Below are 137,420 nucleotides of genomic sequence, written 5' to 3'. Positions count from 1 at the left end.
CGTCCAACATTACCAGGGACAGATTGGCCCAAAGGAAATGGCTGTTGAAACCACATAAAACACACACACACCAGTTAGAGAGCGAGTGAGAGAGGGAGTGAGAGAGAGAGAGAGAGAGAGAGTTCCAGGGAGGGACAAAGCGTCAAGCAAGAGTGTTAGCGCTGAGGAACAAATGATTTTATTCTGACAGGGAATTCAGCCGAGAATACGTTTGATCTGAGGTTTTTGAGAGCTTTTGCCACTGGAATTCCTTATTCTCTCAGAGAATTGAAAGAGAGAAAATAGCCCGAGGATATGAAATCGTATCAGTAAAGGGGTTAGTGAGACTCAAGTCATAAATTAGCAACACCTAAATTTATTGGTACTGTAGATCCAACAGGATGATAATAGGCAGATGTACTGACTTGTGTAGCATGTATAGACTACAAACACATTAGGCAGACAGTGAGGGGTTCTTAAAAAATCTGGAAATGTTTTAAAAGAACCCAGGTTTATTACAGGAGGCACCAGCCTTAACCTCAACCTTATCAACCTTAACCCTAGCTTCATGTCCACATCCAGGTTCAACCCTAACCCTAGCTTCATGTCCACATCCAGGTTCAACCCTAACCCTAGCTTCATGTCCACATCTCGGTTCAACCCTAACCCTAGCTTCATGTCCACATCTCAGTTCAACCCTAACTCTAGCTTCATGTCCACATCTCGGTTCAACCCTAACCCTAGCTTCATGTCCACATCTCGGTTCAACCCTAACCCTAGCTCCATGTCCACATCTCAGTTCAACCCTAACCCTAGCTTCATGTCCACATCTTGGTTCAACCCTAACCCTAGCTTCATGTCCACATCCAGGTTCAACCCTAACCCTAGCTTCATGTCCACATCTCGGTTCAACCCTAACCCTAGCTTCATGTCCACATCTCGGTTCAACCCTAACCCTAGCTTCATGTCCACATCTCGGTTCAACCCTAACACTAGCTTCATGTCCACATCTCGGTTCAACCCTAATCCTAGCTTCATGTCCACATCCAGGTTCAACCCTAACCCTAGCTTCATGTCCACATCTCGGTTCAACCCTAACCCTAGCTTCATGTCCACATCTCGGTTCAACCCTAACACTAGCTTCATGTCCACATCTCGGTTCAACCCTAACCCTAGCTTCATGTCCACATCTCGGGTCAACCCTAACTTCATGTCCACATCTCGGTTCAACCCTAACCCTAGCTCCATGTCCACATCTCGGTTCAACCCTAACCCTAGCTTCATGTCCACATCTCGGTTCAACCCTAACCCTAGCTTCATGTCCACATCTCGGTTCAACCCTAACCCTAGCTTCATGTCCGCATCCCGGTTCAACCCTAACCCTAGCTTCATGTCCACATCTCGGTTCAACCCTAACCCTAGCTTCATGTCCACATCTCGGTTCAACCCTAATCCTAGCTTCATGTCCACATCCAGGTTCAACCCTAACCCTAGCTTCATGAGGACCACTTTGGAAACAAGGGTTTTAATTAATACTTTGAAGTGCTATACTCTGGGACCACATTGTACATATTGTTGTATATGTCTCTTACCCAAATAAGTTCAATTCAATTCATGTCCACATCCTGGTTCAACCCTTACCCTTGCCTCAATAACAATCACAACCCTAACCCTTACCTTAACCTTAGCTTCATGTCCACATCCTGGTTCAACCTTTACCCTTGCCTGAATCACAACCCCCCTAACCCTAACACTAGCTCCGTGTCCACAAGTACCAGTTCTGTTCTCAGAAACAGAAACAGTAACCAACGGTTCAGTAAATCCACACCTTACACCTGGGGGGGGGGTGCCAGTGTCAACAAACACTGGCACTGGTCTGGACTGGTCTCCACCACTGCTGACCACTGGACCAGGAACAACTCAAATGATACATTGGCAACATCCACAGGCTGATGAAAGGCTAACACGAGATACACCATCTCCATCCAGTCAAACCTGTGGGACATGGGACTAGTGCTGGAGCAGTGTACTGAGCCACAGGCCCATAAGAGGACCACAGTACTAATGATGTTCTAATATAACGCTGCTGTCCTCTGGAACAGGCCCTTCACTGATTGGATGAGCAATGAGAGCAGGGCAAAGAGCTGCAAGTGCCATGCTGTAAAATCAATCAATTGGCCAAGCAGGCAGATCCAGGCTGGCTGGTTTACAGGGAGCAGGCAGATCCAGGCTGGCTGGTTTACAGGGAGCAGGCAGGCAGGCCCCCCCTTACCACACAGGGTTAAGTCCTTACATCGCTCAGCATGGGGTCTAAAACAACCACCTTTGGGTCATTGAATAGAACAACAATTGCATTTGATTATTCAACCAAATTAAACATTGCAAAAGATGATGTACAGTATGTAATGATTTGTCAATTTAACTTCAGTAAAATGGTACTGTGACAGTTCCCTATACCATCCCTGCCTGATAAAAATTCTGAACACCTAGTTTGTCTTCTGCAGCACCCCAGACCTTCATCAGAGAAGGCTTTCATCCTGTGTCCCCTAGTCAGAACATCACCATCCACGGTGGTGCATCAGATCAGCCTCAACACACACACACACACACACACTTCCCCCTGCGGAGGGGCCTACACATGTCTGTTAGTGATCTGCCGGAGATCTGAGGGTCTCTCCGTTCTCACCAGGCCCCCGTGAGAGCTTCCAAGAGGGGCAGCCAGCCCCCCCCCCCCCCTCCTCCCGCCGCTCCACTCTGCTGGTGCTTGCTCTCATTTAACTTCCAGAGTGAAGAGCATTTGCTGCATGAGACACACCCGGGCCAACACACTTGAAGTGCCTCTCCTACATCTCCTGGATGTTGTTAATTAGATATAGCACAATACCAAAGCGCTCCTCTCCGAAAGTGGTGTCAGGGGCTTCTGTCAGAGAGAGAGAGAGAGAGAAAGAGAGAGAGAGAGAGAGCGCAAGCAGCCACAAAGTTGTCAGCAAACGCACTCCCAATGAGGAGGAGAGGGGGAGGGTAGGAGATGATGGTTTTCCCTGCATTTTGGATGTAACAGTGCCTGGGCTGGTCCTTATTGGGGAAATTATTATTGTTTGAAATGGGATTGTCCCATGCCTGCTCAGTTGGAACAGCACATTTTATACATGGGCAGCCAGTCTACCCGACGACAGTGTTGCTCACTGTTTGACTGGCCGCATGGGGACCCAAATTGATTCATAAATGAACGTTGTCTTTCAGTGGCAAAGAGGCCGGGCTAGAATTCAGAGAAATGTGCATGATATTATTTTAATATAAATGAATGACCTATCAGGGATTTTTGTGCATGATCCATTAAGGATGGCATCACAAGCAGGAACTAGGGCTGCGGGGCTATTTGTGGGGAAGATTTGGCCTTGTTAGCATGTAATATGTAATAATATGTGTGATAATGCACGGCTGGGGCTTTAATGGTGTAATGTAGTGTTTTATAAGCAGCACAAGGGAGTGTAAGGGGGGGGGGGGGGGGTTAGAGGACATGCAGTCTCCTTCACCATCTCATTTGTGACAAAGTAGATTTGACTGACAGGGTGGATCCGGTGCTCATTGGACCAGCAACATTTCAATCATTCACTTAATCATCATTTTCCATCGGTCAGAGACACCATTCAACCCAGCAACTAGCATTGGCTTTAAGTATCACCACGTCTCCTTGATATCCCTGGTCATTATATGATCTCAATAATGGTTAAACAACCACATTACAGGAATAGTCAAAACAGCACATGAATATACAGTTGAAGTCGGAAGTTTACATACACCTTAGCCAAATACATTTAAACTCAGTTTTTCACAATTCCTGACATTTAATCCTAGTAAAAAGCCACTGTCTTAGGTCAGTTAGGATCACCACTTTATTTTAAGAATGTGAAATGTCAGAATAATAGTAGAGAGAATTATTTATTTCAGCTTTTATTTATTTCATCACATTCCCAGTGGGTCAGAAGTTTACATGCACTCAATTATTATTTGGTAGCATTGCCTTTAAATTGTTTAACTTGGGTTTAACGTTTCGGTTAGCCTTCCACAAGCTTCCCACAATAAGTTGGGTGAATTTTGGTCCATTCCTCCTTACAGAGCTGGTGTAATTGAGTCAGGTTTGTAGGCCTCCTTGCTCGCACACGCTTTTTCAGTTCTGCCCACAAATTGTCTATAGGATTGAAGTCAGGGCTTTGTGATGGCCACTCCAATACTTTGACTTTGTCAAGCCATTTTGCCACAACTTTGGAAGTATGCTTGGGGTAATAGTCCATTTGGACAACTTCCTGACTGATGTCTTGAGATGTTGCTTCAATATATCCACATAATTTTCATGCCTCATGATGCCATCTATTTTGTGAAGTGCACCAGTCCCTCCTGCAGCAAAGCACCCCCACAACATGATGCTGCCACACCCGTGCTTCATGGTTGGTATGGTGTTCTTTGGCTTGCAAGCCTCCCCCTTTTGCCTCCAAATGTAACGATGGTCATTATGACCAAACAGTTCTATTTTTGTTTCATCCGACCAGAGGACATTCCTCCAAAAAGTACGATCTTTGTCCCCATGTTCAGTTGCAAACCGTAGTCTGTCTTTTTTTATGGTGGTTTTGGAGCAGTGGCTTCTTCCTTGCTGAGCGGCCTTTCAGGTTATGTTGATATAGGACTCGTTTTACTGTGGATATCGATACTTTTGTACCTGTTTCCTCCAGCATCTTCACAAGGTCCTTTGCTGTTGTTCTGGGATTGATTTGCACTTTTCACATTAAAGTACGTTCATCTCTAGGAGACAGAACATGTCTCCTTCCTGAGTGGTATGACGGCTGCGTGGTACCATGGTGTTTATACTTCCGTGCTATTGTTTGTAAATTGCTCCCAAGGATGAACCAGACTTGTGGAGGTCTACAATTTTTTTCTGAGGTCTTAGCTAATTTCTTTTAATTTTCCCATGATGTCAAGCAAAGAGGCACTGAGATTGAAGGTAGGCCTTGAAATACATCCACAGGTACACCTCCAATTGACTCAAATTATGTCAATTAGCCTATCAGAAGCTTCTAAAGCCATGACATAATTTTCTGGAATTTTCCAAACTGTTTAAAGGCACAGTCAACTTAGTGTATGTAAACTTTTGACCCACTGGATTTGTGATACAGTGAATTATAAGTGAAATAATCTGTCTGTAAACAATTGTTGGAAAAATGACTTATGCCATGCACAAAGTAGATGTCCTAACCGACTTGCCAAAACTATAATTTGTTAACAAGAAATGTGTGGAGTGGTTGAAAAACGAGTTTTAATGACTTCAACCTAAATGTATGTAAACATCTGACCTCAACTGTATATTTTAGTGATAAGTGCTATTGACAACTGCACAGTTAATGTGAAACGCTTAACTTGCATGTTCTACCTAACAGCGCAGTAATCAATATAACAAATGTATAACTAATTAAAATATATATATACAATAAAGAAAACATGAGAAATAAGAAATGAAATAGGAAGCTATGGTGGTGCAATGTAAAGTGAGCGCTGTCTCGGAGGCAAACCCAAGATGCAAGTTGTTTTAGAGCAGGGTTCCCCAACTGGCCCCCATGTTCTCTGAGCAATAAAAAAAAAAGTTTATATTTTTTATTGTTGGGCATAAGACTGTCAAAACAAGGGCAAATCCACTCCAAGTGATTTCAATATTGGAAATATGTTCTAAAGTATTCCCAAGCATAATAGAGACATACATGTATGTGCTCGTAAACAAATGTAAGCAAGGTTTTAAATGATTATGTTTTAGTCAAATAGGACATCTGTTTGGGCTTCTTACGGTCAATTTGCAGTCCACAAATGATTGAAAATTTAGTTCTGGCCCCCTGACCCTCCCCTCAATAAAATCATTGTCCCGCGGCTGAATCTACTTGATGATCCATGTTTTAGATCGTCCAAAGAGAGAGAAAGATCTCATTGAATAGTATTCTCCTGCGGCAAAGCGGTGCAGCAACCTGGGAGTCATAAACCCTTCTGAGGTTGGTTTATAAGGAGTATTGATAATATATGAATAACTCATGGGGATGTCCTACTGACTTCCTGACTTCTGATCCGCTCATTACAATAGGACCACCACACAGCCAATAGGAGAAGGGCTAGGAAGAGCAGGATGTCAAGGGCCATGTCTCTATACCTGGTGAATATTAACAATGCTCCCTGCATAATCTACTTCTGCCGAAAGGTTACAGAGTGGAGTGGGAAAGAAAGATACCCACTGGCTGAGTTAGTGAGGGAGAGGGAGTCACTCACTTCAAAAGCTGGTGTCTTACTCATGATAAAGTGTTATAAAATGGCCAAGTTAACGGATTTAAATAGCTGCAAACTTGTAAAAGAAGCGTCCTCTGACTGTCAACTGCGTTTATTTTCAGCAAACTTAACATGTGTAAATATTTGTAAGAACATAACAAGATTCAACAACTGAGCCATAATCTGAACAAGTTCCACAGACATGTGACTAACAGAAATGGAATAACGTGTCCCTGGACAAAAGGGGGGTCAAAATCAAAAGCCACCAGCTGCATTAAGTACTGCAGTGCATCTCCTCCTCGTGGACTGCACCAGATTTGCCAGTTCTTGCTGTGAGATGTTACCCCACTCTTCCACCATGACACCTGCAAGTTCCCGGACATTTCTGGGGGAATGGCCCTAGCCCCATTCCCCGATCCAACAGGTCCCAGACGTGCTCAATGGGATGGAGATCCGGGCTCTTTGCTGGCCATGGCAGAACACTGTTTTGCGGGAAATCCCTGTAACGCACAGCGTTGAGATTGCCTGCAATAACAACAAGCTCCGTCTGATGATGCTGTGACTTCACTCATCAGTGAAGGGCACTTTTTGCCAGTCCTGTCTGGTCCAGCGATGGTGGGTTTGTGCCCATAGGCGAAGTTGTTTCCGGTGATGTCTGGTGAGGACATGCCTTACAACAGGCCTACAGTCTGAGCACTGATGGAGTGATTGTGCAATCCTGGAGTAACTCGGGCAGTTGTTGTTACCATGTACCTGTCCCGCAGGTGTGATGTTCAAATGTACCGATCCTGTGCAGGTGTTGTTACACGTGGTCTGCCATTGCGAGGACGATCAGGAAATTCATTAAAAATCCTACAATGTGATTTTCTGGATTTCTTTTCTCATTTTGTCTGTCATTGTTGAAGTGTACCTATGATGAAAATTACAGGCCTCTCATCTTTTTAAGTGGGAGAACTTGCACAATTGGTGGCTGACTAAATACTTTTTTGCCCCACTGTATATGTGTTTGAATGTGTGCATCTACCAATACTGTACGGCCGTGTGTGTGTGTGTTTGAACTTACGTGTACTGCGAGCACCTCTGTCACGCAGTCATGCGGTGAAGCTTTGTGGGGAATGTCAAATCAGATGGCGTGGTTTAAAGTTGAAAGATTTACTGAAAATGGATTCCAGATGCAGGCTCAAAAACACCAAGTCCCAGTTGTGATGCTCTGAGCAGCTCAGCAGAACTCTGGTGGCAGACAGCCCCTATCCAAGCAGACGCTGAGCAGTAGGCACCCTCTGCTTACCAGCCCTGCGCCCCAATAAAAGTTCATTTCTCCTGCAGCGTGTACTTGTTAACCTCACTTCATGGATTTGATAGAAAATGACTGATGGAAGAAATAGGCTTTTAAAATTGTGGCGAGTAGTTCACGAATGCAAGAAAGGACAGGTTATTAGAGGGAAAGATTGTCTTTGCGCTAAGCAGAGGCCCATCAGTGCCCATTATGGTCCCACATCAACTGCCCAAAAACATGCTCGTTCACCTGGGACCCACCTATTTACACAACAGTCAAGAAGGAGTCTCTCTGCTCTGCAGCTTAAATGCAGCGGTTTTGGGGGAACTTATTCATCATAAATCCTAGACAATAGGGGTGGGGAGAAAGTGTTAAAGGATGCAGGGGGGCGTCAAGTGAAGTTTGTTGTCCGTGTTAATCACGCGATGGAAATGAGGACATACAATGGGAAGGAAATAAGTACTTCAGTTCTGAACATTTTTTCTTCTAAATCAAATGTGATAGAATACGATAGCACACTTTTCCAACAAGAGCAGTGTTGGGTTTAATTTTGATGAAGAAAAAACATTAGAGCAAATTTTTACAAAATATTACATCACACACATTACAGCACAATTGAAAATAATGAATATCGCTATAATCCCGGATATGTTTACTAGTATTTCAAAAACAGTTGAGAAGGCTTATCCAATCGGTTGCGAGGCCATCAGTGTCATTAACTAATATAACATACATATTCATGATGTGTTGCTATGCAAAATAGCAGCTGTCTTTCAATAGCCTACCATCTGTTTAAGGGACTGTAATATTAACTGTTTAGTAAAGAAATACCACACAATAAGGCGTTTGGAAAACAATCGTGATGCTCATTACCTTGAAAGTTTATACACAAAAAATAGGTATTAGTGGTATTTTGATGCGTAGACATTTGTTGATGTGGATGACGGAATGTCCCCTTTAGTATTCGTTCAAAAAGGAGAGGAGAGGAGAGGATGAGGGGGCAGTGAGGTGAACCTGAAGCCAGGCTATGTTTTTTTTAATGAGTGCTTCCTGAAGCCCCAGAGAGGGGAGACCTGGAGGTCCTGTGAACAGCAAGGTGGCATTTCTGACCTCCCTCTGCTGCCGCCACTACCCTGGCTTCCTGACTCTCGCAGACCCCGCTATCTGCAGAGTTTTAACATGCTCCATCCATCCCTCCCTTCCACCTCTCCCTCGCTGTGTCAGCCTGGAACTTTCCTGAAATGCTACTAAGGGCCTGGATATTAGAGTCCAACAGCTGATCACTACTGAGCATCACTGCAGTGGGACTGGGATAGAGATGCTCGAGGTGCTTTGACAGTGGTCCTACTCTCCCTCCCTCTCTCGCCCTGCACTACCCAGGATGTCAAGCGATGCCTCATGTCGGAGATGTTTTCCCACCTAAAATGATGAACACCTTTCAAGTGCTAAAAGTGGAGGTTTTGCTGTTACTGTCAGGTTCACCATTCAACTAAAAGGGTATCCAGTGTTTTTACCACCCTCTCTGGGACAGACTAACGGTGGATGATGATGTTTATAGGGCCAGGATGGTGGTAGTGTTGTATCACTAGCAGGGGAGACGAGGGCTTATGCCCTTGATGGCGTGATTGTCCCTGGACTGTGATGAGCAAGGACACAGTAGTAACAAGGCCCGGCGATGGAACTAATTCAATGAGCAGGACTGATACAAAATCAGTTGAACTTTAATTTAATTTGAGATACTTGCAATCAAGACAGAGGATTTGACTTCTGTGTACTTGGACACCTTTTCCATGTATTTGTTTGAATGTTTCTTACTTTTTTCATGAACAAATCTATACTGAAAGGGATGTTTCATAAGGCCTCAATAAAATAACTTCTATATAACCTACAATTTGCCATACAGCATAAGTCTGTAGCAGTACATTGGTTTCTACATCTAGTGCTGGCTTGAGAAGATGAAGTAACAAAGGTTTGACTGGGAATGCAGTTGAGACACAGAATATCTTAACCATGAAGCTGTCAAGACAACCTCTCCCAGAACATACCCACTTACCCCCATAACGGCGCAACGGAGCAAACCTCCCCAAAACACTGAAGCGTTCACTCAGAGAGCAAAGACCCGCACAAGAACCATCCCTCTTTGATCTGCATGGCACACAAGGTCAACAATGTAACGGTGGTTTGGTTCAAACATGAATAATAGATTTCTACATCTTCACAAAGAAGAGCTGGTTTGAAGATTGCATTCCGTTGCGGTCTGAGAAGACAGGTTCTCCTGAAGGGAAGTTCATCTCAAGCCAGAATTTCAAAACAAAAATGTACTGTAGCTAAGGCCCAAAATAACAAAGGAGCCCTGTGTTGGCTACATAGGGTGAAAGTACGTCTCTGTCTGTGATGGGATTGTGTTCCTCCAGTGGCAAAGACTATACTGTTTAAAGTAGAGTTTAAACTATTGTAGCCATTGAAAATAGATACAGATTGTCTCCATGAAAATGATCTTATTTGTGAAAAGGATTTAACAGTGACTAAGCTACTGATATCATGGGTTTACAGACTGATGCAATAACTCCACAGTAACACATGCTAATGGTTTTCCTAGTGAGAAAATAATTCACGCCTGCCAAAATCTATCAAGTAAAAAGGCTCCAAATCATTATTATTTTCCTGTTTTTTTGAAGAAGGAAAACCTGCAGTCATTCTCAGTTTATAAATCACCGTGGCAATTAACACGCCTTTTCAATAAGCAGGAAAATGCAACATCATTTTCCACAGCAATTAGACAGCCTGATGTAAAGTAACTTGGCTGAGGCACCAGGCATGTTGTATGGCTCCTTCTAGCCTTGCTGGAAGGACTTAACAGGGCTACAGCGGCTGAGCAGCGCATGCTTTGGCTGGGAAAGCAGGACTGGATTTGGGCAAGAGGACATGGTGATGCAATGCTGCCACAGAGAGCGAGCTGGCCTCCTCTCCCCCTCTCCTCTCCGTTCCTCTCTTAACCCCTTACCCTGTCCTCTTCTCTGCTCTCCTGTCCTCTCATCACATCGCCTCTCTCGCTAAAGAAAACCCACTCCCTTTTTCTTCTGTCTGATTACCAGCACAGTAATAACCTCACATAAAGCCCTCTGCAGACAGACAACATTTGCAGACAGACAACATTCGCTCTCTCCACCCCTCACCCCTCGTTCCTCGTCCGGACTGCCCAGCATTAGAACCCAGATATGCAAAGCAGCCAGAGCCCGATGCCTGTCACCGGCTAATCACCACAACGATGATAGATGATGTTTATTTTGTGATGATGAAACGCAGCCCCCCGACTGATGATAATTGTAATAAAAAGGACAGATCAAGCCTCTAAAGTTAAATAATCAGGCAATAATTTGCATTAATGTCTGGTTGGGGTGTCGGGGGCCTTGACAGCTAGCTAGGGCCCCCGCGCCGCTCTGGCTTGTTAGGACGAGTCCACCTTCAAGCGCACCCATTGCCCTTGGCCTCCAGAGAATGATTGTCTTATGATGACGGTCACTATCATTAGGACTCATTACTGACCTTGAGAAAGATAGCCTGGACTTTGCGTCAATCTCACTGGGCACAAGACGTCAATTCAACGTATATTCCGTGTTGGTTCAACGTTTTTTTTTCTCATTCAAATGACGTGGAAACAACGTTGATTCAACCATGTGCACAGTGGGACGTATTCAACATAGTTTCCTCAACAACATAAAGCGTCTTGATATCTGGAATGACTGAATTGCTCATATCTGTACTCCATTGGTTAGTTAGTTTCCAGCCATTATTATGAGCCGTCCTCCCCTCAGCAGCCTCCACTGCTGTTCTCATTTTATACCGATTTAGTAGGTATTTCCAACATGCACCAATTGTCAGTAAGTACGTCCTTTTCTACGGTCGTTTCTTTCGATAAATATATACAGTAGTATCATCCTACCAAAGTTAGACACTGACCATTCATCTGACCCTCCATCTGTCCAACACCACAGACGAGAGTGACCTGAACCACAGACGTTCCAGTTGAACAAGTCCTTGAACCCCTTGAGCAGAGCAATGTTCACTAGATGACAAAGCAGCCAAGGACTTGGAAACATTTGCCTCAGCCAGTTCAGTTGTCCTGTTTTTACTAAGTGTTTGAACCGAGGGGTCTCCAAGGGAAACGGAGCCTCTGGTGGAGGGCCAGCTGGACTAAAAAGAAGAAGACATAAAAGTTGTAGAAAAAGTAGGGAAGAGGCTAATGGGGCTCCACTCCTTTTAAGTGTGAAGTACCAGAGGAATAGACGAATGTGGAGAATTCCCCACATGCACCAATTGACATTGAGGAGGAACACTGTTAATTTTCTCCTTTTCGGTCTTTTGGCTGAGGAACTTTCAAACCTGTGTTTAAATAGGACTGAGGCTGAAGTTAAACAATATCCTAAAATGAATACAGTGTTGACATCCATCAACTAACGGAGATACTGGATTGAGACAAAATCATGTTTTTGTTTTGTTTTGTGGTGTATCAATTATGCTTATTTTAAGATATTCTCTTGAAGATAAGAATAGTATGTGTTGTACTCTATGCATAATACATGAGGTGAATTTATACTTTAACTAGCATCAATTCGTACACATTTCCTTGGAGAGATAAGAAATTCTACAAATTAAATGAAACAAAATGGTCCTTTTTGTCCTTTCTATTTTTACCACAGATGTCGATGTCATAGGGAGGATTTATGTGTTTGCATTCATTTAGAGGATTGTTGAAACAAAATGTGATCCTCCTTCCACTCATATCACCTTCATGAATATTCAGTAGCCTCTGAGCACTGAGGGGGAAAACAAACAAAAAACAAACACAATTATCACAAGTGGCAATTTCAACCAGATGTCTGTAGGATTTGCCGGGCTGCGGCTACGGTAACTACAGTGTTTGATGGAGAACAAGCGTTCCAGAATCCTCCGTCCAGCCAATCGGAGAAGCTCTGGGGGTTCTAATGACCCCTAGGTCAGAGGGGTCACCAGAGTAAAAAGCAGATCTGAGAAACGGCGGGCCCATTGCCAAGACAGGCCCATAAATCCCCTCTCTCAGAGGAAGCAATCTTGTATTATGCTGTTAAATCAAACTATAATCACAGCCTTGCATTGTGCTGCTGGCCCCGACCCATGGCGCAGAGAGGAAGCTACAATACGGAAAGAGATCAATTAGCCTGTGAGCTGAGGAGGAAAATAATGTGCTGCTCTGAGAGAGAGAGAGATACACAGAGAGAGAGAGATATACATAGAGAGAGAGAGAGAGAGAGAGAGAGAGAGAGAGAGAGAGAGAGAGAGAGAGAGAGATACACAGAGAGAGAGAGAGGGAGAGAGAGAGAGAGAGAGAGAGAGAGAGAGAGAGAGAGAGAGAGAGATACACAGAGAGAGAGAGAGGGAGAGAGAGAGAGAGAGAGAGAGAGGGAGAGAGAGAGAGAGAGAGATTGTTCTGTTGCTTCGCAAAAATACATTTTGTCAGCTTTACCAATCTTTTTTATAAATAATGAATAAATAAAATCACTTATTTTCTGCATTAAAAATACTAAACTAATCATTTTATATGAATATATAGATCCTAAATGATAACATAACCTCAGCAAAAAAAGAAATGTCCCTTTTAAGGACCCTGTCTTTCAAAGATAATTCATAAAAATGCAAATAACTTCACAGATCTTCATTGTAAAGGGTTTAAACACTGTTTCCCATGCTTGTTCAATGAACCATAAACAACGAATGAACATGCACCTGTGGAACGGACGTTAAGACACTAACAGCGCACAGACGGTAGGCAATTAAGGTCACAGTTATGAAAACTTAGGACACTAAAGAGGCCTTTTTACTGACTTTGAAAAACACCAAAAGAAAGATGCCCAGGGTCCCTGCTCATCTGCGTGAACGTGCCTTAGGCAGATGTGGTCAGGGCAAAACATTGCAATGTCCGTACTGTGAGACACCTAAGACAGCGCTACAGGGAGACAGGACGGACAGCTGATCGTCCTCGCAATGGCAGACCACATATAACAACACCTACACAGGATCGGTACATCTGCGGGACAGGTACAGGATGGCAACAACAACTGCCCGAGTTACACCACGAACGCCCAATCCCTGCATCAGTGCTCAGACTGTCCGCAATAGGCTGAGAGAGGCTGGACTGAGGGCTTGTAGGCCTGTTGTAAGGCAGGTCCTCACCAGATATCACCGGCAACAACGTCACCTATGGGCACAAACGCACTGTAGCTGGAACAGACAGGACTGGCAAAAAGTGCTCTTCACTGACAGGTCACGGTTTTGTCTCACCAGGGGTGATGGTTGGATTCGCGTTTATCGTCAAAGGAATGAGCTTTACACCGAGACCTGTACTTTGGAGTGGGATCGATTTGGAGGGGGAGGGTCCGTCATGGTCTGGGGCGGTGTGTCACAGCATCATCAGACGGAGCTTGTTGTCATTGCAGGCAATCTCAACGCTGTGCGTTACAGGGATTTCCCGCAAGACAGGAATGTCAGTGTTCTGCCATGGCCAGCAAAGAGCCCGGATCTCCATCCCATTGAGCACGTCTGGGACCTGTTGGATCAAAGGGTGAGGGCTAGGGCCATTCCCCCAGAAATGTCCGGGAACTTGCAGGTGTCATGGTGGAAGAGTGGGGTAACATCTCACAGCAAGAACTGGCAAATCTGGTGCAGTCCACGAGGAGGAGATGCACTGCAGTACTTAATGCAGCTGGTGGCCACACCAGATACCGACTGTTACTTTTGATTTTGACCCCCCCTCTGTCCAGGGCTGTTAGTCAAATGCCTGTAGAACTTGTTCAGTTTATGTCTCAGTTGTTGAATCTTGCTATGTTCATACAAATATTTACATCTGTTAAATTTGCTGAAAATAAACGCAATTGACAGTGAGAGGACGTTTCTTTTTTTGCTGAGTTTATATCTACTTCGAAGTGCTCACTGTAAGTTGAGAGAACATTATACAGACAGAATAACAAAAACATATTCTATAGCCTATGAATGAAATGGTGTTGATCCATTGTAGAATGCATGTTCAACAGGTTGAAGTGTTGTCAACTTAGAGCAGTCTAGTTCAATTTAGCAGCCCTTAAGCTCTCTCTAGTGGACACACATGGAACAGCTTTAAGTCACGAACAAATTTGACAGAAGGCCTTTAAGACATTTGCCATACTGTACATACAGTGAGTAGATTGATTATAGTGTAATTACAGTGTAATTAAATCACTACTTTAAAAATATATACAATATCAGTCAAAAGTTGACACACATACTCATTGAAGAGTTTTTTTTTTTACAAGAGTGTGCAAAGCTGTCATCAAGGCAAAGGGTGGCTACTTTGAAGATTCTCAAATATAAAATATATTTTGATTTGTTTAACACTTTTTTGGTTACTACATGATTCCATATGTGTTATTTCATAGTTTTGACGTCATCACTATTATTGTACAATGTAGAAAATAGTCAAATTAAAGAAAAACCCTTGAATGAGTAGGTGTGTCCAACCTTTTGAATGAGTAGGTGTGTCCAACCTTTTGAATGAGTAGGTGTGTCCAACCTTTTGAATGAGTAGGTGTGTCCAACCTTTTGAATGAGTAGGTGTGTCCAACCTTTTGAATGAGTAGGTGTGTCCAACCTTTTGAATGTAGGTGTGTCCAACCTTTTGAATGAGTAGGTGTGTCCAACCTTTTGAATGAGTAGGTGTGTCCAACCTTTTGAATAAGTAGGTGTGTCCAACCTTTTGAATGTAGGTGTGTCCAACCTTTTGAATGTAGGTGTGTCCAACCTTTTGAATGAGTAGGTGTGTCCAACCTTTTGAATGAGTAGGTGTGTCCAACCTTTTGAATGTAGGTGTGTCCAACCTTTTGAATAAGTAGGTGTGTCCAACCTTTTGAATATAGGTGTGTCCAACCTTTTGAATGTAGGTGTGTCCAACCTTTTGAATGAGTAGGTGTATCCAACCTTTTGAATGAGTAGGTGTGTCCAACCTTTTGAATAAGTAGGTGTGTCCAACCTTTTGAATATAGGTGTGTCCAACCTTTTGAATGTAGGTGTGTCCAACCTTTTGAATGAGTAGGTGTATCCAACCTTTTGAATGAGTAGGTGTGTCCAACCTTTTGAATGTAGGTGTGTCCAACCTTTTGAATGTAGGTGTGTCCAACCTTTTGAATGGTACTGTATATTTCACATCACACATCTTCAGAAGGGATACAATCATTAACAGGCATTGAATTAGAGTGTTTGTAAGGTGTTCTAGTTTTTTTTTTTTATCGTCAGATTGAATTATTTTCTACGGAATATCCTTTTAACTAGAAGTGGCTCTCTGCTGGCTTGAAATGACATGACATGTGGTGTGTTCAGACTGCTTAAAACACTGACTATCACATCAATCCCTGAATCCTACTTTGTTCCAGTTTCTTATCATCCTGAATAATAAAACAGAGAAATTCACCTCCTGGATTCCCAGATCAGCAGACATCTAGTGTCAGTTTGACACTGGTGCTGATCTGCTCTCTACAGCTGGGGGACTAAGCCAGGGGCCTGATGAGGGCCCTTCCATATTAAACAGGCAGATTAGACACGTTAAACGGAGGGCAGCCTGGAGAGGTGCTGTTACCGAGACCTCCGGGGTCCTGCTGCTCATCAGGCAAGTACGGTAGTGCAGTCACACACACACACACACACACAACAGGAAGGAAACCTCTCCTCTCTCCCCCACTGCCTGCTATGCCTCACTGTCTTCCTCTCCTCACTGACCTCTTAGTCTGCCAGCGTCTGCTGCCGCGGTAATGCTACCACCATTCCCATCATGCACAGGGGCATACGAGCTCCCATGAGTCCCCACACCGCTCCCTGCCATCTGCCGTGATTTATAGAAAATGGCCGATGATTTATGGCCTAGTCATCTCACAATGAAGTTGTTTTCTTTCATTATGGCGACCTCCCGACCCAGCCGCCACTCCCCTGCATGCTTGGGGAAATGTGTGCTAATCATACACCATAAAGATCTTTAAACAGAAGGGGGGGGGGGGGGGGGGCAGTGGAAATGGAAGGGGCTTTTATAAAATTAATTTCAACAGCGTGTGAATACTAATAGAGCCGAGTAGAGCAGACCTTGGTGGCGGCGTGTCGGAGATGAGACGCGGCCACCGCAGAGAGATACCGGCCTTAATGAGACTGTTTTAGGTTATTAAGGACGGTGGAGACGAGGTAGCTGCCTGACAGGCCGCGCACCGTAGCTCCTGCACCGTTTCTCCTTCAGCTTTTTGATCTCGAATTGAAAAAGGACCTTTTTGGAGTCTTGGGTGATCCAGAAGAGTTCAAAGATGAATGCCTAGTTAAAGCTGGTAAAACCTGGATGTCTCAACGGTCACACATTTGCCCCAATGTTAATTTGATCATATGCTGCTGATTGTAACAAACAATACAGGGAATCCACTTCAAAGCTGGCCAGCCTACTAACACTTTCTTTTTTTTTATCACTAATGAGGCAGGTGGCGATAGTGTTTTTCCACTCTTTATTGGTGAGTCTTCAGATGACTGGAGAACGCACACAAACCAAGGATGCGGCAGTGACAAATGAGCGTCTGCGGTCTCATTGCTGATTCACCACATCCCTAGTGTAATGGTCTGTGCCCTCTATCCTACCCCTGATTGGGGAAGGCTACGGTGCACCTGTGAGCCCATAAGAGCAGCAGGACAGCTAATAACTGTTCAATTCAACTTTCAGTTTGCCTCCTCTAATGCCGTGTACACTAGCACGCGGTGCCGCGCAGTGAAACGCCGCTTCCCATTCGTTTTCAATGGAAGGAAAGCGGTTAGAAGCAGAGGACCGTGGTAGCCTACTTTTGCACCCAAAATTATTTCAAAAAATATATATATTAAATACACAGAGGATGCTTTTTTCCTCTCAAGAAAATGCAAACAGCGCCATCTGCTGCTATTCCCATGTCCTGCAGGAGATTTTTTTTCTCCCACATTCTCGGGAAGATACTGTACATCTGCTCTCAATTTATACTTCAAATATACAACACATGTGATTACATGCTTCGGACAGGGACTGAAGCCGGTTTATTTCAAGTTTAAATTTCAACTAATTCTATCACGGGTGAAAGAAGTGAACAAAACATGAAATATGTACAGTCATAACACACAGAAAATATAACAGACGGCATATAAATATAGGTACGGGAGGGATAAAACAATGACTGAAGCTAAACAGAAGAAGCATGCATTGTAAATGGTTCACAAGGAATAGAACAGCCAAGCCAATATTACATCTGTGGGAAAATACTGCCATTAAACTATTGGCTTTATTTACAGCAGCCTTGGGATGCATCCCAAATGGAACCTTATGCCCTATATAGGGCACTACTTTTGACCGGGTCCCACAAGGCTCTGGTCAAAAGTAGTGCACTGGGTAGGGAATCGGGTGCCACTTGGGACATAACCTTGGTCTTCGACGCAACACCTTTCCTGTCTAATTCATGATGTATAATACAGCATTTTGAAATAGGGGCAAAAAAACCAACAATTCAAAAGCAGTATTCAGAAGCTATTAGTATGGATTAGTATTGCAGGTATACTGTAAAAAAAACTAAAACAAGGCACAAGCAAATACACACTCAAGATACATGGCTTGAGGATAATAGGGTTTGGTTTTTGATACAGGCCAGTGTGTGCACACAGCATACAATTACAGTATAGTATACAATGTTTGGTCTGTTAAATCAGCCCTAGCTTGGTAGCTGTGATGGATATCCATAGTGTGTGTGTTATATAATACAAGCTGACCAGACATTCATAGATTAGAAGCAACGTTTCTTCAACATAAAGTCGCAGTTGGGAATGTTAGTTAATCATTGAGGTTTGCTGGGTATAATATTGCATGTTCCCTCGCATGCAAACGAGGTCTCTCTCGGACTCTCTTTTTATAACAAGTTTCTGAATCAATGATTAAAAGTACTGTACAAAACACTCATTTTGAGTTTCATTTTTGATTCAATTGCAACAGGCAAGTCTAACAAAAGAAATACTGTGTTTGTATTTGACAACATTTTGTACTTGGTCATAGCCATAGCTGATAAAATTGCTGAGTTCTCACATTTGAGAAAAAGAGAAACATTGTGCACTGTTACAGTACATTTTAACAGTCAATGTAGTGAAACTGTACTACAGAAACAGTAAGGCCCGATAGTGTTCTCAGTAACAAGCCACCTTGATCTGGACTTTTAACAAGGGATGGGCTCAATTCCTTTCAATCAAATCAGGAAGTAAACTGAAATTGCAATTTCATTTTTTATCCCCATAGACAATCATTGAGGAAAATTGGGAATTGGAATTCCTGAATGGACTGAATTGAAATGGAATTGACCCCAACTCTGAATTCTAGTTCTAACCGAAACAACTGTAACCTTTAACATTCATAATAAGGAGAGTAAAATACATTAGGTTTAACGCCATGATTAGTATTTCTAAAGCAGCAGTAACATTTCATAGGTGCGCATAAAAATGACATCTATACATTTCAAACAAGGACGGTTTAACTTACAATGGTCATTTACAGTGCTTTGACAAAAAAATGTATCCAAGTAGTTGGATTTTTTGTAACTAATTCATTATTGCTGGATTCAATTTAAAATACATATTTTTTTTCCCCCTGTCTTTAAATTGTAAAAAATAATAATATTTGCACTGGCACTTAAAATGTCCTTAAGATTATCGACTAATATGTCAGATTGTCATTGTCTTTCTACTATGTGACGAATAGGTACTGCCCATATTTCGATTTTAGACTAAATACTTCACATTTGAAAATTCTAGGACTCATACATTTGCAAGAATACTTCAGATCCCAGTAGTTTTGACTCATTACAACGTGGCCCGAATGTTAAAGCACAAAGAAACAGCAGACTCAAAACGCCACCAACTCAACCAATAACTCCCCTTCCATAATAATAATGTATGAAGGGTGAGACTGTAATCCTTGTGAAAAAGGAAAACATTCCTTCACTAGTTGTTGGGCCCAAACCACAGTCAAAACACAGGTGTTACACACAGAAGCAGTTTACAACACAGCTTTTCACTGCATGTACTAATCATTGGCCAGCCAAATGATCTTCTCCCACTAATGGAAATGAACGTTTTTTTTTTTTTAGATTCTCACTAACTAAGAAATTCTATCGCTTCACAAGAATTATTCTTTAAAATACAGGCTTAAAAACATAGCATCGTCACTAAGAACAAATTCTTCAGACGGCAAATACTACAGGACAATTACTATCAAAATCGTCATTTTTAAACTGCCCCTTTACAAATAGCACGTTTCCAAATAAGCCCATCTGTCCATCGCGAGAAGGAACAGAGGCAATGAGGCGGTCGTGTGCAGAGCGACACTCTGCTTCCATCAACATTAAATCCTTTCAGACGGTTTAAAAAGGACTCCGGTTTCATTCAAAGCTCTTTACATTCATTCGACTAGGTCTGAAGTAGTGTATCTTAATAAAAAAGGTGGAATAAACGTATTTACAAGACGACAAAACAGCAGGAAATAAAATACTGATTGCAACAGGCATAGGGTTTCCCAACCAGGAACAGCCTACAGCCTTTATTAGAATACATTAAACCACAAGGAGGTCTGGAAAGAAAGATTGAGGCACAACTGTTTCCCTATCTGGGTCACGTTCATTAGGGCACGCCACGGAAAATATTTCAAAACGGTAAAAATAAAATAAAATTAGTGTTTCTTATTGGACCAGTAGTCCAGGTAGTCCCTTCCTGTTTCATTCTGTTTTGCACCATTTGGTGCCCTATGAACATAACCCTGTACTGTATGTACCTGCACACACATGGATGAAGCCGGAGGGCCATGCTCATTAGTATGAGGAGATGTCTGAAGAGCTGCTGCTGTTGCTGGTGGATGTCTGGGCTCTCTTTATGTACAAGTTCAGCAGCTTCATCTGATGGGATAGTAAAGATGCTGAATGAAACCAACACATGACGTTTCAAGATATTGAAAAACATTCTGCAACCAGTAGATCTTGAAAAAAAAAAGAAGGGAGTTAAAGACATTGTCTGCATCCTAAATGGCACCCTATTTCCTAGTGCACTACATAAGGAATAGGGTGCCATTTGAGACCGACCCAGACAGGGCGCTGAGATGAGAGGGTAGCGTACCTTGCTTCCTGTGAGCTGGGCCAGGTAGGGCTTCAGCTCTTCACCGATGACAGAGTAGACAGCCACCAGACAGAACACACTGGCCTTCCTCACACTGCTCTCTGTGTTGTCATACCCCTGTACACAGAGAGACATCAGAACAATATTAGACATACACCGAGTACAGCAAACATCAGGAACACCTTCCTAATATTGAGTTTCAGCCCCCCCCCCCCCCTTTTGCGTCAGGGCATGGACTCTACAAGGTCTCGAAAGCGTTTCACAGGGATGCTGGCCCATGTTGACTCCAATGCTTCCCACAGTTGTGTAAAGTAGGCTTGATGTCCTTTGGGTGGTGGACCATTCTTGATACACACGGAAAACTGTTGAGTGTGAAAAACCCAGCAGCGTTGCAGTTCTTGACACAAACCGGTGCGCCAAGCACCTACTACCAATCTCCGTTCAAAGGCACTTCAATATTTTGTATTTGCCAATTTCACCCTCTGAATGGCACACATACACAATCCATGTCTCAAGGCTTAACATTCCTTCTACAACCTGCCTCCTCCCCTTCATCTACACGGATTGAAGTGGATTCAACAGGTGACATCAATAAGGGATCATAGCATTCACCTGGTCAGTCTATATCACGGAAAGAGCAGGTGTCCTTAATGTTTTGTATATACTCAGTGTCTAGACAGTGTGGCATAATCCCAAGGACAGAAAGTCATTATCTTATGTAACTAAACCCCAAGCATCAACACTTTACTGGAAGTAGATGCATATCAAGTGCTTCTATTTGAAGTAGATACATTTCAAGTGCTTCTATTCCGTGTCCACCAATCAGTAAGCACATCAATAAATCAACCAATGGACTAACCAATCATTCAACTTGACCTATAAAGCCCTTTTTACCTGCAGTAGTCCTGGTATGATGTCAGGCAGCAGCTGGTGGAGTGACTCCTTGGTGATGCGTTCGATCACCTTGGTCTGCATCTTGATGGAAGCCAGGTTGATGGGGTAGTCAGCCGTCTGGACGATGGGACACAGCACCTTGATACACTGCTCTGGGTGGATGGAGCCAGCCAGGGTGGAGGCTGACTCCTCTGCTGCCCGCACAACCTGGGTAGAGAGGGAAGGGTAGAGTGAGGAGGGTGAAATGGTTGATCATGGAATGGATTCATTTTGGTTTATTGGCAGAGAAGGGTACATGTACAGTACCAGTCAAAAGTTTGGACAGACCTACTCATTCATGGGTTTTTCTTTATTTTGACTATTTTCAACATTGTAGAATATTAGTGAAGACCGAAGAACTATGAAATAACACATGTAGTAACCAAAAAAGTGTTAAACAAATCAAACTAGATTTTATATTTGAGATTCTTCAAAGTAGCCACCCTTTGCCTTGATGACAGCTTTGCACACTCTTGGCATTCTCCCAACCAGCTTCATGAGGTAGTCACCTGGAATGCATTTCAATTAACAGGTGTGCCTTGTTAAAAGCTAATTTGTGGAATTTCTTGAGCCAATCAGTTGTGTTGTGACAAGTTAGGGGTGGTATACAGAAGAAAGCCCTATTTGGTAAAAGACCAAGTCCATATTATGGCAAGAACAGCTGAAATAAGCAAGGAGAAATGACAGTCCATCATAACTTTAAGACACGAAGGTCAGTTAATACGTAAAATTTCAAGAACTTTTAAAGTTTCTTCAAGTGCAGTTGCAAAAACTTTCAAGCGCTACGATGCAACTGGCTCTGATGAGGACCGCCACAGGAAAGGAAGACCCAGAGTTACCTCTGCTGCAGAGGATAAGTTCATTAGAGTTACCAGCCTCACAAATTGCAGCGTAAATAAATGCTTTACAGAGTTCAAGTAGCAGAAACATCTCAACATCAACTGTTCAGAGGAGAATCAGGCCTTCAGGGTTGAACTTCTGCAAATAAACCACTACTAAAGGACACCAAAAAGAAGAAAATACTTGCTTGGGCCAAGAAACACGAGCAATGGACATCAGACCGGTGGAAATCTGTCCATTTGTCTGATGAGTCCAAATTTGAGATTTTTGGTTCCAGCCACTGTGTCTTCGTGAGACGCAGAGTAGTTGAACGGATGATCTCCACATGTGTGGTTCCCACCGTGAAGCATGGAGGAGGTGTAATGGTGAGGGGATGCTTTGCTGGTGATTTATTTAGAATTCAAGGCACACTTAACCAGCATGGCTAAAACAGCATTCTGCAGCGATACCCCATCCCATCTGGTCTGTGCTTATTCATTTGTTTTTCAACAGGACAATGACCCAAAACACACCTCCAGACTGTGTAAGGGGTATTTGACCAAGAAGGAGAGTGATGGAGTGCTGCATCAGATGACCTGGCCTACACAATCACCCAACCTCAACCCAATTGAGATGGTTTGGAATAAATTGGACCACAGAGTGAAGGAAAAGGAGCTCAGCATATGTGGGAACTCCCTCAAGACTGTTGGAAAAGCATTCCTCATTTAGCTGGTTGAGAGAATGCCGAGAGTGTGCAAAGCTGTCATCAAGGCAAAGGGTGGCTACTTTGAAGAATCTCAAATATAAAATATATTTTGATTTGTTTAACACCTTTTTCGTTACTACATGATTCCATATGTGTTATTTCATAGTTTTGATGTCTTCACTATTATTCCACAATGTAGAAAATAGCAAAAATAAAGAAAAACATTTGAATGAGTAGGTGTTCTAAGACTTTTGACTGGTACAGGCGAGGCTATTAACTCAAGATGTGTAGACTTAGCATGTCCTCTAAAGCAGAGCCTCATAAACAGAGACAGCGAGTGAGCGCTACCTCTTTGTGGGAGTCTTTGTGTGCCTCCAGAGTCTTCATGATGGTGAGCTCTGCATAGTTCTTGAAGCGGGCCGGCTGGTTACGTAAGATTTCCTTCAGCACTCGTAGTGCCAGGGCCCGGATGGTGTGCTGCAGGTTGGGGGAAAAGGACATGACATGCTCAGAACCAACCATTCAGAGACAGCGGAAAGAAAAACAATGGATTAAAACATCAGATTGTGGCATTGCTCCCAGGACAGGAGTTTACTTTATCTCTCCATCCATCCATCCATCCATTTATCTTTTCCTCCAGAGTCCTTACATCTTGGTCTGACAGGGTCTCCAGCAGCAGGAGCAGCATGGTTTTGAAGTGTTCCTCCCACACTGCCAGGCTGTCCTCCCGGGCTATCTTCAGCAGCTCCAACAGGGCTCCCCTCCTCTCCTCTGGCCTCTCACTGGGGTTAGACAGCTCCTTCAGCAGCTCACCCGCCTTTCAACGACCACAATAGATATTAGTCAGTGTCCATAGAATTACATATAGATCACTAAATGGAATTTGATAGGATCTCCATGGCCGTGACTTTATAGTGTTATTATGTAGCTATAGTAAAACACTGAAAAGATTGTTGTTAAATGAATTCAATCAATCACCAGTTCCAGCTGCTCCGCAGGGGAACTGTTCTTGGTGTGCAGCATCTTGTTTTCTCCACCACACTCTTGGCGGCCTGCGAGGAAGAGGGTTGAGAGGGGGGTGGGGGAGTCTTACCTTACAGCTAATATATAGCCTATTATAAACAGGGTCGTCCAAGCCCTAAATGCTGATTGGCTGACAACCGTACAGCACGGGTATGACAAAACATGTATTTTTACTGCTCTAATGACGTAGGTGACCAGTTTATATCAGCAATAAGGCACCTCAGTGGTTTGTGTTATATACGACACCTGGGCCTTATTGCTTAAAATGTTTTATGACCATCCAAAATGGCACCCTATCCCTATATAGCTCACTACTTTTGACCAGAGCTATGTAAGGAATAGGGTGGTCAAAAGTAGTGCACTACATAGGGAACAAAAGGTGCCATTTCAGACCCATGAGACAGCCTCACCATCTCGAAGCTGCTCCACGTCGTCCTCGTACACCGTCTCTTTCAGGGCAGCCTTGTCGTAAGCGCTGATGGTGTCAGAGTAGTTGTAGGGGTTGTAGAAGGAACGCTGGGAGGGGGTGTTGAGTAGGGAGGTCTTGTTGTCCAGGGCCGTGCGACCCCCGGGCCCCTCCACCACGTCGGCACCAGAGTGTGATGCTGGTCCAACACCCGGCTGAGGAGAAACAAGACTAGTGTTAAAACGTAACATAACAAACCTACAGTTTTAGAAAAATAACTAAACCTATTTCCATTCTAGAGAAGATAAAAATATTCACCAGAGAGAACATTTGCCAAACAAGTGCACTTGTTCACTCCCCCCTCTGGATTTAAAAGGAATGGGCTAGTCCATTCTAACACCAACCCAAATATTTTAAATCAATGAGGGGGGGTGAGTGAGTGGAGAATAGTAGGGAATTGCCAAAGCCCCTCACCGTGTCCTCTCTCTTGCCTCTGCCCGGCTCCATGAGGTCCTCCTGACTGCGGAAGCTGAAGTTCTGGATGGCTTCAGTGACGCCTCGCAGGGAGCTATAAATCTGATCGGTGTTCAGGTTCTCTGTGTCGTACTCCAACATGCTTCAGGGGGGGGGTTATTAATCAAGTATGACACTTACATCACCACCACAGGAAGAAGACATCTGCCCAGTGGGCAAAAGCGGGGGAAAAAACTGGTTGAAATGACGCCATTTTATTTACCTAGTACGTAAAGATGTCATTTCAAGCAGTTTCTCATGTAAAAGATCAACCGTGCATAACAGTAGGTGTTGACAGAGACAGAGTGGAACAGACTGGGGAGTCAAGGTGTTAATGTGGTGAATCCCCCGAAATGTGGGCACATGAGAGCACAGATTGCTGCTGCGGAATGAAAAAAAAAATTAAAGAATGAAGTGAAAGGAAAAACAAAAGAGACCGTGGGGGTAGGGACAAATCAAGTCAGCTATGTGACAATGTACCTGGGAGAGTAAGCACTTCGTAGGGTCTTCAGGGAGGGGGCAGCAGCGGTGGAGGAGAGAGGAGAAGGGAAGGGAGGGGGGTACTTTGACAGGCCATCGGCACTCCAACCCCATAGCCGACTGTAATGTGCCAGCAAGGGAGGGAAGGAAGGAGGGAGGGAAAGAAAAGGGGGGATAGAGGCGCGAGGGAGAAAAAGAGAGACGTGAGGAGGGAACAGAGCCGAGCGCGGGGGGGGGGGGGACTACTTGTTGTCGTTGTTAGTTAAGTTAGTAGTGATGTAACCAACTTCTACAGTGTGTTGGGGACCAGGTATTAAAAGGTTACGTCAGACCTACCTGGGAGAGAGCGCGCCCCCACGGGAGCAGTTGGTGGGAGAGGTGAGGGGGCTGCTGCGACTGCTGGGGTGGCGAGGCTGGGGAGGAGTCCGCCCCATGGTGCTACTGGGAGAAGCCTGTGGATCACACAGAATCGGAGCAGGTACAGTACATTATAAACTGGGTGGTTCGAGCCCTGAATGCTGATTGGCTGACAGCCGTAGTATATCAAACCGTATACCACGGGTATGCCAAAACTGCTCTAATTACGTTGGTAACCAGTTTATAAATAGCAATAAGGCACCTCTGGGTTTGTGACATATGGCCATTATACCACGGCTAAGGGTTGTATCCAGGCACTCTAAGAACAGCCCTTAGCCGTGGTATATTGGCCATATACCACACCTCCTCGGTCTTTATTGCTTAATCATTTGATGCTATCCCAGTATGTTTATATTACAATTGTCCATGTTACAGCAAGCAAGGTTTATGTTGATGGCTAACGGTGCCAGTGAGAAGAGGACCTTCCTGAGCAAATTCCCTACTCTTCTCGTGGTGAGTAGATATTTGTGATCCAGCCATTTTAGCCCTGCTCAGTCTCATCCTCTCGATGACGTTGACTAGACGTGAACGTCAGAGTCAGGTCTTACCACTCCGGTGTTGCTGGAGTTCCGCAGGTGGCTATGCAGCAGTTTAGTGGCTCCGTCCTGGAAGGTCTTGGGCAGGGCTCCCAGCAGCATGGTGAACTCTGGGGTGTTCAGCTCAAATAAGGCGATCAGAACCACCTGGGCCGCCTGGGGATTAAAAGGTCACAGCGAGGTCAAAGGTTAGAGGTCATCATCAAAGAGGGTGTTCACTTTCCCCCCACTAACATTGATATGCGATATCACGCAACAGTGGATTTCAAGGTAATGCATTACCTGCATTTCAAGGTAATGTTTGGCCCTTAGAGAAGAGAGGGAACTTTTCGACAAGCCCATTCTGCTCTCACGGAACCATGAGTCACATCAGTCAACGTACTGGCGAACACATGATCCATATGCACCGCACGGAAATACAGAAGCACACATTTGTTGAGGTTCAGCTAGCATTCAGTTAGTCAGGCGAGTTAGAACCAATGTCAGTTCTCGTAAACCAGTTCAAGAACCAGCATCGCAATGCTCTCGGGTGAAATCCCATGCATGTTGATCAACCAAACCTGGTCACTGCAGATAAACAAGAACTATGAGTAACGAGTAACAGCAGCACAGGCTATTAGAAAAACACAATATTACCGCACATTCAGAGCCATCGTGTTGCCCATTCCCACCCCGTCGCTTAAAGGGGCAATCTGCAGTTGTGACATAAACTGTTTGACTTATAAATGAATTATACGTACCCAAATATTAGCTTGCTTAACTCCATTGTTTGTAAACAAAGTCAACTTAAAACAAACACGGTATAGCCTCAAAACACAGTTAAAACTATCATTTTGATATCATGGATGGTTAGTCCTTGCATCCCCAGCTCGGTCTATGAATTTGAGAGTGGTTGCATTTCTCCAGCCAAATCTCTTGTCTTTTTTTTTAGCAAAACAGTGGTGGGGTCAACACCTTGTTATCTTTTCAACTGCTGATTGCCCCTTTAACATTCACTCATTATGAAGAAAACTTTGAAAGCAGAAACAAGTGTTCTGGCTCATTCAGAGCCATTTCAGTCCCCAATCCCACCCCTGCACTGTCCTTTACATTCAGTTATAAAGCAGAAACAACTCTGTGTCTGCCAGCAAGGCGAAGTTGGATTAGAGACAGAGAGCCCAGGCTTGAGGAAGTTATGTGAGGCAGACTGCAGACCGTGCAGCTGACTGATGGGTCGGGGGGCTCTACTACCTGCTTGCACCTCTCCTCCACGTTCCCCTCTCCATGTAGAGAGGCTACGGTGGTGCTGGGCCTGCCTGACAACTCCTCACCTGCCCAGCTATGGTGGAAGCTCTGGGGTTGGGGGTCGACCGACGGGTAGGGTGGGGAAATGATCCGTTTAAAATACAAAAATAAAAACAACCAAAAAAGGGATAAAGCCAGCAAACAATAGTTATTTTAGAGCTTCGGCTGATCAGTTGAAAATTGTCCGGCTGGTTAAATCTGGGACATTTACAGAAATGCTGATTAATGTGCATTGTCCCTGTGAAATACAAAGTCAATAAAATAAAAAAATGTCTGACGCTGTTGCTATGGAAACAAAACAACAACAAAACACAACTCGACCCACCTTCCGGACGTCGGAGCTCTTTGGTTCCGTGGTCCAGGTGATGATGCGGGAGACGGCCAGGCGTGTCTCGCTGGAGTTGACAAAGTCTGCGGGGTCCATTTGACGGGCCAGGCACTCAATGTACCTCAGGATGGCCACCTTGACCTTCAGGTTGGGGGTCTGGGTCTGGTCCACGATGAAACGCATCAGGATGTTAAACTGCTGGTCGAACGGGAACGAGTCCCTGGGAAAGAGAGAGGAAAAGAAATAGAAAAGGGCATGAGATGAGCGGGATTGATCCACTAGAACAGGGATCAGCAACTAGATTCAGGCAAGGGACGTTTTTTTTTCTTGCGTGGATTGTCGTGGGGCCGGTACCCAATTACAAATTATTTGTAGAAGGCAAATTAACTGGAAGAAGCCCAAACCGATATAATATTTAACTAAAACATAATAATTTCAAACCTAATTTGTATATTATCACGTGTCTTTCGTTTATGTGTGGAAACACTTTTGAACAGATTTCCCAAATTAAAATCACCTGGACCTGATTTAAAAAAAACTTATGTCCAACAATGAAAATGCAAGAAAAAACATGGGGGGACAAACATGAGGGGAACCCTGCACTAGAAACTCTACAAACAGACAAAAGCAACATCTAAGGGCTTTTCACACTACCAAGCAGAGCCAAAAGAAGCTGTACTCGAGCTGGCCTGGTTACACATCCACCATAGTGGGTGGAATCGTGCTGAAAAGCAAAAAGTGGAGGGAAGAAAAATCAACAACACCTGTGTGAAAACGCTAATAGAGATGGGGCTTTAGTTCTGACCTGGTGACGTCCAGAGCCTTCTGGACCTTGGCCTGTACGGAACCCAGGAGGTCAGCTCCCATCTTCTTCAGCAGCTGGGTGAGCAGGACAAACAGCCAGTCCTGCAGGTCCTCTCTGTGCAGGGTGATGAAGTCTACCAGGGTCTCCAGAAACATGCTGAACACCTGACACAGTGACCACCCAGCCAGTCAACAATAGGCTATACATATTTACTTCACTGTTAAGGAGTATTACATGGATGACATACAGAACATCAATAATTAACCAATCAACTACCTGAATAGTTGGATTCGATTGCATTACTATTAAAAAGTGACGGACAAAACCAAAAAAACACTTACTCGCTGATGTTATAAATCCACCGCAAAGACCACCATGCGACACAAAAACAGACAGTTAGTACAGTAACTACATTAGCGTCCCGTCAGAACACAGGTTATATCAGACACAGAGGGGAATCGATTGGGGGCTCACCTTGCTGTGTGGGTCAGCAAACATCCTAGTGAAGATCTCACACAACCGCTTCAGCTCCACACGACTGCGACACACGAGCGGGGAAAAAAGTAAGGCGATCAATCGCACAACACCTTTTGGTTTCAGCCAGATTTCAAATCAAGTCAAACTTTATTTGCCACATCCGCCCGAATACAACAAGTGTAGACTTTACCGCAAAATGCTTACTTACAAGCCCTTAACCAACAGTGCAGTAAAAGAACAAAAGATTGACCAAGTAGGCTAAAATAAAAAGTATCAATAAGAATAAGAATAACGAGGCTATATACAGGGGGCACCGGTACCGAGTCAGTGTGCAGGGGTACAGTCCAGTTGAGGTAATCTGTACATGTAGGTGGGGGCGTAGTGACTATGCATAGGTAACAAACAAACAGCGGGTAGCAGCAGTGTATGGGGGGGGGGTGGGGGGGGGGGGGGTCAATATAAATTGTCCAGTGGCCATTTTTATGAATTGTTCAGCAGTCTAATGGCTTGGGGGTAGAAGCTGTTGAGGAGCCTTTGTCCTAGACTTGGCGCTCCGATACCGCTTGCCGTGCAGTAGCAGAGAAAACAGATTTGTATCTAGAGCACAGTTGTCTCAGTGACGGCCTCAAATACACGACATTACAAGAGTTCAAAACAAAAATAGATGGTCTCTATCCCACCTGAGAATTCTCTGGCTAACGAGCAGGTTCTGTAGTCCCAGCAGCCCCTCCTTCCTCTCAGACCAGTTGGAACTGGCACAGTGGTTCAGCACCTCGGCCACGTCCTCCGTCTGTCTCATGTAGTGGGGCGGGCCGCCGTTCCGCGAGCCATACGAGCGCTCAGAGCAGGCGCTGCTGGCGTCGCTGTTAGCGTCGTCGTCTGAGTAGATGCCCGGGGACTCGTACCGCCGCCTGACTGGCCGCCGCTGAGGGGGTCAAGGGTTAAGAGGTCAAATGGTCATACAGGTGAAGAGAAACCAACGACACTTACTGTTCAACAAGCTGCCATGAGACTGACTACACATTTGAGGGGCAAATAAGAGTCCAAATAGATGCGAATCCAAGAAAATGTTCCACCAAGAGAAAAAGCCATCAAAGCTATTATGATCAGCATGCTGTGACTCCGATGGTAAAGAGGATAGAGAATCTAAGTCACACATGCCGGAGTAAACATCCACCTTGTTGTTCCTGGCGTCTCCTAGTAACAGGGCGTCGGCTACAGCTGCCTCCACCTCGGTCCCGGTGTTGAGGATCCTCATGGCGTTGACAGAGGCTGAGATACGGGCCTGGTGGGCCAGACCTAGACGCTCTGGAGGAAACACAGAGATATTGTAGTACTTTTAGAATAGTACTGTGGTATTATAGGAGCACAGTAACACAGTATTATTACGAAGGAAAAGCAGTCAATCTATTAAATGGGGTGTAAAAGTCACAGGGGGAAAAACAAATGAAGCAAATTTCATCAGCAGGTCATGAGAAACTCAAGAGAAGAAAACACAAAATAATAATATGATGAATTGAAGTTTTATTTTACAGCACAGTATAAGGGCCAATAAAAAAAGTGTACTAACAAAACAGAATGACACAAAATAACACAGATTGACTTGAAAAATAAGACACATCCAAACTGAAATAAAGAGGATGCTCAGCTCTCCATCGCCCTCTGTGGGTGATCGAGGTGAACTGCACGATGGAACACTGACATGCCATATGTCTGGTCTAATAGAGACATGCAGGACAGGTCACCTGAGTGGCCTACGGACTCAGCCGAGTGGAGAGCACTGGTGGAGCGGGAGACACGTCTGGACGCTAGAGGAGGAACAGTGGGAGTGGGGTGACACTTTACTTGGATAGTCCCAACTACTAACCCTTATCCTAACCTTACACTTATCCTAACCCTAAACGTCACCCTTAGCCTAACGCTTATTTTAAAACTAACCGTAACCTTAGAAACCAGTGGCTTATCAACAGATAGTTTGACCATCTGTCGAGTTACAGATGGAAAACCGGGAGAGGACATCACACACGTGAAGTTAGACACGGCTTTAAAAAGAGCATCTTCTTCAACTCATACAGTACATGACTTGTCAACCCGAGCAGGAGGAATTCTACCATGTGGCAACGCTAACTGGCTTCATGCAAACATTTGCGGGAAAAAGGTTGAGAGGCGCCCCGGCGTTGGACACAAAGGCTCTGATGGCAGGTCCATAAGCTGACCGCGGACACAAGTTAAGCATCAGCTCATCCCGTGCCATGTCATCAATAACTCTGGCATGATTAGTAAAAAATGGTTGCGGAGGAAAATGTGGTTGTCACTCAGGGGTGAAAAGGAACAATTTGAAAGACACAAGTAAAAGGCATGCAGAAGACGGAAGCAGAAGAGGTTCGTTTCGGTTGGTTTCCTCGTGGTCTGATGATGGCCTTTGTGTTCTACTCTAGATAGGGGCTAGTCAGGGTTCAGGCCCCCGGACAACCAAGCATTTGAGGGGCATGGTGGCTATGGTCTCTGGGCTGGGCATGTTACTATACCGTACTCACCCAGAGGAGAGAATCCCCGAGCGGGGCTGGTGTCCCGGCTGCTCTCCCTAGAGGTGTCCCTGCTGCAGCCCTGACTCATGCTGGGCCGGGGGATACGACTCCTCGCTAGCATAGTGGTGGTGGTTTGGGGGGGGGACACAGAGAGAGAGAGCAGCAGCAGGAGGAAGACGAAAGAGCTTTATAACACACAGCCAGACAGACAGCCCAACACACTCAGAGAGAGAAAGGAGTGGAATTAGTCAGGACAGAGGAGAGGAGGTTGCATTCAGTGACAGACAGGAAATGAGGCGGTTCAGAGAGGAGAGGAGTACAGCTGTAGAGGGGCTGTTTTCTGTCTTCAGTGTATCTGTGTGTTGTCCTTCCTGGTCCTTACCCAGGCCTGATCTGTCTGGACTGGTGTCTCGGCTGCAGCCATGGCTACGGGGGACTTTAGGCCTCCTGTCTGCTGGCGTTGTCACTCCAGTTGCCCTGGGGATCCTGCCGTATGTGTGGCTCAGGAGACGACCAGGGGAGCCAGACCGACTGCCAGCTGCAGCACGAGATAGTATGGTGTATTTATAAAGGGAGAGAAATACATACCCACACAAATATCGAAAAGGTGGTAAAAAATGTCAAACAATCGCTCTCGATCAGTGATTCTTGATTCTGGGGACCCAAAAGGGTGCAAAAGGGTTGTTTTTGCCCTGGCACTACACACCTGATTAAAAGTTTGATGACTTGATTAGTGGAATCAGGTGTGTAGTGCAGGGCAAAAACAAATATGTGCACCCTTTTGTGTCCCCAGGAAACACTAATCTAGGGAAACACTGATCTAGGGAAACACTGATCTAGGGAAACACTGATCTAGGGAAACACTGATCTAGGGAAACACTGATCTAGGGAAACACTAATCTAGGGAAACACTAATCTAGGGAAACACTGATCTAGGGAAACACTGATCTAGGGAAACACTGATCTAGGGAAACACTGATCTAGGGAAACACTGATCTAGGGAAACACTAATCTAGGGAAACACTAATCTAGGGAAACACTAATCTAGGGAAACACTGATCTAGGGAAACACTGATCTAGGGAAACACTGATCTAGAGAAACACTGATCTAGAGAAACACTGATCTAGAGAAACACTGATCTAGAGAAACACTGATCAAGAGAAACACTGATCTAGGGAAACACTGATCTAGAGAAACACTGATCTAGGGAAACACTGATCTAGAGAAACACTGATCTAGAGAAACACTGATCTAGAGAAACACTGATCTAGAGAAACACTGATCTAGAGAAACACTGATCTAGAGAAACACTGATCAAGAGAAACACTGATCTAGGGAAACACTGATCTAGAGAAACACTGATCTAGAGAAACACTGATCTAGAGAAACACTGATCAAGAGAAACACTGATCTAGGGAAACACTGATCTAGAGAAACACTGATCTAGAGAAACACTGATCAAGAGAAACACTGATCAAGAGAAACAATGTGTATTTTTTCCCATATATCGGGAGAAGACACTCACGTTGAGACACTGACACCATTTTGGCTCGACTTCTCCCCCTACTGTCTGTGACAGAGGGACTCGCCCCCACACCGCTCCCCGAACTCGTTCTCCTGGTACGCACGCGGCCTGGAAGGGAGAGAGAGAGAGAGAGAGAGAGAGAGAGAGAGAGACAGACAGACAGATGGAGAGAGACAGTGATAGATAGAGAGAGAGAGAGAGAGAGAGAGAGAGAGAGAGAGAGAGAGAGGGAGAAAACAGACTTAACTTCCCGTGGACACAGATTCCATTCAAATGCAGACACACCCGGCTTGGTGATACCAGCCATCATCACCTACAGCCAGAGATTTCATACATAAACCGAGACACTGGCTAGTCTATACTTGCAGGTTGCTGCCAGCCATTTCAACAGACACATGCACTCAACTCTCTATTAAGCTGGTCCAAGCAAGAAATCTCAAGTCACAAATGCCTCATCCTCTATAACAAATGTTCCATCTCATCATATTCATTCACAACAATAGATACAAATACAGAAACATGATTCACAACAAGTCTATTCCAGTATTCTGTTCTAGGTAGGACAGTGGTTCATTCAGGGGAAAAGGAGAGTACAGCACAACAGGATTTCATGAAATTACAGTTAAACAGGCAACGATAAAAGTCAATAACCCAACAGACACTGAGGCTGCCATGTGAGTTGGACAGGTCTATTTGTGGACACAATCAATGTCTCAGTCTCCTCTCCCTGGCTAGCAACCCCAGTCCTGATGACCCAGTTCAACGTAGTTCTACCATGCAGACAGTCCATGCAGAGTTCCACAGATGAGCAGCGTATATATTCAATGACGGAGCACACTACAAAGACGACCACTGTGAACATGGCGCAGTATATTACACAGACCAAAAGGGGGACAGAGATGAAGTCTTCCAGCTCCCACACATCAAGAACAAACACACAGTTAGCCATCTCATCTTACCCTCTGGTCTAATGTTACCAGGTGTGTTGTCTAAGGGCAAAAACAAGAGCAGGAGAGTCCAGGAGAGAGGTTAACAGAAGTTAGCAGGATAATCCCCATATGGAAGACTGGGGGGGGGGTTACAAGATTTTGGAAAGGCCTTAAGATGTATTTTAATCATCACGTTTTGAAAAATAAAATTGAAATTGTTGTATAAATCTCCATGCTATGGTCCTATATCCCCCATAGTCAGTGTCTGTGAAGGTATGAGGCTCACAGAAATAGAATTATAAAACGGGGTGGTTCAAGCCCTGAATGCCGAAATGGCTGACAGCCGTGGTACATCAGACCGTATACCACGGGAATGACAAAACAGTTTATTTTCACTGCTCTAATTACATCGGTAACCAGTTTATAAGAGCAATAAGGCGCCCCAAGGGTTTTGTGGTGTATGATCACTATACCGCGGTTAACGGCTGTATCCGGGCACTCGTGCCTAAGAACAGCCCTTAGCTGTGGAATACTGGCCATATACCACACCCCCTCGGACCTTACTGCTTAATAAGAACACACACACACACACACCAAGAGAGGCGTAGGAGCCGGGTGGCAGAGCGGAGGCAGCGCTGAAGGGGGCCGGCGAGGAGGGCACGGGAGTCATCCTGGTCTTGGCACAAGCGGTGGCGGCAGCGTTCACGTCCACGTCGCTACGGGAACGCTGTAGAGAGCCCGGGGTGGAGGGACCTCTGGAGGAAGCCACTTTTGCTTCGGGGAGAGGAGTGAAGGGAAGAGAGGGAGGGAGGAGAGGAAACGGAGAGGGAGGAGAGAGGAACAATGGTTATCAGCCAAGCTCTCTACCCGAACGCATTTCGTATAGAGAGAGGAAAGAGAGGGCGAGAAAAGCTATAAACCAAACTCCCGTTTCAAGTTGGAATGTCACGTGCACAAGTACAGTGAAATGCCTTTCTTGCAAACTCTAAACCCAACAATGACGTGATCAATATCAATGTAGCACCACAAATAACACAAGGTAGAACCAAAACCCACAGGAAATACAAATAAGAAGAACCCCAGAAAGTAAGACACTACATACAGGGTCAGTTCCAATACTATCTTTACAACGTGCAGGGATTCTGGATACATTACAGACAGTAGATATCACGGACATTGTTGCTGTGCTTGAAAAATCATGATCGACATCTTTATGAAAAATATATCTTCTGGTCTCTGATTATATCCAGAGCTGTGGATCATTTAACTGATAGAAGAGACCTGAGATATTTTCTCCAGTCTGTGGTAGTAACGTCTGTGGTAGTAACGTCTGTGGTAGTAACGTCTGTGGTAGTAACGTCTGTGGTAGTAACGTCAGCGGTAGTAATGTCAGCGGTAGCAATGTCAGCGGTAGTAATGTCAGCGGTAGTAACGTCAGCGGTAGTAACGTCAGCGGTAGTAACGTCAGCGGTAGTAACGTGTAGTAACGTCAGCGGTAGTAATGTCAGCGGTAGTAACGTCAGCGGTAGTAATGTCAGCGGTAGTAACGTCAGCGGTAGTAACATCAGCGGTAGTAACGTGTAGTAACGTCAGCGGTAGTAACGTCAGCGGTAGTAACATAAGCGGTAGTAACGTGTAGTAACGTCAGCGGTAGTAATGTCAGCGGTAGTAACGTCAGCGGTAGTAACGTCAGCGGTAGTAACGTCAGCGGTAGTAACGTCAGCGGTAGTAACGTCAGCGGTAGTAACGTCAACGGTAGTAATGTCAGCGGTAGTAACGTCAGCGGTAGTAACGTCAGCGGTAGTAACGTCAGCGGTAGTAACGTCAGCGGTAGTAACATCAGCGGTAGTAACGTGTAGTAACGTCAGCGGTACTAATGTCAGCGGTAGTAATGTCTGTGGTAGTAACGTCAGCGGTACTAACGTCAGCGGTAGTAATGTCAGCGGTAGTAACGTCAGCGGTAGTAACGTCAGCGGTAGTAATGTCAGCGGTACTAACGTCAGCAGTAGTAATGTCAGCGGTAGTAATGTCAGCGGTAGTAACGTTAGCGGTAGTAACGTCAGTGGTAGTAATGTCAGCGGTAGTAATGTCAGCGGTAGTAACGTCAGCGGTAGTAACATCAGTGGTAGTAACGTGTAGTAACGTCAGCGGTAGTAATGTCAGCGGTAGTAACGTCAGCGGTAGTAATGTCAGCAGTAGTAATGTCAGCGGTAGTAACGTCAGCGGTAGTAATGTCAGCGGTACTAACGTCAGCAGTAGTAATGTCAGCAGTAGTAATGTCAGCGGTAGTAATGTCAGCGGTAGTAATGTCAGCGGTAGTAATGTCAGCGGTAGTAATGTCAGCGGTAGTAACGTCAGCGGTAGTAACGTCAGCGGTAGTAACGTCAGCGGTAGTAACGTCAGCGGTAGTAACGTCAGCGGTAGTAATGTCAGCGGTAGTAATGTCAGCGGTAGTAACGTCAGCGGTACTAACGTCAGCGGTACTAACGTCAGCGGTACTAACGTCAGCGGTAGTAATGTCAGCGGTAGTAATGTCAGCGGTAGTAATGTCTGTGGTAGTAACGTCAGCGGTACTAACGTCAGCGGTATTATTCGTCAGCGGTAGTAATGTCAGCGGTAGTAATGTCAGCGGTAGTAATGTCAGCGGTAGTAACGTCAGCGGTAGTAACGTCAGCGGTAGTAACGTCAGCGGTAGTAACGTCAGCGGTAGTAATGTCAGCGGTAGTAACGTCAGCGGTAGTAATGTCAGCAGTAGTAATGTCAGCGGTAGTAATGTCAGCGGTACTAACGCCAGCGGTAGTAATGTCAGCGGTAGTAATGTCAGCGGTAGTAACGTCAGCGGTACTAACGTCAGCGGTACTAACGTCAGCGGTAGTAATGTCAGCGGTAGTAATGTTAGCGGTAGTAATGTCAGCGGTAGTAATGCCAGCGGTAGTAATGTCAGCGGTAGTAACGTCAGCGGTAGTAATGTCAGCGGTAGTAACGTCTGTGGTAGTAACATCAGCGGTAGTAACGTCTGTGGTAGGAACGTCTGTGGTAGTAACGTCTGTGGTAGTAACGTCAGCGGTAGTAACGTGTAGTAACGTCAGCGGTAGTAATGTCAGCGGTAGTAACGTCTGTGGTAGTAACGTCAGCGGTAGTAACGTCTGTGGTAGTAACGTCTGAGGTAGTAACGTCAGCGGTAGTAACGTCAGCGGTAGTAATGTCAGCGGTAGTAATGTCAGCGGTAGTAAGGTCAGCGGTAGTAATGTCAGCGGTAGTAATGTCAGCGGTAGTAATGTCAGCGGTAGTAACGTCAGCGGTAGTAACGTCAGCGGTAGTAACGTCAGCGGTAGTAATGTCTGTGGTAGTAACGTCAGCGGTAGTAACGTCAGCGGTAGTAACGTCAGCGGTACTAACGTCAGCGATAGTAATGTCAGTGATGTAATGACAGTGATGTAATGACAGTGATGTAATAACAGTGATATAATGACAGTCCTTACTCCTGGTCACAGTGTTTCCCATGGAGCTCTTGGCAGACTGAGGGCGGCTGTGGAGACAGACAGAGAGATAAACAGTGATTAACCTGACTGACTAAGATCAATACTCCTTCAATACTACTACTTCTCAGATCACAGACAGAGAGGGAGAGAGAAACTGAGACAGAGCACTACGAGAGGGAGAGAGAGAGACAGAGCACTATGAGAGAGAGAGAGAGAGAGAGACAGAGCACTATGAGAGAGAGAGAGAGAGAGAGAGAGACAGAGCACTACGAGAGAGAGAGAGAGAGACAGAGCACTATGAGAGAGAGAGAGCGAGAGAGAGAGAGAGAGAGAGAGACAGAGCACTATGAGAGAGAGAGAGAGAGAGAGACAGAGCACTACGAGAGAGAGAGAGAGAGACAGAGCACTATGAGAGAGAGAGAGAGAGAGAGAGAGAGAGAGAGAGAGAGAGACAGAGCACTACGAGAGAGAGAGAGAGAGACAGAGCACTACGAGAGAGAGAGAGAGAGAGAGAGAGAGAGAGAGAGAGAGAGACAGAGCACTACAAGAGAGAGAGAGAGACAGAGCACTAGCCAAGTAAGAGACATGGAGAGAAAGAAAGACAGAGAGTGCCAAGTAAGAGAGACATGGAGAGAAGGACGGAGACAGGGAGACAGAGGGCGAGAAGGAAAGAACGGGTGGAGTGTCTCACTTGAGGCTCTCCTGTGAGGAGGAGGAGGAGCGGTCTGAGGCAGGGAGGGACAGGATGCTGTCAGAACTCTTCATGTGGGACTGGAGAGCCTTCTGATAGGACGACTCTAGAGCCTGGAACAGCTGCTCCGCCTCCCGGCTGAAGTGGCCGTGGAACGTCCAGTAGCACCTGCACAACACGACAGAGAGAACAGAGGCCCAGAAACAGTGACACAGCCTGTCGTCAACGGGGCAATGTTTCAGGTTGGCAGATAAAACATCAAATGCGGAGGAAAAGTTGTTACCGTGACGACATGCGATGTTGGTGAACTCATATTTTCAAATAGGAACATGGTTAATGCATGTCCGACATAGTGTGAGAGTGACTTACTTCCTGGCCACTGATCTGGCCTCGGAGTCTGCATCATGGACTCCTTTCTTGATGGTCTCTGTCAGAACAGCTACATTCCTGTGAGGGATCAAGAAGAGTAGGAACACCAGCTTCATTCTCTCTGCCTGTAGCATCCCAACACCCTCCTCTCCACCAAAACCACCACAGCATAAAAAGCTACGGTTACGTCCCAAATGTCAACGCTATTCCCTATATAGCGCACTGCTTTTGACCAGAGCCCTATGGCACCCTATTCCCTTTATAGTGCACTGCTTTCGACCAGGGCCCATAGGGCTCTGGTCAAAAGTAGTGCCCATGGGGCCTAGTCGAAAGCAGTGCACTATATAGGGAATACGGTGCCATTTGGGACGCAGAGTAAATCAATGAGAAGGCGACAAGAGCGCTCCCCTGACATCCCAGTCAGAGATTTGGTTTCACCACAATGACGAAGCACAGTGTGCTTTTATGGGATAGATATCCCTCCCTGGCATTGCCATGGAAACTGCTGAGATGAGGAGCCACTCACTGACAACAACGTAGTTTCATGTTACCTGGACGGGCTCATCACAAACTCACTGGGCAGTGGCTAGAACAAAAGGTTTACAGTACAGTAGCTACCTACAACACGGCAATACAACATTGAGTTGTTGAGGAGGGGGGACAACTCTAAGTATGAGTTCATAGGCCTGTCTAGTAGCAGCCATTTAAGCGAACCTCTCTAGAGAGCTGGTCTGCCACTCCTGCAGCAGGAGGTCCAAGAACTCAAAACTGCGCCTGGGAATAGAACAAGAAGACAGTCAGGGAAAACAAGCAGGCGCTCATGCTAGAGTGTGATTAGGGATAAGTCTTTGAGGCAATTTGTTTGTTTACCTTCTCACGGCCACAGATTTGGACTGGCAGCTGCCGGTCACGATAGGAATGAGACGAGGGTAGTGTGTATGCTGGAAGACAGAGAGAAGACGGAAATATAGTCATCCTCGTGTCACTGGTCCAGTTTTATACCCATTCAGTTACTAGCTGCTCTATTACAGATTGAGTGAGGAACACACGAGGCATCTTTGGAGAACAATCGCAAGCAACGACCAACAATGGACGCCCACATCGGAATGCAGTGGAATGTCGTTTGCAGCCCTCGGGTAGGAAAAATGTGAGTTAGTGTTCTAAACAAAGAAAGGCCAGCCACTCGGCCATTTTGTCTGACTGACGCTCAACTCAACTGAACCACCCAGCTCAATTCAAACTCAACTCAGTTCAACTGGTGGGACTAATAAACAACAAGATAACACATGTAAAAAATAAACTGTGTCTGTAGAATGTACACACATATGTGGCAAATAGAAATCAAACTGGATGGACATCAGAAATAGATGGGAGAGGTGGAGGTTAGAGGAAGGCCATCAGAAATAGATGGGAGAGGTGGAGGTTAGAGGAAGGACATCAGAAATAGATGGGAGAGGTGGAGGTTAGAGGAAGGACATCAGAAATAGATGGGAGAGGTGGAGGTTAGAGGAAGGCCATCAGAAATAGATGGGAGAGGTGGAGGTTAGAGGAAGGCCATCAGAAATAGATGGGAGAGGTGGAGGTTAGAGGAAGGACATCAGAAATAGATGGGAGAGGTGGAGGTTAGAGGAAGGACATCAGAAATAGATGGGAGAGGTGGAGGTTAGAGGAAGGACATCAGAAATAGATGGGAGAGGTGGAGGTTAGAGGAATATTTGTTTGTATGTATATGTCTGTGTATATGTATATGTATATGTATATGTATATATATATATATATATATATATATATATATATATATATATATATATATATATATATATATATATATATATATATATATATATATATATATATATATAGAGTGCCTTGCGAAAGTATTCGGCCCCCTTGAACTTTGCGACCATTTGTCACATTTCAGGCTTCAAACATAAAGATATAAAACTGTATTATTTTGTGAAGAATCAACAACAAGTGGGACACAATCATGAAGTGGAACGACATTTATTGGATATTTCAAACTTTTTTAACAAATCAAAAACTGAAAAATTGGGCGTGCAAAATTATTCAGCCCCTTTACTTTCAGTGCAGCAAACTCTCTCCAGAAGTTCAGTGAGGATCTCTGAATGATCCAATGTTGACCTAAATGACTAATGATGATAAATACAATCCACCTGTGTGTAATCAAGTCTCCGTATAAATGCACCTGCACTGTGATAGTCTCAGAGGTCCGTTAAAAGCGCAGAGAGCATCATGAAGAACAAGGAACACACCAGGCAGGTCCGAGATACTGTTGTGAAGAAGTTTAAAGCCGGATTTGGATACAAAAAGATTTCCCAAGCTTTAAACATCCCAAGGAGCACTGTGCAAGCGATAATATTAAAATGGAAGGAGTATCAGACCACTGCAAATCTACCAAGACCTGGCCATCCCTCTAAACTTTCAGCTCATACAAGGAGAAGACTGATCAGAGATGCAGCCAAGAGGCCCATGATCACTCTGGATGAACTGCAGAGATCTACAGCTGAGGTGGGAGACTCTGTCCATAGGACAACAATCAGTCGTATATTGCACAAATCTGGCCTTTATGGAAGAGTGGCAAGAAGAAAGCCATTTCTTTAAGATATCCATAAAAAGTGTTGTTTAAAGTATGCCACAAGCCACCTGGGAGACACACCAAACATGTGGAAGAAGGTGCTCTGGTCAGATGAAACCAAAATTTAACTTTTTGGCAACAATGCAAAACGTTATGTTTGGCATAAAAGCAACACAGCTCACACCATCCCCACTGTCAAACATGGTGGTGGCAGCATCATGGTTTGGGCCTGCTTTTCTTCAGCAGGGACAGGGAAGATGGTTAAAATTGATGGGAAGATGGATGGAGCCAAATACAGGACCATTCTGGAAGAGAACCTGATGGAGTCTGCAAAAGACCTGAGACTGGGACGGAGATTTGTCTTCCAACAAGACAATGATCCAAAACATAAAGCAAAATCTACAATGGAATGGTTCAATAATAAACATATCCAGGTGTTAGAATGGCCAAGTCAAAGTCCAGACCTGAATCCAATCGAGAATCTGTGGAAAGAACTGAAAACTGCTGTTCACAAATGCTCGAGCTCGAGCTGTTTTGCAAGGATGAATGGGAAAAAATGTCAGTCTCTCGATGTGCAAAACTGATAAGAGACATACCCCAAGCGACTTACAGCTGTAATCGCAGCAAAAGGTGGCGCTACAAAGTATTAACTTAAGGGGGCTGAATAATTTTGCACGCCCAATTTTTCAGTTTTTGATTTGTTAAAAAAGTTTGAAATATCCAATAAATGTCGTTCCACTTCATGATTGTGTCCCACTTGTTGTTGATTCTTCACAAAAAAATACAGTTTTATATCTTTATGTTTGAAGCCTGAAATGTGGCAAAAGGTCGCAAAGTTCGAGGGGGCCGAATACTTTCGCAAGGCACTGTATATATATACACACACACTTATCCAAATTGGAAATGATGCACACAATTACATTGATGGAAGCTTCAATCTATCTGCACAATTAAAGCTGATCTACCCCCTAAGAAATATATATATATAATTCTAATTATACTCTACTTATTTCAAATGTAAATAACTTCACTCACTCTGATGATGAGTCGTATGACAGCGATTCCGGATGTGGCCATGACCTTGGCCGAGTTAGAGACCAGGGTTAGGAGAGTGGGCATGATGGACTCAGCACAATGATCAAACCTGTTCCCCAGGATGTAGGACAGGTGGCTGCGGGATAGAGGGACCGTATGGACACGGAGACAAGTTATAATGAATGCTATCTTATTTTCTACTGATGGGGCTGTACAATAAAGTGTGTGTGTTATTAGTTTGTATGACGTAATAACAGTATGGCTTCGGTAACGTTAAATAAAGCTCTGTTTGATTTGAATTGAAACCGTGAGTAAGAGGATAGGACCGGAGGGCTCCTTACCCCAGAGTGATACAAGCCTCTCTGACCACCTGAGAGCGCAGGTCTTTAGAGGACATCTTGAAGGCTGCCTCCGTGAGACGCAGCTGCTGGGAGAAACCGTCAAACTCCACCGCTCCCGCCAGGAGCAGAGAACGCATCTTCTTCAACTAGAGAAGACGAAGACGCAGCGAAAACCAGCAAGCCGTCAATCGACGTCACACTTCCAATCAAATGATAGACGTGGCTGCTTCATAGAAACAGCCACTTAATGGTCAGTGGCTACAATCCAAAATCCGCACTCAGAATGCATGGCCAATACATGGCGTCAAATGGTACGCTAGCGTGGATACTGGAAGGCAGCCAGTGTGATGAAGTCATCTGGAGGTGAGGGCCGATTGGTTGGTCGTCTCTTACCGCAGTGACTCTGTGCTCCCAGTCTCGTTTGTCGTCAGCCAGCACCTCCCTGATCTTGGTCATGGCGTCCTCCATTTCCCTGTTAGAGAAAAGCTGAGAGGAGGAGAGAAGAAGAATCACTGAAGAGGAAGCACATTCCTAATGGGTTTAATATACGACTTGTCACATAGGGCCTGTTTCACGTGCCCAAGCGAGAATAGCGAGGAACGAGTTTTGATATTGTTATGAGAGCGAAACACGTACTTGCATAGCGGGCACTTCCTCGAAGGCACGGATGAAGTCCTCCTCATCCACAGCCCCTGCAGCAGCCGCACTAGGACCATCTCTCCCTGATTTAAGCAGAGGAGCACCAGGTCGAATTGTTAACTTTACCAGGAAGCTATTCTAGTGAGCTACTATTCACACAAACATGAATCTATTATTCACACAAATATGAATCTTGGATTGGCTGCAGCCTTATGGGATTCACGCAGGGCATATCACGCTCAATTCTCAATATCCCATGTTTCTATCAATCTGTATTCTGTTTCTCTCTGTGTTCTGGTTCCATTACATCATCACATAATCCTCACCATCTGCACTGTCCCAAGGGTACAGATAGACACTAGACAGCTCCACAGTGAATTATCTTCCATACAAATCCTGGACAGAGGTCATTATTCAGGGCTCTGCGCTGACCTTTTCTTTTTACAAGGAGCACGCATAAGTTGAAAAATGTAGGCCCACACAAAGAAATTTAGGAGCACAATGAAAAGTACTTGAGATATTCATTTTTCTAGGTGCACTGGTGCTCCTAAATTATAATTCAATGTGCATATGTGAGTAAAATGCTCGCACTGCTGAGCCCTGTTATTACCCATTGCCAAATAAAGGCTTATCTAGATAATCCAGTCATCATAATGTCCAAAAAGCATAAGAAATGCACACACACACACACACACAGACAGACGCACACAGAGACACACAAGGATTCTTCAGGAAGCAAATGAACGGAATACTGTGGTAGGAGTATTCTCGCCGTTCCATCACCAACACGATCTCTGCTGGTGCGAACAGGAATGGGCGTCTCACCTGTTGATTTGGTGCTGGAAGCAGAGCTGGGCCTACGGAACGACCCCATGCTCACTGTCTTCTTCCCTGACGACGGGCCCTTAGAAGAGGAGGACCGCCCCCCGTCCACCGAATCATCATCTTCAAAGTTCTTATCTGGGAGGGAAGGCAAAACAGAGAATTCAAGTTATTTCCACTCTGGCACAATTTGAATGCTGACTGTACTGAACAAACAAAGAATGTTTTATATCAGTGCCGTGTGCTCAATCCCACCCCCTCCTACAACAATAACACATTTCAACAGCAGCATGCATGACCTTTTGGCATGACCTTTACACAAACACACAAACATTGGGGGGAGGGGTCATCGGAGTACATTCTGTAGTCAAATGTCTAGGTCTGATTCCGGTAACCGGTGGTTGCGCCCTCATGCTGTGGAGGTGAAGTCACTACCCCCCCCCCCCCCCCCCCGAAACAGTGGTGAACTGAACATGTCAGTCCCGGTCAGTCGGCCCGGAGGGAGTAGAGTCATCTGCCGGGCCAGCAATCGATGAAACACAACCCCATGCATTATTCAGAGGTCCACACAACGCAGGGGCAGCACACCAACGCATCCCGTCAGTTATGTGTAGTCTACCTCACATTGTTCCTCTCCCCATTGCAATATTAAAATGAGGTACACTGTCCATATCACAACGAGGTGAACGTCTAATTAACCAGCCTGGTATAAAACCCAGCTCTGAGCATACCGCTGTCATCAATACCAGTTGTGATGAGGGTAGCTCATAAAATCCAGACATTGTTACTGATAGCCTTCAGAATGTCTGAGCCATCAGACTTCATAGCGTGTACTCTGTACCCAGCTGTCCTCTCCTGTCTGTCACTGTTCAACTGTCTGTCCACAATCTCTCAATCTTCATCTTAGTGACAGGTGACTCCCTCAACACTGTTGACCTGACCCACATTCCTCCATGGCGCTCATTAATATTAATACAACGGGTCTCTCCTCCACCTCCACCCCCCACCACGTGTCAAGAAGAAAGAGAAGCAGAGCTTACAGGCACAGATCCTCCTGCAGACAAGTTTCCTCAGCATGTCGCCAGACAGTCCAGTCCAGACCCCCTCCTCATAGTCTCCAGTCTCCACAGGTCTCCCAGCTAGCTCCCTCGCTGCAGGCAGCTAGCAAATGACAGCTACACTCTCCCCTCTCTGGTGCGTGAGCACCCGTGGCTCAGGCTTTGCTGCCCTCCTGCTGCACAGTTCACACTCTCTCCCACTAACACACAAGCGCTTGCTGTGCTGTGATTCTAGGTGCCACCCCCTACTGAGCACAGTGAGCCGGCCCGTAGAGCAGTGACGACAGAGAAAGCAGATGGGCAGCTCCACCTCCCACAGGGGGGAGGGGGGAGGGGGGGGGGGAGAGGCAAGGACACACCCTCTCTATCACCATGATATGACACCCAGCCTGGGAGTGGGAGGAGCCAGACAGAAACTGATGAGCCATGAATTCAATCTTAACAGGTCAGTGAGCCAAGCGCCATCACCGGAGAGTGAGAGACATGAGGGAATATCACACTCCATCTACAGGCTGTTATTCTCTGTCCTTCAAGATCATTTTCCTTAACAGATTTTGTCAGCACAGACAGCGGAGCAAAATGCAGGGAAATTCACGGCTGAAGGATGGGCTGAATGCAAATGCTAGAGTATAGTTTAGGTTCAGGATTTGCATTGTAAATAAAGACTGCGTTTTTTTCTGGATTAAAAAAACGGGCCTTAGTTGGTAGGTGTGGCCATGGGAGTGGCCAATGGTTCGGTCACAGTCCAAACAACTTCAGATGCTGTTTTAAAGCAAATTTCCAGACATTTATTTGCTATCTGAGTGACTCAAACGTTATAACAAAATCAATGGGGGCCCCATGCCATGACAAAAATACTCCTGTTTGTATCTTTTGGGGAATTTTTTATTTTCCTTGACTGTCTAGCTTTAATTTTGGTGATTGTTCATTTTTATTCCTTTAAGTTTACATTGAAAACGTTTTTCCATCCGAAAAAACACTTAGGAGCCCCGCCTAATACTTTTCTATGCAGAAAAACCCTGGACTCTGTGTGAGCAAGGGCAGTACAACTTGTCTGAATGCAAAACACCCTGTCTCGTTAAAGAACATAGGTTATGTGTCTAAAATAGTTGTCTATGGTTCCAGGTCAATATGCATGAGTGCATCCTAAAAGAATACAACAAAATCAGCAATGAATCATAAGCACATGAGACCTGCTGTATAACGCAGTAATGTCACACAAACCAGACGTTCCCTAATTCATCCCCTAGATGGCAGTGCCCCCTGATAAACGCACCAGTTGTTGTCTGAGAAGAGAGCAACAACAGCTTCAACCTGAAAGTGATACTGTGGAATTCAACCTACAGTACCTCTGAGGAAAAGCCTCCATTAACCTCCACGGTACCTGAGGACACCTACTATCAACACACAGCTAGCTCTTCCTCTTCACCATCCGATACCTTGAACACAAACCAGCCATTTTCTCACCGGGGAACGAGCTAGTCGAGCACCGGACAACACAGGAGCAGCACAATTCAGCAGCCCCATTCGTTTCAAGCATGAACGCAATTCCTGCAAGAAAATCCATACATTTCAGGAGTCATTTCTCACAATCAACGAGACAAATAGGAGTGAAACGAAGACAGCATCAAAACAATTCATCCGGTGTGGCCTGAATGAATGAATGTTGAAGAGGCCTACATGTGCACATAACCAATCCCATGCATACGGGCACTCTCTTCACTCTGGTTAGATCTCCATTATCATGAAAGAAAAGCAATGTAAATTACAATTTTCATTATTTATTTTTTTATAAAGTTAGAGTGGAAGAGGTGAACAAATTGTTGCTGGCCATTAATAATGAGAAACCACTTGGTATTGACAATTTAGATGGAAAACTACTGAGGATGGTAGCGGGAATATGTTGCAGATCCTATTTCTCATATCTTCAATCTGAGCTTGAAGAAACATTTTTTCCCTCAGACCCGGAGGAAAGCTAAAGTCATTCTTCTTCCCAAGAATGGTAAACCACCCTTTCCTGGTTTTAACAGCAGACCAATTTCATTGTTGACCATAATCTGTTAGTGGTTAAAAAGTGTGTGTTATGGCTTTACACCCTCAGCTTTTGATCAAGGATATGGCAATCTAATAGAACAGAGGGTTTTTTCAATGGAAGCCTCTCTAATCTAATACATGTAAACTGTGGAATTCTGCAAGGGAGCTGTCTTGGCCTGTTACTGTTTTCTATTTTTACTAATGATTTACCACTAGTTCTGAATATATCTAAGAGCATAGTATTTCAGTTCAAATCATTCCTTAAGCTCTAGATCAGGGGAGCCACTTGAAAAATATGAAACGTCACGAGCTACAAAAATGTTTCTGGCGTTCAAATAGAAACATTCTTCTCTTTTCCTCTCCCCTGCAACTCTTCCCTGTTCCTTACTCTACAAGAGAAAGTAGCGGACTGTTTTCTGACAATATACCTGGTAAAATAATGGTTAATAAACAACTCTTAAGGGGGGCTCTATAAAATGGGATTTTTTTTATTTGTGTTCTTCCTGGTTTTAGATTATAATTTTTTTTTCACTCTCAAAAATTACAAGTGTTCATAGAGAAACAATGGAATTGGATGTTCTGAGTCAATGTCATTGGTTAAATCACATCAGAAGGCAATTTTTCTTTAGGTCTGGAAGAAAACAAAATAAATATTTTCCCTTTAATTGCACATCTAGCGAGTGACATGTGCCGGTCTAGTGATGGTTCTGCACTGCTGCTTTTAATTTCATAAATAATAGAAAATAACAAATAACAGATACAAATGATATACTTCCTCGTGATATACTTCTGCCAGGTAAGCCTACTTTGCATATAACATTTAATTGAGATAGTGTTGGGGAAAGCATTTCTGTCAACCCACAAGACGGTCATCACACCAACTGGATACACACGGAGTGATAGACAAATGCACCACACAGACAGATGGGCAATATTGCTGGACCTTAATTGGTCGATAGTGGCTAACCAGGGGTGGGATAAATGTCAATGTTGCGTTGATTAGATAGTAGCTGGGAGCTTGCGCTGTCTGACACTTGCGAGATTTGTTAAATGACAGGTTGCAGTGAAACACATGAAAATTGCATGTACTTTCAGAATTGCTACTCATAGGTGGCCTGGAGATCATCCTGTCGGAGATCTTTCTGTAGACCTAAGCTGGATCTGGTTATGAAAGATGTGGCTATAGGACAAGTTGAGAAAACTAAACTTCTCCGTGTCACCAGGCCACGCACTAAACCTTAGCTAAGCCTTTACGGGTGGTAGACTAACACGGTAGACTAACACGGTAGACTAACACAGTAGACTAACACGGTAGACTAACACAGTAGACTAACACGGTAGACTAACACGTCAAATGTTTGGTTTGGTTCATTTCTATGCACTAGACAAGGCGAATGAGGTAGATGAAGCCCTTCTGACAGTAATGACAACTCTGTTCAATTTATTGAACAGAGTGAAGGGACGGAGCTCTTAAAAAGTCCACACATGTCGCTAATTTGAAGGATTCGATTGAAAGGCTGGCTGGAGAAAACTCCAACACGGTTGCTGAAGGTGAAGGATTAAATTTAAGCCTTGAACGGGGAGGAAACGCCATCTGTAGCTCATTTAAGAGCTGAACGGCACAGTTGCTGGGGTGACAAACTGTGGTCGAAGCCTTGGCTGGAAGAATTGTAGCATCTCCATTGCCGTTTTCGGTGCAATTGCATTCAGTAGAATCTATGAATCACGTTATCATTATGAATAGTATTGACTTCAAAACGGGTTCCTAATGTTGTGAGATTCTCGCCAGTGTTTGCAGAACAACTGGTCCTGAGAGATTAGGATCAGGACCTGCAATTGTAACAGTAAGAAACTGTAACAAAATGAATGAATGCAGCGTAGCCATTATTATTGCATGGATTGCTAAGGCATAACAATATGAAAGTGTGTGTATTCTTATTTTAAATGTATGTACTTCATGTCTATTAATGCTATGTATTGTAATGTTGTTATGTATTTGAATTGACAACAAGGAAGTGATGAGGAAGTAGACAGAAGTAACATTCAGTCCTCCTCTCTTTCTTCTGACCAAGACATGTGTCCAAGTTCTCCAAAGGGGAGGAATATGAGCTAAATGAACCAGGCCTAATTTGCCTTGTATCTAACATCATCTTCGTATAATGTTTCAACAATGTCAAACACAGTAACATAAATAGCCCAAACTATTTCCTTTATAAAGGAATGAAAGAAAGAGAAACATCCTGTATGAAATCTCCTGCGGTTCTCACCAACATCGCTTCCTTTCATTTACCTACGGAGGCCACCGGTAAACACCATACGCATAGTCATAACATAGGCTAATAATCCCAAGGCAAACACGACTACAGCAAATCTACCCACGCAGTAGCTATACTTTGTAGAGTGAAAAGAGATCCATACCTTCTCCTGTGGTCATAGCCAGGGCTGTTGATTCCACACACTAAACAGAGCTAAGTAACAGTGAGCAATAAGGACAAACACTGCCGTCTGTCTCTGCTCTATTGTGTCTACCTACTGTACTCCGGGCTACTCCTTCCCCTCCCCTCTAGCTAGGTCTTGTGACCGTACGGACGACAAAATGACACCACTCTCTTCTCCAAAATAAGAGCCTGCGGCAGAGTCCCTTGTGTTGCTGCCTCTTCCTAGGCACTCTACCTTTCCCTTCGCCAGCCCAGATTCAAATTCAGTATTAATTAGTGCACACCATAAATAAAAAATGAAAATGTGTGTTTCTCATTGGACAAATTCAGATGTAATACCTCCCCGTTTCAATCGGGTTGGTACCAAATGAGTAGGACACAGGATTCCAGGGCAGAGAGAGAGGTTCTTTCCACTTGCCTGGACAGTTGACATTCATGAGCTGTCAGCTGCACAGGAGAGGCATCCCTTTGATGTATCTGGTGTGGTAAAGAGGCAAGGCCAAGGCATTGCCTTTATGCCTGGTTAACCTTCAAGCCGCACAGGGGGAGAAAAAACTGTGTCGACAGCAAAGGGTTTTCCCCTTTCTTTGCCCCACTAGGTGACTAGAAAACGGCAATGAGATGTCGGTCGATGACGTCAATGAGGCATTACCATAAAAGAACTAGCATGACACCTTGCTTTGGCCAATTTGCTCAGGTTTGATATGAAGTCGTTCAGCCTGCTAAATGAAAGCAGAGATTACAGCAGCTCCAGTCTAATCTCTACAGGGTGAACTCTTGTGATGAAAGTGAAGCCTCGTGACCACAGCAATTAGAACCTTTATGTCCCAGACTTAACAAGCCTGTGGAGACGAACATGATACGGCCCAAGCAACAAAGGAACACAGCTCCGATATCAGCCGGTCCTGCCACAATACTGCTGCTTCAGGGCAAGGCCCTACTCTGTGCGCAGAATACCAAGAACATGTCCAATAGAGAGCAGCTGAAAGGAGAATCTGACCCCCTGCCTGCAGCCTTGCATTTCTGCAGAGAGACTGCTCAGTGCATACTAACTGTTCTCTTCTGAAAGAGCCTGGACACGGAACTGGTTTCTCCGATGTTGGTTTTCTGTCCAGCTCTGAGTGATCTGAGCCCAGGTTCTGTATCCACAAAGCGTCTGAGAGTAGGAGTGCTGATCTAGGATCAGGTCCCCACCTGTACATACGTCTCATCTTAATTTGACCAGTTTCTCACAGCAGGAAAATAATCCTGCAGCAACAGGAAATGTGAATTATTATGTGCATCATCATTAATAGACACGTTCGTAGGGGTTGATGACCAACTTTAGAAGCCTTTTTAAACCTCAAATACACTACAAGTTGCATTTCATGCTGGGCAGGACAATTCTCTGCAACAGCAGTGATCAAATGAAGATAGCAGCTGTGTATAATTTGATGCATTGTGATCTAAAAGCCAAAAAACTGATCCTAGATCAGCAATCATACTCTGAGATGCTTTATTGATATGGGCCCAGATTGGATAGGAGATCCCCATCAACTCCCTAAGCATAGTCATAATCCCAGTGCGCTGCTTGCACTACACCAGAACGTTTCAATATAACAAAGCTCAATGGAAAGGGAGGAATGTTTCCATGAGTTGTTGGATAGAGGGAACGTACAACCGTGGGAGCAAAGGAAGTACTGTGCTTACCTGAGACAGGGGACAGGATCATGTTCCCCGATCGTTGAACTTCATCAAATTTACTGAAAATGACATTCAACCTGGAAAGACAAAAGACAGTATATTGTTTTAGAGGCATCATCATACATTTATGACGAGGCGCAAGCCTAAAAGCAGAGTCAGGCTCCCTGGTGATAGCAGAGAACTGGGTCATGGGGATTGCACTTCCCACAGAAAGCCTTGGTATCGGAAACACAACAGAGGATGAAGGTACCGTGACTGTGGCAGTCCCTTTTTCCCGAGGTCCATCCGCACCCTCTCCCCAACGTGTCGGTAGATTTCAACAAGACAGTTCATGGCCCCGTCTCGCACCTGTGTGTCAGGAAATAAAACAGGAGACATTTCACACGGCTTCACTCATCGGTCTGCCCACTAACCGCTCGACTCTGCGGACATAATCATTTGTCTGGAATGAACATAAAATGAGATGTAAAAAAGACAGAAATCCTCTCTTGTTGACTAATAGTCAATATAGTTGTGCATATGAAACGGACAACGATAAAAGATGGCTGGCACTATATCCGTACAGGAAGAGAGGTCCATGGACACAGCTTCCTGTTCCCAACAGGAAGTGGGAAAAGCTGTTGAAGTGCGTGATGACCGGAGACAGAGCAAAGCCTTTTGAAAAAGTCTACAAAACAGGCTAATTGCAAGGAATAAACAGACATGAGATATCAGGAAAATACTGAAGTCTGATAAGTTCACATGGAATCTGTAACACTGTTGGTCAACCACCAGAGAGTTCTAAAACACCAATAATGCTGTTGTCAAAGCTAAAATCCAGTTTAACACCACAATGTATACGAAACAAAAATATAAACATGTAAAGTGTTGGTCCCATGTTTCATGAGCTGAAATAAAATATCCCTGAATTTTTCCAAATGCACAAAAAGCATATTTCTCTCAAATTGTGTGCACAAATTTGTTTACATCCCTGTTAATAAAAAGACACGCTAAAATGTGCACTTTTGTCACACAACACAATGCCACAGATGTCTCAAGTTTTTAGAGAGGCGTGCTGACTGCAGGAATGTCCACCAGAGCTATTGCCAGAGAATAAAAAAAAATATTTCTCTACCATAAGCCACCTCAAACATAATTTTAGAGAATTTGACAGTACGTCTAACTGGCCTCACAACCGCAGACCACGTGTAACCACGCCAGCCCAGGAACTCCATATCTGGCTTCTTCACCTGCGGGATCGTCTGAGACCTGCCACCAGGACAGCTGATGAAACTGAGGAGTATTTCTGTCAGTAATAAAGCCCTTTTGTGGGGATAAACTCATTCTGATTGGCTGGGCCTGGCTCCCAAGTGGGTGAGCCTACTGCCTCCCAGGCCCACCCATGGCTGAACCCCTGCCATGTGAAATACATAGATTAGGGCCGAATGAATTTATTTCAATTGACTGATTTTCCTGATATGCACTGTAACTCAGTCAAATTGTTAAAATTGTTCCGTTTATATATTTCTGTTCAGTATAATTGAATAGTCTAAAATAATGTAACTATACCTGGCTTGTAGGGTCTCCTAAAAGATGACATATGTGGGGGACAATTTTGCTGAGGGTCAAGCCTTGAGCTCCATATCTGTAAGGAGAAGAGCATTTTATATATGTTTTAAAGCACACAAAGAATGTGTAAGACAAAACAGATGAAATAGTACGTTTAAACCATTCCTGGCTATTATGAACTTACACATTTAACGTGGCGATAAGGCAAATGCAGACACTCTCCCGGGTCCTGTTGTTCTTGTGTTTGAATCCTCCTAACATTCGGTCCCATACATACTGCAAATAAATACAAATAAAAACATTTATTGTAGTCCGTTAAAAAAAATCTAATGAAACGTTTATTTTCTATACTAACACGTAGGTGAGTCTACAGTACGTGCTGACATTACCTGTGGGTTAGCAGCTTGGTCCATGATCTTTAGTAGAAGAGCTTGGTCCTGGTCTCTGACTTGGTCCTTTGAGTCGCCTAGTCGATCTATCAAACTCGGCAAAACTAACGGGAGGAAGAAGGCAAGGACAAAGATATGAATTTTGTGACAACAACTCAAGGTGACAAGGACACAAGCATTTCGCTACACTCGCATTAACATCTGCTAACCATGTGTATGTGACCAATAAAATTTGATTTGATTTTGACTGAAGAAAACGATGAATCATAAACATTTGTTGGAATGCATACAATTGCCAGAGATAGCTTACCAGTTCCAATCTGTGTCCTAAACCGTTCCTGTTGTCTTGTTACTAAAGCTGAGAGTATGTCCATTCCCAACAAAGCCACCTAAGAATGAAGATCAAAATAAAAAATGTAAATACTAACTAGGCTATTCAACAAAAGCATAAATGTTAGATATTTTGAGAAAGAATACATAACATTAAAAAAAGAATCCTTTGAAATACAAGTTTTGTTGCAAAGGATTGTGGGTAATGTGAAAAATCTTGCTTTTGTTCCCTTTATTACATGTTTAAAAGCAAAGGAAGCCCTCAAACACAAATAATATATATTGTAACAACGTACTGATGCTGCTGTAGGACTACAGTAGAAAATAAAATATTAACCATGTCAGAAACCACTTTGAGATTTGATTAGGTCTTGGCTGGCACCAGGGAAGGTAACTTTCCTTGTCTTGGGGTGGTATGGGACACTCAATGAACGTGTAGTGAGAGTATCCCTGCTAACACCATAATCAACACCTTCGCATCACCTGAGCTTCTTGCTTGGGCTGTGGTGCAATTTTTGGAACCTCAGGGTTTATATTTGTAGAAAGATAACCATTTCCTGCTGTCTTATGTCCCCTAGTGGATAAGTTCACATTGCACATACAACCAGCAATAGTGTTGTAACAACAAGTTCATAATATAAAAAATGTGTTAATAGCTTTAATTGACATTTAAAAAAAGGTGCTGAAGTCTATTCAGAAGTGACAGGACACAAAAACACACCATTTCAGAACAGGTTGTCCGTCAACAGCTGTGTAGAGCTGTGAGCCTGCTGCAGTGCCCCCTCCCTCTGAAAGTCCTGAAGTGTTTCACTAGGCCTGCCTTCCTTTCCTTCTTCATCAACAGCTTTCAACCTACTCCCATCTGATGCTGAAACAAAAACACAGCACTTCTGGCGCTGATAGTAAAAACGAACTGGTCTTTACTAGTAGGGCAATGACAGAAGCAAGCAAAAATAAAAAAAATCAACTAAAGTGCCCCCTCCCTCTGAAAGTCCTGCAATGTTTGACTAGGCCTGCCTTCCTTTCCTTCTTCATCAACAGCTTTCAACCTACTCCCATCTGATGCTGAAACAAACACACAGCACTTCCGGCGCTGATAGTAAAAACGAACTGGTCTTTACTAGTAGGGCAATGACAGAAGCAAGCAAAAATAAAAAAAATCAACTAAATCCTGATCATTTTTCACGTAGGGGTTTAGCCTATTCATTGATTCTTAGTCATTCATATGTGGCATTCTCCTCCCCTCTACTTGTGGGGGCCAGCTCTGGTAGATAGACACCAGACAAACTGGGTCTCATCTGGGGTAGCCTAATGATAGTTTGTAAAATAAGCTCACCACTATCGCCGTGGGAGTCCATGTCCCCATTACTGTACTGTTCTCTCGGAGTAATCACTCTGATTGAAGGGGACACCGTTTCTAGAGCAGCACAGGGTGCAGCTTTCTGATTCGCTGCGAGAGAGGTAAGCTGTTTTCTATGCGTGTGAGTGCGCGTGTGTGTGTGGCAGCAGAGTTGTTGACATGGCTTCTCCCTTCATCACACACAGAGTTCAGAGGTCAGCTCCAGCCTGAAAGCACAGACAAATCAAAGCAAGCGAACCCCGTGCTCGAGCTCAGTCGATAGATTGCTCAACATCAGAGCATGAGAAAAACAAGGTTTAGTGTTGAAAGTGTCCCGCTCCGCCACCTCAATGTTTACATGGAAGAAGCAGTTAGAGACTCTGACCCCTGACAGTCTGGCTGAACATTTGTGGAGTTTGAATAGCTGGGCCGAATTGTCTGCTCTGCTGATAACATCAGGGTCCCATATTATACTATAGCCTTTCCGCAGTGCAGTGATGTTGTAGTTAGCTAGAGTTTGCAGGACAAATGTCCCTAGGGGAATACTGTCTCGAGTGGATACAGATCAAACACAAAGGATTCAGGCCACCAAACAGATAACCGTCCCCTTGGTGAAGAATTAATTCCTTACCGCTCAGCCTTCATCTTGTGTTTGTGCCTGTGCTAAGGCTGAAGACCTAACAGTGAAAGAATGGGTGGGTGATGTAATGTTTTGGTTTGCTGGACATGTAGGTTAGCTAGGCTTAGGCTACATCTGATGAATCCCAATCACATCTTATCTAGGACTGACAAGGTGAGATCTACTTTGGTGGGATCTGGGGGTCAAGAAGACCTTCAAATTAGCAGAGTACTAGGATACACAGGGATCACAGACACCACGTGGTTTAGAGTCCATCCACCTCATTCTGCACTGTTCTTTATGACAACCAGCTATTAAAAGCCCCATTGTACCGAGCGGCCATCAGGAGCTAACCCACTGGTCAGCTCATCACCGACATGAAGTAGGCCTATAAAGCAATTCACCTAATATTATGCACAGCAAGCCTTTGTGTGACGTTTGAAGCCACTGGGCCTGTAGGTTATATTCTCCCCCCAGGTGACAGTCTCACACACCATTGCTGAATTATGTCCCAGTGAGTGACAGATTCTTTCCTACACTTGTGTTACACCAGCCACTTTCACCTTATGGTTATAGCGGCAAGTTTTTGGCTGCCTGTGACAGTGCCATCCCATGGTATCCCATACCTTGAAATTGCTGGAGTTGACCCAGTTGGTAGCGACACCATCCACCATTCTGTCCAGCATGGTCTGGTCCTGCTCCAGGACCTGGGACTTGTCCTTGTCCAGGATGGAGTCTATGATGTCCTGGCCCACCTGTAGTCTCCTACCCAGGTCCTTCTGCATAACCTGTTCCATACAGTACTCCATATTCCACTCCATAGTGTCTCACCAATGGTGTAACGCCCACAATATCACGAGACAAGGGAAAATGTATAGGCCTAGACTGCTCACAGAGAAGATCTCAAGTGTAGTGTAGGCCTATATCCCAGATATATTACACACTTTCCTATATCCCAGAAAGTGTGTAATGTTTTTCCCAAAAATATGCTGTGGAGATGAAATCACGGGGAAGTCAAGAATGCAGAGATAACAGAGTCCAGTCAGGAACTGTCCAGGGGCTTTAAGTCACTCGTGTTCCAGATCAAACTACAAATATGATCAGTTGTGGACAAGAGGACTGAGGATGAAGAAGAGGATTGCTGAAATGATTGTACTTCATTCTTCAGTAATTCTTCACTTTCCTGTAGACCTAAAATAGAAAGGGGATACAAAACTATTATAACAAGTACTGCAAACAATAGACCTCATTGTAACACAAACTAAGCAACACAGTGTAATTACAGTCAGTGTAACAATGAGTAGCTAGTTAATAACAATAGTATTTAGGTGGACTACTGAACTGAGAATTACACACGAACGTTACACAGCAATAATGCCCCATTTTTATTGAAGCATCGATACAGAATTTACTTCGCTAACGTCAGTTACCGAGTTAGTTAGCTAGCTACTTCACATGTTGTGAAAGTTGCTAGCTAGTGTTATTGGTTTAGCCATGCTAGCTGGCTAGCTTAGTAAATGAGAGCTAGCTAGGTCGCATTTGTGCTAAACAAAATTGATAACTAGCTAACTTGAAACATTACGAATGACTTGCTATACAGACACATAACTATCTGGGTAGTTAAAACAGTAGTGTTAAATAGTTAGCTAGCTAACATTTGATTAAATGCAGCTAAAGCTATAAATCAACGCTGAATCTCTGGCTCCTCTAGCCAGCTAGCTAGCTTCCGTTGGCTAACTGTCTCTAGCAGCTACCAGCAAACACTGAAATGATGCTAACAAATATCAGCGGTCAACTCATTAAGCAATTCCTGTCACTAATGTATCAAGGGATTATTAACTATCTAGTTAGCCAATTACCAATCATCTGCATCCAGCCGCTCGTTTCAATTCAGATTTGTTCTGAAAAAATCAAGAGACACTGGACTTCCAACAGGAGTATTATAGCTAGTAGTAGACGATGAACCCGCACGTACTGTATGCGTGGAGCCAAGTACAGTACTCACAGCAAACGTTATGTAGCTTGCTAGCTAGCTCGATCCAATGTGTGATGATATCATCTAGCTAGCAACAGTTTATTAAAAAAGGTTCTGCTAGCTACATTAGCTATTTGGTTACAGTAATAATTTCCAATGAATGTCATACATTTGTAGCTTGTTTGCACGACAACAGTTTATTTTACCTTTATTTAACTAGGCAAGTCAGTTAAGAACAAATTCTTATTTACAATGACGGCCTAGGAACCTAAAACCCCTCAGCTGTCTGTCCAGGGGTAGAATGACAGATTTGTACTTTGTCAGCGCGGGGATTCGAACTTGCAACCTTTCGGTTACTAGTCCAACGCTCTAACCACTAGGCTACCCTGCCGCCCCAGGCCCAGGGTAGTGCCCTCTGCTGTCTATTACTGAAAGCTATGTCTCACTTTCAAATATTTCATTGCAAAACAGTAACACTGACAATTAAGAGTTTGTACAGTGTGTTGTATCTCAAATAGTTTCAGTTTTATTTATAATAAAACACTATGTGTAAATAACACTATTTGAATTTTAAAACAGCGCAGGTGTCAAAGCAGGCTGTTATGGGATGACCTGGTCTTAGAACTTGGTCCTCTTTTAAAAAATAATGTGACCATAACCTGTTTGTCAGTAGAACCAAAATAATAAACTCAGCAAAAAAAGAAACGTCCTCTTATTATCAACTGCGTTCATTTTCAGCAAACTTAACATGGGGGGGGTGGGGGGTCAAAATCAAAAGTTACAATCTGTAGCTGGTACTGCATGTACTGCAGTGCATCTCCCCCTCATGGACTGCACCAGATTTGCCAGTTCTTGCTTTGAGATGTTACCCCACTCTTCCACCTGCAAGTTCCCGGACATTTCTGGGGGGAATGGCCCTAGCCCTCGCACTCCGATCCAACAGGTCCCAGACGTGCTCAATGGGATTGAGATCCGGGCTCTTCGCTGGCCATGGCAGAACACTGACATTCCTGTTCCTGTCGCCGGTGATGTCTTACAACAGGCCTACAAGCCCTCAGTCCAGCCTCTCTCAGCCTATTGCGGACAGTCTGAGCACTGATGGGAGGGATTGTGCGTTCCTGGTGTAACTGGGCAGTTGTTACCATCCTGTGCCTGTCAGGTGTGATGTTTGGATGTACCGATCCTGTGCAGGTGTTGTTACACGTGGTCTGCCACTGCGAGGATGATCAGCTGTCTGTCCTGTCTCCCTGTCTTAGGTTTCTCACAGTACGGACATTGCAATTTATTGCCCTGGCCACATCTGCAGTCCTCATGCCTCCTTGCAGCATGCCCAAGGCACGTTCACACAGATGAGCAGGGGCCCTGGGCATCTTTCTGTTGGTGTTTTTCAGAGTCAGTAGAAAGGCCTCTTTAGTGTCGTACGTTTTCATACCTGTGACCTTAATTGCCTACCATCTGTAAGCTGTTAATGTCTTAACGACCGTTCCACAGGTGCATGTTCATTAATTGTTTATGGTTCATCGAACAAGCATAGGAATTATCTTTGAAAGACAGGGTCCTGAAAAGGGGACGTTTCTTTTTTTGCTAAGTTTATTATAGCAACCCTCAATTATTAATTTGTCTGGGTTCCTTGTGTTTCAACCTCACATATGACAAATATATTACTAGCATGTGATGAGTATCATATGCCTCCCGCAATTGAATTATGTCTTAAACTTTGTATCTATGTTATATAATACAATTACATAAATACAATCTCATCCTTGTTGACACAACCTCCCTTTTAATGTCAGAACATTGCAAATAGTATATTGTGCATCACTTAGACGTTATTTACAAACACCAACAAAAGTGCTAATATCCGTTTTCTGTACCAGTTCCAAGTTACAGTAATGTTGAACAGCTCATATTAGAATAATACATATACACTACAGTAGTGTTCAATTGCTTGAGATAATGACAAATTGATAGTTTCTCAATACAGTAGTAACAATGGATGGATGGATTTAAAAAAAATATCGGTATGAAATGACAAAGAGAACCTAGTGTGGCTAAATCCACAACCACAGTGGCTCGTCAGAATAAAACAAACAGAACGGAAGTGAGGCAGGTTCAATAGTTCCACAGTTGTTTTCCACAATACATTCCCTCGGCATATTAAAACAAAACCTAGGAAACTGGTGAGGGACAGCATGGAGTGAGAAATATAAAGTAACAAGAAAAACATTGTACTTGGTGGTGTTTTCTGGTTCAGCTATTTCTCTTCCAAAGTGCATTCTTTATTGCAAAAAAAAACAAAAAAACATCCTGGATAAACTAAATCAATTGACATGATACGCGATACGCGGTCTTCTAGCAAATACATACAGTACCAGTGTTAAAACTATGTTATTACAGTTCAATATTGAGAAACATTTGAGAAGCCGCAAATGTCAAAGTAACATCAACATGTGAAACATACCCTGGGAACAATGGGTTCTAAGGGCCACCAACGTAACATTGACAACTTAGACTGAAGTCAGTTGCAGTCGGCCTTGAAGCGTCACTGAAAACATAAATATGGCGTCAGCAGCACATCAAACTAAAACATACTCACCCCAGACATAAGATGCTTCCCTCCTTGCCATGATTGACACCTCTCTTCCGGCATCTCTCCATCTTGGTCCTCACACCCCTATTCCTCCACCCCGCCCTCTTGATCCCTCTTTCCTGGTCCTCACACCCTCTTCATTCATCCTCCTCCTTCGTCCTTACACCCCACTTTATTCATCCGTCCATTTTCTTTGTTGCATTTATCCATCTTAGTCCTGATCCCCCTCTTTCTTCACCCCTCTTGCTCCATCCCTGCATTCTAAACACTGGGGGCCTGTATTTGAGAGGTGACTTTTCTTTATTACAGGTTACAGTAGCGTTTCACTATTTACAGTCTAAGGGAGGGGAGGGGCAAAGAGGTGCTGTGGATAATAAAGCTTCTTCTTCTTGGGCAACTAGTTAAACATGATGGATTCTGGGTCCTGGTTCATCATCTGGGCCATGTGACGGAGGACATCCTTCTTAGTGATGATGCCCAACAGACGCCTAGAGGGGAGGGGGGGACAAAACAAAATAGAAATCATTCCACCATCCAATAAACCTCGGAATGATTCAACAGAGTCTATAGTCTTCATAAATCTAGCACCAAAGTAAAATGAGCCTACTTTAGAATACTGTGCCCCTTTTCCCAAAAGCATCTCAAGGCTAAGTTTATTGTTAGAACCTTCAAAAGGAGCATACTTAAATCTCTGAGCTGTTTCCCAAAGCCACCGTTACTAAAGTTGCACTTGATTTAGTGCATTGTTACAGGGTAAGCATTAGAATTAGACACTTTAATATTTGTTGCCATAGGTGATAATATCTCATGGGAGCTGATCTGTCGTCAGTGTTGTGGATTAATTCTAATGTTAAGGTAAGATTTGAAAGGGAGAACGCTGATCCGACAGCAGCGCCGTCTTCCTTTCGATCCCATTATTATTGCGCTAATGCATCAACAACGCATTTAGCGAACGTTCTATCTGGGTGGTGTTTTGGGAAACGTATTCGTTACATTTTACGGGCCGTTGTAGGAAAGGTCCGTTGTTAAAACAGTCGTAAGCCTAAATTCCATCGCTATCGGGAAACCGGGGCCCTGGACTGTATGTCGCTCATGGGCAACTGCTCGATGACTGCAACATAATACATTCTAAACTCATCTGGTGGACGAAGACTATGTTTGATTGGTTCATTGACTGATGACAGACTCACCCGCTTCTGGTGACCAGACACTGTCGGAGGCCCAGCTTTCTGAAGATGTCCACCACGGTCTCCATGGGGGTGTGGTCCGTGACGGTGAAGGGGCTGAGGTTGAGGATGCGCCGCAGCTTCAGGGGCTGGGGGTCGCAGGCCTCGGCCACCTGGGGGTTGTCCTCCGTGAAGTAGACCACAGAGCTGCTCACCACCCCGTCCTGCTTCTGACGGGCAGTCTCTAAGGGAGAGAGAGAGAGAGAGACAGACAGAGAGACAGAGAGAGAGAGAGAAGTATCAGCTGTGGCTCCTCAGACACGACAGATAATAATGAACCGACACATTAAATACAGTATTGCTCAACACATGCTGATGGCTTTATATGGGACATACAGTAGCTATAGATCACAACTTACAATTCACGTTCTCCAAACATTTTTTTTAATATTTAGCCTGTCATTTCACGGTGAAAACAACCTAATGTAACAGTCCCACTATTCTTCGTTAAATGGAACCTTTATTAGTACCCTAGACATTGATGTTGTCGAGGGAGGCCAGAGAGAGGAGGTCATTTTGGAAGTGGGTTGCTCATTTGATTGTTGGATGGAGTGGGCCTTTGCTGAAAAGCTTCTTAAATACAAGCCCCTCATATCACGCATGCACAGCCTTGGATATGAGTGCATGTCGGTAGCACTGATATTTGGCAGCCTCGGCCACGTTGCATACTGTAGGCTTACAGTACACGGCCTTTAGATTGCAGGCCCGTTTAAGACTTGAGCAAAGCAATTAGCAAGGTACTGTTCTCTTGCAGCTGTTACGGGCATCCTAGCTGTATGGAGAACGTGCTTTTTGTATCCTTAAGTGTCTATGCATCCAAGACCTTCGAAATGTTTGAATCCTTCTGATCGTAATGTGATTTGTGGATTTGAATAAAGTATTTAAAATGTGTGTGTGTGTGTGTGTGTGTGTGTGTGTGTGTGTGTGTGTGTGTGTGTGTGTGTGTGTGTGTGTGTGTGTGTGTGTGTGTGTGTGTGTGTGTGTGTGTGTGTGTGTGTGTGTGTGTGTGTGTGTGTGCGCGTGAGAGCCAGGGTTAATGTCTTACTGATGGCCACAGTGAGTTCCCTGCGCTGGACGAAGCCGATGAGGCGCTCTGACTCTCGGGACACGACCACAGGGAAGCCGTTGTAGTCGGTGTCCTTGATGAGCGTCTCCACGTCCTCCACTGTGGTGCTGTCCTGGGTCAACACGGCCAGGGGCGGCTCACTGCGCCTGGGACGCATCACATCCGTGGCCAGGGTCCTGTGTATGGATCACATATTGGGAATTCTTAGGGTCTGTTTCTCAGACACAGATTAATCCAACTCCTGGAAGCAAAAGCATGGAGAATCTCCATTGAAATATATTTTTAGTTCAGGACTATGCTTTTGTGTCTGGTAAAACCAGCCCTTTGAGAAGGGTTGACTCTTGACTAATGCAGGGTTGAGACTTGGACTAGGGGAGGTGTGAGGCTCCTCCCCTGAGGAGGAGGAATGACAAAGTTCCTAATATGTATCCCGTAATACCTGTGCGTGAACTCGTCCCTGACGTCCAGGTAGGGGTAGCCGTTGAGTTGGATGTGGGACTCGTAGATACCCTCCTTCCCAAAGGCGTCCGCTACCCACTTACTGGTGACGGCTGCGGCCATGAGGGGGACGATGTACTCCAGACCACCGGTCAGCTCAAACATAATGACCACCAGGGACACGGTCATCCGGGTCACACCTCCTATAAACAACAAAACAAAAGTTGATGACCTGAGTGTTTATTTTATAGAGTAATCCCTCTCTGTTTCAGTCTGTCTTCTTCCGTTTGGTGCCTAATGAACACAACCCTGATGATAACTCACCCAGACATGCGGCAGCGCCCACCATAGCGTAGAGGCCTGGGGTAACACAGTCGGCCCCGGGACGACACCAGTTCTTAAAGATGATCCAGTCGTGGTGATGGTAGGCCATCTGCTCCACAGCGATGCCTACGATTCGCCCAGCGATGGCCCCCACAGCCATACTGGGGATAAACAGCCCAGACGGGATCTGAACACAACACAGAGGACATAAAACAACATGGTTGAGAAGTGATCTGAAGACAGAGGACATAAAACAACATGGTTGAGAGGTGATCTGAAGACAGAGGACATAAAACAACATGGTTGAGAGGTGATCTGAAGACAACACAGAGGACATAAAACAACATGGTTGAGAGGTGATCTGAAGACAACACAGAGGACATAAAACAACATGGTTGAGAAGTGATCTGAAGACAGAGGACATAAAACAACATGGTTGAGAAGTGATCTGAAGACAACACAGAGGACATAAAACAACATGGTTGAGAAGTGATCTGAAGACAACACAGAGGACATAAAACAACATGGTTGAGAGGTGATCTGAAGACAACACAGAGGACATAAAACAACATGGTTGAGAAGTGATCTGAAGACAACACAGAGGACATAAAACAACATGGTTGAGAAGTGATCTGAAGACAACACAGAGGACATAAAACAACACGGTTGAGAGGTGATCTGAAGACAACACAGAGGACATAAAACAACATGGTTGAGAGGTGATCTGAAGACAACACAGAGGACATAAAACAACATGGTTGAGAAGTGATCTGAAGACAACACAGAGGACATAAAACAACATGGTTGAGAAGTGATCTGAAGACAACACAGAGGACATAAAACAACATGGTTGAGAAGTGATCTGAAGACAACACAGAGGACATAAAACAACATGGTTGAGAGGTGATCTGAAGACAACACAGAGGACATAAAACAACACGGTTGAGAAGTGATCTGAACACAATCCCCCAAGAGCACGGTGACCATACTCACAATACCTGGGATCAAAACGTGGCAACACTTTATTTGAAGGGCACCTACATAAAAGGACCTAACATTTTCATATCTCATACATAATGCATTCATAAGCAGTTCGGTAACATTTCATAGCTATCAGCTATCATAACCCCCATCTAGCCATGCCGTACAGCATACTGACCTTCATGCCAAAGGTGAAGATCGTAATAACTATCTTAAAGATAAGCGCCAGGGCCAGCTGCCACAGAGCGCTGTAGACCCCGGGTCCAGCAGGGCGGTCTGGGATGTCGTCCACCGGACGGCTCATGTTGGGGTTATTAACGTAGTCACACAGCTGAGAGGACTCCAGCGCACCGCAGTCGTTGAACAGCTCGGAGATGAGCTCGCTGGTGCTGCGCCGCGTGTACGGGTTAGGGAACGCCAGGACCGCGGTGATACCCGTTATCACGATCACCTTAAATCAATCAAATCAATCACGTTTATTGATGAAGCCCTTTTGAAATCAGCAGTTCTCACAAGGTGCTTTACAGTAAACCGGCAAAGATCCCAAAAAGCAAGAAGCAGAAACTGGCATTACATTTGAGTCATTTAGCAGTTGCTCTTATCCAGAGCAACTTAGTTACAGTTGAAGTCGGAGGTATACATACACCTTAGCCAAATACATTTAAACTCAGTTTCACAATTCCTGACATTTAATCCTAGTAAAAATTCCCTGTCATAGGTCAGTTAGGATCACCACTTTATTTTAAGAATGTGAAATGTCAGAATAATATTAGAGAGAATGATTTATTTCAGCTTTTATTTCTTTCATCACATTCCCAGTGGGTCAGAAGTTTACGTACACTCAATTAGTATTTGGTAGCATTGACTTTAAATTGTTTAACTTGTGTCAAACGTTTTGGGTAGCTATCCACAAGCTTCCCACAATAAGTTGGGTGAATTTTGGTCCATTCCTCCTGACACAGCTGGTGTAATTGAGTCAGATTTGTAGGCCTTCTTGCTCACATACACTTTTTCAGTTCTGCCCACAAATTTTCTATGGGATTGAGGTCAGGGCTTTGTGATGGCCACTCCAATACCTTGACTTTGTTGTACTTAAGCCATTTTGCAACAACTTTGGAAGTATGCCTGGGGTCATTGTCCATTTGGAAGACCCATTTGTGACCAAGTTTTAACTTCCTGACTGATGTCTTGAGATGTTGCTTCAATATATCCACATCATTTTCATTCCTCATATGCCATCTATTTTGTGAAGTGCACCAGTCCCTCCTGCAGCAAAGCACCCCCACAACATGATGCTGCCACCCCCGTGCTTCACAGTTGGGATGGTGTTCTTCGGCTTGCAAGCCTTCCCCTTTTTCCTCCAAACATAACAATGTCCAAAAAGTTATATTTTTGTTTCATCAGACCAGAGAACATTTCTCCAAAAAGTACGATCTTTGTCCCCATGTTCAGTTGCAAACCGTAGTCTGCCTTTTTTATGGTGATTTTGGAGCAGTGGCTTCTTCCTTGCTGAGCGGCCTTTCAGGTTATGTCGATATAGGACTCGTTTTAAGGTGGATATTGATACTTTTGTACCTGTTTCCTCCAGCATCTTCACAAGGTCCTTTGCTGTTGTTCTGGGATTGATTTGCACTTTTCGCACCAAAGTACGTTCATCTCAACGAGACAGAACGCGTCTCCTTCCTGAGCGGTATGACGGCTGCGTGGTCCCATGGTGTTTAAACTTGCGTACTATTGTTTGTACACATGAACGTTGTACCTCAAGGCGTTTGGAAATTGCTCCTCTACAACTTTTTTCAGAGGTCTTGGCTGATTTCTTTTGATTTTCCCATGATGTCAAGCAAAGAGGCACTGGGTTTGAAAGTAGGCCTTGAAATACATCCACAGGTAGACCTCCAATTGATTCAAATTATGTAAATTAGCCTATCAGAAGCTTCTAAAACCATGACATACTTTTCGGGAATAGCTGTTTAAAGGCACAGTTAACTTAGTGTATGTAAACTTCTGACACACTGGAATTGTGATACAGTGAATTATAAGTTAAATAATCTGTCTGTAGACAATAGTTGGAAAAATGACTTGTATCATGCACAAAGTAGATGGAATAGGGTGCCACAGTTCGTTACCTCTAGAACGGGGTACTTCCCCAGCAAAGTGGTCTTCCTCCTCCTACACCAGGCGATGTTCCCCCGGATGAAGAGGGTTCCCCAGAGGCCCCCGAACACCCCCAGCAGGATGAAGGGGACCAGCTCAGCCATGTACCAGGGGGTGTGGTACTCCACGTAGAACAGGACCAGACGGCTGTTGCCGAACGGGTTGATGGCGCGCAGGGTGAAGGCTGCCACCAACGCAGCGAAGAAGGAGCGCCACAGAGTCTTCAGAGGGAAGTAGTAACTCACCTGAAGAGGACAGAGGTTACATAGCGACGGCAGTTCAACTGAAACACTTTAGCATTTCAAAGGCAATGGATCAAAAAGAATAACAGTGACATATCTGGAAGTGAGATGACATTTGATTGATTGAATGAATGGACACAGCAGGTGATATAACAGACTTAAGTATACAACACCTCCTCCAGGCTGAAGAGAACTCCTCCAATCGGAGCTCCAAAAGCCACGGACACCCCAGCAGCAGCAGCAGCCGATAACACCTGCACAAATGACAAGCCGAGTGGCATACAGACTACAACTAAATACCCAAATTGTATTATTTCCGCAGAAATGGGAGCGTAATGGGCTATTACTGTACCTCTCTGCGCTTGCCCTCGTTCTTGCTGTACTTGGAGAACAGGGAGCAGAAGAGGTTACCACAGCAGCAGGCCACGTGGACCAGGGGCCCCTCCTTCCCCAGGCTGAGCCCGGAGGACACAGCCAGGACCAGGGTCACCGTCTTGATCAGCAGGGTCCACTTCCCCAGGTACCCCCGGATGATGAACCCACTCAGGATGGTTTTGATCTACACAAGACGACACACAGCGTCCCCTCACTGGGATAACCTTTGCAACTGTGCAGTTATCGGAAATGAATGCACACTCTTTTCAGCCAATGAAAACGAAGTATTTCAAATACTATAGGCACGGTTATTTTCTATTTGTGAACGCTACCATTTCAAAACACTCACCTCAGGTATACCTGACCCACAGGCGTAGGGGGCAAAGACTCTTACTAGAGACACAGCCAGGAAAGAGAATAACAGCGCCCACAACACATACAGGAAGTAATTCAACACATACGCCCCGGCACCCTGGAGAAACAAGAACAGGTGGGATTTATGGGTTTAAGGACCTGGTACACAATCATCCCACCCGCTACCACAACAAACACCAAGATAAACCTCAGAAACTGAGAGAGGTTACACTCCGTTCGCTGCCATTCGTCGGGCTAAAACGCAAACTCAGTAATGTGGCTTTAAATCAAGAGGACGTCTGGTTAGCGGTTTAGTGATCTGCTGACCTCAGAGTGACCGGTCATCAGCTCGGCCCACTTCTGCCACTGCGGACACTTGTCTCTGTCGTCGAAGGTGGTCTCGTTGGAGGTCCAGCAGCACTGCTCATGGCTATAGTAGAATGCAGACAGACACACCCCTTCTTTCAGGTCGGTCATCCAGTCCACAGCCAGGTCGATCACTCCAGCCAGCGTGCCTACACGGGAGGACACACAGCACGAGATCACAGATCACACTAAGCAAGGAAACAGGCAAGCCTATCAAAAGGATTCAAACCAGACTCTGGCTGTGTGACTTTTGATTGTTTGTTAAGAGAGCCACGTGTCATGTCATGTGTGTGCAGTATGAATCCCGGCACCCAGAAGCAAATCTCATGTGCGCCATACTACAAGAGACTAGAGAAGAGGTCAGACTTTTTGCAGGATGCCTCCTCAGTTCCTACCTGTGAGCATTCCTATGAGCAGCATCACCACCCATCCTGACCAGGCATCCAGAAGACTCTTAATCAGCTCCCAGTAAGACTCCTTACTCTTGGTGGTGATCTAGAACAACCATCAAATCAACCATCAATCAACCATCAGCGGCAGATTCAACAGATCATCAGGTTAACATAATCAGGTGGACATCAAGAGTTTTTCTATGGTGATGACGATGATGAAGAAGAGGATGAAGAAGAAGAATTATATCCTCTGGGGAAGAAGAAGAAGAAAATGCTTAGAGTGTAGAGCTGGGTGTGGGTGTGTGTGTGTGTGGGTGTGGGTGTGTGTGTTCCCCTCACCTTCCTATGGCGGTCTGTGTCGCGTGACTTCTCCCGGAGCCAGTCAATGGTGTGGAAGTCTTCGTAGGTGCTGACGTCAGGGAAGGGCTCGTCCAGGAAGTCCATCAGATTCCCAGTACCATTCATCTCCTCTGAGGGAGTGGCCCCAGTACTGCTGGCCCCTGGACAGAGAGACAAAATAAGATTTGGTTTTTATTGTCTAATGAAGACCTTCACACATGTCCAACAGAGATAAACTTATGCTTTATCCCAACCCCTCTAAAAGACACACACAGACAAGAGGTTGAAGAGACCGCGAACCCAGCCAAGGCAGGTCTCTGATTCTCAACACGGTATGAAGCACTATGCTGCCAATAATGCCCATGAGATGTATAAAATTGTAATTCTTGGGATTCGGATCACCAGACAGACCTTGTGATACTGTGTCCAAGTTTTAGCTTCAGTTTGGACATTTGTCCAGGGCAGACAGTGGGCCCTATTTTTATGTTCTTATTAGCATTTTATTGCACATAACTACATTAGCAGCTTACTTGGATAAATGGTCGCTATAATTCTGTGCTGTTTTTTTTTCCTCTGGGGGTCTACGTCATGCAGAAGCAGTGAAAACAGTAACGCTACTGAGCAGTCAAGAATACAAGAGTAGGCTAGCTACTTGAGGGCCATGCATGAATACTGAATTACAAATCATTGATCAGTGACAGCGACATATGCCTTCATGTAGCTATTAGATATAGCTAGCTATAGCAAGTAGATATGGATGTAATGAGACCAATAATGTTAACGTTAATTCTAGTTAAGATTTGGCCAGATATGCGTCAACCTTTATTAATTATTAGACATGCTATGAAATGCATGCTTACCGTCTCCGTCCATTGTTCACACAACCCGACTCCTCAAAATAAAGACATCTATATCTCTTAGCTATATAATCATCAATATTGAATGCATTTTGATACTGTGTTAGGTTATCGCCGGCCAAACCTGTTTAGAAAAGAGAGAAGAGGACGTCATAGATTTCTGCTTCCCACAATGCATTTGCTCAACCTGTCAACGCATGAAGGTGGAATTGTGAGTAGTGAAATAGTGACACCTTGTGGCTGAAATAAAAATATTTTTATTTTAATCCGTTCATTCATATCAGTGCGTAGGCTACTGTTCACTCAGAGAGACCACCAGACCACTAAACCGCCTCTATAAAGAGGGTCATTTGCGTACTATTGTGTGTTGAAAATGTTTGTTCTTCTCTCCTTGACATGGCCTGCATATTCAGCCTCCTACTTGGGTCACAAGCTCTGTATGTCAGAGATCTGATACAGGAAAAAGGAACGTATCACCGGATATTGTTCCACATCAAATAAATGCACCACTTTGAGTACCTCTGTATAGTAAAACAATCACTTGATTTCTTTAAAATAGCACTTCATAAACAGGCTATTGAATGTATTAGATCAATTCAGAGCCTCCTAAATCTCTCCTAAATCTATAGATGACATGTCAATGCCCAAGTAGCAGCATAGCTTGTTTTGTCTTTTGAGTTGACATAGCAACCTAATAATCTGATGTCTTCTCCCATTTCCATCAGCCTTATTTTAAAAAGGTACACACAGTCAGTTTTATTCTTACTTAATCTCATCTCCCTGGCAACACTCCATGGTGCCCCACAGTTTCTAAAGAGACAAAGTTAGTAGTGAGAAGAAATAGCATTTTCACCGTGTGCGTGTGTGTGTGTTCAGTGGCGTCATGCCCATAAAGGGCACATTAACTGTCTCCAACGTCGTTTAAGAGAATTTATCAGTACGTCCAACCGGCCTCACAAGCGCAGACCACGTGTAACCACGCCAGCCCAGAACCTTCACATCCAGCTTCTTCACCTGCGGGATCGTCTGAGACCAGCCACCCGGACAGCTGATGAAACTGATGAGTATTTCTGTCTGTAATAAAGCCCTTTTTGTGAGGGAAAACTCATTCGGATTGGCTCAGCCTGGCTCCCCAGTGGGTTGGCCTATGCCCTCCCAGGCCCACCCAAGGCTACACCCCTGCCCAGTCATGTGAAATCCATAGATTAGGGCCTAATGAATTCATTTGAATTGACTCATTTCCTTATATGAACAGTAACATTGTAAAATCGATGAATTTGTTGCACGTTACGTTTACATTTTTGTTCAGTATAACTTGATCAAGCTATGTAGCCTATTGATTCCTTCTTGATGAATAAATCAAAACAAATATTTTGCTGTTTCTCTGTAATATAATATTTTTTTTTACATAGAATTAGGCATTATGATTATGGCTCTAGATTGCAGGGAAAGGTTCTTTCAGGTGTTTGAAAAATGCAAAATTGTTCCAGATGAGAATCATTATGCCTCCCTCCATTATGCCCCCACTATACCCCATCCTCACAACACCCCTATGTGTGTGTGTGTACATTTTGTGAAATAAATCAGTATTTTTATAACATCCTGTCTGCATTTTAAAAGCATCCTGTGTGTGTGGAAATGGACAGCACCATAGATCTGAATGATGCTGTTGTTCAATGCGTCTGACTCTCACTCAGTCACTCTCTCCTGACCACTGAGTATAGCAGCCTCCAAGGGGAGGGCAACATGTCATCAAGCCGCTGCTTTCCTCCTCTCAACTGCAGATGATGCGTGCATGTGAGTGAGCTACTGATCGTTTGAAGAAGTTACTCCCTCCCAGCCCATGCTGGTAGTAGTAAACCCTAATTGGGTGTACGGTCTTTTGAACAAATTGAGCCTCGATCGGAACCTACTGGCCGTGGCTTCCTCTCGCTTCAACTGGCTGCAGTTCAGAAGGACAGGAACAGAGAGAAGCAGTCAGGAGTCCTGGCTGCAGTTGACTGTGGCACAGAGAGACAGGGAGAGCAGGCATCTCGGGAGCCAGAGAGTGGCCACTCAGAGTGGGCAGCACTATGGATCCGGGGGTGTGCGCTATGGAACTCCTCGGGGTCTTCTTCTCTATTGGTGCCTGGATCTGCTCGCTGGTCACCACCACCATGTCCACCTGGCTGACCCTGTCCACCGACCTGCTGCCCGCGGAGAGCTACGAGCTGGGCCTGTGGGAGACATGTGTGGTGCAGGACCTTGGAATTCTGGAGTGCAGACCCTATGACAGTCTCCTCGGCCTGCCTCCGGACATCAAACTAGCCCGGATCCTCATGTGTGTAACAGTGGCCACGGGCCTCCTGGGTCTCCTGCTAGCCATTCCTGGAATCTACTGGATCAACAGCTGCAACCAGGGGCCTGAGGGTTTGAGGGTGAAGAGATTGATGAAGATGCTGGGGGGGATATTGTGCTTGGTCGCAGGGATACTGGGTCTCATACCCGTGTCTTACATCGCTCACCTGACGGTCATGCGGTTCTTTGATGAGGCCGTGCCGGCAATCGTGCCACGCTGGGAGTTTGGGGATGCCCTGTTCTGTGGCTGGACGGCGGGGTTTCTACACCTGGTGGCTGGCTCTCTGCTGGTCACCTCCTGCGTGTGCCTTCAAGAGGAGCCCTGCACCTTACAAATGCCTATACCACTACAGAGAAGACATACACACGTACACAGTACCAATACCCCACATAGGAAGAGGTCCATGGAATATGTTTGATGAGCTATTGAAAAGTGAGAACAGTATTCTCAGTAGCCTCTGCCCTTTCTCTATCGATGGTGAATAAAACACTGCTTATCTAAAGCTTTTTCATGCTTATTTACATTAGCTATAGTTAGTTATTGAGTACTTTTGCTGGGACAAATCTTTCTTCATATTCTGAGACAGAATTTGCACACAATGGTGGTATTTATTTCAATCACTCAAACAGGGTTTGGTGCATGCCATGTTTGCAAAAATATCACCTACATTTATCAAACAGAAATTCTTGATGGAACCAAAGAGACTAAAGCTTTTAAAGCTGCCATTTCTTCCTTGGTACTGTGTAAGAGATAGAGTGCAATGGTGCCAGAGAATTTGATGACAAGCAGTATTTTGTCTGTGAAATGACTGTAAACTATTCTGACCAAGGTTGAATATTCTGTATGTCAATGTCAATGATTGTCTTGGATATCATATCTTATCACAATACAAATGATTTTTTACAGCATCTGTCATCATTATTGTCCAATAACTACATGAAGCCAGAATGAATGAAGCTGATTTCTCACTAGCAAGGCCATAAAAAAATGTATCCCTTTTTATAGCCTACACAGTTACTCAATCAACAATGCATTACAGGAATAATGAATCATACAAATTGTAAATGGAACAAAGAGAAAAGGTATAACACTATATTGTAGAAAGCAAGTAAGAATTCATGTGAGGAATGTACTAAGCATTTGGGAATGTGTGTTTTAAAATATAAGGACTTGATTGCAACAACTGGACAAGACAATGACTTCATGGATATTTGAGGATCTGATTGTATTCGTTGCATTTCTGCTGAAATGTCCACTATACATTCTCTCTAGTTAGAGGCCAATATTACAGATTTACCACATACATTATATCAGATATATATATATCAATATACATTATCTTGTATATTCCTCTGTAGTGGTTTTCTGACTCTGAATTGATCAGACATTATAGTGCCACAGGGCTACATATCCCTATATCAGTTATATCCATAGTGTGGAGAAATCTGTACATAACAAAAGTTGATATTATCAAATAAAGAAAAAACCTGACAAAAACCTGACCACGATTCATTCCTAAGCTCACAAACCACTTGCTTGTGTTACACAAGCTCAAACTGTTGCTAGACAACGAGGAGGAAGTGAGTTTAAGTAAGGTGAGGTGACAGACCAAGTCCAGTGGAAACGGAGCTGAAGTCTAATTCCCGCTGATTTCGGTCTTGGCTCCTGGGCTAAGCTGTAGTTAATGAACATCATAATAATGATACGTAATGTGAGGAATGTCAGATTTCCTAGACATCGCCCATTACACACAAGCTTGCTCAGGCAGGTCATGTTCTTATACTTCCATTTTTTAATATAATTTCTCCTTTATTTATTTAGCCAGGTGAGTCCCATTGAGAAATTAATCTCTTTCTCAAGGGTTCCCTACATGGCCAAGCGGAAACAACAGCCATAAAATACTTCCTGTCTATTTCAATGCTATAATTTAATCTCCAAATGAGACCATGTTCCCTATGCAGTGCATTACTTTTGACCAGGACCCATAGGGAGCTGGTTAAAAGTACTGCACTATTTAAGGAATAGGGCACCATTTGGGACACAAACTTGCTTCTGAGTGTGCTCTGCTACAGTTCCTTTCAGGTCTTCACATTACGAGAACCCGCCTGGACTTTGAAATGCTCGATTTGCTCCCCACCGCCTCCTGTGTCCATGTTGTCATCTGAAAGATCCCATTGTTGTCCCCTCACAATGGAAGTCATTATAGTTTCCTATGTTAATCGCTTGATCTATCATAGGCAGTGGTTGGTCCTGCATCAGAGAAACACATGAAGACAACCACTATATGTTAAACGGCTCTGTTGTCACATGTCACTTTGAAACACAATGAAAGGGAACATTCGAAACCATTCTATCCTACCTCAATCTCACAGAAAACCACAACAGCTCTGTTGTACAGTGCTGATAAAGTTATGCTCCTTTCTCAGCAGATTGTGAAATGCCTTGTGGGATATGTCTATCGCTTGGTGGTTAATGATTAGGGTCAGGGTGGTTAGGGTTATCACTATTGACGATTAGGGTTTGGGTTACGGGTTAAGGACAGGTTAGGTTGAGGATTTGGGTCTGGATCAATGAAGTTCAATGAGTTGCATCGATATATTCCTTCACTATCAACTTTACTGTAACAACTTTAGTATTGTTACAGACTCAATTACAAAAATAATTGTACTGGATGTACGGTCTTACATCCTATTTCGCAACAAAAAATCCTTCACTCATGCTGCCAAACATACCCTCGTAAACTGACTATCCTACCGATCCTTGACTTCAGCGAAGTCATTTACAAAATAGCCTCCAACACTCTACTCAGCAAATTGGATGCAGTCTATCACAGTGTCATCCGTTTTATCACCAAAGCCCCATATACTACCCACCACTGCGACCTGTGTGCTCTCGTTGGCTGGCCCACACTTCATATTCAAATCAAATCAAATTTTATTTGTCACATACACATGGTTAGCAGATGTTAATGCGAGTGTAGCGAAATGCTTGTGCTTCTAGTTCCGACAACGCAGTAATAACCAACAAGTAATCTAGCTAACAATTCCAAAACTACTACCTTATACACACACAAGTGTAAAGGGATAAAGAATATGTACATAAAGATATATGAATGAGTGATGATACAGAGCGGCATAGGCAAGATGCAGTAGATGGTATCGAGTACAGTAAATACATATGAGATGAGTATGTAAACAAAGTGGCATAGTTAAAGTGGCTAGTGATACATGTATTACATAAAGATGCAGTAGATGATATAGAGTACAGTACATACGTATACATATGAGATGAATAATGTAGGGTATGTAAACATTATATTAGGTAGCATTGTTTAAAGTGGCTAGTGATATATTTTACATAATTTCCCATCAATTCCCATTATTAAAGTGGCTGGAGTTGAGTCAGTGTGTTGGCAGCAGCCACTCAATGTTAGTGGTGGCTGTTTAACAGTCTGATGGCCTTGAGATAGAAGCTGTTTTTCAGTCTCTCGGTCCCAGCTTTGATGCACCTGTACTGACCTCGCCTTCTGGATGATAGCGGGGTGAACAGGCAGTGGCTCGGGTGGTTGTTGTCCTTGATGATCTTTATGGCCTTCCTGTGACATCGGGTGGTGTAGGTGTCCTGGAGGGCAGGTAGTTGCCCCCGGTGATGCGTTGTGCAGACCTCACTACCCTCTGGAGAGCCTTACGGTTGTGGGCGGAGCAGTTGCCGTACCAGGCGGTGACACAGCTCGACAGGATGCTCTCGATTGTGCATCTGTAGAAGTTTGAGAGTGCTTTTGGTGACAAGCCAAATTTCCTCAGCCTCCTGAGGTTGAAGAGGCGCTGCTGCGCCTTCTTCACGATGCTGTCTGTGTGGGTGGACCAATTCAGTTTGTCTGTGATGTGTACGCCGAGGAACTTAAAACTTACTACCCTCTCCACTACTGTTCCATCTATGTGGATAGGGGGGTGTTCCCTCTGCTGTTTCCTGAAGTCCACAATCATCTCCTTAGTTTTGTTGACGTTGAGTGGGAGGTTATTTTCCTGACACCACACTCCGAGGGCCCTCACCTCCTCCTTGTAGGCCGTCTCGTCGTTGTTGGTGGTAATCAAGCATACCACTGTTGTGTCGTCCGCAAACTTGATGATATTCGTCGCCAAACCCACTGGCTCCAGGTAATTTATAAGTCTTTGCTAGGTAAAGCTCCGCCTATTCTCAGCTCACTGGTCACCATAGCAACACCCACCCATAGCACGCGCTCCAGCAGGTATATTTCACTGGTCACCCCCAAAGCCAATTCCTCCTTTGGCCACCTTTCCTTCCAGTTCTCTGCTGCCAATGTCTGGAACAAACTGCAAAAATCACTGAAGCTGGAGACTCAAATCTCCCTCACTAACTTTAAGCACCAGCTGTCAGAGCAGCTTACAGATCACTGCACCTGTATATAGCCCATCTGTAAATAGCCCATCCAACTACCTCATATTATTTTTGCTCCTTTGCACCCCAGTATCTCTACTTGCACATTCATCTTCTGCACATCTATCACTCCAGTGTAAATTGCAATTATTTCACCACTATGGCCTATTTAATTGCCTTACCTCCCTAATCTTACTTCATTTGCACACACTGTATATAGACTTTTCTATTGCGTCAAGGACTGTACATTTGTTTATTCCATGTGTAACTCTAACCACTAGGCTACCTGCCGCCCCGTTGTCTGTGTCGCACTGCTTTGCTTTATCTTGGCTAGGTCGCAGTTGTAAACGAGAACTCGTTGTCAGCTGGCCTACCTGGTTAAATAAGTTAAAAAAAAATAAAAATGTAAAAAATTCAATATTTCCCCCCCTGAAACATTATGCTGAAGGCAATAAGGAGGTGGTAACGCAATGAAGTCGATGCCCTGGGGACAATAACTAAGAACTTCAATGCCAGGGCGAGTGATTACACAATGGTGGGGAATCCAGAACATGTTACACAACATCTACAAAACAATAAACCTGTCATCACCTTTCAACCTTCTACCTTAATGTCTGAGATTTACGTCAGCCAACAGCACTATGCCACGCAGTTATGCTGTAGTAACACTATGCTAACTATAGACTAGACCAGGGCTCTCCAAGTTAACCCTGTCCCTGGACAGCTACTGTCCCCTAGGTTTTCACTCCAACCCTAATCTAGGGCACCTGATTCTAATAATTAGCCGGTTGTTAAGCTGAACCAGGTTAATAACAGCTGGGGTTGGAGCAAAAACCTACAGGAGGGTAGCTCTCCAGGAACAGGGTTGGATAGCCCTGGACTAGAGACTAAACCCACAGTCAGGTGCTTTAATATCCTCATTCTGCCCATGATGAGAGTGTGTCCTGCCCACTATAAAGTCCTCTGCATCTATTAGCCAGACCACAACCAATCCTCTCAATGAGTGTTGGAAAAAAAGTGTTGGACCCCTGATGGGAGGGAACAAAATAGATTTTTCCAACACAGTGTGCTGTCCACAGGATCTGACTGTTCGGACTTTCAGCCAGAGTAACAACCCCCACTGTGATTGTCCTTACTCCGGCTTTGAGAGGTCTGGTCAAGGACTCATATGTCCTGCCACAGCCAGTCTCAGCCTCCTCTCCTGCACTGTTCACATGAACGGGGCCCAAATGAGAATGAGAGGCTCCACATTACACATCACTTCTTCTTGGCCACTGGTGTCTTCATTTTGGGAACGTAGTTAACAAGGACATTACTTACATTTATCAGAGCAAGTAAAAAAAAAAACCTGAATGAAAACCTTTAAAATCATCAAAAAAGAGCAATGAATGAACACATTTGGGGGAAAAAAAATCGAATCCCTTCCTCTTCTGTAGCACAATCAAATGGATGATATGATTTTGTGGGACCGCGACTGTCAAAACACCTTTCTGCCAGAGCCAATATTTGACTTGAACACGATAACACCTTACGGCCCCTAACGGAAGCCTCGTTACCAGGAAACAATGTGGTCTATGTGGTCTAATAGGGGCAGACAGTGTGTGTGTTCCTAATTGCACCCTTTTCCTTTTATAGTGCACTACAATTTGTTTCTGGTCAAAAGTAGTGCACTATATAGGGAATAGGGTGCCATTTGGGACAAAGCCAGTAACTACCCAGCGTTCACCAGTCAGTGGGGGAGCTCTACAGAGTGCAGACTGCAAGGCACAGCCAGGGATAGAGGATAATTGAGGTCCTTGCCGGGCTGTCTAAAACCAGACCGAGGAAGAATCCCGTTGCTACTCCACATCAAAACAAATACAGTGTGTGATAAGATTGTATTGATTCAAACATGGTCTCTTTTAAATCACATGATTTATCACAACTATTTCTGATTGAATTGTGCATGTGTATAATATTGTTTCCTGGATGTCAAGAGCCCTTAAAAGTTGAAGAACACATTTTGAATGTGATCAAATAAAACCGAAACGGTACAAATTCTGCATAATTTACAAAGAAACACATTAAATGGCATCAGCAATACAAGTATGAAATGTAAAACATTTAATGTAATCAGTTGTTAAACTCCCTTTGGAGCTATTGCAAGGCAATGACTAAAGAGGTGTGTTGCAAGCATGTCCTCAAAAGAGAAAGCGTGCGTCTTTGTGTAGCCTCCAATTTACTGCTTCTCTACAGTAGCAGTATTAACTCAATACAACACAAACACACTGTGAAATACTCTTGACTATTAAATGAAGGTGCTTTTCTGATATCAACTACAGCACAAATCATTCGGTATAAGAATGTTACGAATCAATGTAGGATCATATAATCTGACACATTTTAAAGGGGCAATCTGCAATTCAAACAAATAGCAAAGTGGTTACCCCACCACCGTTTTGGTAAACAGCTGGAGGGACGGGCTGGAGAAACTTCAGCATTCTCAAATCCATAGACAGAAGTATGGATACGAGGACTGACCATCCAGGGTAACAAAATTATAGTTTTAAACGCATTGACGCTATACAGTGTTTGTTTACAGTTAGTTAAACAAGCGGAGTTAAACAAGCTTATATTTGGGGTTCTGATGGGTATAACAGTCGAACTCATGGCGCATTTCTAAGTTATATTCTTCAAGAATCATAATGGGTGTACACTGAGTATACAAAACACTAAGAACCCCTGCTCTTTCCATATAACAGACTAGGTGAATCAAAGGTGAAAGCTATGATACCTTGTTGATGTCACTTGTTCGGAGGTCGTGGGGGGGGGGGGGGGGGGATTCTCATACGAAACACATAGTTGCATCAAACGGCTATTCCTTTATGTCACATCAAATACAACATTGAATATGGTCAAATCATATGTCTGATTTCAGAAACAAACTACAATCACAAGTGCTCATCAGAGCGGAAGGCAGGATTGTCCATGGCCTGAGAGTTAATCAGACTGTCTCCTGGGTCTGTGGGACACGGTAGGGATAATGTCCCAACACTTGACCCATCAAAGTGTCTCGCCTTTGGACGAGGCGGCTCCACTCTGGGTCCTACCTTGACAGGGAACCTGTAGAAGATGAAGATAACTCCACTGACGATCATCATGAACGACCCTACGATCCCGACCCCGATCCCTGCCCCAGCGTTCTGGGTCACAGGTGCAGGGGGCATGTGGAAGTTCGACGGGAACGCGATCGTTTGATTGGTCACCACCGAGTTCAGGTTCCACAGGAGAGGTATGAGAAAACACACAGCGGACAACAAGCACAGAGTACCAGCCACTGCGAACGCACAGCGGATAGGCGTCTGCTTCTCCAGGCCAAAATAGACGTTCCTGAGGGCGTAGACAGCGGCAGCGTTCCCACAGAACCCCACGACCAACCCTACTAGAGTGAGCACCTGGGCCGTGGCGACCTCCAGGGGCGTGAAGGCGTCCGACAGCGCCATATTCTGACAATACATGACCCTGAATCCCGAGGTCACGAGGGTATGGCTATAGAAACACACCCTCCAGATTCCGACCCAGGCCTCTCCTGAGGTGATGAAGGTCAAGTCGGCCACCTGCCAGACCCTCCACTGGATGAGGCCAAGGGTCACCGCGGTAAGGACCCAACCCACGGCGCTCAACCACAGGCTGACGAACTGAGGGTGAGCCGTGTGAACCAGGTATGCCATATCACAACACACAGAGAGCTTCACCTTAAACGGACAGCCAAGATAATCCACCGACAGTTCTCTTAGTCTGCCTACAGACAAACAACATCTTCCGATCAGATGAACTGAAGCCCCGTCATCTCAGACAGAGCTCATCTCAGAGAGCTGCCATACTGCGATCGATCTTCTTATTGTTCCTGTTTATCACCCTCAGGCTCCAGTCTCGCACCTCATATTAAGGAAGAGGCTTGGATACGTGGTCGTTTTCCCCCAGATCCGGTCCTGCTGTCTCTAGGTTGGAAGACAAAGCAACTGCTGCCCTCTGAGAGGAAAAATAAACATGCATGTGGTGAGAGCAGGCAACTAACACCACACCTGTGAATGTGAGGAGCCTCGACACAATACATATTTGAGGAGGAAAGACAAAACAGAGAGCTGAATGACTGAATGGCTATGGCAACTGGTGCCATGACAAAGTCTACAAACAGGGAAATTATAATGGGGCTTTATGTCCCCATTTTAACTACCTCAAAAGGCCGTGGTATGGTTTATCGCATGCCACAACGCAATCAACATGTGTAAGAGTATGACGAAGGTGGGAGAATAAAAAAAAGTTAACTTAAAAATGTCATAGCTGAGGTTGTTGTTAAACTGAACAGATTAGTTCAAAGACACATGCAGTAACCAAGAATAGCATGTGAACACGTTGATTGGATATAAGCCAGTGGGTTAAAGCATATAGCATACTTCTAGAAAGCCTTGACAAATGTCATTAAAACAACACAATCCCCATGGCGACATCGAGCACCTAATTATCACTATGGAAATCTTTCAATTTAGTTTGCCTTGTCTGAAAATTGCCTTTATATATCAACTGTATGATGTAAAAGACTGACAGAGCACGCTAGATCGATAATCAAATACACAGGATGTGGTGATAAAAATCAAAATACAAACTTATATCGGACAAAACAACACATTACCTCTTAGTTCTGACAGGTTAGTAGTGGTGAGAGCTACAGATCAGCAGTCAGTGTGCCGGACCGGCCATCAATCGTCCTGTGTTCGTACCGATGTAAACAAGACCGACGCTTCCTCATCTTGTACTACATATAAAGTCACAGTCATAACATCTCTGTGAATGATTGACTCCTCTATTGCTATTCACCAGAAAGAGGAAAGGGAAGGCGGGGCTAATTAACCGATCCTACAATCAGGCCACACTTAAAACCCTGCCATTTCTTAGCTTAGTCATTGTCGTTATGGCCACTGGCCAGTTGGGTAATAAGGTCACAAATACCAAGACCGTCAAGAGTCATAATGTTTATTGTCTTCAAATTGATGTGAGAGTACAATGCATGTATGTATGTATGGTTATACAAAGCATGGACATACAAATCCTTTAGTGTTCACAGTGGCAGACGCCCAGGCACAACGTCAGGTTGAGATGGGTCCCTAAACAGGGGAATTCTGGGACGATAAAGTGCTAATTCAATATTTGATTTTAAGATCCCTTTGTTGGTCAAATCGCACCTTCTGCTTTTAACCCAACTCTTCCAAAAGAAAGAAACTGCCATTCAAAATACACATACATGTTTTGGAGAGGGGCCGGGGTCTGACACACTGGGCACCTGTTGTTGTGTGTGTGTGTGTGGGGGGGGGGGGGGGGGGTGAAGTGCCTTGCTCAAGGGCACAATGGCATGCAATGGCATCTAGGATTTGATACCAGGAACCCTCCGGTTGCCAGCTCACTTCCTGACAGATTTTTTCTTGCCGGACCCGGGGCTCGAATGGGCAATCCTCCGGTTCCCGGCTCGCCTCTGTACCTGCTGCTCACAACGGATTTCAAATGTTTAAATTACCTTTTTATACTTTTGGATTAAATAAAAAAAGACCCAGCACATGAGTATAAAATAAACATTGTCAAGAAATACCATACTAATGAATGGGTAGTGGGGGCTAAGAACAACATTGGTTGAAAACATACACATCTGTGTTGTAGCTATTAGTGGTGTGTGTAGTATGATATGTACTGTTGGGCAAATATGAAAATAACTTTAGAATTCTGACCCAAACCAGCACTGTCCCATTGAGGAAAAACCCTGTTAATGATCTAAATATAAAACCTATACTTCACAATGAGAATATGTATCATTTGTATAGTAATTAACTAGAACGTAGGTTTATGGGTGAGTTTACCTGAAATGTCAAGTCACCTGTAAATATTTAAAAGGCTACAATAAATTACTAAAAAAAAAAAACATGTTCCATCACGCATTATATTAAACGGAGACGCTCCGCCTCGTCTTGAGAATCATTTGAGAGCATAGCCCTCACCATGAGGCCTCACCAACATCCCTGAACCAAACACATTTAGCAAAGCAAGTTTCATCGATCTTAATGAATTTCTTCGAAGGAGCTACTTTAAATCCAGAAACAGGGTGTTTCTTCAGCACAGAAAAACAGCTCCTGTCTGTACTGTGGACCTGAAATGTAACAGGCTTCAAGAAGTCAGTCAACTACAACAGAAAGCACACGGAAAATCCATCATATCCAAATCCAACAGCGCCTCTCTGAGGCTCTCTAGTGGCCAGTCTGTGTCAGTACACCACATCACCTCTGTGTGGCCATTGTCAGAAGGAAAAGTCTAAACGAGATCCTTGGAACGTCCCAACTCTGATGTCACCCTATTGAAGTTGAAAGGTAAAGGTTAGGTGAGGGTTAAGGTCAGGGTAAGGGTTGGGGTTAGGGACGTCCCAAGCATCTCGGATTGCACTAAGCATCGTCAGAACAGCAGCCTTTGCTCCAACAATAAACTATCCAGCAGACATTTCAGCTGCTCCTCTCCCAGTTTTATCTTGTCTTCCAGCTTGCGCTGCTCGATGATGAGGGCTGACTTCATCTTGACAAAGTGCTGGTAGTCTGCCAGGCTCTCGTGGCTGAGGTGAGCAGCCATGATGCTGTAAACCAGGCGCTCCCGCCGGTCAAGGTTCTCCTTGAGCTCTTTGGCGTCTTCGTGTTGTCTGATCAACAACTTCCTCTTCTCTGACAGGGTACGCTGAGAGAGAGAGGGCAAACAGAGGGTGCAGATCAGTAAGAGGGATACTAACAAATGCAGGGAAGCAGTTGTGATGGAAGCAGTCGAAAACCTTCCTGATTCATTTACAGTACACACATCAATTAATGTTGAACATGAATATTGTAAGTTGGTAAATGCAAGCATCCCTTTAGTCTGGTGTGTAATACCACTATAGCTCTGAGCTAATGAGGACGAGTGTTAACCATCTAATCCTGCCTCACAAGCAGCGCGGGGAGTGACTTAACTTCCACCCTAGCCCCTACCTTCTCTTCTGGTGTAGTGTCTTCCTCCAGACTGTTGAGAGCGTTCTCCACTCTGGCCAGTCGGCCAGACAGGGACAGCAGCAAACTGACCACCTTGTCCAGATCTCCCACGAACATCCTGAACTTGTCCAGCTCGTTGGGCTTGCAGACCTTCTGCACCACGGCCTCCACCTCGTCCCCCAGAGAGTTGTTGTCGTGGACATCCTCTTGAAGGCTCTCCCTGGCCTCGCGTAGCACCTGCAGCTTCTTACCCAGGCTGTCAATCAGCTCTTGCTGTGGGGAGAAAGACAGGGACAGACAAGGGGATGACAATGGAGAGAGCCATTTCACAAACTGAATCGTACTTGAGGAACTATTCCTTAATCTCGGAGAGCTGCAGAACGGCAGGTTTTTGTCTTGGCTCAGCAGTGAACCACATGCAGCTAATCAAAGTGTTGAAGATCAGTGGAATCGGGTATGACGACGCTGAACTTGGGGAGAAGCTGCAGTCCTGTGACTCTCCGGGAGCTGGATTGATGATCAGTGATAGATATGGCATGAAACAGTCAGTAATAATAAATAATAACAATGTTTCATTGTTACATACACCAGATGGGTGCAGTGAAATGTGTTGTTTTAGAGTAGGGCTCTTCAACCTTGTTCCTGGAGAGACACCATCCTGTAAGTTCCTACTCCAACCCTAATCTAGCGAACCCGATTCCATAATTAGCTTGTTGATGAGCTGAATCAGGTTAGTTACAACGGGGGTTGGCGCAAAAACCTACAGGAGGGTAGCTCTCCAGGAACAGGGTTGGAGCAAAAACCTACAGGAGGGTAGCTCTCCAGGAACAGGGTTGGAGCAAAAACCTACAGGAGGCTAGTTCTCCAGGAACAGGGTTGGAGCAAAAACCTACAGGAGGCTAGCTCTCCAGGAATAGGGTTGGAGCAAAAACCTACAGGAGGCTAGCTCTCCAGGAACAGGGTTGGAGCAAAAACCTACAGGAGGCTAGTTCTCCAGGAACAGGGTTGGAGAAAGTGGTTTTAAATGGTCAGTATACTACGCTGTGTCTCTGTACCTTCTTGCTGGCCAGGTTGATGTCCAGTTCGTCCTCCGAGTCTTGCTCCAGCTCCTGCAGCTCGTCCTCCTGCATGTCCTTCATCTTGTTGAGCAGCTCAGCCTTGGGGGCAGATGTGCTGTAGTAAGAGGAGCTGGTCACCAGGGACCCTGTGGCAGCAGACATGCCCTCCTCCTCTCTCCTGGAAGGGAAAGCAGAGGGTTCTTTAACCAATAAGGCCCAAGGATGTGTGTATATGGCCAATATAAGGGCTGTTCTTAAGCACAGCACGAAGCGGAGTGCCTGGATACAGCCCTTAGCCGTGGTATATTGGCCATATACTCCAGAGATGCCTTATTGCTATTATAAACCGGTTACCAACATAAATATAAGTTGTTTTGCGTCATTATTATCTGATATGCACACACACACACCAGTCAGCATCCAGGACCCAAACTACCTGGTTTTTAATTCTGGTTATTAGTACTGTATATTCCCTATGTAGTGCAATACTATTGAGAAGAAAGCAGGCAATAGGATGTCACGTGAAATGCAGGAGGTGATCGCTCAGTATCGATGGGCCAGAGCAACTCCTACACTTCTAAGATCGCAGAGAGGCCGGTTCAAATTGCAGGTAAAATGGAAGGTTTATGCCCCTCCATTGTATTCAGTTGTAGTCTGTGATTCAATATATTGCCAACAGGGGGCATCCATGTTAAGACAGCCACAGTCTATGGGTTGATCAGTGTTTATAATTGGACTAATGTGTTTTTGTCATGAATACATTTCCCTCTACTCATCCTCTCAATGGGAAGAAACATTAACACCCCATAATGTGTTTTTTTAACTCATCTGAACAAATACCTCTGAAGTGGGAGAGGAAGTCAGTCTAATAAAAAAGTAAACAACACAAAAAACGATGTGTGATTATCTAGATTATGTTATGACTACCAGTAAATGCCCAGTTCATTTGTTCATAAATGTTATAATTCTGGACAGGCAGATCCCATTCCCAGTCAGCTCACCGGTCATCCATTCCCCTGGGCGGCAATCCCTGTTTGGGGGAGACTTTCCTCCTCTGGTGCCCCCCATCCAAGATCTGCTCCCCCTGGGGGAAGATCCCCTCCATCAGATCCATGGTGGTCTTCATCTTACTCTGGTCCAAGATGTCCACCAGGGACTTATCCTTGTCCATGATGTCTCTGGCCAGCTCCTCTCTCTTCACATCCTCGTCTGAGTTACTCTTCTGAGGCTGCTGGGGACCCATGGTGGAGGTACCGGAGGGGCCGTTTGTCTGAGACTGCCCAGGGGACAGGGCCTCTTCTGGGGCTACAGTGAGGGTTGGGTCCCTGGGGGGACTCTGGGGCCCATGGCGTGTGTAGGGGGTGTAGGCACGGAACAGGGAGTAGGGCTGCGGCTCAGGGGAGGGCAGGCTGGTCGGTAGGGGCGGGGGAAGGTCGGGCCCCTCGGAAACTCCAGGGGCCCTATTTTTCTCGCTGTGCAGCAGGTACTGGCGGCTCTCCCTCTCTGTGGTGCTCTCAGCATGGACGATTTTAACAGGGACCTTCTTCCCTACACTGCTCATCTCCATCACAGCGTTGGTCCTGTTCTCTGGCCTGTATAGAGAAAACAGTAGCTAGTCATAACTTACAGTTAACCAATGTATTGTGAGAAAAATGTGTGGAATGTTGTCACATAAAAATGACACAAATAATGTTATGAACACATTCTTTAACCTTTAGTCTACTTTACAGCTCAGTTTACTGAAACTGAAATAGGATTTTATGTCAGGAGTGAGTCACATTAACCACATCTACCATATACAAGCTTACAGTCCATGTTACTGTCTGACAGTGGACAGGTTGAGTCAATGATAATTAGAGGGATGGAACGGCGCCGTCGACTGAAAGGTCATGCAGTCAGTCAATCATATGACCAAATAAAATTACAGCCTTCTGTCTCCAGGCTTAATGTTAATGTACTGGCTACTGTGGCAAAAATACTACATGAGCCCCGATGCTGAGCAGCTGAAACCAAATCATTGGGAAATGGATCATAGGAAAACTAAACCATTGCATTCTGGTCTGTGGCACATCACACCATGTAATTCCAAACAATCTTCCATGGCCTCCTCTATCAATGTGCTGCTACTACGATAAAGAAACAAGACTTCAAATCGAGCTGCCTCACGCTACAGAATCAGGAAATAGGCTCCTGCAACTAGGGGCCGTGCTGGCTCGGACAAGGCTTACTGTAAGTAAAGCAACACAACACAGGACAACAATCCCCAGTTAGTTACGTAAAGCTGTACAGTAGTTTGAGGGGGAGCTGAGGAGACGGGCATAAGAACGCCAGTTAAGCTGCTTAGCGCTTACCTGCTCTGGGCTTCATCCTGCATAGACACAGAGACAGGGGGCTGGTCCGTCAACCTCTGTGGAGCAAAATGAGGAGAGGGAGAACTAGTCCCACCTGAGGAGGGAACCGTCAGACTGGCAGGCTGGTAGGAGAAAAAAGGAGAGTGGGAAGAGGGGGAGGGTGGCGGCTCTAGTGTTGAATCAGCTGCTCCCTCCTCCGTGCGCAGTCCAGCGGTTCTCCGAGGGGAGGGAGAGGGGAGCTGGGTGGAGCCCAAGGAGCAGGCTTGGTTTGGGGCAGGATCCAGCTCTGTGCCATGGGAGGAGCAGCTGCTGCTGGATGATGGTTCAGCCTGATGGGTGCAAGGGCCAGGCAGGAATTCCTGGGGAGACAGTCCGTAGGAGGAGGATGTGGTTGAGGAGGTTTCCAGGCCTAGGAGAGGCCAATGTGGCATGATGATGAGGCCTGTATTCTGGGGCTTGGGAGCGGGCGTTGGAGGTGGTAGTGGTTGCTCAGACACAGAGCTGTGGGTGTGATTGGAGGGGTACGGGGGGAGAGCGGGGAGGTTGTGGGCGGGGTTCGCAGAGTCACGTTTGTATCTGTGTTCGGAGGGGAGAGGGAGGGGGGTGGGGGTGGCCACGTCTCTGCTGCTGTGTGGCTCTGTGTCGGTCAGTCTTGGAATAGACGGTTGTGGAGGCTGTGGGAAGTGGTGGAGCTGGGCTGGCTGCCCTCTGCTCTCGCTCTGCCCTCTGCCAAACAGAAGAGGAAACTATAAGACATCAACATACTCACACTAAGTACATATTCAACTGAAATGAGGAGCAGAGTCCTTTCTGAATTGATTTATTCATTTTTATTTTCACAAATCCAGCACATACTGTGGAAAAAAATATTTACATTTTTTTTTTGAATTAAAAACGAATCTCTGTAATAACACCCAGGATGCAGCGAGTGTGTTTATAACCGGAGACCTGAGTTGACTGTGATAACCAATCCTGTTTCAGGCTAACACTTTTAGCTGTAGCTTGACCTCCCAAACCCTAATAACTACACCTGGGCTGAACTGGCATGCTCCCCACCTGCCCTAATTCAAACTGCTATTGGTATTAAACTGTAGTACACACTCATGTACATGCGGGTGTGCGTTACTGCACCGCCTACAGGTAACTATCACCTTGAAATGTGTTCCAACAACAGGTGGATAGGTTATAACCGATCTGAGCACAGAAACTGTGAATAATGTGGAATGCTCACCTGGCGGTGTAACTGCCTCCTTGCTGGTCCCGTCTGTGATCCAGATACGGGTTTTCAACAGTCTCTCTCCATGGCATAGGGATCTTCTGAAAGAAAATGAAGAACACACTGAATTGCCTTAATATAGCTGGCACAATATAACCTTCTTTTAAAACAGCACTCTGGCCAGCTGGTTTAATGTTTAGACAACATGGACTTTGATATCTATAAAACAAACTCATGCATGTCTGTGCTAATGTCAAAGGAAGTCACGCAGATCCCTTCACTACCGCTACACTAAGAACCATTTGATGGAAACGCTCACCTGTGTGTGGAAGTCTTGTGAGGGAGACGATCTGGACCTCTCATGGACACAGACAGGCGTCTCCTCTGTACCCTGGTCCAGGATGTTGTCAGCAGAGTGGTACCTCCCCTGGGGCTTTGTGTCTGAAGCCTTCCTCTGCATGTTCCAGGTGACCTGGTACTCAGCGAAGGTCCCCAGCCTCTGCTGCTCCAGTAGGGCCTGTCTGCCTGCGGGGCTGAGGGGGTCTGGGTGGTGGTCACTGGAAGTCTCATTGGCAAGGCCTGGCCTCCAGCCCTCCTCAGTTTCGCCTGAGTGGGCTCTCCCTCTGGCCTTGCCCTCTCCGCGCTCCAAAGTGCCAGAGGTGGTGCTGGAGCTCTGCTGGCCTGACTTGTGGATGGTTGAGATGGGTCTGCAGAAGGAAGGTTTAGCAGCCATTTCAAAGAACTTCCGCCGGTCTATAAATGACCGTGCTGTTCCAACAGGATGTTCTCCCTCACCCTCCACTCCGAGCTTGTTGATCTTGTCTGGCTCGGAGAACGAGTGGACCCTCTTGTTCAGAGGGAAACGCTTGCGGCTGCCAATGCGGGAGACTATGTGTGAGTTGGGTTTGGTTAACGGAGCCTCCGACCCTGACCCGGGAGGTTCTAGGTCTCTCCTCCTAAAGGACGTGGCCTGGAGGACCCTCGCCTGCGCCTCTTTGAGGTGGTCCTTGTAGGACGTGGAAAAGGAGCCATCAGAGGAGGTGGAGGAGGTGGACTTCCACCCCCCCGGGTCTGTCTCCTCTTCCTCTGGCTCCTCCGTCTCGCTGGGGCAGGTCAGGGTGGCAGCACTCCGGCTTTTCTGCAGCTGGGCCCTCTTTAGCTGGATCTCGTTGCGGAGGGTGGTGGCGTATCGGTCGCTGCGTCTCGCCAGTTTGCCCGTTGCCGTGTTGTCCGTTAAAGCCTCCTGTAGGGCGTGGTTGGCTTCTCCCCCGCCGTTGGATGGTGGTGGTTGTGCCGTAGCAGGGTGATTGTTCTCCACCAGGCTCTTACTCTCCTGGGCTAGAGAATGAAGCATTGGGCTCCTAATCTCCTGGGCTAGGCTTCTACTCTCCTGAGCCAGACTGTGGAGCATGGGTGTCTTTTGAGAAGAGATCTTATGGTTCTCCTGAGAGACCCAAGGGTCTTCTCTCAGTGGTGCCACCTTGTGGTCCTTGGGCGGACTGGGAGAGTAAGAACTTCTAAGCTGGGCCTCTGTAGGTCTCTGGCCCTCACTCTTCCTCTCATTCTCCTCAGTGGTAGGTTTAGCAGATGAGGATAGGGAATTAGAGGCGGTGTGGCCGTAAAGCAGAACATTGGCCGGTTGGAAATTTCCGTTCCGCTCCTTGCTGTTGGTGTAAGCAGGCTGAGGATTAGGAGGATACTTGACCTTGTTGGTCTTGTGGGAGGAACTTGTGGAGCCCCTGTCATTGGAGCCCTTAGCTAGCTCCATGTCAGATCTCCAGACCTCTGATTTGCTCTGTCTAACATGAGTCTCTGGCTGGGCTGGCTGCTTGGTTGTGATGCAGTAGTACCGGATGTGTCCTCCGCAGTCATAGTTCTGGTCGATGGTCGAGGTGGACAGGGACGTGGTGGAGGACCTCACGTGGTTCCTGCTGTTAGTGCAGTTGGTAGGGAGCTCCTGGAGGCTGTGGTAGTAGCTACCGACGCTCTGCGGCTTCGGTGGATGTGGGGCGGATCTGGTCTGCAGGTAGAAAGTGCTTTCGTCGCTATACTGCCGCTGGTGGTTGGGCAGGCAAGTGAAGGGAGACTGACTCTGTCTCACGTCCTGGCTAGACACAGAGGACAGTTTGTTTGGGTTGCTGAGCTGGTTGTGGTTGTAGTCAGGTGCTCCTGCTGCTATGTTTGGGTGGAAGAAGTCTTTCTTGCACGGTGGAGGGTTGTAACTGCACCTAGGGTCTACACCGTTCTCATCGTGAGAGATATGGTTGCCCCGGCCTCTGTAGCTGCTGTTCTCTGGGGCCTCTGCCAACCTGTCCTGGGCCTTCATCTGCCCGTGTGGTGGAGCTCCAGGCCCCTCTGTGTAGGCAGGGTACACCTTGGTGACAGCAAAGCTGTCACTGCGCAGGGGAGGAGGAGGAGGAGAGGGGGGCGCTGCTACCCTCCTCCTCTCTGGGACATGCCACACAGGGCCTATGTGCGATCTGCCAGAGCCTGAACTGGAGTAGCGGGAGCCAGGCTGCTCCTCTGGGACTGTCCTGGGGCTCTCCGAGCCTCCGTCCCCTTGGGGCCGCTGGAGGTACCGGCTGTGGCGCTGCTCACCCGGCCTTCCATCCCCACTGGTCTGAGTCTGGACCCCCTTATGGAACATGCTGCTCTCAGTTGCAGCAGTGTCAGTGTTGGCGAGGGCCAGAGCAGGCTCCGGGGGAGGGCTGGTGGAGGAGAGGCAACTGAAGGCCGATTCTCTCTTCCCACCAGACCCTCCACCCCCAGAGAGAGGCTCAGCGCTGCGGTGGTACCTGCTGGGGGAGAGGCATCCTGGTTGGAAGGGGTGTGAGGGGCGATCTACTCTCTCCATATTCCCCACGGAGCTGAACTGGCTGGATAACTGGCGTAGATTCGAGTCGTGGTCCCCGCAGCTGGAAAGGTCTTTTGTGGATGCACTAGAAATAAAACAAGACATTGTGTTGATAATCTGGTTAGCAGTAGCTAAATTAGATTTATATTAGGTATTATTAGCCATTTATTCTGTGTTTTGTTCTTTGATAACTGACCTACTTTTACATTTTTGTATATAATGACCGGAGATAAGAACCCCATGAGAATAATGGCTGCCCCTACCTCTGACGAGATGGAGTAACCATAAACTCTCTGAATGTCACTCAGACAAATTCTCTATGAACTGTGATGACCCTAACGGGCAGTGTCTGAGTAACAATGACACTAGGAGGAGGTCATAGATTCTTCCAGCAGCTCACCTGACTTCATGTTTGACCTGCCACACAGGTGGGGGTGCAGGTGGAGGCTCGTTGTGACTCTCTGTGGGTTCGGGGTGGTCTTCTGTAAACTTGGAGGAGTGCCATGAATGGGGACGGGAGACTGGTTCATTCCTCCTACAGAGAGAAGGTTAAGGAAAGCATGTTATTGAAATGCAATTAAAAACAGAAGGTAACAGACAAACAATTCTTTCTCATTTCAGTCTCACCCCTTGAAGCGGTTCTTCCTGAAATGCATGTCGGAGAGAGGTAACAAAAATATGGCATCAGGAGAAAAAAAAATAAGAAACTACTACTACAAAAAAAAAAAAATCTGATGTTGAAAAGTTGTTGTTTTACGTTCATTGTGTAGAAGATATGAACCAAAACAATGAAATATAGACCTGGACAGATGAGATACAATGTGAAGCTTTCACCGAACAAACCTGACACATAGACAAGCACCACAGACAACTACAGTACTCTACGCCACCTAATGTAGGAAGCTGGGATGCAATGGGTGACATCAACAACAGAATGGGATTGGGTTCAAACATTGAAGGTCACAAGGGACCACTGAAGGATCGGTTTGGGTTTGCCTGTGTACTGGAGGAGGTTGCTATTCCACAATACCTCATAGAACTTCGTAATATCTTGGTGAGAAAGTTCCTGGCCACATGTTTGTCAGTTTCTGATTCTGATGGCATGGTGGTCTGTGAGGCAATATCCACCATTTTCATTTTCCTGGGCATGCAGCAGAGGAGGAACAACATACAATATTGTCAAAATCCTAAAACAAATCCCTAGTCAATATCATTTAACATTTTAGTCATTTAGCAGAGGCTCTTATCTAGAGCGACTTACAATAGTGAGCACACTTTTTTTTTTCCATACTGGTTTTCCAACTGAGCTACAAAGTACTGAAGATCCTCAGTATAATGTCAGTGACTGACCAATGAGAACTGTGCATCCCCTTCTGGCCAATAAGAGACTTATGCTTTATATTCATTGAATGGTATGTAACATGGGTGACAGACCTTAATAATTAGTAGTTCATTTGGTCAACTCTTAAGACGTTTGATGAATCAGTCCTCAAAACGCAAGAAGAAACCACCATTGCAGTAGAAATCTGTGAGAAATATCTGTTATTTAGAAGAACAACACTGAGACAGAATAGAAATGACCTTTAACATGGTCTGTCTAGTGGTCAACCCACTGCCATATGGCTGTACGGCGACAGACAGAGAGAGATCCCTTGAGTGTAAACAGCATGGTGTAGGCGGGGGCTTAGCCTTTGAATCAATTAGAAAGATGAGATCAGTGGTTTCACACTATGTGCAAGCTGGCGTCTGTTCAACACAAACCTGGGTTCAAATACCATTTGAAATATTTCAAATACATTTAGTTTTTGCTTTAGCCTGCCTGGAGTGCCAGATGGGTGGCATTTGCACTTTTACAACTATTATATTGGTTCCATTGCATCAGGAAAGTTCAGTCAAGCACAGATAAAGAATGTGAAATGATATCAAATAGTATTTCAACCCATGTATGGTCCAACAGGGCATTTTCAGTTTTAATTCACCCTGTGACCCACACCCAGTTGGAACGACCAGAATGGACTAGACAAGAGCAACATATTGTGGACTACAGATACTGTATAAGCGTAAGGCCCACCCACTCAAATCCTTAACCTCTCTGATCTACGATACAAGACTCCTACATTCCATCATGGGGGCCAAAGGAATGTGAAGATGTATTTTGCTTTGCAGTCAGCCCCAAAGGAGCACAGTCTAAAGTGGGACATCAACATTGGCAATCTTCCAAAAGCTCACACACTTGGTTCATGGAGTCAAGCTAATTTATGGGAGGGAGGCAGAGGGCAACCTGAGAAGCTCTCCTCAATAAGAAGCATAAAGAAAGAGAGCGTCAAAGACGGACCACGTAGGCACGCACGCACACCGACACGCACTCACTACCTCCTTCCCTCCAGTCAGTCAGTGGTCCTGAGAGTGGTACGCTGCCCTAACAGAACCCTAACAGAGCTCACAATAGAAATGCAAATAGTATTCTAGTCAGGAGTCCTTATTGTCAGGGTTACAGCTGAACTGCCACAGCTACTCAGAGGGGAGGAGGAGGAGACGTTGGGGCTAGTTTTTGAAAATCCTCCTCCGGTTTCAGTGAAAATGACATTCAAAAACCAACAGTAGCGAAACTGACCCAATTGGGTGTGAATATCTAGGCTATGCGGGCAGCAAGTGTGAAACGCGTAGCCTAGACTGTAGGCTTAGATAAAAAACAGAATAAATCTAGAAGAAAGCTTCAAAAATACACATGGAGGGAATTAGCATTTCAAACTGAAAGAAGAGATTTATTGAAACTAAATTTTAAGTCGCTCGGCGTGGAGTTGACAGAGCATTAGGTAGGGAGACGGATGAAAGAGAGGGAAGTCCAATGAGCTTAAGAAGAAATCAAAGAAAACTTACCAAAGAATTATCAATCACGCTGTGGCATTTCAGATGCACTCTTTTGTTGTCAAGTTCTCTTTCAGCAAATAACAGTGCCTCAGAGAGCACTGATAAAGCAGGCTGAAAATGACTGCTCCTCTCCTCAGAGCCTTTCTACGCAGTGCATTCCTTTGAGACACTTCAATGATTGACAAGGCACTTCTACAGACCCTGGTCAGATTTTACAGCTTCTTTGGCAAAGGAGCTATCTGTGCAAAGGAATCCTCCACATCCATAACTTCTGCTGCATCAGTCCAATCACAGAGATCTCAAACAGAGACAGAGAGCTCTTCTGCCATACTCTTTACACACACAAATTGACTGACACTCCATCTTGGTGTGGCTCCAACAAGTGTGTTTGCTCCCAGTGTTGTATATAATAGGAGATTTCCTAGGGGATTGTGGGGATTTACCTCGGGAGGGGAGGGGTCAGGGTTATTGTCATGCCCAGTGTCCTTGCTTTAGATCAGTCTATGGGGCTCTCTCATTGGCTCACAGCCCATTAACAACTCGCATGGAGTTTAAAAAGTAAGATTGCTCGCATCGTCAGTCAGCACACACACACACACTCGATAGTCACACAGTGAATCCTGGCACGTTGCAGTTAGCTTGGACATTAATTGCAGTTAGCTTGGACATAAAGATTTGTTTTAAACAGCTCCCATTCCAGAGGAATCTGTCAAGCTGATTTGATGACAGCATTACAAAACAGGCAATTGGCAACCAACCAATGCACAACACACAGTTGGAGTTGGGAAGTATGCTGTATCGTAGCAACGAGACCGAGATCTCCACTTAATTAACGGAGTCATAGGTCAGCTGACAATGGAGAGAAGAATACAGAAAAACAACTAATAGTACGCTCTCTCGTTAGTGAACACCGTAATGACCTTGACGGCAGAAAGACAAGGCCAAGATAACTAACTACTTGACTTCACTATCTGAATGATATCAGTCATGGTGGAAAACACAGCAACTCGATACAGAGGGAAAAGAAAAAGGCACCCGTAGAGATTATTTAGTCCTGCAGTCGAAGAACAAGCGTCATTGACAGATATTCCACCATTACATTCCAGAATGGCGAGGGGGTTGGCGGTTGATGTATGTAAACCAAACACTGCAAGTCCCTAGACACAATCAATCCCAGTTTAAAATAACAGTAAACATTTCTAAGAGAAGAGCTATTTTTCGACTGGCTCAGATAACCAGCGAAAAACCAGTGACTCTAATAAGGACGTAGAACTGTTGAATCACCACCTCGCTGGACAGAAGAACCAACCCAAACAGAATCAGGCAGTGTGCCCTGCTATGGCTCGGCCCGCTGAGCCCCGCTGCCTGGTTTTTTAAATGGGGGCTGAATGAAACAAGCAACACAATAGAAAGTGCAAGCGTAATCACAGCTGGGCTTATCAGCTGGTTACAGAGAGGAGACCTCAGCATCAGGCTCCACACCCACGTTACATGCCGTTCTGTTCCTACAGGGTTCAGATACCAGTCTGTAAAATAAGTGGGTATAGTATGTGACAGAGGAACGACGGTCAGTCCTCTTTGCCCTCATTCTACAAAGACATCTGGAACAATAAACTGATGGCCTAATAAGTCCTAACACAGATCTGATAAAGTCACCCCAAAAATGTAAAGCGTCTGTCTCAGAGCAAATGCTTACTCTAGAGTAGAACAGTTTGTCTTTGTGTGGGAGTGGAGGTAGAGGGGAGAGTAGAGAGGCCCTCACTGTCATGTTAATGGTTCAGTGTTAATCCAGGGCTTTGCCTGAGGATGGGCGACTCCCTGCCTGACAGAGTAAACACTATAGGATCTTCTTCTCCCTCCTCACATGTTTAAGTTGACTATACAATGCCTCCTAAAGGACCATTTAACCACATAGCCCAATTCAATTAAAAGTTGGAGGAAAAGTTGGAAAGATGTGCTTGTTTTATTTTGGCTGTCAGCAACCCGGTTTTCAAATCTTATCATGGATGGAGGACAAAGCTAGTGTGTGACATAGCTATAATAAAGCAATATAGACAATTGTCATTGTGCAAAAATGACGATTTTTGAAAAACTAAGACTCCTAAAAGATGAGCTTTACAGCAGATAGTTTGTGTCCTCCTTGTCCTGTGAGTCTTACTTCTAGATAACTCTTACCATTAAAGTGAATAACAGAGAAAAGCATACCTGAAATGATGTCTTCAGTGACGTCCTATTCCAACCCTCTCAATCCAGGCATATCAAGGGAGATAAAACAGCAACCACCCCCAGAGCCTGGCTGTCCTCATTTGACTACACTGCCTTCCCAAAGCAGAGATGATGAAAACAATGAGCTCTAGTGAGACAACCTATCCCAACTAGCAATGTCAACTCACCTAGGCAACATGGAACGTTCCACTTTCCACACCAAGCGGGGGGAGGCTAAATCTACAACACATTAAAAGAGTTAATACAGTAAAAGACCATCTATCCAGATACTCCACAAACTATGGAGTCTACACCAGAAATAAAGCATATAATTTTACACTGGTTCATATAGGATTTGCATAAGATTTTACCTGGTACAATCAGTCAATTCCCACCTTTTCAAAAATATTTTTTTTAACAGTGTTTACTACTTTGCCCTCTCTCTAAGCGGAGTGAGTTCATGCCTGTGGCTTTACAGGTTGTAATAGGATTCAGGCATTAAGACGCTGGAGCCAGTCAGCAGGGACCTTGTACGATGTCATGAGGCATGAGTTTACACTAAACTACTAACATATTTCATTGGATTCACGTTCAATTATTTTTTTTTAATCCGTTTTATGCAAGTACGTGCCTCAAGAGTGGCCTACTATACTATAACACACTTGAACAGAGAAGAAACACGTTTATAAGAACACAAAAACCCCAAAGAGAAATTCAACTACATATAAAAACCATTCTGATTTTCATAGAGCACTTTGAGTTACATGAATTCACTAGGCTTATAGTACATATAAAACTTGTTAAAAATCATATAAATATATATATATATTACATATAAAAAAGCAACTTCATCCACTAGATGGCATGTTGTTGTGCCTCTTCTACTTATCCCATGTTTTCTGCAGTTGTTTGTTCTGGTTAGCAGCAGGGAGTGTGGAAGACCAGAGTCCGGAAATATTAAATGACATTAACAGCAGAATACAACACAGAGGTGTGAACGTCTGATTGAGGATAATCAATACTGGATGCCTAAATCAAATCAGGGTTGATCCATCATTGGCCCCCCATTCAATTCACTGTGTGTGAGAGAGAGTTAAAGTCTAAAATCCACAGGGGGGTTCACAAAGAATTCACCTAAGAATACTCTGCATGCCTTTTAGACCAGCATACGGTCATTAGCTAGTTACTGGTGGTGCCAAAACGCAACGGGTTGGCAGTTTGGCCATGGTCTATTCACACACAATTCCTTTCACACACACAGGGGCCCTGCCGGTTGAGTGGTGACGGTCCCCTACCACCACCACCAGCTGTCTCTGGGTCTATCTACGTCAGGGACAGCCAACGACACAGCCACAGCCAGGCAGCTAGACCAACCAGCCAGGACCCTGGAATTCAGACAAAGCCCCTGGGAGAGAGCGCTGGTTGGTCCTGGCTCCCCAAACAATGACCCTAACTGGCCCTCTTTGTGTGATTGACAGGGTGCACTCACATGGAAAATGGTTCCCCTTTTGTTCCGTGGTCCCTTCTCTAATGGTGTGATGGGCTAGCTAGTGTATCACACGTCTGTGGCCGACTGATAAACTAGAGGACAGTCTCAAATGGCGCTATAGCGCTTGAGATGTGCGCAAGTAACATAATTATTGTGCTTAAATTGATGTTTACCTTCAATTGCCAAGTCATCTCAGTAAACCTTGTCATTTGGCATTGAAAGGGTAACATTCCTGAGTAATGAATGAGTCATAATGAGGAAGTGTTTGACCTGTAGTGGGGCAGTCGGCGCTGAAAGTTTAAGGGTCTGTCAATGGGATTTAAAAGTGTAAGAAGCATAAGGGAAACAGAGCCGATGGGTGTCTCTGGACAGAGTGATGTCTGATGATGACAGAGAGCCGAGGTAAAGTGGGCTAAAGGTCCTCCATGTTTCGAAACTTGGCATATCTCGCTCTCTGCCCCTACCCTCACCCCCTACTCCCCAGATACTCCTCTGTGCCATTTAAGAGTTATTATCTAACCTGAAATAACAGCTGTGACACACAGAGAGAAGTCTGGACAATGGGTCCATTGTCTTCCTCAGCCAATGAGCAGAGAGGCCCAGTCAGTCTCTACAGGACATGCAGCCCCCCTGCCTAAGTCATGACATGGGCAGTATATTTCTGCTGTATACAACCTAGTTGGATTCCAAATGGCACCCTATTCCATATACAGTGCACTACTTTTGACCAGAGCCCTATAGGCCCTCGTGAAAAGTATTGCACTATAGAATAGGCTGCCATTTGGGACACACACCCAGACAGCCAGCCAGCCAGAGGAGCATGAGAAAAACCACAACACTGGGGCCGTAAGTCTGGCTTTTCTAGTGTAAATATACACTCCAAGGAACTAGATATTAGTGTTGCACTGTATACCAAAAGTTCTGTACTTTTTCGACATTAGAGCATGAAAAACGGTTTGGTACTAGAATTTTTTATTTTCTGTACCTTTGTCAAATGTGTCTCACGAATCAAGTCTGTCTATCCGCGCTGCCAAAACGAACGAGTGTGCTCGCATACTCCCTTAAGTACTGTTTGTCCATTTTGAGACGGCGTAGCCAGTAATACATTCAATTAATCTAACTCAAGAAATCTGTCTTTAATTTGATGTTTTTCCCCCCAAAAATAGCTTAGTCGCGCAATTTTACCTCTAACTAAGTATTTTTCTGTGAAAAAATGGGCATGAAAACGAGTCATCTCTCATTGAATAACAACAAAGACTATTGAAGAATCCCTACAGTTGACCAAACGCCGACGAAGGGGCGTAGACTCAGCTCTGAACTTCGGCTTGCCTCCAGAAAAAAATGCGGTGTGCCTGAACAGCCTAAACAATGACTTGCTGAAGTCCAAAATGTCGTCATAATATAAGCACGAACTCTACCGAATGTTTCCGCCTTTATAGCGCGAGCACACCGTGTCTGCTCCACAACCTGCACTGTGAGTCCTGGGCTGTTAACTTCTATGCAGCATGAGTGGGGAGCTAACACACTTGAATAATGTGACACTGAATGTAAAAATGTTGAAACTGTTCACAAAACAATCTCCATACAGGCTACAACACTTTACTATGCAGGAAGATACCAGTAGCTTCCAGCTTTGTAGGCTAACTTCCCTTTCTAGCTTACAGCTGAAGCTAACGTCAATTCACTACTCTCTGGTACTTTGTTTGAGAAACCATAATGAAAAATATGCTGATTTCAAAGCAGATTGCCACCAAAACTTAACTCATTCGCTTAAATCAATATCTATTCCAAAAACGATCTATTCTGCCTCAGTTTATTGACTGTGTGAGAGAATAGGGCTCTGACGGCCACCCCACCAGTGTAGCCAACACATTTTCAGGGTAAATTGCTAGAGGCAGGTTGATTTTTTGCTAAATGACGTTGCGATGTCGTTGCGTGATAACGTCAAATTGCGCCATTACGTAGAATACACAACAACGTTACTCAAATTGGCTGGCCATCTCGGCGAAAAATATGATTTGACATTTGTTCAGATACAGATTCCCACTCTTTTCTGTACTTCTGGCTGTACACTTTTGATTGAGACATGTTGATTGATGTTGCAAGTTCTGTTCAAGATCAAACATTCGTGACCAACTACATTCATTGGGTTTTGCTCGTAGAATCCGTGCTGCTGCAGTCAGGCAACAATGATTTGCAATTTACTGAAATTGCTGTTGCCTGTGCACGAGCTGAACGCCTGCTGCTGACGTCACTCACAATGCACTTTTGCAGCCAGGCACGTGTGTTGTGACTGAGTGTGTGACAGAGAAAATCGTTTTTGTGTCATTTAGAAGGGAAAATGCGTGCATTTTAGCGTTTGAGTCACTTTTCAAAAGTTGCTAAAAGTTCAAAATACAATTTTAAAAGTAGCTAAATTTGTTGCTAGTTGCTGTTTGACAAAAACGTTGCCAGGATAGTCTGAAAAGTTGCTAAATCTAGCAACAAGATTGCTAAATTGGCATCCCTGCACCCCACTCTTGCTAATGAATTTGCTAATGAATGACGTCATTACTGGTTAAAGAGACTTTCCCTATAGGGCAGTCTTCAATGTTCTCTACACTGGCTTTCTCTCACTGTTGTGTGAAGGGGTTATTTTGCTCACATAATATAAGCCATGTACTGCATCCAGTCCCTGTTGGGTAGATATCTGTAAAAATAAAAATAAATACTTCACACTGCTTTACTAAGCATAGTAGATATCACGGATGAAAGAGTTTTTTTTTTTTACAAAGACAGAAGTTCGCACCTAGTCCTAGTGTAACCATAACAAGCTGTGGCCTTGCCCTTTGTGGTTAAGTAATGATCGGTTAGCATTCCACTCTTCCAGTTCAAACTAAGATATACTGTACTTTATGACCAAGCAATATTCTTTAAATGACACGTGTCTAGTATAATGACAGTCCTGTATATGCATGTCAGTGGTTAGAGTTGCACCAATATATAGTCCCTGTGACCATACACATTATCTTCACACATACAGTACCAGTCAAAAGTTGATTTTTAGTGAGTCCCACTAAGTCCAAATTATTTGTTTTTCAACAGGACAATGACCAAAAAACCACACCTCCAGGCTGTGTAAGAGCTATTTGACCAAGAAGGATGGTGATGGAGTGCTGTATCAGATGACCTGGCCTCCACAATCACCCAACCTCAACCCAATTGAGATGGTTTGGGATGAGTTGGACCGCAGAGTGAAGGAAAAGCAGCCAACAAGGAACTCCTTGAAGACTTTTGGAAAAGCATTCCTCATCAACCTGGTTGAGAGTGTGCCAAGCTGTCATCAAGGCAAAGCTTGGCTACTTTGAAGAATCTCAAATATAAAATATATTTAGATTTGTTTAACACTTTTTTGGTTACTACATTATTCCATGTGTGTTATGTCATAGTGTTGATGTCTTCACTATTACTCTACAATGTAGAAAATAGCAAAAATAAAGGAAAACCCTGGAATGAGTAGGTGTGTCTAAATGTTTGACTGGTACTGTACATAAAATATTGTTAACAAACCCCAACAAAGGTCAATGTGTGACTGCATCTTGTCCGCAACACCAATTACAACTGCTTTATGTATCATCCCAGCAGGTCAAAGTGTGTTGAAATGATACACCCCCAGCTGGTTCTGAAATGCCCTTTCTGAATGCACCGACTACAGTACACAGGACTCCTCGTTTCCAAGATAGTGTCTTTGTGGGTTAAGGTTAGCTTGTTTGACACTTTGCAGACACATGAGTCCAGAGTGAAAGTCATTTGTACAAAAAACACTTCCTGATATGCCCAACTCTTGTGTGCTGAATTTGGTATTGGTGTGTCAGTTTAAGATAAAACAATATATTAATTCATATCCGTAAGTGGGATGTATATACTGTTTTAAACACAGGGCACTTCTCAGCACAATGGGAGAGATGGTACCCAGCAATCACTCTATGATAGTGCCCATTGAGACATCTTGTATTGTACTCTTATTCAACGTCTGTCATATTCAATTAAATAGAAATCTATTGTGCCTAGGTGTAACGGCAATTTAGTTGCAGCTCATAGCCCACCTTCTGACGACCAGGGCGAGGGTCTTGTGGGAGCTCTTGACCAGACAGACGGCCTCCTGTCTGGATCCACTGATGGGAACTGTGTTGATGTTGACGATCTCATCTCCCACCTGCAGGCTGACTGTCGCCGCCTTGCTGCCCTCCTCCACCTGAATCACACACCAGGAATGTTTAATTAAAGGTGTTTATAAGTAGTTTATTCATCCTTAATAAAACAGTTATAACATACTGGGGCAAATTTTGAGATTTTGTGACTGGTAACATTTCTGAAGTGAAGAGTATAAGAAAACAATTGCACACAGATAGTGTTGGCAGGGGAAAAGGGGCACAGTCCAGGGATGCTGTCTGATAGTGACGTGGATAAAATAACATGTTAGACTTAATTTCTCATTAGTGAAGTATATTTTAATAACAGTTCACTTTCCATAGTTCATCGGTTTAGAAGAATATCACATTCCATCCACAGACTGTTGACAGGACCTTCTCTTCAACCCTGCCATGCTGGCATTGAGTCAACTTCATTAAAAATGGTCCCATCATATCCACCCTTCCAAATCCCCTCTATCCAGCCCCGTCTCAACGTTCAGAGGGGGACTAGTCTACTACTGACAAGCAAATGGAGCAAGTTACAAAGTACTGTGAGATGTATGATTTTGTAAATTCTATAAATCTAAAATGAACAAGATGGATTGTTATTTTCTGTAGCTTCTGAATGTGACGAACAGCTGGAGAACACAAGCAATATGGAGTAAACCCAATCCCTGTAAGAGATGGTGGCCAGTGACCATGGATCTGTGCTCAGTCCATTGTGTCCAGCCTGCACTGGAACAATTATACTGTGGCAACCTGAGAGCTCTGATAAAAAATTTAACCATAAGCAACTTGAGAACGGTTGGAGCAGACTTGTTGCACATTCCATCACTTATTCTCTACACATACAGGAGTACAGGAGAGGGGAGGAGAATGGAAACTGATAAACTGTTTCCTCATTCTGTTGGAGAGCAGCACTGACTGAGCCAATCCTGGTCTGCCAAACACACCTTATCTTCACTTCTGCATTCCCCACTGGTTCCTGGCACTGCTGTGATGAGTATGGAAGACAGCCGCAGCCCCCCCCACCCAAACACACATAGAACAAAACTAGTGGTGGCTAGAGGAGATGTGCTCAAGACATTGAGCAGGGCAGAAGTTTAAAGGTGAAAATGTGCAACATACCAAAGGCATAAAAGGTGTGGGGACAGCCCCAACTATCTATGGACTGAGAAAACATGTCAGTGTTTGATGAAACACACACAGTTAACCAAACAGGAAACTACAGCGATGTTCCAGTGTTTAATCTCCACACAGCCTTATTTTCATATCAGGGGAAACAGGAAAGGTAAAACCCATCTGTGACAGTGGAGAAATACATATATTTATATTGTTTTTATTTGCATGATTGATCTATGGTACTTGTTATTGTTGTTAATTTGCACATTGCTGTTAATTTGCACGTTGTTAACTAGTGTGGCTAAAGTTAAGTCAATACGGTTCTCTGTATTTGTCTTCATCCTAATCATCATCATAGATAGATAGATAAGATAGATAGATATACCTTGGTTATGAGCAGTGGTTCTCGGTGCTCCAGGCCCCCTCTCAGAGTGAACCCCCAAGGGGCCCCACCAAACAGCATGACATCCACAAATCTATATTCAACATCATCCTTATTCCTGTCCCCGACAGCCGTGAATATGTCCGCGCCTAGGAAGGCTTTGACTTCTCTGGCTGACATCCTTAACTCGCTTCTGTAGTCGACGACGTCCATGGTGTTGAAGAGGGATGGGAATTCTGACAATCAGAAGTTCCCGACCAGCCCCCGTTTTATTTCACAAGAGAAAGATCAACTAACTTAGTCACTATAATTTGCTGTCATATGTGAACACCTGCCATACTCGACAATCCGTTTAGCTGATGAATAACAACAACGCTCAGCTTGTACAGTTGTTGTTTATCCTGGTTAAGACAGCGAATCGATATAAACTGTCCTCTTTCTTTCCTTATGTTTTCCATCACAGACATATTTTCCCAGTCACTCATAGTAACCAACGGTGACGAAAAAACATAGACCTACCCTCCTCTCCAATTGTGCCTATTCAACAGGCATAATTTGATGCCTCACGCATCGTTTTCAACCAGCTGGCTTCTCTTTAAGCAAACAACAACCCAAAGTTTTGACACGTCTGAAAAAAACATGGTTAATGTTTTAGAAATAATAAAAAAATATTAAATCAAATAATTTAGGCAAGCCTACTTGAGGAGAACAAGAAAAGAAGACGGAGTTCGGTGAAAACCCAGTGTTGAAGGTCCGCACGGGACAGGCACCTGCGACGAGACACCTGCGCAGACAGAAATAGTAATGGCGTATTTTTGTATGCACTATAATCCGCCATGGTTCGTTCTATAAAAACCTATGGAGAAAATGAATGGTGTTTTTGGATTAACTCCGAAAATAAAGTATGGTAAATACGGGCTTCGAACATGTTATTCTATGAGATCATCTTCCTCAGCTAATGTCACTTTGAGAGTTTTGACGAATTTATGTCATAAAAAAAAAAAAACTAAGGCTTCATAATTCGCTAAAGTAATGTTAACTGACTGATACTATATCATAGAACAAAACGTATAAACTCTCCTAAACTTGTGTTTAACCTCAGACCTTATTTTTGGCGTTTGTCCCAAAACGGTATTATTTCGCCATTCAGTTTTCCCATAGGGATGGCTGAACGAAGCAGATATAACTAATTTCCGGGTTTTAGGACCACAAGCTGGCGAGCTGAGGCGCGCGCTCTGGTCTAGCCGCGCGTGCTCGATCGTCAGACTAACATTATTAATGATTTCGATCTCTTTTGAGTGTCTCATGTGCAACATTTAATCAACAGATTTTATCCCATACGATAAATGCCTATCTACCATTAAATATATTTGAGATTGTACTGCCCCCCAGTGGGGAGAAAAAAAACGTTCAAGAAAGTTTGTAAAATCGTATAGGTTCTTGAATCACTCATGTGACCCGTTCGGGATGTTTTGTGTTTTTTTTTTAGCAACGTCATTGTAATCAGAGGCCGCACGAAGACATTCCTGCAGAAGGTGATTTCGTCGCTTGGTCTAACATTTAGATTTTACAAATGGTGAAGGTAACATTTAACTCGTCCTTTGGACAAAGGGATTTGAAGAAAGCATGCAATGCCGAAGCGCTTATTCCGGAGGAGAGGGTGAGTTGAGCTAAACCAATGTAGTTAATATTTGTTGCATCAAACGTGGAAGACGCAACTGTAACCGTTCAAACAACGTATAACCAACCATAACTGAAACAAAGTAACGTCGATTAGAAACATGTCTAGATTCTTGATAATGTCTGAAAATGGCTGCTACACAAATCATTTTCGCAGACTGAGTGTTGTTCGCAGTTCCTGGCCTGGGCAGGACCGTATTAGCTTTTCGATTCGGTGTTGATTTAGTAGAGGCCTGGAGGCTTGAAATACCTGAAGAACATTCAGGTCGTCTTTCCTATTCATTCGAACAGTTCTTCCTGTTTTGGTTATGAAGAGTAAAATGTAAATGCGTTTATGTAGACGCCATAGACAGTCGTGATCTGAATTGACCAAATTAAGTGTATTCATGTCTTAAGGTCGGTGTGTTGTCTTTCCTCCTGACAAAATGCATGCTGTGTACAGACGTTTTTGTTAACCTATCAATTGTTAGTAGATGCTGTATCAGCAATAAGAAGCCTGTGAGTCCAAACTCACCCCAACCGCATGGATTCATGTTTACGGTTGGCGCAGGGTATTGCCCATAATAAAGGCACTAGAGGTCGACCATTATGATTTTTCGATGCAGATACCGATTATTGGAGGACCAAAAAAAGCCGATACCGATTAATCGGCCTATTTATTTATTTGTAATAATGACAATTACAACAATACTGAATTAACACTTATTTTAACTTAATATAATACATCAATAAAAATCAATTTAGCCTCAAATAAATAATGAAACATGTTCAATTTGGTTTAAATAATGCAAAAGCAAAGTGTTGGAGAAGTGCAGTGCAAAATGTGCCATGTAAGAAAGCTACGGTTTAAGTTACTTGCTCAGAACATGAGAACATATGAAAGCTGGTGGTTCCTTTTAACATGAGACTTCAATATTCCAAGGTAAGCGGTTGTAGTTAGTATTTATAGGACTATTTTTCTCTCTACCAATGGTATTTCATTAACCTTTGACTATTGGATGTTCTTATAGGCACTTTAGTATTGCCAGTGTAACAGTATAGCATCCGTCCCTCTCCTCGCCCCTACCTGGGCTCGAACCAGGAACACATCGACAACAGCTACACTCGAAGCAGCGTTATCCATCGCTCCACAAAAGCCGCGGCCCTTGCAGAGCAAGGGGAATAACTACTCCAAGTCTCAGAGCGAGTGACGTTTGAAACGCTATTAGCGCGCACCCCGCTAACTAGCTAGCCATTTCACATCGGTTACACCAGCCATTAGGCTGATAGGCTTGAAGTCATTAACAGCGCTGTGCTTGCAAAGAGCTGCTGGCAAAACGCACAAGTGCTGTTCGAATTAATGCTTACGAGCCTGCTGCTGCCTACCATCGCTCAGTCAGACTGCTCTATCAAATCATAGACTTAATTATAACATAATAACACACAGAAATTACCCGCCTTTGGTCATTAATATGATCGAATCCGGAAACTATAATTTCGAAAAAACAAAACGTTTATTATTTCAGTGAAATACGGAACCGTTCCGTATTTTATCTAACAGGTGGCATCCCTATGTCTAAATATTCTTGTTACATTGTACAACCTTCAATGTTACAATCTGGGGAGACGGGTCTTGATCAGGGAGGTGATCAAGAACCTGATGGTCACTGACAGAACTCCAGAGTTCCTCCGTGGAGTGGGTGTCCTTGATGAAAACTTGCTCCAGGGCGCTCAGGACCTCAGACTGGGGAGAAGGTTCAGCAGTAATAGCACATCCTCCACTCTGATCCTCAACACGCCGGCCCCTCAGGGGTGAGTGCTCAGTCCCCTCCTGTACTCCCTGTTCACTCATGACTGCACGGCCAGGCATGACTCCAACACCATCATTAAGTTTGCTAATGACACAACCGTGGTAGGCCTGATCACTGACAACGATGAGACCTGACACTGTGGTGCAAGGACAACAACTTCTCCCTTAACGTGATCAAGACAAAGGAGATGATTGGACTACAGGAAAAGGAGGAACGAGCACCTCCCCTTCTCATCGATGGGGCTGTAGTGGAGCAGGTTGAGAGCTTCAAGTTCCTTGATGCCCACATCACCAAAGTAACATGGTCCAAGCACACACAGACATTCGTGAAGAGGGCATGACAAACCCCATTCCCCCTCAGGAGACGGAAAAGATTTGGCATGGGTCCTCAGATCCTCAAAATGTTTTACAGAGTATCCTGACAGGTTGCATCACTGCCTGGTATGGCAACTGGTTGGCCTCCGACCGCGAGACACTACAGAGGGCAGTGTGTACGGCCCAGTACATCACTGGGGCCAAGCTTCCTGCCATCCAGGACCTCTATACCAGGCGGTGTCAGAGGAAGGCCCTAAAAATTGTCAGACTCCAGCCACTCTAGTCATAGATTGTTCTCTCTGCTACCACACAGCATGCGGTACCGGAACGCCAAGTCTAGGTCCAAGAAGCTTCTAAACAGCTTCTACCCCCAAGCCATAAGACTCTGGAACAGTAAATTAAATGGCTACCTATCATTTGCATTGTCATTGCCCCCCCATTGTTATTTACTGCTGCTCTTTAATTATTTGTTATTCTTATCTCAATTTGTTAGGGACTTTCTTAAAACTGCATTGTTCGTTAAGGACTTGTAAGTAAGCATTTCACTGTAAGATCTACTATACCTGTTGTATTCGGCGCATGTGACAAATACTTTTGATTTGAAGATTGACCTTCCAACAGAACAATGACCGTAAGCACACAGCCAAGACAATGCACGAGTGGCTTTGGAACAAGTCTCTGAATGTCCTTGAGTGGCCCAGCCGGAGCCCGGGCTTGAACCCGATCGAACATCTCTAGAGACCTAAAAATAGCTGTGCAGCGCCATTCCCCTTCCAACCTGACAGAGCTTGAGAGGATCTGCAGAGAAGAATGGGAGAAACTCCCCAAATACATGTGTGCCAAGCTAGTAGCATCATACCCAAGAAGACTCGAGGCTGTAATCACTGCTTTGTCATTGTGGGATATTGTGTGTATATTGAGGGGAAACAACTATTTAATCCATTTTAGAATACAGTTGTAAAGTAACAAAATGTGGAAAAAGGGAAGTGGTCTGACTACTTTCCAAATGCAAAGTATCTGGGTGGATACATGGTTCCATTGGAAATAGAATGCAGATGAGATTACAAGTCGATAGAGAATCTGAGTGATTGAGGAATAATAGCAGAGGAATGCAGCAGCCAGGGACAGACCTGGGGAGAAAATGCCCCTGCATAGAAAGACCTGGCCATCATGTCTGTTTCACTTGTAGGGGAGCAGTTTGGACAGTCAGACGGGTGAGATTAAATGCTAATATCCTGGATAAGGTGTCAGACTAGTGAAGGTCTGTGACATGACCAGACAGCATGGTCCAGAGAGACCATCCATGAGCCACCTCTTTATTCCAGACCTGTAGCCATGTTAATAAGCTAACCTGAAGTGATGAGTGAGACAAGCATGTCCATCATTCAATAGCCCCAGTATCTGTTGCAAATGTTGGATTAATGAAAATATGCACCTTGGTTTACCTCAAGCACGTCTCTGTATCGACACTGGACTAACGGGGAGGAAAAACAATATGTTCTTCCACTAAAGTACGAGCATGGGGATCTCTCAGATCTGTTTCCTCATCTGATCTCCAGGGAGAGCTAGCTGTTGACATCCACTCTTTTGTTTCAATACGAACCCCACCCCAACTCTGCATAAACAACTTCAGCAAGTTCAGGAAAAGGGCCTGCCGCCAAATTACAACAAGTGCCCCTGGGCCACGTAATATTCAAGTGAGGGAGCAAAAATGACAGAGATGGTGGAGAGGCCTAAAAGATAAGGCAGTAAATGAGTAAAGGTTAGAAAGAATGTCTTGAAGTAGATGATGGAAAGGAGGTGTGAGGTCACAGAGAAGCGAGGGAGGGTTGGTGAGAAAGGGAGGGAGGTTTAGCTGTGTGTTTTGAAGGGTACGTTACATAAGCATCCCTCTATCACTACTACCATACTCCCAACTGATATCCACAGAACACACAACAGCTGTATTGTGCTTGCATAATCACACTATTTGAATCAAACACTGTTTGGCTATGTTGTGTTGGAGCGATTTTTATTTGAACAATAAAGAGGATTTATAGAGGTCAGTTTTCTTAATGCTAGCCATGATTCATCTGGGCTGACATAACCTACTGTTCATTGAGAAAGGTTGATGGGTTGAACCTATGTAATGGAACACAGGCAGACATGCGGGTATTGCGAGAGGCTGTCTGTAGGCTCTACTCTGTATGTTATAGAGGACCACAATGGCAAGAAGTCTTTTGACTTTTTTTGTTTTATGTATCCTCTGCAATTTTAATATGGGCCTATGTACTGTATCTGTTGCCTGGTGTAATGCATTTTAAGTGATCAAATCAAATGTGCATGCACTATATTTGTCTTCTTACTCTCAGGACCTGGAGGATGGCATGCGAGTGCGTCGGCAGTCCAAGGTGTGCTGCTGGTACAGGTGCCTGGGCCTGGCTCTCATGCTGTCAGGTGTGGTGGTGGGAGGGGCCTACCTTTACAAGACCTACATACTGGTGAGGGACTGTTGGTTAGACCCCTATAATGCCATAGGCTCAACTATATACTGAACAAAAATATAAACGTAACCATTTCAATGGTTTTACTGAGTTACAGTTCATATCGGGAAATCAGTCAATTTAAATATTCATTAGGCCCTAATCTATGGATCTCACATGACTGGGCAGGGGCGCAGCCATGGGTGGGGCCAGCCAATCAGAATGAGTTTTCCCCCACAAAAGGGCTTTACTACGGACAGAAATACTCAGTTTCATCAACTGTCGGGGTGGCTGGTCTCAGACGATCCCGCAGATGAAGAAGCCAGATGTGGAGGTCCTGGGCAGGCATGGTTACGCGTGGTCTGCGGTTTTCATACCAATTAGACGTACTGCCAAATTCTCTTAAACGACGTTGGAAGCAGCTTGTGGTATAGAAATGAACATTCAATTCTCTGGCAATAGCTGTAGTGGACATTCTTGCAGTCAACATGCCAATTGTACTCTCCCTCAACTTGAGACATCTGTGGCACTGTGTTGTGACAAAACTGTACATTTTAGAGTGGCCTTTTATTGTCCCCAGCACATGCGTAATGATCATGCTGTTTAATCAGCTTCTGAATATGCCACACCTGTCAGGTGGATGGATTATCTTGGCAAAGGATTAATGCTAATAGGGATGTAAACAAATTTGTGCACACAATTTGAGAGAAATAAACTTTTTGTGTATATGGAACATTTCTGGGATCTTTTATTTCAGCTCATTAAATGTGGGACCAAGACTTAACATATTGCGTTTTTATATTTTTTGTTCAGTGTAGTTAAAGATCTCTAACCAAGGAAAGGTGACACATTTGCATATGCTGTGGGCTGGTTTCTCAGACACAGATTAAGCTTAGTCTTGGACTTTTGAATCAGCCCCTAATCAGGAGATATTTCCGGGAAACCAGCCCAGTGTGCTAGCCATCTACAGTGTTGGTAAGGTAGAGCGAGTCAGGGTGCGAGACAAGTCCTCACTGTTGTCGTCTTCCCTTGACTTCCTCAGGAGCGCAGGGTGTATTGGTGCGGGGTGGATTACCTTGAGCAGGACTACATGGTTCAGGACGAGGACGAGGTGGTCTTGCCCTCTGCGCTGAGACACATCCAGGAGAGCATCCGTGTGCTAGAGGAGGTGGAGCTAATCAACGTGCCCGTGCCCGAGTTCTCCGACAGCGACCCGGCCGACATCGTCCATGACTTCAAAAGCGTGAGAGGAGAACACTGCTACACACACACACACACACACACACACACCAGGTTTCCATCCAACCTTTTTTATGCGACTGAAGTGTATGTCGGATAGAGTCATGACAGGCCGAAACTGAACATTTGTCGGTCAACTTTCCAAATGTCGACAACCCTAAATACACTAGACAAGGTGAGCTCTTTTGTGTTAGTAAAATTAATTGTGAGAAAAGTCGGTGGAAACGCTTTTATGTGCAAATATTGATATAATAACCATCACATCGAAGTAAACTTGGGAGTCACTCGATGACATGTGCACCTCTCACTGCGACTTGTTTGGGAACCATGCAGTTTATTAGGCTACAGATGAAATCCGTTTTGAAGAACTTCGGAGTGGTGAACGTGGAAGGTAATGACCACGGTGCGCCTTTCCAATAAATATCCAGAGTCTTATTCTGGCGACATGATCAGCAAATGCTTGGCTGCCGTTTTGACAAATCAAAAATCTTGCTCTTTTGTCCATAATCTTGTCATGTAGGCTCATACTCCCATATGTATCTGAGCTGTTGGCTTGAGCGCATTTGGCAATACCAGAGTGGGCACACTGAAAATCTGATGGAAACCCATTTAACTTGTATGTTTTTATTTGGTTCATGGGAATTTAACTGCAAAAGGTATTAAGTTATCAGGCACAGCCTTTTATCCACAACAAGTCAATTTGATGAAATGCATCTCTGGTGGGGGAATGTGCATGTTGTTTTTATGTGGATTTTAGAAAATTCACATGAATCTGTTTAATTGGATGGAAACCTACACACACACACACACAGTGGTGTGAATTGTTGTTGAGAAATACTGCATATGTGACATCACAGAGCTCTGTCTATCTAGCTGCTACCATGCATTTACGGCTCAAAGAGGAAAGTCATTCCTCCAGCGTATTATCCGTCAAACTCCGATTTCTAGAAACCGGTAAGTGTTCAATACTGTGTTAATAAAACACGTGCTGAATTGAAGTTGAACGTAATCGTGTGTTGAGGTCTGAGGTTTGAATGTAAAGTACCTCCGGGTGTTTTTGTAGCGTTGGATCGAATTCCTTTCCTCCTACTCAGAGGCTGACAGCCTACCTGGACCTGAGCCTGAACAAGTGCTACGTCATCCCCCTCAACACCTCCATCGTCATGCCCCCCAAAGACTTGCTGGAGCTGCTCATCAACATCAAGGTACCGGTAACACACACATACGACTGGAGCTGTTTATGTATTTCAATAATTTTTAAAAAATCTATCAAATGTTGGAGAAAATAATGTTAATTAAGTGTGTGAGTTGCCCCCCACTGCCCCCTAGGCTGGTACCTACCTTCCCCAGTCCTACCTGGTCCATGAGCAGATGATGGTGACTGAGCGTCTGGAGAACGTTGACCAGCTGGGATACTTCATCTACAGCCTCTGCAAGGGCAGAGACACCTACAAGCTGGAACGCAGAGAGACCATACTGGGTTAGTACTGCTGACACACACACCATACTGGGTCAGTACTGGCACACACACTTTTTAAGATGTACCCCGAATAGTCATGTATTGACCATTTTGTGAATTTCCTTCGGCCCCTTGGTGGACCTGAGGACACACAGCATTATACTCTGGCCAATGAACAGGTGCCATAGCAGATGTTTTATATAGGCCTACACACCCATTTTTAATACATATTCCTTCATCTGTACCTTGCAGGCAGAGAGAAGCGTGAAGCCCTGAACTGCAGGACGATCCGTCACTTTGAGAGCAAGTTTGTGGTCGAGACAATCATCTGTGAGCCTTAAAGTGAAAGGGGACTGGCTGCTTCAGACAATCCACGTATAGTTTCACTCACTGTCTGCAGTGAGATTTTTAACCCTTCTCTCTCTCCCATATCACCCCTCATAGATCCTTTACTCTTCTGTACTGCTGGTAGTTTTGAGAGTTGTCAAATTTAAGTCCAGATGATTCCAAGTCAATACTGTTGTATAAAACTAATGAATTTTTCACTTTGTGTAAAGTACCATTTTCATTTGGGGGCAACTCTTCTCTTCAAAGAATAAGATATGTGTTCAGCTTTTCTTTACTCTGGGGTTTATTATTGTTAGTGTTTAAACGGACACTTAAGTCAGTTAATTACACTTATCAGGTATAACTAGATTGATGAAATATAAACTCAATGAGAATATGCTTACTTTAGCATAGAAAATGAATGATTTTTGTATCTGTCACAAGTACAGTGGGATGAAACGAGAGGAATCTCATACCCCACAGGTCCGTCTGAAAACAGAGCACGTGGTAACTAACATGTTAATATAGTCTGTAAAAAGGAAGATTAATACCACAATAAATCTTAATCGTTTTATTGGTTTTTGTTCTCATGGTTTTACAAATATGATATTTCTAAAGTTAAACTTTTTTTACTGTGCAACACAATGGCATTATGGACTGTTAACTTGACATCCAGAGAGATCTTGGTCTGAGGGAATAGAACACTTGTTCTTACACTTATATTCTCCATTTACACATTAAATGAATGGCTCCTCCTGGAGTAGTCAAATCCCATAACTTTATTGATCTTCAGATGTTGGGATAAAAATTGCCATGGATTTAGCTTACACTTTAGTCTTTGGATGAGGCTGGTTTAGTAGTACCTGGGGTTGCATTTAGCGTTGCACAGCATTGTGGAACATTGCAGATAGAAATGTCCTGAATAGAGCTGACATGAGTCCTTATGCTACATGTCAGAGGCATGTTTATTCTACATAACATATCTGAATATTCAAAAAGGTTGTGCTTCACTGACCTTGCCCCTAGGGTCCAGTTCTGGGGCTGCCTTGTGAAGGGCCAACTGGGTTTCAGACACCACTACATTTTACGAAAAATGGCATGCAAGAACAGACGCACTTTCAATAAAAAATAAGGATTTGACTGACAGACAAGCACAGAGCCCTCAGACACGGCCAAGCACATTGGAAATAATACTTGTACCTCAAACACTCAATGCATCGGTTTTGGTGCCGGTTTGTAATCAACGCCCGGCTTTTATGCTCATTTTAATTAGTCCTCATCCGAGGCAGTAATACAGCTTAATTTTATAATTTCAGTAACAATTATCTTACTACAAATGTATGTGCTTTCAATTCCAAACAACTCAAAGATCTACATTTTCAAACCCATCCCACTGGCTATTTTTATTGCAAATGGAAGTGATACCTTACACACACACACTTCAATATGGCACAAGCTTCCTTTATCACCTCCTATAAATGCATCATGAAACCCCACCTGTCAACGATGGTAATATGGGTGAATATTTAAAACCAAACCAATAACCACACCATATCTAAAATATTAAGACAGGAATAATATAGCAGAAAAGGAAACTAATGAATATTTTTTTTCCCAAAAACATGCAGTCTGCCACCCTTTGAGGTCCCACTACAATAATGAAATATTGAAATCGTTGATGCAAATGAGTGGCCAGAATGTTTGTCTACCTAAAAGGTGGCTTCCTGACAGTCCCTCTACCAAGACAGGCAAAATCAATCTCTTCTGTCTTGATTACAAGGTGAGGCAGTGACTTAAGACACTAATTTTGCAATTTGAGTTATCCTTTCTACTTTGGGCCAGACACCATCTCAGTGTTTCTCAAACTTGTTTTGTGCCATTGAAGCCGTCTTCAATTAGAGCTGACCAAATCAGTGTCGTCATCTCAGGGACCAAAGGTTGAGAAACAACTGCTCTACCTAACTATCCTGATACTAGAACTGGCCTGTGAAGTGAGGCAAGTGCAGTAGTGACTGAGCATGCTCTAAGCCCTAGTGTTTTAAGCTGCCCTAGCTAGCCTGGGGCCAGAACCAATTCATTAACTACTGAATCCAAACTGAAGAGAGTTTCATAGTTCTTTTCCCCCCCATTCTTACCCACCACTAATGTCTATGTTTTGTCAGGGACTGTCAAGCTTTGTTGTGTCGCCAAACTTGACATCATATAAAGTTCAAGCGCAACAGTCCATCTCATCCCACTAACCAATAGGAGCTCCTGGTTTTAAATAAAATATGAGTCTAGAAAGGCTCTGGGAATGTCAGGAGAGAAAATATTGGAAAGCATTCTCTAGTGTCTTCTCTTGGGCTGAGAGTAGAGAACTTCATCGGGATCATCTGACACCTATTTCTATCCTTAAATCAGCAGCCTTGCCCGCCGTACCATCCCTCCCTATATAATACATGGTCCAAATAAATACAACTTTAAAATAAGCGCAAACGGGCAAAAGGAAATGAGAAAAATATTTTTTTAAATCACAATAATCCTTGTGGCCTTCCTTATAATAATAGTAAAGACAAAATGAAGCCCTAATAGTACATACAAAAACCACCACCATACAGTCTCATATCATTCAAAAACACAGGGAATATCTACAAGTGGCCGTTGTACGATGTACTTCATCTGGTAGACCGGTTGAGGATAGTTGATTACTCTTCATGAACGCTCATCTCCTCCTCCTCGTCGACTTCCACAATGTGATCATGCTCTGCCTAACAAAGTCTTTGACCTTCCTATCTATACCTCTCCTCAGTCGGTGTAGTGCATGATGGACTCGACGTAGTTCCCGGGGAAGAGGCCGGTGGTGCCACTCATCGTTCCTTCGTACCAGCCGTCGTCGTTCTTCTTGATGACGTAGATGATGGCGCCCTCGTTGAAGGACAGCTCATCCTCCTTGTCCGCCGCGTAGTCGTAGATCGCCACCACTGTGCACCAATGAGAGAGGAGGATGTTAGAGGAACGAAGAGGTCAGGGGAGATGGGTAGAGGACAGGGAGATGAGGGCGAAAGACAGAGGGAAGAACAGGAGAAGTGGACAGGCCAGGGGTTAGATCAGGGTGGCAGAGAGAATCACTCGCTACCTTTCTCCATGTAGGTGCGTGGGGCCCACGGGGGGTCCTCCTCTGCGTAGGGATCACTGTACTCCACAACGGCCGACTCTTCCTCCTCCTCCTCATCATCATCCTCATAGTCCTCTGGAGGTGGAGGGGGCGGGGTGGGTTCCTCAAACACAGCTTCTTCTATGGGGGGCGGGGGAGGGGGAACGTCTGAGACTGGGGGGGGGGGTTACAACAGTCAGAAACCACCATGCCTACTTTCCACTGGTTGGTTAGTTACATGTTGACTGACACTGGCATTCCCATGCATGTGGCATAGGGCTGCAGTGGTTGTTTGGGTATCCATGCTGAAAGTGTAAAGAAAAACTGGGGGAAAGGAGAACAATTTCAACGTGCACAGATGAGAAGTTTATTTTTTATCGAAGTTGATGGGTAGTTCAGCTTTGAAGTATCGACAAAAATAGACTCACTTTGTGAGTAAAATAAACACATGCACGAGGGAGCCACTGCGAAGACGAGGCAACAAGGCAGAGGAGCTAAAAGCCACTTACTGGTCTCCTGTACCCGAGCCACAAAGCCCATCAGAGGGAGCTGGGGAGTGATCTGCATGGACGGGGGAGGGGGGGCAACAAGAGGACCTGCTACAGACACACCACACCACAGGAGAAGCGGGGAGAGCGAGAGAGGAGAAAGAAAGAGGGAAGAAAAATAGCAGCAGATTGTAATTAGGTAAGAAAGGTGAGGAAGGAAGGCAGAAAGAGAGATGTGGTGGAATTAGATCAGTAGGCAGACTAGGCATTAAAAAGGGCTAAATCAAGAGCAGGAATCCTTTCACACAAAAAAAAGACAGCGAGCTGCCGGGACCTAGGCGCTTTGTGCCTTCCCATAGGTTCACCTGTCTGCTGAAATCAAATGGCGTTTTCGTGTATGAATTTAATACTCTGAGGTTCTGAGAACTCACAAAATGACAGTTTGCTTCCACAAGATCTGAAAAATACTAGCTGACAAAAGTTAAGGTTTTTTAACCAAACTCTCAGCCAAGTAACATAAATAATTTGGGTCCGTATACATTTTGTTCCTACAAATGAGTTACAGGATGGACCAGGAGCCCAAACGCTCCAAACCAGACAGTAATATATGAAAGAAATCTCTCAAATGCAGACTCAATATCTAAACACAAAAGACAATTTGCGTTCTGGTAGGAGTGATAGTGTTGCTGGTCAGGGCTGTTACCTGGGACCTGGTTGAAGTGGGGTCCTCCATTGGGCTGGTTCAGGGCCAGGGGCATGTTGGAGTTGGGCTGGCCCGTCAATGACGCGGGCCGGCGGTACGGCAGAGACCCCCCCACCGCAGGAGGGTTCAGTGGTTGCACCGGTCGGTTCATGCTGAAGAACTGGGGGGCACCTGGGGTACAGACAGCATAGGGAACAAGAGAGATTTTGGTACGGTGTAGCTATGTTGCTGAACTTAGCACTTCTGGTTCCCGTCACATGATGCACTTAATTAATGGAATCAATTTAAGCACTTTGCTGTTTTTGGTATTCAGACATCGTCAAAGACCCTTTTCAACATCACTTACTGTAAGAACACAAGAACAATTTAACTCATGCACAAGTTGTGATGATAGCATGCAGGTGGTGACTGACAGAATTGCCCTAAGGAGGGAATGAGAGACGCCCAGAGGAAAAAGGAAAAGACAGAGTGACAGATCACAGTGAGAGGGAGGGTGATGGAGGAATTCTGATCATGCAAGGGTGGAGAATGACTGGCCCACGTGACAACATGCCTGCTGGTACACAGACAGATACAGGTCCTGGGATGATGGGAGAGATGGATGTGATCCTGGGATGATGGGAGAGATGGATGTGATGCAGGGGTGGTGATGGTGGGACACTCACCTTGTGCGGGGGTGCTGAAAGCAGCAGGGCCGGTGCTAGTGACGGCAGTGGGGAGCTGGGGTGGGGGAGGGGGCATGGGTGGACCCTCAGGAGGGGGAGTGGGGGAGGGGTTAGGAGCTAGAGAGAGTACAGGGAGGCCATCAGGTGGGACTGGAGTAGTGGTGGTAGTGGGAGGTGGCTTAGCAGGGTTGGGAAGGGCAGGGGCAGTACCTGCACCATCAGCAGGTGGGAAAGGGAGGAAGGCAGTAGAAAAAAGAGGAAAGGAAAAGGAAAGACAGGAGAAGGAGATAAAGACAGGTGCTCAGACACTATCAAGGGGGAAGGAAGGAGAGAGTTTAAAGCAGTCTGACAGACCGTATTGCTCTTTAGAGAGCTAGTAGGCGGAGCTTAGACAGTGGGCAGGGCATGGGTCCAGACCTTACCTGGGAATGCTGTGGGGGGCGGGGCAGGCGTTGGCACGGCGATAGGCAAGCCCACGGAGCCGCTGCCGCTATTCTCTCTGCTGCTGCTCCGACTGCTGCTGCTGGGGTGGCTGCCTCCACTGCTGCCACTGCTAATGATGTCACATAGCCCATCACATAACCCAATCAACACCCGCTTGCATTAAGTCATTTACCATCTAGATTAGAGGTTATATATACACTTTGTAGGGCCGGTTTCCCAGATACAGATTAAGCCTACTACTGGACTAAAAAGTAGTGTGATTTTTTTTGTCCAGAACTAGGTTTAATCTGTGGTGGAGGAAACCGGCCCTTTAGAGCCCTATTGGTATCAGAGGACCTGCAAGCACAACCTACCAAACCAGAGACTCTCCTGGCCCAAAATCCTGCCCCCCACCTACCTAGCACTGAATGGATTCAAATGAACAGCTCTGCTTTGAGATGACATGTACAGCAATAAAGAAATGAATAAAACGTCACAAATTACAACATGACATTTAGCGGTGGTCCATTAGTGAGACATGACGTGACAAAGACAGAGGCGCCACAAAGCTGGAGGCATCTGAAGAAAATCAAGGCGAGAATAAAAAGAGGAGACTGGAGACAGGGAATGAGTGAGAAACTGGATGGATGGAAGAAAGGCCCAACGCATAGATAGTTCTTTCAGCTCAACCTGTCTGTTTAATTTAAGCCAAGGTCAACCATTGCTACTATTAGTTTTAACGTCAGTTTCAAACGTAATAATGTGCTCAGAAGGAAATAGAGAAGGGACTGATGGAGAAAAGGGATCAGCTGTATTCCAAAGCCCAAGCTTCAATTCTCTGGTGGCAGATACTCTGTCATGTAGTCCTAAAGATCTTGTTCTCACTGCCTGGTAGGAGCCTCAGTGACACCCAGAGCTGCTCGTGTTTATCTCATCTGAATATCCTCTGCTGTTACGCAGGTGATAAAGAAACATATTTGAATACATGCCTATCTGAGCTGTACGTTCGTTTTGTGTGCTTGGTGTAGTGCCTATTCAAAGTGTTTCAGACCAGTTTTTTGGTGATATTATTATATTAAGTCCTGTGGGTAGGGCTGGGGGAAAAAGGAGTTTAGTAGCATGTAGCTACAGTGTCTGTAATCTATTGCAGCAGATCTTTACTACAGGGCAGTTGAATCTAAGCGTGTCTGTTCAGTGAGTCCAGGGCCGCTCGAAGTGTGTTCTAGACGTGTTTTTAGCTAGCGGTGTGCTGGGAGCATGCGGGGCGGGGTACCTGTACGTGCGGTTCCTCTGATTAACAGACGCAGTGCGTGCAGGGCTCTGCTGTGGGGGCGCCATGTTGCCATGGCGCGTCGGGCTCGAGACGTAGTCGTTAGGGACAACGGGAGGACGCACCGGCTCGAGTGTCCTATAGGGGGAGTGGCGCCTGCGAGGGGAGGGGTATGAGAGGAGTTTAACATCCACAAGTGAGGGGGGGGGGACAAGAAAAGGAGGACAAACATGGGAACCAAAATAAAAAAAAGAGAACCAGTGCAAACTCAAAATGGGGTGTAGGTGGGAAAAGGCATTAAATGCATCAGTCGTGTCCACAGCTGCTGCTGCTTCGGTTCTTACACAGCCCAACATCAACCGAGGACAGTGATGTCTATTGATGTGCTGCAGTGGAATAAAAAGCCTCAAAAGTATGGATGAGCAGCCAAGTCTTTTCTCCCCCTGTGCTTGTTTAAGGGATGGAACGTTGAGCGCTGTTGCCATGGAGAGCATGAACAGCCTGAATTAGAGTTGAGGGGGGAGGAGTCACATGACATCACACATATGGGGGCGGGTGGGGGACAAAAGCAACCAAAACACCACAGACAGAGATGCCTCCTCTACACCAGAGACTGGACTAGGGCAGTGTGTCATGGACGACTGACATGCGTCTCGTTTTAGGGGGGGACATGTTTGAAGGTTACACACACAAACACACAGCACTTAAACTTTAGAAGAGCCATAAAACACAATGTCATAAACCATTACATACATCACTGTTATGGACAGGTCTGTAGAGGGCGATACAAACTGGACAGGGACACATAACAGGACAGAGCAATAATAACAGTAGCCCATAATGTCAAGTAACAGATTTGAAGATAGCCATTCACTGGAATGACCTCACATCTGAAGAAATTAGGTATGCACATTAATTAGATCAACAAACAGAATATAATGTGCCACAGGCTAGCTTTGACCTTTCACAAAGAGGTCTGCTCCGGACCTTAACTAAATGTCACTGAAGGTCACTGCTGGGTGGTGAGGGGGTAGCCTGGTCCCTAGCCCTATAGGGACACTACAGCAATCTGTAGTACAAAGGGACACCTGGTGCCTGGATGATCAGATCTTGTCCATTGATGAACGTGTTTTAGATGTCTGATCGTGGTTGGCTGAGACTGAAAGCATGTTTTTCTCGAGGACATGAGCAGCATGGACAGGGGTTGTGGTACCTGCCACATCTACATACCCAATGGTTCCCTTCCCTGACATGGGTGGGCTGGGGGGCTTCTGTGTGGGTGGGTTGGTGCGTGGGAGACCTGCGGCTCCAGCCTTTATGTTCTGAGCACTGGCCTGTAGGACATGGTGAGAGGTTACAAAAACAACAACAGGGAAGTACTAGTCAACAGAGCAACAACATAACCTGGGATCAGACAAAACACACTCTGGTTTTACACGCATACCAACTTTGTTTTTAGAGTTTTAAATTTCGTTAGAAATCCTTACCTTAAACCTTAGCAACCACTAGGTTCATTTTAAAAAGGCAAATAAGTGATGCAAAGAGAGAGAGAGAGAGAGAGAGAAAGAGGAGGATTAGTGACTAATAGTGAGAAAATGCACAGAAACACATGTAGCAATGTTATAGGCCTACAGTCCACAGATGTTGTTAGGGAAGCAGCGAACAAGTCACACACTGTCCTAGACAAAGTGACTCACACCGGTACCACCACACCCTCGTGCTTATCCCAAGGGCCTACTACTGTCTTTGTACCAAACAAGGGGGGGGGGGTTTCCCCCCCAAAAACTTGTTGCACTAAGATCAGTGTATGTCCATGATCTTAGTGCTACAAAAAAGGTTGATGATAACTCACTCCAGTACAAAAACGAGACGTACTACTATCATCAGGAATCCAGTTGGTAACCGTCAATGCCCCACTGCTCCCTACCTTGACGCCGTGGCCCATGTCATCCAGCAGGCTGTAGTCAATTGGCTTGCGGATGTAGCGCACCGGCCTCTCTGGATTGGCCGGAGCAATGATCTTGTGCGTGCGAGAGGTGTTCTTATTGGTGGTCAGGATGCCAATCTCCCGCCTTGCCACTTTCTCTTTGTGGATGTCCACTGTCTGGGGCCGCACAAGGGGGAGAAATACAGTTAAGTCTATTTCTTGACAGACTTGAACAAAACAGCATGTTGAACTATGCTTATCGTTTCGAATCAGGTATTCTTAGGCTATATGGATGTGTGTGTATTTTGCAATGTGTGCATATATATATATATATATATATATATATATATATATATATATATATATATATATATATATATATATATATATATATATATATATATATATATATATATATATATATATATATATATATATATATATATATATATATATATATATATATATATATATACACACACACATACATACACAGTGTGTTCCACGTCCCGGCAGCAGTACCTGTGAGATGTGGTTGATGGAGGACTCCATGCGGCGGAGCTGGGAGGCCTGAATGTCAAGCATCTGCAGGACATTGTTGGCCAAGGTGTTAATCAGGTAGGCTACGCTGGCCAGGGACTGGGTGGTGTAGTTCTTAGTCTCCTCCAATGCTCTGTGCTTATCTGGTGACTAAGGAGTGAGAGTGCGAGAGAGGATAAACAGATAGACACCAGTAACAGAGAAACGAGAGTAGAGAGACAATAAGAAAACAACAAAGACAAGCAGCATAAAAAAGGAGAGCATCGACATCATATAAATAGGATCTTGCAGGGGCTGAAGGATGACTAGGCAAGCTAAGGCCATATGTTTTCAGAGGGAAACAATTTCCTGGAGATGACGCTGTCCTTGCTTTTCTGAAAAAGACTTCCCTTGTTGACAGTATGTACTGAATGACATTACTTTTCTCAAAGGTCAACCCTCGACCCTCCCCCGTCTGCCATGGATGGTGTGTTAAAGACAGACAATGCATGGCTTCTGGCATGTGTTTCTCTGCTGCTCATTAAGAAAAAAACAAGATTTCAGTCTTGGTGGTGTGGTTTGATGCGGCAGTTACTGATGTTTGCCCCCATGAGACACCATAGGAACAAAGCCAGCATTACTTCTTCAAAATAGTCAATGATTCTACGAACAAGAAATAAGTCATTAATTGACCTTTTAGTCACGCAGTTTAACATCTAGTTACGGTGTTCGGGGCAGTATTTCTTAAGTAAAAACAAAAATGCGCGACGTGTGGTCTTATGTAAACAAAATCAGATCCGCTGCACTGACGAGAAGGTCTGTCTCACTGTCTGCGGTAGGATTAGATAGAGCGCAATCACCGCAGCTGTGTATACCGGGTTAGAGAGCAAGTGAGCATTGTCGAAACTCACTTACAAAACTCATTGTGGACGAGACCGACTTTATGAACAAAATTATCCCATTTACACTTTGTAGTCAATTTTGACACTACAATAAATGTGTCTGACTAATAGATGTCACGTAGGCCGTTTTCTATCAGAGAAGTTGTTTACGTGTCAAATAACTTGTTGACCAACCAGCACCTGAATAGGACTGCACGTCACATAATTGAACGCGTTCATATATTTTTTACGTAGTTATTACACATTGGTTACACTATCACTCGTATTTCACATGTCATCGATTCGTATGCTACGATGCTGGTAAAGTTGTCTCGCGCAACTACCTGCTGTTCATAAAAAAAGCTAGCTTGCTCATGGATGCAAAACATTGTTCTTCCCCAAAAACATAGCAAAACGACAATCTGTTTCAGTCGCGATGGTTAGCTAGCTAACTAAATAGCTAGGCGTCATCATCTAAAATAACCCTAATTTATAAGACAGTTCTTATTTGATTAATGGTGGTCAGACCCATCTATGTGAAGCTAGCCACAATAGTGGACTTTGCGGTTAGCCTTCAAAGTAAAAAGTATGTAATTGACAGTGATGCAAATGCATACAAATAATAGAACTATGCCATAATTGAATAGATCAAGCTAAACGAGGTTGGAATGTTATATAAAAATTTAAAAAATACCATTTGTTAATTTAACAAGATTCTGTTGCAATCACACTGGATGTATTATACTTTAGAATTGCATTGGGGGCATACATATTTCACTTACCTATGGATTGTGGCTCAATGACATGGAGTACCAGTCTACTCCAGTGACACCCAGAGAACATTAGCATCGTAGCTCTTATTGCGGGACTCTGAAACAACTGAATTGAGCCACATTTATTGTCAAGCTATATGTATTGAACAATATTCATGAGGAAAAACAATACTGCTTGGATGTTTTGGAGTCTGATAAGTGAGGATGTTGGGGAAAAAATATATTGGGTATTGAGTAGACTGTTGTTACCCCATTTCATTGGTCCCCAATCCTTAGATAAAGCTGTACAGTGCAAAATGAATGTCAATACTAACAATAGGCTGACAAGGGAGGTGATTTCAGTCACAGTCCCGCAATAAGAGCTACAACTCTAATATTTTATTTATTTGACCTTTATTTAACTAGGCAAGTCAGTTAAGAACAAATTCTTATTTTTTGTTGTTTTCCTATTGAAATTGAACTTCAGTTCATGAAAGTAAATAGCTAGCCAGCTACTTAACCCTGTTGCCCAAAGCTAACGTTATAAGCAGCCAGCTAGCTTCATCTGACGAGTGAGGCTCGACCTGACCGGGTTATGTGTTGCGTCATGCTGATGGCAGTCAGGATTTGGCATAAGCAGCATGAGCCCATCCTGCCTGGTGTCAATGGTACAGGCGAGTGGCAGTGGTGTAGGGAATGTTTTCCTGGTACATGTTAGGTCCCTGGATACCAACCGAGCAACATTTACATTCCCCGAAGAACTCCAGCTGTTCTGGATGCAAACGGAGTCCAACCCAGTACTAGATGGGAGTACCAAATAAACTAGCAATGAAGTGTATGTGTAAGTAACCAATAAAATGAGATTTGACGGAAAAAGTTAAAAGAGAAGGATAGGTTACAACGACAACGAGCCAACTGGCAGGCTGCTACTTAATATTCTGAATAGAGTTATTTGTAACTGTTGGATTAGAAAGTGCATGCACTGCATCGGCTGCAGAGAACATGATCACACAGTCGTCCGGAATAGCATCGGACATCACACTCTCTGCAGCTGATGTGAGTAAGACCTTCAAACAGGACAACATTCAGAAGGCCGCTGGGCCAGACGGATTACCAGGACGTGTACTCCGAGCATGCACTGACCAACTGGCAAGTGTCTTCACTGACATTTTCAACCTCTCCCTGTGAGTCTAACCGTAGCACTCACGTCTGTAGCCATGAAATACTTTGAAAGGCTGGTCATGGCTCACATCAACACCATTATCCCAGAAACCCCTAGACCCACTCCAATTTGCATACCGCACCAACAAACCATCAGATGATGCAATCGCTATTGCACTCCACATTGCCCTCTCACACCTGGACAAAAGGAACACCTATGTGAAAATGCTATTCAATGACTACAGATTAGAGTTCAACACAATAGTGCCCTCAAAGCTCAATAAGCTAAGGACCCTGGGACTAAACACCTCCCTCTGCAACTGGATCCTGGACTTCCTGACGGGCTTCCCACAGGTGGTAATGGGTAGGTAACAACATCCGCCACGCTGATCCTCAACACAGGGGCCCCTCAGGGGTGCGTGCTCAGTACCCTCCTGTACTCCCTGTTCACTCATGACTGCAAGGCCAGGCATGACTCCAACACCATCATTACGTTTGCTGATGACAACAGGGGGTAGGCCTGATCACCAACAATGATGAGACAGCCTATAGGGAGGAGGTAAGAGACCTGACCGTGTGGTGCAGGGACAACAACCTCTTCCTCAATGTGATCAAGACAAAGGAGATGATTGTGGACTACAGGAAAAGGAGGACCGAGCACGCCCCCATTCTCATTGACAGGAGACTGAAAATATTTGGCATGGGTCCTCAGATCCTCAAAAGGTTTTAGAGCCGCACCATCGAGAGCATCCTGACAGGTTGCATCACTACCTGGTATGGCAACTGCTCGGCCTCCAACTGCTAGGCTCTACAGAGGGTAGTGTGTACGGCCCAGTACATTACTGGGGCCAAGCGTCCTGCCATCCAGGACCTCTATACCAGGCGGTGTCAGAGGAAGGCCCTAAAAATTGTCAGACTCCAGCCACCATAGTCATAGACTGTTCTCTCTGCTACCGCACGGCAAGCAGTACCGGAGAGCCAAGTCTAAGTCCAAGAGGCTTCTAAACAGCTTCCACCACCAAGCCATAAGACTCCTTAACAGCTAATCAAATGGCAACGTTACCATCTATGCATAGTCACTTTAATAACTCTACCTACATGTACACATTACCTCAATTATCGTGACACCGGTACCCCCTGTACATAGCCCCGTTATTGTTATTTACTGCTGCTCTTTAATTGTTAGTTATTCTTCTCTTACTCTTTTTTTTTTATTTTCTTAAAACTGCATTGTTTGTTAAGGGCTTGTAAGTAAGCATTTCACTGTAAGGTCTATCTATACCTGTTGTATTCGGGCGCATGTGGCAAATAACATTTAAATTGCAGCCTCAGTTAGCCTAGCTAGCTAACGTTAGCTAGCTTCTCACGGTTTGATGCAGTCCTAGACAGGTACTACATAATCATATTTGATGATAAATAACCTAGCTATGGCAGCTATTAGTCTACTATAGGGCGAGTCGGCTTGGATGGTTGCAGTCTCATCTCTCCCTCCTACCTCCCCAAGTCACTTGCTCAAAGTATGGCCCCTCCCCCGCCTGCTATAGCAGCACCCCTCTCCCTCTTGGCTTTATCAGCTCCAGTTAATTAAGTCGCTTAAAAACATGATTTTCTGCTGCTTCCATCACTCGGATCAGATCGGCCCTGGATTCTTCCGGTCTAAATGGAATGGGTGTATTGTCCTCGGGTCCGTCCAGAACGGGTTTCTATATTTTAAAAAATGAATTTATGCATATCAAGTCACGGTGGGAAAGTCCCAGATCCATTTCGGAACAGGCCCAACTTTTGGGACCCGTGAAGACCTCTAGTTCCAGGGCAGTGGCACTATTGACAAACGTTTCACACTCGGTGTCAGAGCCGCACTTTATATTAGAAAAAACGTACTTCATGGCATGACTAACGTTATGAACCACCAGTAGTCTATGAAACACCGATTTTCCCACTGTACAGTCAGTAGTACAAGAAGTTCGGCATTGGTGATACAGTATGTCCGATCCAATTTGCTTGTGTTGTGTGTTTTGGCACATAACACATAATAAGGCTGTAACATTAGCTAGCTAACGCTAAGTATTGGCAGGAGAAGAACGCTTACAAGTGCCACACATATTATATATTATTTTTCTTCACGACCAATGTTTACAGCCTGCTAATGTTGACACGAATTGGGAATTTCAAATCCCTACCACTGGAGAATTTGACAGTAATGGCAGCGCAGCTAACTAGAAACCGTGGCTAACGTTAGTTGGAATTAGTTAGCTATAGTCATAATTCGTTTACTTATGGCTCATTTGATTCTCTTCTGGTATCAGAACGTGTACCAACATTTTAAATCCAATTCCTTAGCTGAATACCTTGTTGTATACCCCATCACGACACAGTCAATCATGAAACCAGCTGTGCCCAGATAATGCTAGCTGAGCTAGCACGAATTATTTGGTTGGAGGTAAATAGCTAACGAAGTCAAGTTAGTAAAAATACTAACAACTAAATAAACGTTTGATAAATTACGATACATGTATGACGGTTGGAGAACAGCAACCAATGTTTTCATATTAGGAAAAACATAGCTACGTTCTGCATAAAGTAGCTAACTAAGGTTAGCTAGCTATCTATAGCCTAGCTTGGTCGCGCTAACAGGAGCACCCTTGCAGTGGAGTAGCTGCACCTCATCGGCATAACTCGTAACCATCACTTCGCCCACCGTCAAAGATGATAGTCGTAGAATATATAATTGATAATGTTATAAAGTATCATTACCTGAACATAGTTGCTTTCGCAATACTCGGCAACTCTTTCTAAATTGGTAAAACTATCTAATAATGCACTACGTCCAGCTGGAATCTCCTCTTCCAAAAGCATTTGTAACTCCGCCATTTTCACATCTTTAGCAATCAATGCATGCCAGATCGCAGCCTCTCCAACGCTCCTGCAGAAGTGGCGTTGGGCATCCCAACTATGACGGAGTGTATGACAATCTGTGACAAATTTAAGTGGATATGATACCTAGATCTTTGCTCTTTCCATTCCTTTCCAATTTACATTGTGACTGATGTAAATTATTACAAACCCCAAGAATCTGTTTTGAAAGGAAACAATACCACCTGGAAAAAGGCTGTTAATAAATCCAGAAGTTACGAATATTATTTTTTATTTTAAACTATTAAAGCTAATGTAGCGATACAGTGGAAACAGGGCTGGGAATTGAATCAGAGACACTGCAGATACAAAGTGAGCACTTTTTGACAATAACAGCCTAGACGTCTTGACAGTGGCAGGATATGCTCACAACAGAGGGGCTGCAACAAATGTGCAAAATATTATATTCCTATCCTAACACACGATTAGTGTAAACTTTATTAAAAAATGAACTGTCTAAAATGTCATGCATCTGGGGGAGTTGGGACCACGTGTTTTGGAAGGCAGTTCAGCTGGAATGTTGTGGGGGGTCCAAGAGTGGAGATAAAATAGCCATCACTTGTGCAGCATTTGGTTTAAGGCAAGGTTTAAGACAATACATAAATTATCATGTAGCTTTAAAAGATAGCTACTGATCCTCATATTGAAATGGGGGGGACAAAAAGCTACTTCAGGTGGTAGCTCAAATAACCGAGTCACCATTGGCAATGACTTTAGCTAATCAAAACCATGTTCAAGAGCTGACTGACAAGTAGCCCTACTAAGCTCATGTTTACAGCTTTTTAAACAGTTCCACTCGGTCTAGAATCTAAGCTAACTGACAAGTACCTTCCCAATTAACACAGTCCCTCTTCCACAGATGGAGTTTGAGACAAATGTCCACTGTTAGTTAGCTTCTTCTGCTCACAGTGATCCATGTGTCATCTTTAGGTGTGGACACAAGCTCAGATCTGGCCTCTACCACCTGTCCCTTCACCTGATGCAGCTTCAGTTGGCGCACTACAGTGCTGAGGACGACAGTGGCCACTGTGTACGCAAACCTGAAATGTGGCGAAATGGTGGTATAAAAAGTTAGTAACAAGCCCACATTCTTCTTTGCCTGGTAGTGACACTCCCTCCATTTCCTTTCATTTGATATTGTAGAAGAAATATGGTAAAACTGTATAACAAGTTGCTCCTGTGCAATTACAACTAGTAAATGCCCTAGCCCCTTGGTTAATCTCAAGTGCACGCCACTATCCTTTCCCATCCCCGTTACCTCAGCTCAGGACAGGCCTGGTTCCCTGAGAATCCAAGCAGAGAGAAGCTTTTCCTGGCTGAATCTTCTGTGAATCGGTCTGGGTCAAACCTGGATGTACAAAGTGCAGGAATTCAAACTTGGTACCAAAAAATCCAGCAAAAAATGCCTCTTTAGGTGGCAAAAGGTTCAAAAGAAAATACATATGAACAGACTTGTAGGGACGGCTCCAGGTGTCTGCATCCTGTAGGACTACCCCAAGGGCATAGATCACCAGTGTCTAAAAAAAAACATTGGAATAAAGTGTTTTAAGTATTCACTTAAAAAAAAAAAAAAAACATTTTAAATCTAAGCACTTGGTGATTGTGATAATGAGATGTGGATAATAAATTGACTAAGTTGGTTAGAAGAGAATAAGATACCTCTTTAGGAATAATGTGCTGATCGACTTTCCCTTCATTTTCCTGGAGCCGGGCTGCGATGGGCGTCAGTTTGGCTGTCCGTACAGTCTCGTTCAAAACCTGCTGAAAATACCTATAGTATAGAAGATGCATTTGATAAGCATGATAAAATGTATCTATAAACATACCTTGAAGACATGCTACTATGAGGATACCTGCCCCTTCTGCTGTGACCGACCAGGGTTCGAACCCAGGTGTCATGTGGGCCACAAGGCTATTAGCCCCTGTTAGCTTAGGCATTAGCTCAGGAAGCTACACCAGTCTTCAGGTCTCATATAAGGTACACGTCATGCAAGAGTGGATCTGAAACACCTCTGTTACACTGCATCACATTGTTTATGTTATTTGGCTGTCAGAGGTCACCTGAGCTGTGGGATCTTATCCAGAGAAACAGGCTCAGAGCCCAGAACATCCTCCAGCTCCTGATGCAGCTTCTCCTGAACTTCCTCTGATGTGGACAGGAAGTGTACTGCCCAGATGCACACTTGGAAAATATTACAACCACAAAGAGAAACATCAACACTTTGTGAGAGAGATTTTCTGGCAGAATACTAACCAAATGTATGATTTTATTCTCTTGACGATTGGCTACACCATAAAAGCCGCAAGTTCTGATGTAGATAGGCATAATCTATTTATTACTAGTACTCACAATTAGCTGTGATGACACAACCTGCCAGTGTGAATACCATGCTGTCCTCCATCACCTACAAAAGAGAAACAATGAAAACAAGCGTTCATTAAAACAAAACCAGGAAGGAAGTTTTATTTTCCTCTACACGTGAGTAACAGCAACAGGAGGCTCTATGCTCTGCCTCAATGAGCCTGTTCTCCTTATAATCAAAGAATATGTGCATCACCTGTCTCTCTGTGAGGTTGGACTGGAGAAGAGTGTCTACAAACGCTGTCTGGCTCCTTTGTCCTTTCCTGTCTTTAGCCACAGACATCAGCACTGTTTCCATCTCTGCCAGTGCTGTAAACAAACAACGTACTTAGCACGAGGACAGAAAATGTATACACATCTCTTTTCTATTTCAGATACATTCTATAAGGAAGTGTATGCTGAGATGTACAGGTAACACATATGATCCATAGAAGTGAACTAGTTCTCACTCACCGCTCTCATAGTGCTCCTTTCTGATGGAGCTCTTCTCCATGGAACCGTCCAAATAGCCTTTTCCGATCTCCGACCAGATCTGACAAGTAAAGGGAATAATCTGTGAAAATCTGCAAACACCGGTCGTAATGGGCATCTTTTCACCAGAAACGGTGACTTTAAATGTGACTGCTCACTCACTGCCTCATGGTTCTTTCGGAAGCCGATGACTTCAGCATCATTCCGGAAACGGTCACCCAGAGCGAGTTGAGTGACAGCCTTCATGGCCAATCCTAGCAGATGGGCACAGAGGGGTGTGTGCTGGTCCTTAGGGAAAGACTGCCACTTCCCCACTAACTCCTCCACCAGCTAGAACAGGACAAAGGGGGAGGGAGACATAGAGAGCGTGTGTCAATGGGAAAGGGGGATACTTAGTCAGTTGTCCAACTGCATTTAACCCAACCCCTCTGAATCAGAGAGTCGAAGGGGGCTGCCTTAATCGACGTCCACGGCGCCCGGGGAACAGTGGGTTAAGTGCCTTGCTCAGGGGCAGAACAACATATTTTTACCTTATCAGCTCAGTGATTCGATCCAGCAACCTTCCGGTTACTGGCCCAACGCTCTAACCACTAGGCTACCGAACTATAACATTCCAGGGAAGTGAGCACAACAAGCTTTTGGAGTAAACAAATACTAATGGATACACAAAAACAGAAGAAAGTATTGCAGAATGCTACAGCCAAATATTAAAAACTGCCAAATGAGCCATTGTGTAAGAGGCAAACCTTCAGCAGCATTGGAAAGTTTTTCTCCAGGGTGTTGTTGACGGCACTCTCATACAACTTCTTCCTCATTACAGCCTCTGTGGCCCCTCCACCCGTTCCTGACTGGTAACCTAGCAACGACTTCAGCATTGTCTCAAATGAGTCCGCTACAAGTAAGGATAGAAGATGTCACAGTGTTACTGTTTCTTTATTTCAAAACAACACTGTACATGTATAACGGAAATCACCTGAATCTGTTACAATGTCTATCTATACCCACATTCTACTTAGAATGGTGCAATCTTTTAAGCATGAAATTTAAGTGGCCCGACTAACCGGTGTCTGTATGTAGCCTCGCTACTTGTATAGTCTTGCTACTGTATATAGCCTCGCTACTGTTTTTCACTGTCTTTTTACTGTTGTTTTTATTTCTTTACTTACCCGTTGTTCACCTAATACCTTTTTTGCACTATTGGCTAGAGCCTTAAGTAAGCATTTCACTGTTGTTTTCGGCGCACGTGACAAATAAACGTTGATTTGATGTTAGTAGGGACAGAGCACCTGTTTCCCTTTCCTCCCAATAGTTTCCCTCCCTCCCCAGTACTCACTAGTCCTGTTGGGGTTGATGTGCTGCCGTAGCTGGTCCACTGAACCCAAGCTGACCACAGGGCGTCCTCCAAACCAGAAGGATGCCACGGGACCAAACTGTCCATGTAGACTAGCCAGGAACTCATGCAGACTGCCTCGGTTCACTATGTCTTGCAGATTTCCATCCCTAGATTAAGAGAATGAGACGAATAAACCAATAGGAACCTAGGTCAGGCCAGGGCCCGTATTCAGAAAACTTCTCAGTGTATGAGTGCTGATCCAGGATCAGTTTAGCCTTTTATATGGAGATGAATAGACAGGGAGGATCTGATCCTGGATCAGTACTCCTACAGTGACGCTTATAAATATGGGCTGAGATCAAGTGTGGAGTGCTAAAGAGAGAAAGTACTTAGAAAGTTGTAAAACATATTTGGTCATAGTCTACTCACTTCTCTTCGGTAGGGTTGAGACCTGGTATACCAGAAGCACTTCTTGATGACTCGATAAAAAAATGAATCAAGCATGTTACTTTCAGTTTCAAGAGAGACATAAATTAAACATGACAAGAAATTCTGTGCAGTTTACATATTCTAACTCTATGGCAGTAACCTCTAAAAACCTCTTGAGCTTTGAAAAAAATATTTGTCCACTTCACAATTCACTTAAACTGCTGAAACATTTGGGTGCTAAAGGTAGATGCATAAAATGTCCAGGGATTTTTTTTAACTGTCATGTCACTGTAAAACTGCACAAATTTAGCAGCTTTACAAGTAACGTTAGCTAGTAATGACATGGGTGGATATACGATGTTGCAAATATTGGCTAATATAAGCACAGGCATTGACTTACTGGATACAAATAGAGGACTGCGCCGACCAGAATGATGACAAAAGTCACTGCAAATATCGCAAAGTCCAGCATGTTTGCTGGTGTTACTAAAAAAAAACGTTTAGACAGGTAGCTACGATACTATACATTCGGTATCGCTACCACGTCTACGGTAGCATCATAACTCCGTGTTCTACTGCAAAGCCTGCACACAGTCAGTGAGGCCAGAGCAATGCATCTCAGAGCGCATGGATAAATCAGAATGTACAGAAGCAGATACAATCTAACTACAAAATGTTACAAACTACTTGATCTGGCATAGCACAATTGGTAAAATCAATTCATTTTCACCTATCCAGATAATTTAGTGATTGGTCCTAGCCAGGTCTACTTAGACCTAGGCAAGAGGGGAAGCAATGGTCCATTTTCCAAAAATTCGAACAACACACTTATATTCTGGGCAATGACAAAAGTGTCAGTAGATCATAAATCCGAGAGCAGATAAAGGAGAACAGTTTGAGTATCTTAATTTCATCACCCTGTTGCAAGAGAACACTTGTAGTGTATTCTAGGTTTTAAAAGGCTTCTGAAGTTTGTACTTTTTCCACTTTGAAATTTCCGACTTGATTTTCCCTTACAATAAAAAACTAAAATAATCAACCCCTAACCCCCCTCATTAACGATTTTAGCATATACATCTCAGTGGGGCAAAAAATGTTTTAGTCAAAACTATTTGTTCAGCACTTTGGGAAATGTACAGCGACAGAATTCAAAACATGGGCCGTTCTTACAGTGTTCTCCCTGTACTTCAAGTCAGAACTGCAGGATAAATAAAGGAGGCATATAAGCAGACAATACATTTCTCAAAAACAGGTTATAGGCTGCATGTGCACCACCAAGTCAGAACAGTAAGTGCAATTAAGAGGTGAAAATAGACAACAAATTAGGGTAGGCTACTAACAGCTTACTACACAACATACACTTAGTATTACTTTCTTAGCTACAGTATACATATCTCCCTGGCATATTACATTATTTATGCATTTGCATACAATTCATTTTTTAACTCACCTTGTTGTGCTGTGCTCACTTGAACAGGAAGGTCCTTCGTGGGCAAATTTTGTCTTGAAACTTTGTCATCAAAGCATTCTCTGGATTTATGGTGCTTTCAAGACAACTGGGAACTGAAAAAAAAGGTTGAATCGTGATACCGTCGGTGATCTTCAGGTCGTAGCTCTAGAAAGAGACCAGAGTTCCTGATTTACAATTCCGAGTTGGATGAAAGTTCAAAACGTATTTTCCCAGTCGTAGCTTGTTTTTCCCGAGTTCCCATTTGTCTTGAACTCACTAAAGTCCGATTTTGCAGTTCAGAGTTAAGTTGTTTTGAGCACAAATCGTGCTTCATTGACAGCAATGTTGAATGTTAACCATTTTAAACTAGGAAAATAGACCCTTAATCTTAGACTTGGGACCACACAGCCACTCCACTGAATAGCAGGCTAATGATTGCTTTGCAACGCTTGCAGTTAGCCACTCATTCCTTCTAAGCCACTCATTGTTTAATTTCCGGTTTCCAACTGGTTGTGTAATGTTTATGTCCAATGGCCGGTGAGCACCGATATGTTTTATCTATAATTTCTCTTCATTTTCTATCTTCATATGACAAGGATTAAAAAGGATTTACCAGTAGATTGTCAACTTCATTCATGATGATGACTGCTAGCTAAGATTTAGAAAGTATGATGTTGACATGATCAGTCCAATCAAAGCTACTGTAGATATAACGTGATTTTACGCCATTTAATCTGTGGCCAATGACCTTCTTTGATGGGCACTTCTAATGTTAACTCTATGGCAGCACCCATGGGGCTTGAATTTTCGAGCTCTACCCTTAGACTTGGCGGTGACGTAGTATCCCCATGAGTGACAGAACACTGAGCCAATCACTGCACAGCGCTGCATATTTACTGTTGGCTTGCCCCATCACCACAGAAGGCAATGAGCTAGGCTGAAACACTTACTCAAGAAAACGAAAAAGAGACCATATTTGTATGCGGCTTTATTAACTCAATGATATTACATTGTTTGCAAACTGATATATGCCAAAATAACATACAAAACAGGAAAGCCCATTTTGAATGACAGGTTGCCACTGATCCACATAATAATTCACATTTCCTGTATCTGCAGGATTATTTTCCTGCTGTAGCAAACTGGCTCAAATTAATCCTACATATGTAGGAGCAGTTAGGAGAAAGAATCCTGGGCTGTAAATCGTTAACAGAATTACGCAAAAAATCAGTAACAGAGTTACTGCAATTGATTTGGACACAATGGGAAATCATAGGAGTCACAAACCATAGTTGGGGCACCTGCTACTGTCCTTCCTTCCACTGGCATACTGTTATGTTCAGCTTATAACTGTTTTCTTTCTCTTTCTGTTGTCAGGTGATCAAAGTAAGTGTGAAAACAGTCTGGACAACCCCTCCATCTCTCTCTCTCTCCCCACCTCTACAGCAGAGGAGGCTGGTGGGAGGAGCTCAACGAGGACAGGCTCATTGTAATGAATGGAATGTTATCAAACATATGGAAACCACATGTTTGAGTACATGACAATAGAGTACAGTATAATGTACTTTATTGTATTGTACTGAACTATACTTTACTGCACTCTACTGTCCAAACTTCTGAAACATAGATGTCTATGATTGGTTCAGATATTGTCCAGACCAACCAACTTTGGTCTTGTTTGGGGGCGGGGCTCATTCAATAGCAAAAAGTGCCTGTCTGTAGAATAATACTCAAATATGCAAAGGAGGATATCGCATATTTATTCATGTAACATGTGGGACCATGGGAGATCTACCAGTAGTGGCACTGTTTCAGGTATTGGGCAGTTTCTGCCAGCCTTTATAAGGAAAGTGGAAGTAAGCCATTGGGAGAAGCCATTTTACCTGGAATCCATGTGCCAGAATTGTTTGTTGAATGGATGTGTGTATTTTTGAAAGTGCTAAAAGCCCTCTGAACCCTGTGAAACCCAATGGTGTAAAAATTCAATATTTACTAAATTGCATCCTGTATAACAGGTCCTAAACTCAAAAATAATTTCTAACACTACAAAGTGCATCTCCTTAGACTGAGATCTATCTTAGTACTTGGTGTGTGTAAGTATGATTATTGTGGCATCAGTAGCAGAGGAGGCTGGTGATAGGAGCTATAGGAGGATGGGCTCTTTGTGATGGCTGGAATGGAATCGATGGAATGGAGTCAAACGTGGTTTCCATATATGTAATATGTTTGATACCCGTCTTCCAAATGATCCTCCCACCAGCCTCCTCTGACTCAGTAGCCTCTAAAACAAGTCTCAAAATCATTCCACGGAGAGCAGAGGGTCTCTGGGTTTTTGCTGCGCCCTTGTACTTGATTGATGAATTAAGGTCACTAATTAGTAAGGAACTCCCCACACCTGGTTGTCTAGGTCTTAATTGAAAGGAAATAACCCGCAGACACCCAGCCCCCAGTGGAATGAGTTTGACACCCCTGCTCTAAAACATTAGAAACCTGTCCACTGGGTGCATGTTTTTGATGCAAATGATCAAAGCTTGATGATGAGTTCGTTATTTGAAACAGCTGTGTAGTGTTAGGGCAAAAACCAAAACGTGCACCCATGAAGGGCCACACACTACTGAATTTGCGAAACCCGGTCCTACACAAGCATATGTTGTAGGCCATTCATGCAAATAAACGCCATGACATATTTCAGTTTTCTCTAAGATGTAGTGATTAGGTGGAAAAGGATAAATTGAGAAAGAACAAGTTCTGAGCCAGAGGTGGTTTGTGTATACCAAGGGGTGGCGTTATATGGTTGTCTATCATGTCACACATAATTATGCAATTTCTGTGTTGTTCAGATCAGGGACGCGTAATGTCATTCCGTTATTATTTTAATGGGTGAAAATCCACTTCATTTACTGTAGTTCAATAGCCAAAAGAGATGTTTACAAACTCAAGGGGTCATGTCATACTGTGGCTAACACCCCATTCTTCTGCAGACATCTTTCAATCTTAATTCAGAGCAGATATTTAAGAGTTTTTGGAAAACGTGGTCACATAAAAAACGGAGGGAGACCCTTCGCTAATCCCTGCCCTCCTTGGTTAATATTGCAACCTCGGACAACATTTTCCCAGGAAAACCAATTTCGCCTAACAACTTTCAAAATTCCCTCACAATGACCTCAAACTGTGATTTTAATATACAATTAAGTTAAACACAGACTATCCCTTGCTAATCAGGAGACTCTGGTATGTTGTGGTGGACTGTCATTACAATTGCTTACGGGAACCTGGTAAAAATGAAGGTTGTAGTGTGGCTAGCCACAGGATGGCTAAATGCACTGTCAGCATGCAGCCAAAGTTACAAACCATTTTTGGAGCTAACTAATGTTTTTAAATCGTATTGTGATGTCAACAGCAGATGCTTTGTATTCATAACATGGCTAACTAACATATTGTTATGAGAATTTCGTTATCAATGTTCATAAACTTCAATTCATCTACTCAGTCTGCAACCCAGAGTTTGTACGGTTAAATGAAACAGACCGATTTCCCAGCTTACATTAGTCAAAACATTTATTCACGAGAGCACTCTGAAGTCCATCATACAAACCCAGTCTTTATAACACATACAAACAAGTTCAAATCTTAAGCTACGCCTTGCTCAGACAGTCGGTGTTTTTCCACTACACAGATACATTGTTTAATCTGCAACATGTTTCATAATTTTCTGCAAGCCTAACAGTTTCTCCCCTCCACGGGTGGAGACAGAATGTCCTATAAGGAACACAGTATTACAACTTGTCTGTCAATAGCTCCTCTTATCATTTGTTTCCCCACTTGCACCCTGCTTACATACTAAAAAGGAACAAAAGGTCCTTGTTCTAATTCTGACTAAAACTACACACATCATCAGATTATAGTTTTATGATTCTAATACATTTCATACAATTATATGGTTTCAGGGTGGAATATTTTTAGTCATTATCTTATCATTACCGTAAACATATAAATCATTGTCATTATCTTACCATTTCTTTAAACATATAAATCATATGAATTTCTATCACATACTAACTAACTAAAGTGCTGGTCCCATGTTTCATGAGCTGAAATAAAAGATCCCAGAAATGTTCCATATGCACAAAAAGCTTATTTCTCTCTAATTTTGTGCACACATTTGTTTACATCCCTGTTTGTGAGCACTTCTCATTTGGCAAGATAATTCATCCACCTGACAGGT

At 44.4% G+C, this 137,420-nt stretch overlaps 7 protein-coding genes, 1 non-coding gene and 1 pseudogene across 91 annotated transcripts; 3 read left to right on the top strand and 6 right to left on the bottom strand.

Moving 5' to 3' along the window:
• Nucleotides 1-17,616: 17,616 nt before the first annotated feature.
• LOC110495884 (CLIP-associating protein 1-B) lies at nt 17,617-58,159 on the bottom strand. Of its 50 annotated transcripts, none has more exons than XM_036952376.2 (41): nt 57,738-58,159; nt 56,505-57,069; nt 53,901-53,979; nt 53,591-53,694; nt 53,386-53,477; nt 53,202-53,277; nt 51,904-52,001; nt 51,660-51,730; nt 44,444-44,578; nt 43,616-43,701; nt 43,373-43,465; nt 42,980-43,125; nt 42,639-42,774; nt 39,878-39,948; nt 39,722-39,781; nt 39,008-39,085; nt 38,639-38,806; nt 37,948-37,994; nt 35,060-35,239; nt 34,496-34,525; nt 33,537-33,644; nt 32,393-32,548; nt 32,020-32,124; nt 31,228-31,290; nt 30,660-30,790; nt 30,163-30,407; nt 29,480-29,543; nt 29,006-29,169; nt 28,198-28,420; nt 27,819-27,920; nt 26,601-26,744; nt 25,972-26,087; nt 25,636-25,755; nt 25,117-25,258; nt 24,647-24,857; nt 24,192-24,265; nt 23,863-24,030; nt 23,562-23,690; nt 21,650-21,856; nt 20,756-20,872; nt 17,617-20,538 (listed from the first exon to the last, which is right to left on the bottom strand). In XM_036952376.2, exons 2-41 carry the CDS (start codon nt 56,697-56,699, stop codon nt 20,455-20,457), a joined length of 4,818 nt encoding a protein of 1,605 aa, XP_036808271.1. In that variant the 5' UTR covers nt 56,700-57,069; nt 57,738-58,159; the 3' UTR covers nt 17,617-20,454. The 50 variants fall into 50 exon arrangements, with proteins under 50 accessions (XP_036808271.1, XP_090064309.1, XP_036808276.1 ...); XM_090208183.1 differs by having other exon boundaries at nt 54,642-57,069; nt 57,738-57,873; XM_036952381.2 differs by lacking the exon at nt 27,819-27,920.
• On the top strand, nt 54,314-54,443 carry LOC118941245 (U4atac minor spliceosomal RNA). The gene has a single exon (XR_005037574.1). It is a non-coding gene; the product is annotated as a U4atac minor spliceosomal RNA (small nuclear RNA).
• A 1,456-nt stretch (nt 58,160-59,615) lies between the features above and the next one.
• On the bottom strand, nt 59,616-69,774 carry LOC100653456 (H(+)/Cl(-) exchange transporter 4). Its single transcript, XM_036952374.2, has 14 exons — nt 69,561-69,774; nt 68,701-68,861; nt 68,365-68,464; nt 67,931-68,118; nt 67,599-67,721; nt 67,227-67,433; nt 67,048-67,128; nt 66,605-66,877; nt 64,657-64,929; nt 63,498-63,684; nt 63,175-63,376; nt 62,715-62,911; nt 61,634-61,853; nt 59,616-60,931 (listed from the first exon to the last, which is right to left on the bottom strand). Exons 1-14 carry the CDS (start codon nt 69,571-69,573, stop codon nt 60,841-60,843), a joined length of 2,316 nt encoding a protein of 771 aa, XP_036808269.1. The 5' UTR covers nt 69,574-69,774; the 3' UTR covers nt 59,616-60,840.
• A 1,593-nt stretch (nt 69,775-71,367) lies between these two features.
• Nucleotides 71,368-73,392, top strand: LOC110495883 (claudin-24 pseudogene; annotated as a pseudogene). Its single transcript, XR_016488386.1, has one exon. The product of XR_016488386.1 is annotated as a claudin-24 pseudogene (transcript).
• Nucleotides 73,393-78,156: 4,764 nt separating this feature from the next.
• LOC110497103 (claudin-34-like) lies at nt 78,157-81,129 on the bottom strand. Its single transcript, XM_021573101.3, has 2 exons — nt 80,966-81,129; nt 78,157-80,304 (listed from the first exon to the last, which is right to left on the bottom strand). The coding sequence occupies exon 2, from the start codon at nt 80,001-80,003 to the stop codon at nt 79,224-79,226; it is 780 nt and encodes a 259-aa protein (XP_021428776.2). The 5' UTR covers nt 80,004-80,304; nt 80,966-81,129; the 3' UTR covers nt 78,157-79,223.
• Nucleotides 81,130-81,290: 161 nt separating this feature from the next.
• Nucleotides 81,291-103,844, bottom strand: shroom2b (shroom family member 2b). 12 transcript variants are annotated; one of them, XM_090208160.1, is made up of 12 exons: nt 103,048-103,304; nt 101,454-101,602; nt 91,834-91,944; nt 91,431-91,448; nt 91,204-91,338; nt 88,269-90,888; nt 87,965-88,050; nt 86,734-87,459; nt 85,384-85,974; nt 84,380-84,560; nt 83,325-83,597; nt 81,291-83,040 (listed from the first exon to the last, which is right to left on the bottom strand). In XM_090208160.1, exons 1-12 carry the CDS (start codon nt 103,255-103,257, stop codon nt 82,768-82,770), a joined length of 5,373 nt encoding a protein of 1,790 aa, XP_090064286.1. In that variant the 5' UTR covers nt 103,258-103,304; the 3' UTR covers nt 81,291-82,767. The 12 variants fall into 12 exon arrangements, with proteins under 12 accessions (XP_090064286.1, XP_021427064.3, XP_090064283.1 ...); XM_021571389.3 differs by lacking the exons at nt 101,454-101,602; nt 103,048-103,304 and adding exons at nt 92,238-92,329; nt 93,684-94,972; XM_090208157.1 differs by lacking the exons at nt 101,454-101,602; nt 103,048-103,304 and adding an exon at nt 95,880-95,991.
• LOC110495882 (integral membrane protein 2B) lies at nt 102,579-112,889 on the top strand. Of its 4 annotated transcripts, none has more exons than XM_090208170.1 (7): nt 102,579-102,831; nt 104,534-104,704; nt 109,180-109,308; nt 110,333-110,533; nt 111,624-111,734; nt 111,859-112,009; nt 112,241-112,889. In XM_090208170.1, the coding sequence occupies exons 2-7, from the start codon at nt 104,618-104,620 to the stop codon at nt 112,327-112,329; spliced, it is 768 nt and encodes a 255-aa protein (XP_090064296.1). In that variant the 5' UTR covers nt 102,579-102,831; nt 104,534-104,617; the 3' UTR covers nt 112,330-112,889. The 4 variants fall into 4 exon arrangements, 3 of the variants coding, with proteins under 3 accessions (XP_090064296.1, XP_021427068.1, XP_090064297.1); XM_021571393.3 differs by lacking the exon at nt 102,579-102,831 and adding an exon at nt 103,524-103,845; XM_090208171.1 differs by lacking the exon at nt 102,579-102,831 and adding an exon at nt 103,819-103,951.
• On the bottom strand, nt 112,872-127,304 carry LOC110495878 (abl interactor 2). Of its 19 annotated transcripts, none has more exons than XM_036952357.2 (12): nt 126,992-127,207; nt 121,447-121,614; nt 120,925-121,101; nt 120,485-120,502; nt 120,228-120,331; nt 119,001-119,153; nt 117,727-117,857; nt 117,305-117,514; nt 116,640-116,810; nt 115,958-116,047; nt 115,431-115,622; nt 112,872-115,275 (listed from the first exon to the last, which is right to left on the bottom strand). In XM_036952357.2, the coding sequence occupies exons 1-12, from the start codon at nt 127,106-127,108 to the stop codon at nt 115,100-115,102; spliced, it is 1,707 nt and encodes a 568-aa protein (XP_036808252.2). In that variant the 5' UTR covers nt 127,109-127,207; the 3' UTR covers nt 112,872-115,099. The 19 variants fall into 19 exon arrangements, with proteins under 19 accessions (XP_036808252.2, XP_090064287.1, XP_090064289.1 ...); XM_090208161.1 differs by having other exon boundaries at nt 115,958-116,044; nt 126,992-127,205; XM_090208163.1 differs by lacking the exon at nt 115,958-116,047 and having other exon boundaries at nt 126,992-127,205.
• Nucleotides 127,305-127,365: 61 nt separating this feature from the next.
• On the bottom strand, nt 127,366-132,365 carry LOC110495879 (cytochrome P450 20A1). 2 transcript variants are annotated; one of them, XM_021571383.3, is made up of 13 exons: nt 132,146-132,365; nt 131,746-131,795; nt 131,317-131,483; nt 130,730-130,875; nt 130,146-130,313; nt 129,966-130,044; nt 129,709-129,821; nt 129,501-129,555; nt 129,212-129,332; nt 128,810-128,921; nt 128,603-128,667; nt 128,409-128,498; nt 127,366-128,190 (listed from the first exon to the last, which is right to left on the bottom strand). In XM_021571383.3, the coding sequence occupies exons 1-13, from the start codon at nt 132,215-132,217 to the stop codon at nt 128,040-128,042; spliced, it is 1,389 nt and encodes a 462-aa protein (XP_021427058.1). In that variant the 5' UTR covers nt 132,218-132,365; the 3' UTR covers nt 127,366-128,039. The 2 variants fall into 2 exon arrangements, with proteins under 2 accessions (XP_021427058.1, XP_090064295.1); XM_090208169.1 differs by having other exon boundaries at nt 131,746-131,767; nt 132,146-132,344.
• Nucleotides 132,366-137,420: the final 5,055 nt, after the last annotated feature.

The sequence above is a fragment of the Oncorhynchus mykiss genome, chromosome 18, assembly GCF_057628025.1.
Source record: "Oncorhynchus mykiss isolate SJ-2025 chromosome 18, ASM5762802v1, whole genome shotgun sequence".
Taxonomy (NCBI): Eukaryota; Metazoa; Chordata; class Actinopteri; order Salmoniformes; family Salmonidae; genus Oncorhynchus; species Oncorhynchus mykiss.
This window is presented reverse-complemented; position numbering and strand designations above follow the sequence as displayed.

Excerpts from the sequence above, each read along its gene's own strand:
- LOC110497103 (XM_021573101.3), bottom strand. The coding sequence starts at position 80,003 with ATGGCATACCTGGTTCACACGGCTCACCCTCAGTTCGTCAGCCTGTGG.
- LOC110495882 (XM_090208170.1), top strand. The coding sequence starts at position 104,618 with ATGGTGAAGGTAACATTTAACTCGTCCTTTGGACAAAGGGATTTGAAG. Across the intron at positions 109,309-110,332 it reads TTTACAAGACCTACATACTG|GAGCGCAGGGTGTATTGGTG; the intron begins GTGAGGGACTGT and ends TGACTTCCTCAG. Across the intron at positions 112,010-112,240 it reads ACGCAGAGAGACCATACTGG|GCAGAGAGAAGCGTGAAGCC; the intron begins GTTAGTACTGCT and ends TGTACCTTGCAG.
- LOC100653456 (XM_036952374.2), bottom strand. Across the intron at positions 66,878-67,047 it reads TTCTCTTCAGCCTGGAGGAG|GTGAGTTACTACTTCCCTCT; the intron begins GTGTTGTATACT and ends TGTCCTCTTCAG. Across the intron at positions 63,685-64,656 it reads TCTTCACCTTTGGCATGAAG|ATCCCGTCTGGGCTGTTTAT; the intron begins GTCAGTATGCTG and ends TGTTGTGTTCAG.
- shroom2b (XM_090208160.1), bottom strand. The coding sequence starts at position 103,257 with ATGGACGTCGTCGACTACAGAAGCGAGTTAAGGATGTCAGCCAGAGAA. Across the intron at positions 90,889-91,203 it reads CAGGTCAAACATGAAGTCAG|TGCATCCACAAAAGACCTTT; the intron begins GTGAGCTGCTGG and ends TTTTATTTCTAG. Across the intron at positions 84,561-85,383 it reads CCCAGGGGAATGGATGACCG|GAGAGAGGAGGAGGGCATGT; the intron begins GTGAGCTGACTG and ends TTTCCCTTCCAG.
- LOC110495879 (XM_021571383.3), bottom strand. The coding sequence starts at position 132,217 with ATGCTGGACTTTGCGATATTTGCAGTGACTTTTGTCATCATTCTGGTC. Across the intron at positions 130,045-130,145 it reads TCCGAAAGAACCATGAGGCA|ATCTGGTCGGAGATCGGAAA; the intron begins GTGAGTGAGCAG and ends TTTACTTGTCAG. Across the intron at positions 128,191-128,408 it reads CAGGCCTGTCCTGAGCTGAG|GTTTGCGTACACAGTGGCCA; the intron begins GTAACGGGGATG and ends GCCACATTTCAG.
- LOC110495884 (XM_036952376.2), bottom strand. The coding sequence starts at position 56,699 with ATGGAGTGGAATATGGAGTACTGTATGGAACAGGTTATGCAGAAGGAC. Across the intron at positions 43,702-44,443 it reads TTCCAGCACCAAATCAACAG|GGAGAGATGGTCCTAGTGCG; the intron begins GTGAGACGCCCA and ends TGCTTAAATCAG. Across the intron at positions 28,421-29,005 it reads AAGGCTCTGGACGTCACCAG|GGACTCGTTCCCGTTCGACC; the intron begins GTCAGAACTAAA and ends TCTCTTTCCCAG.
- LOC110495878 (XM_036952357.2), bottom strand. The coding sequence starts at position 127,108 with ATGGCGGAGTTACAAATGCTTTTGGAAGAGGAGATTCCAGCTGGACGT. Across the intron at positions 121,102-121,446 it reads CCATCAACCACATCTCACAG|ACAGTGGACATCCACAAAGA; the intron begins GTACTGCTGCCG and ends GTGCGGCCCCAG. Across the intron at positions 115,623-115,957 it reads GGCTCGGGTACAGGAGACCA|TCTCAGACGTTCCCCCTCCC; the intron begins GTAAGTGGCTTT and ends CCCCCCCCCCAG.